This window comes from Ambystoma mexicanum, chromosome 2q (genome assembly GCF_040938575.1).
Source record: "Ambystoma mexicanum isolate Mex_15411 chromosome 2q, UKY_AmexF1_1, whole genome shotgun sequence".
In the NCBI taxonomy this organism is placed as follows: domain Eukaryota; kingdom Metazoa; phylum Chordata; class Amphibia; order Caudata; family Ambystomatidae; genus Ambystoma; species Ambystoma mexicanum.
The window spans coordinates 982,713,021-982,857,199 of record NC_090924.1 but is presented as its reverse complement, the minus strand read 5'-3'; positions in this window follow the sequence as shown (position 1 = coordinate 982,857,199).

Sequence of the window (144,179 nt, the reverse complement as noted above, 5' to 3'; positions counted from 1 at the left end):
AGATTGTTTTAGTAGAAACGCTGAGTGGTATAGCTTGAAGTCCGGGAATTTAACTCCACCCTTTTCATATGGAGCTTTAAGTTTGGTTAAAGCTATTCTTTTCCTTTTTCCTTCTCCCCATAAAAAGTTTAGTAGAATAGAGTATATAGATTTGAAAAAGGTAAGGGATAATGTAATTGATAGAAGCTGTAAGTAGTATAATATAATAGGGGACAGCATCATTTTAATAGTATCTAAACGTCCCCACCAAGAAAGATGGGGACCATTTGGAAGTTAGGTCTTTGAGAGTGTCTAATATGATCTTTGTGTTAATTTTAACAGTATCTTGGATTGTAGGGGCAAATCGAATTCCTAAGTATTTTATAGAGCTACTACACCATTTAAGCCCAAATATGTCAATGTCATGTTTGAAACAATAAGTGTTAAGGGGCATTATTTCTGACTTTTCTCTGTTTAATTTGTATCCTGACACTTGACCAAACTGATCTAGAGCATCAAGTAGATTTGGTAGATGACGTTTGGGATTCTTGATAAGAATAAGGATATCATCAGCATATGCTGCTATTTTGGTGTATGAGGTACCAGCCGAAATACCAGGTATGTTTTTATTAGATCGTATTAGTTCTAATGAAGGTTCAAGAGAAAGAATATATAGTAAAGGTGAAAAGGGGCAACCTTGCCGTGCACCTCTAAGTAAAGGGAAGAAGGAGGATGTTTGGCCATTTAGATAGAGGATTTAGGGGATGAATATTGAAGCTTGACCAGGGAAATAAATGTCTCACCACAACCGTGCCAGCGAAGGGCGTGAAGCATAAAGTTCCAATTGACATAGTCAAATGCTTTTTCCGCATCTAGTGGGATGGCTGCACATCCTTGTTTGTCTTTTTTTATATTTAGCTGCTTAATTGAGGACATTTAGTAACAGTCTAGCATTTGATGAGTTGTTACGTCCTTTCACATAACCAGTTTGGTCTGCTTTAATAAGAGCTGGGAGTGAGGATTCAATTCTGTTGGTTAATATTTTTGCGAATATTTTGCTTTCAATATTTATGAGGGATATAGGTCTATAATTACTAGGAATTGTAGTGTCTTTATCATAATATATATAATATAATGAGTAAAGCTTCTGAGAATGAGCCAGAAGCTGATTTTTGAGATATGAAATTTGAAAATAGTGTTTTAAGTTTGGGGGTTAGGACATTAGATAGATTAATATAGAATTCAGTAGACAGTCCATCAGGCCCCGGAGCGTTGCCTTTGCCCAAGCCCTTGATGGCTTTAATGATCTCTGAGGATGTAATTTTCTTATCAAGGTCGGAGAGGTCTATTTGAGGGTATGTTGCCCGACTAATGTTGTTAAAGAAGGATTTTATGTTATCATTAGGAATACGACATTCCGGGGTATAAAGATCAGTATAAAACTTCCTAAAGCAATCAAGTATATCTTCGGATCGATAGTGAGATATACCATGAGCATCCTTTACATGGGATATGTTAAACTTTTCTTTTTTTGTTTTTAGATAAGAGGCAAGCATTTTACCAGCTTTATTAGATGTCTGATATATTTTTGTTTTATATTTGAGTATTGTCCCTGCGGCTAGTGTTGTAATTTTTTTATTTATTTTGAAACGTAGCGCCATGACCTCTCGAAGATTGGTTGAGGTAGAGTTTCTATAATAGCACTGATCAGCTTGGGTAAATTGAGAATAGAAGTCATCCAGATGCTTTTTTCTAAGTTTCTTGTTTTTACCTGAGAGGGCCATGATGTGGCCTCTTAGAGCAGCCTTAAAAGCATCCCAGTTGTTTACAACTGAAGTGTCACAATCTAGGTTATTAGTGAAATATTGTAGGATAAATTATTGAATGGATTGAGTAAACTGTGGATCTTGTAAGAGGAAATGATTAAGTTTCCATCGGCTAGCAGTTTTGTTCATATCGGCTAAACAGAAGGATGTAATTACAGGAGCATGGTCTGATATAATAATATTGGAGATTTTAGAATCGACAATGGAGCCAGATAGGCTTTCGATTGCAAAAATATAATCCAAATGTGATAGTGTATTGTGTGGGGGTGAATAGAAGGTATAATCTATTTGTGTGGGATTGGATAGTCTCCAGGTATCAATAAGTCCTGTTTCGGCTATACAATTCACAAAGGACTTGTGGGTTTTGTTAGTTTTGTACATAAAACTGGATTTTAGATCTAAAAAAGGGTCTAGTACCTGATTTACATCTCCACACATAATTAAGTTGGTAAAGTTGTTCTTGAGTATCATTTGTTTTATTGAGGTCCAGAAGACAGGATCTGGTAAAGTGGGACCATTAATGTTTAAGATTGAGACTTGTGTTGAATCAATTAGTAGTTTCACCCAGGCCCATCTTCCATTGGTGTCAGCATCTTGATCAAGAATTTTAAAGGGTTGTTTTTTACTTATCAAAATAGCCACACCATTCTTTTTGGATATTGCTGGACTTGAAATAACCTCCTTTACCATATGGATGTTAGTTTCATTGTTTCTTTGTTTGATAAATGAGTTTCCTGCAGACATGCTACGATGGCTTAAATTTGTTTAGGTGAGATAAGATTTTACATCTCTTAATGGGATTCTTACATCCTTTGATGTTCCATGTGATACACTTAAAAATAATCTAATCATATGCATAGTGATAAACATGCATTCAATAGCTGTAGTACCATATCAATATTAGATTCACAGTTATGTTAGTTAAGACATATATACCCAAGCAGTGAAACAGTGGGATAACACATTGGGAATAAGGGACAGGGGAAAGAAGTTTGATCATAGATTGAGACACTATATGTAATAAGGTGAAAATAGCTTTAGGGATCAAACAGGACATAGGAAAATGAACAGGAAAGAAGAATGTAGTAGGGATAGGTAACACCTACTGGGTCGCCAAAAAGGAGAATGAGCGACCATAGTGGAAGAAGGACGATATTAGAGCGCCTACCTCACTTTGCTAGAGTGATTGGTTAAAGATTGCATTAAGTAAATAGTAATTAGTAAAGGAGAGAGAGACAAAGGAAAAGAAAAACCAGTACACAACATAAGGCCAAATTCTCAGGTAACAGATGATGTTGAGGTACTTGCAGGAGAGGATGTGTCCATGCCATTACCTTTTATTGATTGAATAAAGGTTCTAAGATCAGTTGGATCATCAAACACAGCTGTACGACCTTCATGGGTAACTTTAAAGGAGCATGGGTGGTATAACCCATAGCGGATATTAAGCTGCTTTAGAGCAGGACGAAAGGATAAGAAAACTTTTCTGCATTGGGCTGTGCTTCTGGCCACGTCTTGAGAGATGAATATCTTGTTTCCATGCCATATGAGGGATTTGCGTTCCTTGGCAGAAGTTATAATGAGCTGAAGCTGAGAGTATGCCAAGAGGTAAAATATGAGTGTTCTGGGTGATGGACGAGAAGCAGTGGAAACTGAGGTTTGACCAATTCCATGAGCGCGCTGTATATTGAGAACAGTTTCCAAGGGTAGGTGTAGGATGGCAGGCAAAAACTTTTGTAGAAATGTAATAGGGTCTGATCCTTCGGAGCCTTCCGGTAAGCCTGAGATGCATCGGTTATTGCGCCTACTGCGGTTTTCTAAATCTTCTTTATGTTTTTCAAGCTCTTTGATGGATTTCTCTAATTTCTCAACTTTAGGGGAAATGTCTTCTATGACCCCCACTCTTCTTTCCACTTCTTCCATTCTATTGTCGAATCCCAACCATCTTTCATCTAGTTGTTGCAGTTTCATATTTGTAGTCTCGATAAATGGCTTTAAAGTTCTTATTACTGCAAGGATAGTTTCAATGACGGGATCAGAGATGCTAAGTGGAGGTGGTGAGTCACTTTTAGGTCTTTTGCGATTCGTTGTGGAGGCAGTAGATTCCTTTGCTGTAGATGTGCTTTTTTGAATCGTTTTGTTGGTAGACATTTTGATGAGTGTTGTTAGAATCTTGAAAGTGAGCACCTCTGAAAGATATATATATGTCTGATAATATAGGTCAAAGCTGTTACAGATTTGCAGACAGTGGTTGTACTCCCCTTTGAGCAATAATGACGACTATTTTGGGTTCCGTAGCTTCTCATAATCTGCAATTATTACTTCCATATTATGTATACTGCAAACCTTAAAGAATAAGGGGTCAAAATGACCTAGCAGAAAATAATAAGGAGCAGATCACAAGTAATAAATAGTATAGTAATGTCACTATAGTGGAACGGAGAGGTGTAAATCTGATCTTGCCCACTGCTATAGCACATTGAGATTTGTTCCAAGACTTGTCATATATTAATAATAGGATTTTTGTCCAAATACGTCGATGCAGTAGGTAATAAGAAGTGGAACCGCTATGGCATTGAGGCTGTAGCTCAAGGATGCAGGCACTTATGTAGCCTGTGATGAGGCAGATAGGTCAGGAGCTAACATCCAAGGCTATATTCATGTTTGGATGTACTCAAGGAGTGAGCAGAAAGGCAAAAGAAGCAGATTTATATGTGTAGTTTGCGTTGTATTAGTTGATAATGTTAAGCTCCACTCACTGGACAGCCTTAGCAGAGGCACTGAAAGAGGGTTAATTTTGTACTGCTGGGATTATTAGGCTTTATGAAAATGTATCAGCCTTTGCAGTCTTATTTCACTTTCTCTCTTTCCTCCAAACTAGTCTCCCTCCTTCCTCTCACTCAGTAAGTACTAGTTCTATCACCATATGTGCTGCCCCTCTCCCTCCACACCTCTCCACACCTCTCACCTTTTTGACTCTTCTTCTCACACACCTCTTCTGTCACAGTGTCCACTTTTTGTTCTCCCTTTCCTTCTTCTCCTCCTCTCTTGCCTCTCCTTGCCTCTCCTCTCCTTTCTGCTCTTATCCTGCACCTCTTTTTCTTACTTGAAGTTCTGTTCTTTGATATGGATGAGCAGGCTTATAACTCTTAATGGCCCTCATTACGACCCTGGCGGAAAGTGACTGACCGGACCGCCACAGCGTAAATAGCGTTTCCGCCATTGCACGATGGAGCAAAGTGCGGCTCATTCCGACCCATCGGGCACGAGCACCACGCCATGGCGGAAGTGCAAAGTCCGCGATGGCGGAAATGACCCCAAAACGGCCCACACCCCCGCCGTACGGCGCCCTAGGTGCAATACCGCCACCCATCTCAGCGGACACCGCAGTGAGCGCCAACCGGAAAGTACGGTGACCGTAAATATACGGAAACGGAAGTAAAAGCATGGTCCCGGAACGGGAAACATCACGCCGTACACCTATAAAACCACTAAATCCACACAACCATTAAAAATACTACCCTGAGACACATCCCAACCCGTCATCCACCCTAGTGAAACCAAGAAAAATGGGAAAAGTAGCGAAGAAAGCGTGCGACCGCAAGCGGCAGGTCCACTTCTCCCGTGAGGAACTCACCATACTCACAGAGACCCTCCAGGAGAATGCAGCCGCCGTCTTCTCCACGCAAATGACCAGGACGGCACTTGCGAACAAGAAGGCCATATGGGCCCTGGTGGCACAGCGGGTAAGTGCGGTGGGGACCGCACCCCGCAACCCACAGCAATGCAGAAAGCGATGGGACGACCTGCGGATACGCGTCCGTAGCATACTGTCTGCCAACCGCAACATTGCCACAGCCACCGGGGGAGGATCGGAATCACCCATCAAGTTGACCCCCTGGGAAGAAATCTGTGCCTCCACCATAGGAATGGAGAGCATAGAGGGAGTCGGAGGGATGGAGAAAGGAGTGCAGACATCCGAAGAATCAGGTAGGTGGCCCAAATAAAACAATGCCAAAACCACAATGTCCAATCATGTGAAGTACCACGTGCCCACATAGTGCAACAGTAACACACGTCCAGGAGAACGTCCACATACATAGGCCTGATAGCACACTTCAAAACTCACATCAAATACATAAATAATTAAAAATCCTAAAAACACCCTCTACACGTGCAGCAGGCACACCCTAACTGCAGGCTGCCAAACAACTGCACCCTCACACCACACACAAATGAAACCACCTCCAAGGCCCCGACCCAAATCACCCTCAGGTACCACCCCAATGCATGTGATACATTGCCATTCCAATTCCCACAGACCCATCAATAACGCTCGCCCTCCTTTACTCCACCACAGGGTCCGATCCAAACGACGAGCTCCAGGACACCCCTACCAGCACACCTGCAAAGAGGGCCAAGACCAACGGCCAAAGACCCTCCACCTCAGCTGCACGCATCAAGACACGGCAGCAGCACAAATCAAGTGGCAGCACAGAGGAGGGAACTCCAACAGGCACCCCAGCAGCCAGCATGCCCACACCACCACCACCACAGGTCCCCCCAATGGATGCCACAGTAGGCACTGCTTCTGGTGGCAGCAGCACCATAGGTGACACTGCATTAATGGCAGCATGCTCCGACACAGAAAACGGGGATGTCGAAGTCAGATCCATCCATGACCTGTCCCAATCCCCCTGTCTGTTCCATCCCGTACACCATGAGGATACCACGCAGGGGCACCCACAAGACGACGACTGGCCATCCCCCACAAGCCCTGTGGCAGGGCAACATGAGGCGAACAGCCACTCTGTGACACCACCGCAAATGGCCATGGCCCAGCAGAGGCAACAGTCCATCGACCAGTTAATCGTGCAACAGCAGCAACTGGCCACGCTCCTCAAGGACCATGCCGATGAATGTGGGGGCACTAAGGCAGACATAGAAACATCAACTGAGACACTTAGGGCAGAAATGGAGAGAAGTACAGAGACACTAAGGGCACAAATGGAGAGTAGCACCGAGTGCCTGAGAGTCCAAATGGAGAGTAGCACCGAGAGCCTGAGAGTCCAAATGGAGAGAAGCACCGAGAGCCTGAGGGGGGAACTGCATGCGACGTCCAAAGACGTATGTGCCGAACTTGCCGCAGTGCGCCGTGTGCTTACTGAACTCTCACAAACCCTTAGGGACATGCATGGACGTGAGCAGGCAGAGACATCATCCGTTGCAAGTTCCGTCCAGGGCAGCCCCCAACGTAGATCTGCGAGGAACCTGCGCTCCACAGGCAGGGGTGCCCCTGATACCCGCAGAGGGGGCTTGCAATAGCGACTGCCCACTGACAATGAGCATCTCTGGACACTGGTGTTCGGGGGGGAGGTAGGAGGGTGGAGGGTGGGTGTTGGGCTCACTTGGGTGGCGGGTCGATAGGGTGTTTAACATGATATCACATATGCCATAAACAATGCACGATCAACCAATGAGATGTGTGGACATTGGTCTTTGTGTACGAGGCCATTATAGGCGTACAGTCCATATTGTGCATGTACCATACACACAGAGTGCCACGAGTCCCGTGTCCATGTATCAGCCACCAGGCGTGAGTGCTAGAAGCATGCATCTATGAGATGCTGACGAATGTCACGGCCCTCCTGTGCCTCGCAGACTCCTTGAGGTGCTGCCACATCCCCACCCTCATCATTCCCATCTTCAGGTGCTTGCAGTTCTGCGTCAGGGGGCATGGGCACATTTCTACGTACGCACATGTTGTGTAGCATGACACATGCCATCACCATCTTCGCAACCTTCACATGGCGGTACAGGAGTGCCCCGCCAGACCTGCTGAGGCACCGGAAACGAGTCTTCAGTAGGCCGAATGCCTGTTCTATGACTACACGGGTACGTGAGTGGGCATGGTTGTAGTCCTCCTCATGCTGGTCCCGTGGGTTCCGGACTGGTGTGAGGAGCCATCTCTTCAGTGGATATCCGGCATCACCTGTATGTGGACGATAAACGAATCATGTGGAATGCCATTGCTACGTACGCGCCCCCCCCCCTTCCTGCCAGGTCATTGCCGCATCACATACCCCACATCATCATGCATGAAATGAGACTCACCGAGTAGCCAGGATCTGTTCCCTGCGTGTCGCTCCATGTAGCGTGGTATTGTAGAGTTCCTCAAGATCATAGAATCATGGGTTGATCCAGGGAATCAGGCACAACAATGTGTAATGATCCTGTTGGAGTCACACACCATTTGTACATTCAGAGAATGAAATTGTTTCCGGTTACGGTACTGGGCCTCCATGGCATGTGGGACGACCAATTCCACATGGGTGCAGTCGATGGCACCAATGCAACCCGGTATGCCGGCAAGTGCATGGAATCCCACTTTTGTGTTCGTAATTTCCTGCTCCGAGCGTGGTAGAGAGATGTAGTCGTCTGCGTGCTTCAGGAGGGCATCAAGCACTTGCAATAGTGTCCGTGAGAACAGTGGCTGTGAAATGCCATGCAACTGTCCGACTGTGTGCTGGTAGGTGCCTGTGGCCAGGAAGTGGAGTACAGACACCACCTTCAGTAGGGGTGGGATGGTGGTTGGGCTATCTATCATGCTGACAAGGTCAGCCTGTGTCATGTCCACAATGGCGGTTATGGTGTCCCGGTCCAAACGGTAGAGGGTGTGGATCTGCTCATCAGTGAGGTTGAACGGATGTGCTCGGAGGCGTGGGATTGCGGGCTGCCTGCGTGGTGGTAGTGGCTGTGCTGGCGGGCCTTGCTGGCCCTGCCTTGCCCTCCTCCTCCTCCTGCGTCTCCTCCGTGTGGCCGGTTGTAGTTGGTGTTCGTCTTCTTCTTGAAGTTGGAGTACCTGCAGTGCTATCAGGTCCCCCAGGGCCAACATAGCTAGTCCTGCCGGTAGCATTTCGGAGTGGTTGTGGGAGGAGACTGGGCGTGCAATTTATGTGTTTTCAGGCTGTATGGCCTCCACCTGTGGTGATTCATTCCACCTGTGCAAGCTGCTCTCCCCTTTGGGCGAGCACGTCCCGCACACAACGCTGCAATTCGACGAATGGCATCTTGCTATTACAATCATGTATTTGTACCCGATGGCAGTGTAACATTGGTTGATATGTTCATTCGGCTATGGTCCCATTGTTTCACATACTATCTTTGCAGTCGCGAACAGACTTGTGAAGGGTCAGTGGAACGTAGCACTCGAGTAACGGTGGACCCTCATGCATCACTGCACCGAGGTTCAACGACGGGCGGGGCGTCCCATTTGTGAGTGAAGGCAGTTGCCATTTTCACACACAGCCGCACTAGATGGATTAATTTGTGATTTCAAGCGGCCACAGATGCCTTTTCGACGTGATGTTGCAAATGAGGAATTCGAAGGGCGGCGCTTTCGGTTTTCAGCTAGCGGCGAGGAGATGCCCACAGGTCTGACTGCAAATATAACATTCTATTGTTCAATGTCCTTGGGACAGGGGCCATGGCGAGGATGCAATGATTGATATGAATAGTTTGGGATGCGCAATGGCGAAGTGGACGATGAGGCCGGACGTTCCCAAATACATGTTACTTCACAACACTGGAATTACGGGCTGGGGCACAGTGGATTTTGCAGGCTGCATAACGCACAGACTCAATGGAAATTTCACATGTTATGTGAGTATGGAAACAGGCGTTCTCATTACGGGATGAGGGAATGATGAATGGATGCATGGACAGATGAATTGATACAGAGGCCATGTACAGGGCTTCTTGGAATCTGTCCGCCTCCCCTGCGCTATGTGATGCAGGGCTGCCATAGTGGGACCATCGTCTATCTGGCCTTGTTGAGCCCTCCCTGTCTCGACGCGCCTTCAGACACTTGTGTCTATGCACGTTACCAATCCCATCTGATGGATTCTGTTTTAACAGACGCATGCACAGGTACACTCGTTTGTGATGGTGTTTTCACCTCGATATAGATAGTTATGATTCGCAAGTGGTTTTTGGGTGGTGATGATCCTTTGGAGTGGGCTAGCATGCATATGGCTGTGGATTTGGTGTGATCATTGAAGTGAGTAATACTAATGAAGTTCTGATGGCCATACTGTTCTTTTTCATTTCATTTGGTTGACAGGTATCTCCTCCCCTTTTGCCACTGCCATCTGTATGCCACTCCTGCAGATGGATTTTACTCCCGACACCTGCTGCTTCGTGTTCATCAGTGGAGCAGCATTACGATCTTATGGGACGATCGCCAATGGGCCACATGCCCTTATGCAGTACTAGTGGCTAGGAGCAACATTTCGGCCTTTCAGCTGGACTAGTGCCTCCCTATTGGGACGGCCCTGCGGTTCTAGGCGCTTCCATGTTGCCTTTTCGTACGAGAATGTAGCCCCTGTGTACCATGAAGGAACAGGGCGTCACACAAGAAGTAGCTGGTCATTTATTGCGGATGCAGCCCACAATGGTGAAATGTGTTTTGGAGTTCATGGCCTAATGGCTGTATGGGCTTGGTGAATTTGTTGTGCATTAAATTTCTATTCTGATATGGACCGTGTAGCGTTCTTCTTTGCAAGTGATGTGGCATATTCCTATTTGGGGAGCGATGTATTGTGAGGAGATCTGCATTGGGTTCCAGCTTCGGAGTATAGTTGCGTGGTACTGTGCTGGGCGCGTTTGCCTACGAAGCCCAGTGAGGTCAGGGATGAGGGCTGCCAATATGACTGTTTTAATGATGTCCTGCTCATGGGCGGGGGATTTGCTTTTGTGTAACAGATGCCGGTCAGCCAGGTGGATTGGTGGAATGATGTGATTTTCGGAATATTGCTGGTCACAGGTGCCTGTGTTTGCGTGCGTTTCTTGGTGGGGGACTGAGGTCATGTCCATTGGGATGGCTTCTGTATTCGTGCCATCTGTGCCCTGCAGCTCCCATTGGCCCCTCTTGAGATTCATTTGTTCGTTGGCAGGCATGGATGACTAGTACATTTCACTGGTTGCATTGTGTGACTTCATTGCGCCTACGCGGAGTTGTGCAATGTGGCCAGGGAGCGGTGTACAGGCACTCAGTGGGGCCGTTTACGGTTGATTCGCGATGCCGTACTTCTCACCATGGCGGAATGGTACTTTCCGCCGTGCTTGATGGCGTTAGGTGCATGTCCGCTAGGTTCAGAATTCGCGCACCGTTGCGCCATGGTGGTAATTACGGTTTGGCATGGCGCGCGCGCGCGTACTTGGTGCAGTTAGCGTTGGCGTTCACTACGGTGTCGCTAATGGCATCGTACTTTGCGGTGACGTGTCATAGTCGCACCGAGCGCTATTCGATGGCGGTATTGCATTTCCGCCATCGTTTTTCGATTTCCGCCAGGGTCGTAATGAGGCCCAATGTCCTTTAATTATTAATATTCTATTATATCTATTTCTTATTTGTTGTTGTACTGCAAACATGCGGCAATAGATGGCGCCAGAGGGACTTTTTAAAAATAAATTTCAGTCACGTCATGTCGGCCCGAAGCCGGCACGTCACTTGGAATGCATCGCCCCACCTCTCCTCATGAGGGGCGGCGCGTACCCAGCGCTGCACTCGGGGCTGACTTCCAAGCTCCGGACCCGGAGATAACACGCTTCACAAGGACAGGATCAGCTCCAGAGGCCCACACCACCGTGCGGATCACCAACGGGATATACAGGTAAGTGAAAGTAAAAAAATAGAAAGTAAGGAATAGCAACTTAATGCATGTTGTTATTAAGTGAGGCTGAGCGGCTCAATTAAGCGGCCATCTTCTTCGGCGCATAGCCAGGCCCGACATCTGGCCAATTCTATAGGATAGTCAAAGCTTACATATGGTCAATTGTATAGGGTAGGGTATAGAGAGGTAGGGGGAGATATAACTTTCTCTGTCACCCCTTTTTCTCTCTCTCTTTCACTCACTACTGCTGAATAGTCTTAAAGTTATAGTCGGCTCATGAAGACACACTGCTCTCCTAGAGAGATGACAGGTGGTAACTGGTTGCCTCTGCCTTTCTCACTGTTGAGACTTTTCAGAACATGTTATCACTGAGGAGCATTATACAAGCCCCTCATACTCAGATTTCTAATCTAGTGGGTGGTTTGCCCCACTTCCCTTTTCGTGTTACAATATATTGCTTGGGCAGAACCCAGTCCCAACCATTGTTAAGCAATCAAGAATCCCCCTCTTTGTTTATTTGCTACGCTGTGGAGACCAGTTTTCCCACTCGCCAATCATTTTAGAATCTGTGGCTGTTGAGCCCCTGAAGAATGTCCCAGTACCTATTTTTGGGGACTAAAACATGTCAGGCTGTATACATAACCACACAGTGTGGTCTACTATAGATCTGTACCCAGGTCTACGTGTTGGTGTGATTATTAATGCAAATGTATTGTTGGTTGTATGAATGTGTGCAATATGTGTTTAATTTGTGTTGTAGGTCTTTTATGTGATGGTACATTTCATGTAACTCGTGTTTTAATACATGCATTTTTATAATAAAAGTATGTTTAATTATGTATTTTGTTGTGTATGGGAGCAAATAGGGGATTGGACTAGAGTCACTAACATGTGTTGTTCAAAATTAGTGTTTCTCTCTTTCTATTATATATCTATTGTATGGTTACTGTGGGAGTTGATGGCTTTGGATTTCAAGGACTTCTTAATTTGGCATGCACATTTAGTTTTACATATAGCTTTAGTGTGAGTTTTAGTGTGGGCTTTATACAGAAATTAAGAAATGCAGAAATACAAACATATGCAAGGCATATGTAGCCAATGCAACCGGCATGTGCCAGATGTGAAATGAATGAGTTCAGAAATGCAGAGCATGCTTTAAATTGCATATTATTGCAGGATGATATTTCAATTGATTGAATTGCACTTAACTAATGCTAAAATACATTAGCAAACAAACCTAATCCAATCCCAGTTAACAAAGTGAATTCCATGTCCTTAACATTCAATGCAAATTAGTCTACATGCAAATAACCTGAATCCAAATTTGAACTGTCATGAGGCTCTGTTTCAATGGAAGAATAATCGTGCAAGCTAGATTCATGCCGGGTGGTGAAAACATGCAATTCTGCTCTGCTGAAAAAGAACTATTGTAGAGTCAGGAAGCGAAAGTAAGAGATGTAACATTTGTTGTTTAGCAAGGCAGTTATTTTCAATGGGGAAAAACACTGAGCCTATCGGATGATGTGGGTGGATCTAGATGGGAAGTATTTTCTTTGAGTGACAGAAAGGAGTAATAAAAGGACTTGAGTGGGTGTAGCTCAGGCAGACATTTTCGAATTCGAATACTGGACTGAGATGAGCTGGCAGGCAGGCATCCTGTGACACTGTACTGAGAGGGACAGTGGATTGCAGGACAGAGTCCAGTGCTGGCAGGCTTCCTGGTGCCGTAGCAGTTCTTATCTGTGGCCATACCTGAAGGGGTTCCCTGTTCAGCTAAGACAGAAATATCACCAACTTCTAGGTATATATAAGTAAAGTGAGAGAGTTGGATTGCTTGTCGGTCAGTTAGACAGGAAAATATGTCTTTCCACTTGAGCTGCTATTGAGGTTAAAAGTGCATGACATTTCTAAATGAAAGGAATAGTGCGCTCAAAAGTATTATTGTCCCAACAGATGGGCAATAATGAGACTCAGCAGGTTATCGGGACCCCAAAGGGAAAAAGCAGAAACACGCAGAAGAAGAACGTTGGTAAATGACACCTCCACTCCACACATCACTAAAGCCCGAGGGGACCAATGGCAAGACCGATCTGAAACATAAGGGGACCCAGAAGGAGATGTGAACCCAATGCGAAACCTAGCCAACCTACTTAAAGATGAAACCGACCTAATAGAACACTACCTACATCCTGAGGATAATTATGAGCATTGCCAACAAGACCCCCACAAGACAAAAGCAAGAACAAAACAGAACACTATAAAGAAAAAAATGCAATGCAACCTAACCAATGCCAGATCTATATCCAAACACACAACAGAGGTCTACCATCTACCTTGTGATGGGGGAATAGACATCCTATTCATCACAGACACCTGGCTAGCTTAAAACCTCAAAATCATACTGCACAGCTGTCTACCTGATAATTTCCAATGCATGCAGGCAAACAGAAAAGGAAAAGCAGAGGAGGACTCTCAGTGGCTTACAAAGAATAAAAACTGCAGATCTGCTGAAAATCTCAAACTGTGATTCACCAGTCCTTCACTTGACCGCAGACCCGGAAACTAACCTCGCATTTATACACATCTATAGACCCTCGACCTACGATGCAACCTTCGTAGACACCTTCGAAGAAGCAGTCACAAACCTGGCCATTAAGCATGATCAGCTGATCATTCTCTGGGACTTCAACATATGGTATGAAGAAGAGAACACAAACTCACAGAAAGCCCTAACTAAGCAGGTTGAGAGAGTGAAACTATGACAAATGGTGAAAGGAGCCACACACAAAGCAGGCCACAATCTAGAAACAAGCTTCATCAATAGAAATCTGTTCACAACAGCACAACCAATGCAAATACTATAGAGCAACCACTTAATTATACCCTTTGTGATCCAAATACCATCAAAAGTATCCAACAAGCCCATAAAGAACCACCAAATCTGCAAAAGAAACTGGAGAACAGACAAAAGCAGTAACCTAGTAGAAAAACTGGAAACCTCCAATCCATTGATTGCAACTGACATAGACGATAAAATAGACCTCATCCTGAAATGGATCGCAGAAACAATAGACAAGCATCTCTCCAGAAAAAACCCTCATACGATCACAAAAGAAAGCAGTGGCAAGATGGATCACACCCCACCTCAAAGCAATGGAATCAACAAACCGGAAGTTAGAACAAGAATGGAAGAGAAACAATGACCAACCCAAAAGAATAACATATCAAAGACAGGTACTATTGTAGAAAGCGGAAATCCTCAAAGCGAAAATAGAAATACTACAACGATAGAATCACAAAAGCCAAGAACACTCAGGAAGAATTGTAAAACATCATAAACGAGATGAGAAACCCCCACCTCGGATGCAAAAACATGCTGGTGCCTTTGCAAAAACTAAATAAAATCAACAACATACATTGGATCATACAAAGTAGACCCACCAACCAGATGGTTCACATCACCCAACCAAACCCTGCCCCAAAGAACAGGCTGAACATATTTACCTAAATGTCAAGAGCAAACTTCTGCAGCCTGGTGAACAAATGCAACAAGGCAGTTTCCCCAATTGACCCCTGGCCACCACTACAAATCGATCCTTACACAGGGTACACCAACGAAATACTATCTAAACCTCTTCAATCTGTCACTTTAGTTGGGAAAAGTACCACAAGCCTTCAAATCAGTCAACATCAAACCTCTCCTCAAAGGTACTTTGGGCGATCTGGATGACCTTTCAAACTGCAGACCGATCTCAAACATTCCTTACTCGGCAAAGCTAATAGAGACCTATGACTACTAACAAATACTGGAACACACCAAAAATAACCAACTCTTGTATCAGGCACATGTAGGTTTGAGACCCATCAGAGGAACAGAGACACCACTACACTCGATATGGGACGATCTAAAGGCCAACATAGACTCCATCACATTTTCAGTACTGATACTACTCAACCTCTCTGCAGCATTCAACAGAGTCAACCATAACACCCTCATCAAGAGACTGGCGATCGACAAAACGGCGCTGCGTTGGATTACATCTTTTTTGTCCGAAAGAACAGAAACAGTTTGGCTAAAACCTTTCGAATCTGCACTGCAGGACACTACTTGTGGCATTCCACAAGGATCCTCATTATCCCCATTATTGTTCAACACCTATATTAAGTCACTAATCAACCTCATCAAAAGACACAGCCTCACATGCTACAATAATGCAGACGACACCCAAATCATCTGCAAAATCTGTGGTAATGAAGAAGAGAACCCCACGCTAACAGACTGTCTCAAAGAACTCTATCAGTGGATGAACACAAAGAACCTCAAAATTAACCTGGACAAAACGTAAATCATAATTACACCTGACAAGCAAGGAAAAAACCATTACATCCTGTGGCCCACAGAACTGGGGACGCCACCCAAACCATCCAAAGTAGTCAAAAACATTGGAATTCTAATGGACAATGACTTAACACTAGAACATCAAGCAAATGTGATAATTAAGAAATGTATCTTCCATCTTCACACTATCAAAAGATTCTACCCTTCCTCTCCTTCATGCATACAATGCTTGCCATCATCTCCCTCATAATGTCTAGGATAGACTACACCAACAACGTATACCTTGAAATGCCAGACTACTTACTGGGGAAACTGCAACAAATACTGAATGCAGCTGCCAGACTTCTCCTCAAACGGTCCCAAAGAGACCACATCACACCAGCACATGTGTTGCCAGTCAAAAAACGAATCACCTTCAAAACAATGTGAATGACACACAGAGTAATTCACGGCCAGGGAGTGGAATTCATATAAAAGAAAATCACCATCTACAAACCAACAAGAACACTTAGATCCAGCACCACCATTCACCTTGAACCAAAACACTACACGAGAATTAAACTTGGGGCATCAGCCCTCTCCTGCTAACCCATAAAACTCCCTCCCAAGAAAAATATGAACCATGAAGGACCATCTAAAGTTCAGAAAACCTCTAAAAAACTGGTTCTTCAAGTCTGAAAGGAATGAAAACGATTGATCAAAATCTACGCACCACGAAATGAACAAACATACAGAAAAGAATCCCAGCAAAGCCAAGGATGGAAAGAACAGACCCCTGATGAACAGAGAATGAGCAAAGGAACAGACCCCAACAATGCAATCCAACAAATCTAACCAACCAAAACCCACCAAGAGAAACAAGCTAGAAAAAAGGGGAATACAAACACTAAAGTACCCTAGGAAACCCCCTATTCAAATAACCTGTTACCATACTCCTACCGGCATGTAAACTACCGAGATTGAACGACCACATCAATCATACACAATATTTCTTTAAAACAGCCACTCTCGCACTTAGTATGTATCGCCAAGCTAATCGCCTCAGCTTCCAGTCTAACACTATAGCAAAGCCTCATGCCTCTTGTTGCGCCAAAAAGACAGTAGGAACGGTTACAAACCCATATATATGAATAAGAGTGGGGAGAGTGCCACACCAGAGTGGAGGGCACCAGAGAAGAGAGGCATCTAGAATGGAAGGGTGGTTGGAGACCAGAAGTGCTTCTCACCGAATGAGTGGGCCGAAGATGGCAACAGGGGAGGGAAATATGTCAAAATGAATTGAACCACTGAGGGTGTGAACTGCATCACATATAAAGGAATGTGTTTGGGTTCAGAAACCGGGCAGCTTACAGATTGACCACAAGGCACAAGGGACACAGCTCTCTTGGAGAACTCATGGGGATGTTAATTGCTACACACTAAAATTAACAACATGCAAAGGGATATGTGTCACATTTAGTCAGGATGTCGATGGTAGGAATTGTGTTGCCACTCACTAACTGTATTAAAAACTCACCCTTCTGCATACACTTTCTCAAACTCTGAACTAAGCACAACCATACCTCTACAGCACCACAAGCCACATGCACTTCACAATACCATGACAATGAAACGAACTATACACAACCTCTCCCAACACCACATGGAGACTGCCAACTGAAAAACACACGTACGCTCCGTGACCGATTTCTCCAAACTGAAGCTGCCAACAGCACGTCACAGCAGAGCGCCAGCAGACCACACATGTGGCAACAGAGGGTGGTGCAAGAACCTTTAACATAACATGACAACACAGTAAGAATCACCCTCAACGAGAGAAAAGATCAAGGTGTGAGGAAAAGGCTCTGCAGACATTTTGCAATTATAGACTTGTTCAATTACGGACATTGAAGAAGAAAGCTTATAGCAAGAGTGCAAAGACTTTGCCACAGAAGCCAATGTCAGCAGGACTGCATTGTTTTACCCAGTGGATAACTGGCCCAAGTCATTTTCCAGGTCGCCTCCAACTACCACTAAGGTAAACACAGCAATGGTGAATTAAGTGAGGGACGTTAACAGAGGGTTTGCAAATCCAATTATCTAATTCATAGTCTTACCTTGCAGAGAGTCCCAAATTGAGCCACATCGAACAGAAAGGGGAGGAGCAGACAAGCACAACCCTACACCTCCGACTCAGATTCCCCTTGTGACTGTTAGTTGCCCATTTAAGATCTGGGTTAGAGTAGTGGAGACTTTCATGGTTCCCCTGCAAGTTCCAGAACACAGGTAAACATTATAGAGACCCAGAAGTGCAGAACTGCAGAACGGTGTTAACCAGGCCAAGTGGCCCAGACAAATCCTCAGAACCATAGAGAAGAGGTGAAGGATCAGAACATGTGCAGGCAAAGTGAAGCAGGGCAAGTAGTCACAGGGAACCTGAAAAAGGGGTTCTTGGGCCAGTTAAGCGAGGGTTTGAGAGAAGCCCACTTAGTGAGTCAGTCTACATTAGGAAGCCTTCTAAGAACCTCAGCCCAAAGACTTTGAGGATGAGCCTTGAAGAAGAAGTGAAGCCAACAGGGAGATCTAGCTCATACCCTGGTGGTAGTTGCAAGGCCACCAGCCCACATAGAAATGCCTTGTAGACAGCTGAGCGCCCAAGTGGAGTTCTTGAGTGATAAGATCCTATCAAAAGTACTTGGTAGGGGGAATACCTGGCAGCATCAAATTGTAGGAACCCATAGAGCAAAAGGGATCCAAAACAGTACAGTAGCAGTTGTGGTACCACCCCCTTTTCCTGCAGTCCAGGACAACGACAAAGGAAACAGACAGAACAAAATACATGCCAGGACCAAAGTCTAAATTATAGACATATAGACACAAATTTGGCAAATACCAGGCCAAGAACAAGACTCAAGAACCAAGACTTAGGCGAGGACATTGGGAAAAAGGTGTGCTGGGATACCTTAATACCTGGAGTGGAAGGGACTTTCAGAAATCCAACCTAGGAGCTCACTCATAAACTTTTGAACTTATAATAGGGATACACACTAGATGGATTAGGGACTTGGTCATAGGCCCCGACACTGTGTTTAGTTTATGTTTCACCTCCACTGCTTTATTTCTTCCTTTTTAGTTGCATCTCATCCTATAGGCATTCTTCCCCACACTACCTTGATCTTTGGGAAGAGCTGAACTGGGAAACCTCCTTGTGAGAAGGAGACCTCCAATAGACCGGGCTACCATTCAAACCTTTATACATTTTTAGAAATACCCAAGAGCCGTACCTTTTTTTGAAGCAGGTGCAGGAATTCATTTTACTGTGAAAAGACAATGGCCTCATCAGGGATTGGGTGGAGCAGTAACATTGCGGCAGTAACACTATTACTGCTGCATTACTGCTCCGCTCAAGCCTGATTTCTGGCAGAAAGTGGGAGGTTTACCTCCAGCTTTTTGCTGGAGGTAAAAAGCTCCCCTTTCAGCCCATTTTTGGCACTATTACCGCCTAATAGTGGCAAGAAGCCCCATAGAGTCCTATGGACTCAGAATAAATGGGGATTAACACTGCCACCGCAACTCGGGATATGCTGTAAATTGCTTTGCACTGAGTTGCGTAACGCTGATAGCATTGGGCGGTATCCCGGGGCATTTACTGCATTTACTGCAGGGATATTGCCCAACTCGTGGTGAGGCCTTTCAGCTAAACTTTAGACTGAGTAGGTGTACTTTTTTGTGTTGGGCCCATTCCTTTCTTGGTTTGAACCAACCTCTGAATAAAATTGCTGAGATACTATAACTTGTTGTCCGAGTGTTCTGTTCCCCCCTTCATGACACAGACTATTTTTGCATTTTCCCTTCTTCATGACACAGACTATTTTTGCATTTTCCCTTTTAGAATTAATTGCCTATATTTTCCTATCTGACTTTCCATTTTCAGTTATCCAGCCTTCCAATGTGTTATATATTCAGCATGTGTCTTCTGTGTGTTTTCATTGCAGCAGTGGGAAATTTGTGCTTGTATTTTGTGTAGTTTTTGAAAGATTTTATCCATATAGATATGAGAGTATTTGGGCACCAGATCATAGTCTTCACTCCCGACAAGAACACATCACCTGCGGCAGACCGCACCACAGCAAAAAGCCCACCTAGGCCATCGTAAAAATGTACAGACCTAAGTTCAAAGACATGGCAACTAGACAAGCACACTCTAGCCTTGATAAGGACTCTTAGAGGTCGAAACACATGTCAGCCGACCACTTTTGAAACAATCGCCTCCATTGGTCAGCCAGAAGGATTGAAAAATGCAATGCCCTTCTCAGAAATCAAGACTTGGCACGCATTGGGTTTCAATCACAGGACATTCTATTGGCAACTGTCCACCAAGTTTAGACAAGTGGCCATCCAAAACTGCCCCTCTAGACTTGGCCGTTGATTTGATTAAATGATTGCTAGAAGGAAGAGGGAACTAAATGCAGCCCTTCAAGTCGTAGGTAAAAAGTATTCTTGTTCTCTGCCTGAAAAGAGAAAAAGGATAGCCAGCCTGAAAAGCTATAAAAACTGGGTGAGAAATCGGTCCTCGCAAAATAATGAGGGCTGGAAATATCTAAATAGGCTAATCAGGACAAATGATTCAAGAAAATTCTGCTATTGGTGGGGAAGCTACCAATTGTGGCCCAACCAACCTAGTGGCTGTAACTGAAGACAAATGGGTGGAGTATATTAAGCCTTTGATGGTCCCCATAGCAGGCCCTGGGATGTGAGCCCTATGGTAAACTCCAAGGTGAATAAATACATGAAAACTGGAGATGTAGAGGCGAATATTAATCTACTAAAAGCATCCAGTGCAGTAGGTACCAATGGCCTTTCTAATCTGGTCTTGAAGGCAGACGCCAAATTGTGAGCACATATTTTAAAACAACTATTTACACATGTTTCTTTAACTGGCAGTCTACCTGAGATGTGGAATACTGCCATTCTTATACCAGTTTTCAAAAAGGGCCAGCACAATCTCCCAGAAAACTAAAGACTCTTAGCCATGCTTGACTTTAGTAGAATAATTTTTGCCAGCATTTTGCTGGAAATATTATCTACCTGGGTGGCCGAAAAAGGGATTACTAACATATCATCAAACTGGATTTAGGAAAGGGTGTGCAACAACTCTCTCAATCTGGACATTACTTACCTTAATATCAGATACGCAGCTTAAGCCTGGCTCAGCAATATATGCCAGTTTAGTGGACTTTTCAGCCGCCTTTGATAGCGTGGACAGAGGAAGGCTGTGGGAAATGTTGGAAGATTGGCAAATTGACCCATCTCTGCTATATTTTATTAATGCTTTATATAGTGGGACAGAGGTCAGAATCCGACTTTCCCAGGATATTATCTAACCCCATTGCTACGATGAGGGGATTGAAACAGGGATGTGCTTTGGCACCTCTGCTCTTCAATCTCTATTACAGCTTTCTCTTCAGACCCTTTATGAATACGCTGTCAATCTCGGTTTGAGACCAAATATTCAAATATTAACAAGACGAAGATCATGGTTTTTGGAAAAAGGGCACGAGCCAGTAATATTTTTGACTGGTGCTAGGGGGTTAGAAAGTGGAAACGACTCTTGATTATAGTACCTAGGAATCACTATTAGGGCACATTTCCCTGGCACATGTCTCTTAGAGGAGGCAACACAAAAAGTGTGGAACAAATGGCTCATACTAAAGAAGACGATTGACTCCCAAGGAGGGAGATATATAGAAGCCAAGATGCTGGCATATAAGATCTCAATCGTTCCCACCATGCTGTATGCCCTTGAAGTCTTCCCATGGAAATGGGTAGCATCCTTGGGCAAACTGGAGGGAAAGATTTTACGATATTTGCCAAATTTGCCCCCGGTACACCAATACAGGCAATCAGACTTGAATTAGGACTCCCCTCCCTTTTTATGTCATGGTCGTTGGCATCTTGTAATTTTTGGGCCAGGATCATAGTTGAACTAGGGGGGGCTGGATTCTCTACTTTCGCTTACACTGCAACACACCAATAGATATTTAAAGAGTGAATGGTACCTTAGCTTGGAGATAATGGTCATGCGATACTTGCAGGACATAGGAGTGACCCAAATGCCAGCTCCTGGATGGGATTTAACCTGGCAAGGATCCCAGCTAAAGCAAGGGCCTATGATACTGAACAGGCACTAAGCCATCTTAACAAGTTGAGGACGTTGAGGGAGTACACCCTTCAGGCTTTTGTTATGGGTAGTCCCAAAACCTACCTAAAAAAAAGCGGTATCCAACCTTGATTAGTTTTATTCTATCAGTACGGCTCGAAGCAATTCCTGTATTGGAAACCACAGGGGCATGGGTATGGATGTGATAAATAACAGGTTATGTAAATTATGTGGGAAAGACATTGACAGGGTAATTCATAGAATTTCGCAGAAAAGTGTCGCAAGCGGCTGGCGCAGAGTGTCCGCGTGCGATTGTCTGCGCCAGGCACGTGTGCTAAAACCGATTTCCACGCACAGCGTATTCATGGATTTTAGGCCCCCAAACCAGCCGTGGCGCAGAGTATCGCAGCGACCCTGCAGCAGCGCCAGTAACGCCCCCAAGAACGTCCTCGCGCAAGGAAAAGCCATCAAAATCGCAAAATCATCGCAAAGGGCTGCGCTAACCCTGGACCAGTTTACAGGGCTGCCAAACAAGGAACGCAAAGCGGGTAACGTGCATATCAGGGGTACGCGTGAAGTTATACACGCGATTAGCCAGGGCACGTGTATCACAGGGGTACGCGGGAATTATCACACGCGATTTGGCTGGGTACGTGTATTACAGGGGTACACGGGAAGTTTTACACACGATTCGGCTGGGTACGTGTATTACAGGGGTACGCGTGAAGTTTTACACACGATTAGCCAGGGCACGTGTATCACAGGGGTACGCGGGAATTATCACATGCGATTTGGCTGGGTACGTGTATTACAGGGGTACACGGGAAGTTTTACACGCGATTCGGCTGGGTACGTGTATTACAGGGGGGCGCGGGAATTCTCACATGCGATTTGGCCAGGTACGTGTATTACAGGGGTGCGCGGGAATTATCACACGCGATTTGGCTTGGTACGTGTATTACAGGGGTACGCCGGAAGTTTAACACGCGATTGGCCAGGGTACGTGTATTACAGGGGTACGCGTGAAGTTTTACACGCGATTAGCCAGGGCACATGTATCACAGGGGTACGCGGGAATTATCACACGCGATTTGGCTTGGTACGTGTATTACAGGGGTACGCGGGAAGTTTAACACGCGATTGGCCAGGGTACGTGTATTACAGGGGTATGCGTGAAGTTTTACACGCGATTAGCCAGAGCACGTGTATCACAGGGGTACGCGGGAATTATCACACGCGATTTGGCTTGGTATGTGTATTACAGGGGTACGCGGGAAGTTTAACACGCGATTGGCCAGGGTACCTGTATTACAGGGGTACGCGTGAAGTTTTACACGCGATTAGCCAGGGCACGTGTATCACAGGGGTGCGCGGGAATTATCACACGCGATTTGGCTTGGTACGTGTATTACAGGGGTGCGTGGGAAGTTACACACGCGATTAGGCTGGGTGGGTCCTCACAGGTGTTCCCTGTACACCCTCCACGGCCCCTGCAGGCAGCCCACAAAACAGGGGACTACCCTGCATACCTGCTCATGTCCCCCTGCACCCCCACCCCTCAGCAGTGCATGGGGCACCCTCCACCAGGCCCCCACCCATGTCTCCCACCACCCCCACCCCCCAGCAGTGCAGGGGCAGCCTCCACCAGGCCCCCACTCATGTCTCCCACCACCCCCACCCCCCAGCCACCAGGGACACCCTCCACCAGGCCCCCACTCATGTCTCCCACCACCCCCACCCCCCAGCCACCAGGGGCACCCTCCACCAGGCCCCCACTCATGTCTCCCACCACCCCCCAGCAGTGCAGGGGCAGCCTCCACCAGGCCCCCACCTATGTCCCCTATCACCCCCACCCCCCAGCCACCAGGGGCAGCCTCCACCAGGCCCCCACTCATGTCTCCCACCACCCCCACCCCCCAGCATCCAGGGGCACCCTCCACCAGGCCCCCACTCATGTCTCCCACCACCCCCACCCCCCAGCATCCAGGGGCACCCTCCACCAGGCCCCCACTCATGTCTCCCACCACCCCCACCTCCCAGCCACCAGGGGCACCCTCCACCAGGCCCCCACCCATGTCTCCCACCACCCCCACCCCCCAGCAGTGCAGGGGCACCCTCCACCAGGCCCCCACTCATGTCTACCACCACCCCCACCCCCCAGCCACCAGGGGCACCCTCCACTAGGCCCCCACTCATGTCTCCCACCCCCCCCCACCCCCCAGCATCCAGGGGCACCCTCCACCAGGCCCCCACTCATGTCCAACTCATGTCTCCCTGCACCCCCACCCCCCAGCATCCAGGGGCACCCTCCACCAGGCCCCCACACATGTCTCCCACCACCCCCACCCCCCAGCAGTGCAGGGCACCCTCCACCAGGCCCCCACTCATGTCTACCACCACGCCCACCCCCCAGCCACCAGGGGCAGCCTCCACCAGGCCCCCACCCATGTCTCCCACCACCCCCCAGCAGTGCAGGGGCACCCTCCACCAGGCCCCCACCCATGTCCCCTATCACCCCCACCCCCCAGCCACCAGGGGCAGCCTCCACCAGGCCCCCACCCATGTCTCCCATCACCCCCACCCCCCAGCAGTGCAGGGGCAGCCTCCACCAGGCCCCCACCCATGTCTCCCACCACCCCCACCCCCCAGCAGTGCAGGGGCACCCTCCACCAGGCCCCCACTCATGTCTACCACCACCCCCACCCCCCAGCCACCAGGGGCACCCTCCACCAGGCCCCCACTCATGTCTCCCACCACCCCCACCCCCCAGCAGTGCAGGGGCACCCTCCACCAGGCCCCCACTCATGTCTACCACCACCCCCACCCCCCAGCCACCAGGGGCACCCTCCACCAGGCCCCCACTCATGTCTCCCACCACCCCCACCCCCCAGCAGTGCAGGGCACCCTCCACCAGGCCCCCACTTATGTCCAACTCATGTCTCCCTGCACCCCCACCCCCCAGCATCCAGGGGCACCCTCCACCAGGCCCCCACTCATGTCTCCCACCACCCCCACCCCCCAGCAGTGCAGGGCACCCTCCACCAGGCCCCCACTCATGTCCAACTCATGTCTCCCTGCACCCCCACCCCCCAGCATCCAGGGGCACCCTCCACCAGGCCCCCACTCATGTCTTCCACCACCCCCACCCCCCAGCCACCAGGGGCACCCTCCACCAGGCCCCCACTCATGTCTCCCACCACCCAGCCACCAGGGGCAGCCTCCACCAGGCCCCCACTCATGTCCCCCTGCCCACAGGCCCTGACAATCTTCAAGCATGTGCCTCATGGCCAGCCACCACAGCCCAAAGACACAACCAAGTATTACATGTGCCCATGATACTACTCCAATGGAAACAATGTAAATCTACACGTGCCTCACACACACACAATGGTTGCAAGGGAACCTGAAAACCCATATCATGACATGCATGAAAACAATGAGATGAAACCACACATTGAAGAATGAAAAAATCAAAATAATGTATTAAAAACAACAGCAATGGCTATCAAAATCAACCAAAATACAGAAGTAAAATAATCAAAAAATTAAGCAGGCTGTCTCTTTTCAAAATGAAATCAATAAATGACAATATGAAAAAATATCTTCCAAAGTTCAAGTCCATGAAAAGTAAATGAAGGTAAAAAAGAAATAGAAAACCATTGCTCCATGGCAAAAAATATTCATAGTTAAAAAAATATCCAAATCCAAAGTCCAACTATGTACAAAGTATTCAGGGTCCATCATCCCAAGAGAAGAAATGAAACCTACCAAAAAATCCATCTAAAATGGAACTATATACAAAAGGTGGAGCAGTGTCCGTCGACTCCAAAGAAAAATAAACTGCAAAGGAAACCTATCACTAAATAACTATATACAATGGCGGCGGGCCAGTCCAGCGGCTCACTTAGTGGTGTTCCGGGCCAGGGCATCATCGAACTCCTCGTCTATGTCCCGGAGGCGGTCCTGTTCCATGGCCCCGAGGGTCCGCAGGAACGCCGACATGTTCACCTCCAACTCCCTGCGGATTGCCTCGAGGCACTCGGCCCGCCTCAGGGCCCTCCGCATGGAGTTCTCCGCCCTGACCATCGTGAGCCGCGCCTCTTCTGCCTGCCGCCGCTCCGCATCTATGGCGTGGCCCAACCGCTGCCACACGGAAGACACTTCCCATCCAGGATCCTCCTGCCCTCCGGCCAATGCCTGCCCCTCCGATGTTGAAGGCCCCGAGCTATCGTGGCTCCCACCTACAGCCTCCTGCTGCTGCAGCTGCTGCTGTCCATGTGCCCTGTCCGATGGTGCCTGCACATCCTCCTCCAGCTGGGGTGCAGTCGTTGACGTGGCCACCCCTGCTGGACGTCCGACTCCTGACTGTGGCAGGGATCTGTTGTCCACCAGCCTAGCCGCACGGTGGGATGCAGCTCCACAGGGCACCCAGGTGACACATGGGTGGGAAGATGGCATGGAGGACGACTGGGGCATAGGGGGTTCTGTGGAGAAGGGGGTCGGAACAAGGTCCAGGAAACGGAGGAATCCAGCCCTGGTGAGCTGTCCCAGTGGGTCAACGCGGTCAACGAGCCATGCAAGAAGACGTGCAGACTCATCATGAAAAGACTGCAGGTCAGCTCGCATGGCCCGTTGACGCAACGCCACCCCACCCTGGACAGGCACAACCTGGTGCAGGATAGCCACATCCGCAGGGAGTGGAAGGCCAGGTGTCGTAAGCCAATCCTCTCCCTGAGAACGGGTCTGGAGGTAGGCATCCCCGCTGGTGCAAGATGATGCAGTGACAGGAGCAGGGACAGGATTGCACACAGGCACCTCCGCGGCGGCCTGTGCTGCCTCCTGTCCCTGATCCTGCACTGCACCACTAGCACCAGTGGAATCCCCACCTCCAGACCCCGCCACTGTCGCTTGCACGGCCTCCTCCTCCACCAAACCCCCCACCAACCTGGATGACTCCGTGCCATCTTCCCCCGTTGGGCCCTGTGGGGTCCCAGCTGCCCCTTCTGCTGCCGAGGAGTCCAACTCCAACCTCCGCCTCTTGGACCTCCCCTCGGCAGCTGCGGCCTGGGACGCGGCACCGGACTCCTCACTCCCCGACGAGATCACAACCTGGGAGGGGATCCATCCGGGCCTTGCGTCTCCGGCTGGTGGTCCGACCCCTGCCGCTGTGCTCCACAGCACCTTCTCCGCCCTCTTCATCAGTTGACGCTGCAGACAGGGAGAAAGAAAACACAGGCATCAGGGCACTGTAAAATGGACTCATACACACATGACAGTTATACATGAGTGGCATTGGTAAACCTCAGACATGGCATCACAATCCCCAACACACATGTCATTTCAACTTGCACACATGAGCCATACCACAGCCATAATGCAACAGCCAGCACCATCCATTCACATACAACAGCATGAGCAGCCAAAGGTCATCCACACATCACATGCAACATAGGGAGTACACTACACATGCACACACAACACCAAACTTGCATGCATGTGTACACCTCCGCCAACTGTCGCAGTGTTTTGATCGACATCCATGTCACACCTGACAATCATTCCTCCACATCCTGTGCCATGCAAGCCCACACACACAAGCACCATCCATGTGTCACACATGAGACCCCTCGCATGTGTCACCCTCACTGCCCTGTACACCCCCCTTACTTGGCCACATAAAAATACATGTTCAACCTGCACACTCCTAGCACACCGCCACACGCACAGCTTACAATCAGTATGCATGTACACTTACCGCTCGACTCCAGACGGGTCTGCTTCTCAAGGACCTGGATGTGGAGCGCTGGGGATATGCGTTCCAGGACCCTCATCTGATCTTCCGACAAGTGGCCCCGGCGCCCCTTAGCATCTGCTGCCTTCAGGAGGCGCCGGGCCTTGTTGAGGGTCCTGGACCTGAAGTCCTCCCAGCGCTTCCTGACACGTTCGTAGTCGCAGACTGCCACCTCCTCCGTGTTGATGGCAGTCACGATGTCCATCCAGATCCGAGTCCGTCCTTCCTTGTCGGCGCGCAACCTTCCAAAGAGGGCACCATACTGCCCCAGGACATGCTCCACCAGGACACCAACTTCGGTGGCAGTGAAGCTGGTGCCCCTCTGCCTCCTTGGCCGGGGGTTGCCACTGGTGCCAGATGTTGCAGTGCCCGACATGGCAACCCCAGAGGCAGGAGTGGGTGGGCAACTGGGTCCTGGGGCTGGGCTGTGGGGCGATGGAAAATCAGTCGGGAGTCTTCGGTTCCAGCAGGGGTGGTCACAGCAACAGCACCCCTGGCTGATGTGCAGGCAGCAAATGGCAGGGCACGTGGAAGGCAGGCAGTCAGGCAGCAGCAGATGGCAGGTGGGAGCGTGCTCAGGGCTCTGGGGGGCAGTAATTTGGACTTCTGGGCAGGAGCGTGGTCTTCCGTGTGTGAACGCGTGGCCAGCTTGATATGGAGTGATTTGGCACGTGAAAATCCAACACATCTGCGTGTAATTCGAGGAAAGGCCCGTAGCGCGAAAAAGCGTCGCCAGCGTATGCGCGTCTATGAAGTCACGTGCACGTTGAATTGGGCACACGTTGGAAAATGTTGCGTGTGAAAAAAATGAAAGACACGTCCGAGTGTCAAAGCGTGTAATTGGCGGGAATGGGCCTAGCGCGTACACGCGGCGTGACAAAGCGTGTAATTGGTGGAAATGGCCCTACACGCAGATGTGACAAAGCGTGTAATTGGTGGAAATGGCCCTACACGCAGAAGTGACAAAGCGTGTAATTGGTGGAAATGGCCCTACACGCAGAAGTGACAAAGCGTGTAATTGGGTGGAATGGCCCTACACGCAGAAGTGACAAAGCGTGTAATTGGTGGGAATGGGCCTAGCGCGTACACGCGGCAGTGACAAAGCGTGTAATTGGTGAAAATGGACCTACACGCAGAAGTGACAAAGCGTGTAATTGGTGGAAATGGCCCTACACGCAGAAGTGACAAAGCGTGTAATTGGTGGAAATGGCCCTAGCGCGTACACGCCGCGTAAGTGACACTGGACGTGTGGGCCTGCATAAAAGGTACGTGTAGAACACCATTTTCTTGTACGTGCTTTTCGTGGAGAGCGAGTGGGTGAATTCTGTACTTCTTGTCATTTCACACGCGATTTACTTCACGGCGTTTCAAGTTCGTACTCCCTGTTACCTCTGACTGCTTTTTCTCTTTTTTCTCTTTTACTGGTTTACCTGGGCCTGTTCCCTCAAACAGTGTTCCCTTCTACTGTTGTCCTGTCTCCTCAGACAGCGTACAAATCTTCTTTTGGCAGGGGTGTTGCCAACCAAACGCGCTCCTTTTTCACTCTCTTTTACCTGGCAGACGGTGAGTCACGCACGTATCTAACATCTGTGCTTGCCCAGTGTGTAGCCTACCCCTTCAGAGGTCATTCTAGGCTGCGTGTGACACGCATACGTTCATTCTTGTGTTACTGGGTGCCACAGCATAGTGCAGGTTTTTCTTTCTGCACACGTGATCTAGGAGGGGTTGCGTGCACGTCATCTCCCTTTTTTGGGCCTCCTGTGCGTAGCGTGACCCGTCATCTTTCCCCAGAGGTTACATTCAGCCTTGCTAGAGCACTAGGGTACAATTACCATCTGGTACCCAACCTATTTGACTCCCAATTGCCCAGGACAATAGTTTACAGCCACTCCCATACGCACATTAACATCAGTGCCATGGCTGGGAGGCGAGGATTCCGTAAGGGTGGCAAAGGTGGAAGAGCCACAAGTGGTGGCCGTGGTGGCTCCGGTAGGGGACGTGGTCGTTACTTGCAGGGTGAGCCTGTCCCCCCATGTGTGGAGGACCAGTCAAGGGCACCCATAATCCCCCCCCCCTCCCGTTGAGGCTGATGTGGCTGACACCATCCATGCTCAGCCCTTGTTGGACCAGCCCATTGTGGCACCAGACCTGGCTGACTCCATGGCTGACTTCCAGGTCAGCAGGCCTATGACACGTGCGCTGGTGCACGTTGATGTCATCATGCCACGTGGATCTGGGGCAGCAAGGTCATCTGCTGCCCCAAGTAGGCAGGGCGGAGAGGCTGCAGGGGCAGCTGCGGCTCCATCCACCCCAGCTCTCACACACCCAGCCAGGACAGTGTCGGTCCTAGTCCATCCTGCTGACATTCCCCCTGACACCATTACACTTGAGCCAATGCCTGCACCAACTCCCATGCTGAGTGTGCAATCCCACACTCCTGATACAGAGTCCACCAGGGCTCCTGCCCCTAGTGTCCAGAGCGGCGCAGGACACTCAGGATCACCACCACCTTCCAAGCGGAAGAGGAAGAGTGCTCGTCCGGCACAGGCTGATGCCCCAGACACGGCTACACAGTCCGGCCCGTCGAGGAAGCCCAGCTTCACGGATGAAGAACTGAATGCACTTGTCGAGTATGTGTTCGGACATGATAACGAGATGGTCATTGTTGCAGGATCCAAGACCACACCTGCACAACGCCAGGCACACTGGCAGACGGTTGCGGACATCGTAAGTGCCCTTGGAATCGTGAGGCGCACAGCCAATGATTGCTATAAGCGCTGGAATGACCTAAAGCGCAGGGCAAAGAAAAAGCTGGCCTCAAGTCATGCCGCAACTCTAGTGACTGGAGGTGGGTCTCCAGTAGTGGACATGGAACTCACTCCACATGAGTCAGTCGCTGGGACCTACGTCACGGAGGAACAGATCCAAGGCGTGGGAGATCTGCCTGATTACGAGGCATTGTCCGGTGAGTGCACATGCATGTGTGTGTCATCCATGTGCATGGTGTGTGTGTGAGGGCTTCTGTTTGTGTGCCAGGTGAGAGTGTGTGCGCCTGAGTCGTATGGGTCAGCCATGTGCTTCATGCAATACATCCTGCGCAGCTGCATTTGGCCATAGCAGTATCCCTTCTGCCAACAGTAGACATCTAGCCCAACAGCACGCCAGTTGCCCTTGAAGTGTCACCTTGCCACAACATTGTTGCTTATTTTTCTCTGTTCATTCAGGCAGATTGTTTGCATTCCACCACTTTTACTAGGCATTTCTCAGTCCTCTAGTCACATGTATGACATGGCTATGGTAAAGTGGAGTGACTTTGTTACCTGGATATCATTTGTTCACACATGTCCCTGTGCAATTGGACCATTTTGGACTGGCAGCTCCAGGTGAAAAATCTGACCTGTTTGAATTAGAAAAGCTATTACATGCGGGAACTGGACTGAATGAATAGGTGCTGCCCTCCTCTCCATCTTCACTCAATAGCAATGGTACATGCCATCTGTGTGATGGCATGTGTGTTTCACCTGGCAATCACAGGCCAATGTGTGATGCCACTGCCAGGCAGCATGCAGAAAATGTGTTCATCTTCCATCTTGGTGTCATCAGTGTGTGCCATTTGCCTGCCCTTCATATGCAGTGAGGGTGCATGCATGGGAGGGTTTTAGTCATGTGGGACATGTGTCAATCAAGTACTGGTTCTCTTGCTTCTCAGCCCTCATTGTGTGCCATGGTGCTAATGCCTGTTTCCATTTCTTTGTTTTAATGTCTTTGCAGGGGAAGACGCACCTGATACTGCTGGGGTTGTGGAGATGGTGCAGACCCAGGAGGGGTCCGAGGGCCGACCAACCACCAGTGAGGGACGTGGTGTGGTGGTGGGTGAGAACCCACAAGTGCTGCAGGTCGTGCTCTCAAGGGGTGTCTTTGGCTCCTCCGAGCTGTACTCAGGTGTTGATTCGGATGATTAGACCTACGTGCCGTCGCAGGTGAGTGTTCCAGGGAGGGATTCTGTTCTGTCCCACCCACCCTCACCAGGGTCAGAACCCTCAATGGGGATGTCAGTGTTGGCAGCTATGCCTTTGGTGGTTACGGATGCAGGGTCACACTCCGCGACATCTGATCCTGTTCCTGGGCCAGCAGATCAGAGGGGGAATGCAGTCCTGCAGCCTCAGGCAGTGCCGGCACAGCAAGGCGCAGTTCGCCTTGCCCCAGACAGGTGTGGTGCCCGCCAACGTGGTGGCCGTACGCCACCTGGCAATACCGCATGGGAGCAATCCATTTATGGTATGGCAACCCAACAGGCAGCATCATCCAAGATGATGGCTCAGGCCATGGATATGGTGGCCACTTCCATTGTCCCCCCTGAAAGGCTGATGGAGCGACTACAGCAGGCAACCGACTCCATCTGCCAGTCACACAGGGAGGACATGTTGGCATCCAACAGGGACAGGCGGGCGGCACTGGCGACTCTGCAGGAGGCCATCTCCATAGAGTCCCAGGGCCACAGGGAAGCCCTGAGGCAGGAGCTCCTTCACCTCAGGACGACTCTTGTTGAGCTTGAGGCTTCAACACACCAAAGGACAGAACAGCAGCTGGAGCGTCTCACCCGTACGCTCTCAGCTGAGATGCAGGCAACGAGGGCGGAGGTCCGGTCATCCCGTGAGTTGTTGCATGGGGACCTCCGCACACTCATCCTCCAGAACGAGACCTACCACACCCGCATGCTTGCAGCCATGGAGGAGCAGACTAGGGCCTTGCGTGGGCTGCCTCCCATAGTGCAACCACCTCCGGATGCAGCTGCACAGGGTGATAATAGCGACAGCAGTGATACTCCCACAATAGGGTAGCCGTGTGGGCCATGAGCCCATGGAGGTGTTTTTTTTCCCCAGGATCCACACAGGTGGCTTTTGGTGTGCACCCTGTCCTCGGACCTCCTGGGTGGCCTCCCCAACCCCCCCGGGCCCATCAATGGCCATTTTTTATTTTTTTTTATTTTTATATTTATTTTTATTTTTATTTTTATTTTTCCCAATTTTTTTGGGACAATTTGTTGCCTTCCGTGGTTCCTGTGGGCATACGCTGCATTGTGGCTGGGCACATGCAGGCTTGTCATGTATTTGGTTCAGATGCTTGGGTTTGAGTCACACACACCCCTCCTGCTTCCCGTTTCCATGGGCTTGCAAAGGGTGTGCCCAAGTGACATTGACGTACATGGTGACATTGGACTCCCACTACATGTGTGGGTAGTCTAGTCAATACTGTGTGTACATTCCTAGTGCATATTGCTGTCGTGTTGTACACTGCATGTTGCATTGATGTGTAACTCATCATCTGTGTCTACCTCCCAATTTGCAGGTCCCTTCCTCATGTCTACACAAGGCCCTCTAGTCTGGAGATGGGGTCCATGTTGGCAGCAGTGCACCTACAACTCTACATGGCGCCAACACTGTACAGTTGGAAGTGGTGGGAGTGCAGGCATTTCCAGGTGCTGAGACTACTAATTTATTACATTTGTGATGTCATGTGAATGGTAGTACCTGCTCAAGTTTGTTGTTGGTCCTGCATTACTGTGAGCATTTCAGGTGTTGCAAGTTTCAATTAGGGACACTGTACATTGTGACACTTGTGTCATGTTGTGGGGATTACTTTGTTTACCTGCAAATAGCATGACATGGCACGGTGTGTCGTGTGGCGGTGCTGGGGATGGGTTGGCTGACATGGCACTGTCCTCTTGTTGCATTTTGCAAGTGGGTATTCATTTTAGCTGCTTGAATGTGTTTCTTCACAAAACTGCCTTGGTGGTGTTTGTGTGGGTAGGGATGCACACATTGTAACACTTCCAGGTGAACAATCTCAGGCTGATATGGTTTTCACGGTTGATTCTCCAGACATTCAGGATCAGTGTCAGGTTGAGTCATCATTGATTGTCAGATGGAATGTGCCAGGGCAGTGTGCACTCCACAGGGGTGTGATTTCTATGTGAAGTAATTAGCCACTAGCTGTGTACGGGCTGCCTCCCCCCGTGCCCTTTCCCCTCCCATGCGCAGCGGCTGTGCATGTGGTTGGGGATGTGGGGCCACCACCATGTCCACGGCCAGGCCCCGGCATGTTGCAACGTTGTGCAGGACACATGCTGCCACTATGATCCTGCACACTACTGGGGGAGCGTATAACAGCTGCCCGCCAGAACGGTCAAGGGAGCGAAAGCGTGACTTTAGCACTCCGAATGTGCGCTCCACTATGCCCCGGGTTGTAATGTGGGCTGTGTTATATCTTACCTCGGGTGGCGTGGTGGGGTTCCGAATTGGCGTCATCATGTGGGGGCTGAGAGGGTAGGCACTGTCCCCTGTGGAGGTGGTGATTGGTATCATTGGTGGGGTTGTGACCTTGCTCAGTATCTGACATGCATGCATGTGCAGTGGCATTCATACTCACCAAGCAGCCATGTATCGCCATGCCGCTCAGCTTCTAGGTCCCGGCTTAGGGTGGACATTCGGTAAATGAAGCTGTCGTGGGTGGACCCGGGATAGTTGGCATATACTGAGGTGATGATTCCCTTGGCATTACATACTACCTGCACGTTGATGGAATGCCAGTGCTTGCGGTTCCTATAGATGTGCTCTGATGCCCTGGGGGGACGTAGAGCCACATGGGTGCAGTCGATGGCACCTAGCACTTTGGGGAATCGTGCCACACCGTAAAAATCCAGGGCGGCAGCATACCTTTCTGCAGGTGTTTTGGGCAGGTATATGTGCCTGCGGACTGATGGGCGTGCAGTGATGATGTTCAAGACCTGGTGTAGGCAGCGTGACTGGGTGGCCTGTGATACCCCACCCACTATGGCACTTGTCCGCTGAAATGATCCAGTGGCTAAGAAGTGCAGTACATTGAGGACCTTCTCCAGGGGGCTGAGTGCTTGGGAGCACAGGGTGGGTGATGTGAGGTCATCCTCCCACTCACTCACCAGGTCCAGTATTATGTGTGGTGGAAACCTGTACCTCCCATACACCTGGTCATCAGGCATCCCGAAAAGGCTGGTTCTGGGTGTGAATATTCTGGCCCTGACTATCCTCCTCCTCCTCCTTTGGTAGCCCACGGCCACTGCTGCTAGGAACGGTATGTTCATCCTGGGTCTGAGCTTGTTATTTTGTTAGCGCGCTAATTTATGCGTTGCGCGTGTTGTAGGCGAGCGTGTGACCCGCGCACCCCTGAAATCCAGTATCCAGTCCAATAGCGTGTGGAAATTCCCGCGCAGCCCGGGATACAGGTGCGCTGACGTACTTGCGTGTGTAAGTGCCCGCGCACCCCTGAAATACACGTAGATAGGCCAATCGCGTGTACGCACACTTTTGTCCAATTACACGCGATGACACTCTGACGTGCAGTCTTTCCACGTGTGCTCCGTCATCACGTGCTGTGTGGGAAACACCCGTGCGGGTCACATCACAGACGCGCTTACGCGCTGAGGGCCTTTGGTCCAATAGAATCGCGTATGCGTGCTGACGCGCTTACGCGCTAAGGGCCTTTCCTCGAATTTCACGCTGACGTGCAGGATTTTCACGTGCCAAATCACTCCGTATCAAGCTGGCCACGCGAAAACACACGGAAGACCACGCTCCTGCCCAGAAGGCCGAATTACTGCCCCTCAGTGCCCCGAGCAGCCTCCCACGTGCCATCTGCTGCTGCCTGCCTGCCTGCCTGCTGCCACCGTGCCCTGCCATTTGGTGCCTGCACATCACCCATCTGCAGGGGTCCAGTTGCTGTGTCCACCCCTGCTGGAACTGAAGACTCCCGACTGGGATTACATCGCTCCACAGCCCAGCCCCAGGACCCAGTTGCCCACCCACACCTGCCTCTGGGGTTGCCATGTCGGGCACTTCCATATCTGGCACCAGTGGCAACCCCAGGCCAGAGGGGCAGAGGGGCACCAGCTTCACTGCCACCGAAGTTGGTGTCCTGGTGGAGCATGTCCTGGGGCAGTATGATGCCCTCTTTGGATCGTCCCGCGCCAGCAAGGAAGGACGGGAGAGGATCTGGGCCGACTGTGTGGTTGCCATCAACGCGGAGGGGGTGGCAACCCGCGACGTCCAGAAGATCAAGAAGCGCTGGGAGGACTTGAGGTCCAGGACCCTCGTGAAGGCCCGGCGCCTCGTGGAAGGGGGCCGGGGCTGCATGAGTTCCATCCAGATGAGGGTCCTGGAACGCGTACGCCCAGTGCTCCACGCCCAGATCCTTGAGAGGGAGACCCGTCTGGAGTTGAGCGGTAAGTGTCCAAGCATTGCTGTGTGAGACAGGGCATGTTGCGGTGTGCTGGTTCTCTGATACTTGCCTGTATGTGTGACATTGGCCATGTATGCATGTATGTGTGCAGAGACATCATGGTAATGCATTTGCGACCAGTGATGTGTGAACCACATGGTTGTTGCATGTGTTTAAATGCCACATGGGGAGCCCTATGCAGATTTTAAACATGAGAGCATGCCAGTCTCTGTTCCTGGACATGGGTGGGGGTGAGGGATGGGTGCTGATGCCAGGTACATATATGGTAGCCATGTCTGTGTGCCTGACCTGCGTGTCTGTGACTTGTGCATGCCATGGATGCATGACACATGTGTGTGACAATGCACAGATTCACTGATGCAGCCTAGTTACCCTTGTATCCGCTGTGTTTGGGGTGTATGGGGCCAGATGGATGTGACTGAGGTGAAGTGTGTGCATGTGATAGGCATGACCCATGATGCATGTGAGTTCCATATCATTGTATGTTTCAAGAGTCCATTGGACATGTATGGAAATGTCCATGGCATGCACCATGCCTGTTACTGTGTGTGTTGTGCCTGGACTGACCCATGTGTTGTGGAGGGACATGATGGAAGTGTACTTTGACAGTGGTACTCATCTGCTATTGCTTCCTGTCTAGGGGACCATTGTACAGTACCCTGATGCTTGTGTTCTTTGTCTCCCTCTACGCAGCGGCTAGTGAAGAAGAGGGCGGAGACGGCGCTGTGAAGCAAGGCGGCGGGGATGCCCCCACGGCTGCAGCGGAAGGGGTGGGTGAGCCCCCACAGGGGCCTGCTACGGTGGAAGACGGTGAGGAGCCATCCAGGTTGGTGGTTTCCACAGAGGAGGAGGAGGCCGCCACAGGGGCACACATGGGGCCTGGTGGGGGCATCCCTGCTGGTGCAAGTGGTGCAGTCCAGGGCCAGGGGCAGGAGGCAGCACAGGTCACCGTGGAGGGGCCTGTGCATGTCGCTGTCCCTGACCCTGTGAGTGCACCACCATGCACCAGCAGGGATGCCCGTCCCAGGCCCGTCCACAGGTAGAGGGGATGTCCATGTGACCTGACTCCCCTCCACCTGCGGACGAGGGGACCCGTGTCCGTATGGAGAAGGTCCTGATTGGGGTTGCGATGCGCGAGGGTGCAATTAGTGATGACGTGCGTGCTTCCCGGGAGGAGCACGCACATCATCACGAAGAGCACCGTGCCGACGTGGCCCAATTGGGATCTTCCATGTTCGGGGGTTTCCTGCATGTGTCGGCCAATCTGGCGGCCCTCTCCTCCTCTGTGAAGGCTATACGCCAGTCGTTCTCCTTGCCGTCTTCTGGCCCAGATGCCACCAGGGCCCCCTGTGGACCTGCCCTGACCTATGCAGCCAGCTCGGTGGGGATCCCATCCCTGCCACAGTCGGGAGTCGGAGGTCAAGCAGGGGTGGACACCACAGCAACTGTACCCCAGCAGATGGAGGATGTGCCGGCATCATCAGGCAGGGCACGTGCACGACGGCGTCGGTGGATTCCATCAGCCTGGATGCCGTCGTGCTGGCAGAGGCAGTTGCGTCGGAGGCAGCAGCAGAGTCAACGTGGGAGGCATCATGGCTCGGGGCCATCAACATCGGAGGGGCAGGCATCGGCCGGAGGGCAGGAGGACCCAGGACAGGAAGTGTCTTCCGTGTGGCTGCGGTTGGGCCAGCAGATAGGTGCGGAGCGGCGACGGGCGGAAGAGGAGCGGCTCACGATGGTCAGGGCGGAGAACTCCATGCGGAGGGCCCTGAGGTGGGCCGAGTGCCTCGAGGCAATCCGCAGGGGGTTGGAGGAGCAGATGGCGTTGTCCCTGCGGACCCTCAGGGCCATGGAACAGGACCGCCTCCGGGACATAGAAGAGGAGTTTGATGATGCCCTGGCCCGGAACACTACGGAGTGAGCCGCTGGACTTTCCCACCGCCTTTGTATATAGTTCTTTAGTTTTAGGTTTCATTTGTTTATTCTTATGATTTGGAGTCGACGGACACAGCTCCACTTTTTGTATATAGTTGCATTTTTGTTAGGGTTTTTTGTAGGTTTCCTTTGTTCAGTTGGGCTCATGGACCCTTGGATATTTTGTACATAGCTCTTCATTGGATTGTTTTTTTTAAAACATTTTTATTTCTTCTCCATGGAGCAATGGTGTTTTGATTTTTTTTTTTTTTCTGTCGGATTGATTTCATTTTTAATGTGACTTTGAAGTACATTTTTTTTGGATTTGGTGTTTTTAATTTTTTTGGACGGACATGCACCTTTTCTTTTTTTCATTGGCATTGTAGTTTGTTTCATTTCATTTGCATTCATATTTTTTTAATACAATTTTGTTTTCATACTTCACTGTGTGGTATCATCTCATTGGTTTCATGCATGTCATGTTGGGTGTTTTCCAATTCATTTGCAACCATTGTGTGTGGCAGACATGGGTTCATTTGCTTTATGTACGTTGGGGGTGTAACATGTAATTTCCATTTCCATGTGGGTGAATGGGTTACTTGGTAGGGCCTTTTGGCTTTGGAGGCTGACATGGTAGGTGATTGTGAGGACCTGGGTGCAGGGAGACATGAGTGGGGGCCTGGTGGAGGGTGCCCCTGGATGCTGGGGGTGGCGGTGGTGGGAGACATGGGTGGGGGCCTGGTGGAGGGTGCCCCTGCACGCTGGGGGATGGGGGTGGTGGGAGACATGAGTGTGGGCGTGGTGGAGGCTGCCCCTGGATGCTGGGGGTGGTGGTGGTGGGAGACATGGGTGGGGGCCTGGTGGAGGGTGCCCCTGGTGGCTGGGGGGTGGGGGTGCAGGGAGACATGAGTTGGACATGAGTGGGGGCCTGGTGGAGGGTGCCCTGCACTGCTGGGGGGTGGGGGTGGCGAGAGACATGGGTGGGGGCCTGGTGGAGGGTGCCCTGCACTGCTGGGGGGTGGGGGTGGTGGGAGACATGAGTGGGGGCCTGGTGGAGGGTGCCCCTGGATGCTGGGGGGTGGGGGTGATAGGGGACATGGGTGGGGGCCTGGTGGAGGCTGCCCCTGCACTGCTGGGGGGTGGGGGTGGTGGGAGACATGAGTGGGGGCCTGGTGGAGGGTGCCCCTGGATGCTGGGGGGTGGGGGTGCAGGGAGACATGAGTTGGACATGAGTGGGGGCCTGGTGGAGGGTGCCCTGCACTGCTGGGGGGTGGGGGTGGTGAGAGACATGGGTGGGGGCCTGGTGGAGGCTGCCCCTGCACTGCTGGGGGGTGGGGGTGGTGGGAGACATGGGTGGGGGCCTGGTGGAGGCTGCCCCTGGTGGCTGGGGGGTGGGGTGGTGGGAGACATGGGTGGGGGCCTGGTGGAGGTTGCCCCTGGTGGCTGGGGGGTGGGGGTGATAGGGGACATGGGTGGGGGCCTGGTGGAGGGTGCCCCTGCACTGCTGGGGGGTGGGGGTGGTGGGAGACATGGGTGGGGGCCTGGTGGAGGCTGCCCCTGGTGGCTGGGGGTGGGGGTAGTGGTAGACATGAGTGGGGGCCTGGTGGAGGGTGCCCTGCACTGCTGGGGGGTGGGGTGGTGGGAGACATGAGTGGGGGCCTGGTGGAGGGTGCCCCTGGATGCTGGGGGGTGGGGGTGCAGGGAGACATGAGTTGTACATGAGTGGGGGCCTGGTGGCGGGTGCCCCTGGTGGCTGGGGGGTGGGGGTGGTGGGAGGCATGAGTGGGGGCCTGGTGGAGGGTGCCCCTGGTGGCTGGGGGGTGGGGGTGGTGGTAGACATGAGTGGGGGCCTGGTGGATGGTGCCCATGCACTGCTGGGGGGTGGGGGTGGTGGGAGACATGGGTGGGGGCCTGGTGGAGGCTGCCCCTGCACTGCTGGGGGGTGGGGGTGGTGGGAGACATGGGTGGGGGCCTGGTGGAGGCTGCCCCTGGTGGCTGGGGGGTGGGGGTGGTGGTAGACATGAGTGGGGGCCTGGTGGAGGGTGCCCTGCACTGCTGGGGGGTGGGGTGATGGGAGACATGAGTGGGGGCCTGGTGGAGGGTGCCCCTGGATGCTGGGGGGTGGGGGTGCAGGGAGACATGAGTTGTACATGAGTGGGGGCCTGGTGGCGGGTGCCCCTGGTGGCTGGGGGGTGGGGGTGGTGGGAGGCATGAGTGGGGGCCTGGTGGAGGGTGCCCCTGGTGGCTGGGGGGTGGGGGTGGTGGTAGACATGAGTGGGGGCCTGGTGGATGGTGCCCATGCACTGCTGGGGGGTGGGGGTGGTGGGAGACATGGGTGGGGGCCTGGTGGAGGCTGCCCCTGCACTGCTGGGGGGTGGGCGTGGTGGGAGACATGGGTGGGGGCCTGGTGGAGGCTGCCCCTGGTGGCTGGGGGGTGGGGGTGGTGGTAGACATGAGTGGGGGCCTGGTGGAGGGTGCCCTGCACTGCTGGGGGGTGGGGGTGGTGGGAGAGATGAGTGGGGGCCTGGTGGAGGGTGCCCCTGGATGCTGGGGGGTGGGGGTGCAGGGACACATTAGTTGGACATGAGTGGGGGCCTGGTGGAGGGTGCCCTGCACTGCTGGGGGGTGGGGGTTGTGGGAGATATGAGTGGGGGCCTGGTGGAGGGTGCCCCTGGATGCTGGGGAGTGGGGGTGCAGGGAGACATGAGTTGGACATGAGTGGGGGCCTGGTGGAGGGTGCCCCTGGATGCTGGGGGGTGGGGGGGTGGGAGACATGAGTGGGGGCCTGGTGGAGGGTGCTCCTGGTGGCTGGGGGGTGGGGGTGGTGGTAGACATGAGTGGGGGCCTGGTGGAGGGTGCCCCTGCACTGCTGGGGGGTGGGGGTGGTGGGAGACATGGGTGGGGGCCTGGTGGAGGGTGCCCCCGGTGGCTGGGGGGTGGGGGTGGTGGGAGATATGAGTGGGGGCCTGGTGGAGGCTGCCCCTGGTGGCTGGGGGTGGGGGTGGTGGCAGACATGAGTGGGGGCCTGGTGGAGGGTGCCCCTGGATGCTGGGGGGTGGGGGTGGTGGGAGACATGAGTGGGGGCCTGGTGGAGGGTGCCCCTGGATGCTGGGGGGTGGGGGTGGTGGGAGACATGAGTGGGGGCCTGGTGGAGGCTGCCCCTGGTGGCTGGGGGGTGGGCGTGATAGGGGACATGGGTGGGGGCCTGGTGGAGGCTGCCCCTACACTGCTGGGGGGTGGGGGTGGTGGGAGACATGGGTGGGGGCCTGGTGGAGGGTGCCCCTGTACTGCTGGGGGGTGGGGGTGGTGGGAGACATGAGTGGGGGCCTGGTGGAGGGTGCCCCTGGATGCTGGGGGGTGGGGGTGGTGGGAGACATGGGTGGGGGCCTGGTGGAGGGTGCCCCTGGTGGCTGGGGGGTGGGGGTGGGGGGAGACATGAGTGGGGGCCTGGTGGAGGGTGCCCCTGGATGCTGGGGGGTGGGGGTGCAGGGAGACATGAGTTGGACATGAGTGGGGGCCTGGTGGAGGGTGCTCTGCACTGCTGGGGGGTGGGGGTGGTGGGAGACATGAGTGGGGGCCTGGTGGAGGGTGCCCCTGGATGCTGGGGGGTGGGGGTGATAGGGGACATGGGTGGGGGCCTGGTGGAGGCTGCCCCTGCACTGCTGGGGGGTGGGGGTGGTGGGAGACATGAGTGGGGGCCTGGTGGAGGGTGCCCCTGGATGCTGGGGGGTGGGGGTGCAGGGAGACATGAGTTGGACATCAGTGGGGGCCTGGTGGAGGGTGCCCTGCACTGCTGGGGGGTGGGGGTGGTGGGAGACATGGGTGGGGGCCTGGTGGAGGCTGCCCCTGCACTGCTGGGGGGTGGGGGTGGTGGGAGACATGGGTGGGGGCCTGGTGGAGGCTGCCCCTGGTGGCTGGGGGGTGGGGTGGTGGGAGACATGGGTGGGGGCCTGGTGGAGGCTGCCCCTGGTGGCTGGGGGGTGGGGGTGATAGGGGACATGGGTGGGGGCCTGGTGGAGGGTGCCCCTGCACTGCTGGGGGGTGGGGGTGGTGGGAGACATGGGTGGGGGCCTGGTGGAGGCTGCCCCTGGTGGCTGGGGGGTGGGGGTGGTGGTAGACATGAGTGGGGGCCTGGTGGAGGGTGCCCTGCACTGCTGGGGGGTGGGGGTGGTGGGAGACATGAGTGGGGGCCTGGTGGAGGGTGCCCTTGGATGCTGGGGAGTGGGGGTGCAGGGAGACATGAGTTGGACATGAGTGGGGGCCTGGTGGAGGGTGCCCTGCACTGCTGGGGGGTGGGGGTGGTGGGAGACATGAGTGGGGGCCTGGTGGAGGGTGCCCCTGGATGCTGGGGGGTGGGGGTGCAGGGAGACATGAGTTGGACATGAGTGGGGGCCTGGTGGAGGGTGCCCCTGGTGGCTGGGGGTTGGGGGTGGTGGGAGACATGAGTGGGGGCCTGGTGGAGGGTGCCCCTGGTGGCTGGGGGGTGGGGGTGGTGGTAGACATGAGTGGGGGCCTGGTGGAGGGTGCCCCTGCACTGCTGGGGGGTGGGGGTGGTGGGAGACATTGGTGGGGCCTGGTGGAGGCTGCCCCTGCACTGCTGGGGGGTGGGGGTGGTGGGAGACATGGGTGGGGGCCTGGTGGAGGCTGCCCCTGGTGGCTGGGGGGTGGGGGTGATAGGGGACATGGGTGGGGGCCTGGTGGAGGATGCCCCTGCACTGCTGGGGGGTGGGGTGGTGGGAGACATGGGTGGGGGCCTGGTGGAGGCTGCCCCTGGTGGCTGGGGGGTGGGGGTGGTGGTAGACATGAATGGGGGCCTGGTGGAGGGTGCCCTGCACTGCTGGGGGGTGGGGTGGTGGGAGACATGAGTGGGGGCCTGGTGGAGGGTGCCCCGGATGCTGGGGGTGGGGGTGCAGGGAGACATGAGTTGGACATGAGTGGGGGCCTGGTGGAGGGTGCCCTGCACTGCTGGGGGTGGGGGTGGTGGGAGACATGAGTGGGGGCCTGGTGGAGGGTGCCCCTGGATGCTGGGGGGTGGGGGTGCAGGGAGACATGAGTTGGACATGAGTGGAGGCCTGGTGGAGGGTGCCCCTGGAAGCTGGGGGGTGGGGGTGGTGGGAGACATGAGTGGGGGCCTGGTGGAGGGTGCCCCTGGTGGCTGGGGGGTGGGGGTGGTGGTAGACATGAGTGGGGGCCTGGTGGAGGGTGCCCCTGCACTGCTGGGGGGTGGGGGTGGTGGGAGACATGGGTGGGGGCCTGATGGAGGGTGCCCCTGGTGGCTGGGGGGTGGGGGTGGTGGGAGACATGAGTGGGGGCCTGGTGGAGGCTGCCCCTGGTGGCTGGGGGGTGGGGGTGGTGGGAGACATGAGTGGGGGCCTGGTGGAGGGTGCCCCTGGATGCTGGGGGGTGGGGGTTGTAGGAGACATGAGTGGGGGCCTGGTGGAGGGTGCCCCTGGATGCTGGGGGGTGGGGGTGGTGGGAGACATGAGTGGGGGCCTGGTGGAGGCTGCCCCTGGTGGCTGGGGGGTTTGGGTGATAGGGCACATGGCTGGGGGCCTGGTGGAGGCTGCCCCTGCACTGCTGGGGGGTGGGGGTGGTGGGAGACATGGGTGGGGGCCTGGTGGAGGGTGCCCCTGCACTGCTGGGGGATGGGGGTGGTGGGAGACATGAGTGGGGGCCTGGTGGAGGCTGCCCCTGGTGGCTGGGGGGTGGGGGTGGTGGGAGACATGAGTGGGGGCCTGGTGGAGGGTGCCCCTGGATGCTGGGGGGTGGGGGTGCAGGGAGACATGAGTTGGACATGAGTGGGGGCCTGGTGGAGGGTGCCCCTGGATGCTGGGGGGTGGGGGTGGTGGGAGACATGAGTGGGGGCAAGGTGGAGGGTGCCCCTGGTGGCTGGGGGGTGGGGGTGGTGGTAGACATGAGTGGGGGCCTGGTGGAGGGTGCCCCTGCACTGCTGGGGGGTGGGGGTGGTGGGAAACATGGGTGGGGGCCTGGTGGAGGGTGCCCCTGGTGGCTGGGGGGTGGGGGTGGTGGGAGACATGAGTGGGGGCCTGGTGGATGCTGCCCCTGGTGGCTGGAGGGTGGGGGTGGTGGGAGACATGAGTGGGGGCCTGGTGGAGGGTGCCCCAGGATGCTGTGGGGTGGGGGTGGTGGGAGACATGAGTGGGGGCCTGGTGGAGGGTGCCCCTGGATGCTGGGGGGTGGGGGTGGTGGGAGACATGAGTGGGGGCCTGGTGGAGGCTGCCCCTGGTGGCTGGGGGGTGGGGGTGATAGGGGACATGGGTGGGGGCCTGGTGGAGGCTGCCCCTGCACTGCTGGGGGGTGGGGGTGGTGGGAGACATGGGTGGGGGCCTGGTGGAGGGTGCCCCTGCACTGCTGGGGGGTGGGGGTGGTGGGAGACATGGGTGGGGGCCTGGTGGAGGCTGCCCCTGGTGGCTGGGGGGTGGGGGTGCTGGGTGACATGAGCAGGTGTGCAGGGTAGTCCCCTGTGGTGTGTGCTGCCTGCAGGGGCCATGGAGGGTGTACAGGGAATACCTGGGAGCACACAGCCAAATCGCGTGTAGAATTTCCCGCGTACCGCTGTCATACACGTGCCCAGCCAAATCGCGTGTGGAACTTCCCGCGCACCCCTGAAATCCACGTACCCGGCCAAATCGCGTGTGGAACTTCCCGCGCACCCCTGAAATCCACGTACCCGGCCAAATTGCGTGTGGAACTTCCCGCGCACCCCTGAAATACACGTACCCGGCCAAATCGCGTGTGGAACTTCCCGCGCACCCCTGAAATCCATGTACACGGCCAAATCACGTGTGGAACTTCCCGCGCACCCCTGAAATCCACGTACCCTGACAAATCGTGTGTGGAACTTCCCGCACACCCCTGAAATCCACGTACACGGCCAAATCACGTGTGGAACTTCCCGCGCACCCCTGAAATCCACGTACCCGGCCAAATCGCGTGTGGAACTTCCCGCGCACCCCTGAAATCCAGGTACCTGGCTAAATCGCGTGTGGAACTTCCCGCGCACCTCTGAAATCCACGTACACGGCCAAATCGCGTGTGCAACTTCCCGCGCACCCCTGAAATCCACGTACCCTGACAAATCGCGTGTGGAACTTCCCGCGCACCCCTGAAATCCACGTACCCGGCCAAATCGCGTGTGGAACTTCCCGCGCACCCCTGAAATCCACGTACCCGGCCAAATTGCGTGTGGAACTTCCCGCGCACCCCTGAAATACACGTACCCGGCCAAATCGCGTGTGGAACTTCCCGCGCACCCCTGAAATCCATGTACACGGCCAAATCACGTGTGGAACTTCCCGCGCACCCCTGAAATCCACGTACTCTGACAAATCGTGTGTGGAACTTCCCGCACACCCCTGAAATCCACGTACACGGCCAAATCACGTGTGGAACTTCCCGCGCACCCCTGAAATCCACGTACCCGGCCAAATCGCGTGTGGAACTTCCCGCGCACCCCTGAAATCCAGGTACCTGGCCAAATCGCGTGTGGAACTTCCCGCGCACCTCTGAAATCCACGTACACGGCCAAATCGCGTGTGCAACTTCCCGCGCACCCCTGAAATCCACGTACCCTGACAAATCGCGTGTGGAACTTCCCGCGCACCCCTGCAATCCACGTACCCTGACAAATAGCGTGTGGTACTTCCCACGCACCCCTCAAATCCACGTACCCAGCCAAATCGCATGTGGAACTTCCCGCGCACCCCTGAAATCCACGTACCCGGCCAAATCGCGTGTGGAACTTCCCGCGCACCCCTGAAATCCACCTACCCAGCCAAATCGCGTGTGGAACTTCCCGCGCACCCCTGAAATACACGTACCCGGCCAAATCGCGTGTGGAACTTCCCGCGCACCCCTGAAATCCACGTACACGGCCAAATCACGTGTGGAACTTCCCGCGCACCCCTGAAATCCACGTACCCGGCCAAATCGCGTGTGGAACTTCCCGCGCACCCCTGAAATCCAGGTACCTGGCCAAATCGCGTGTGGAACTTCCCGCGCACCTCTGAAATCCACGTACACGGCCAAATCGCGTGTGGAACTTCCCGCGCACCCCTGAAATCCACGTACCCTGACAAATCGCGTGTGGAACTTCCCGCGCACCCCTGCAATCCACGTACCCTGACAAATAGCGTGTGGTACTTCCCACGCACCCCTCAAATCCACGTACCCGGCCAAATCGCATGTGGAACTTCCCGCGCACCCCTGAAATCCACGTACCCTGACAAATCGCGTGTGGAGCTTCCCGCGCACCCCTGAAATCCACGTACCCTGACAAATCACGTGTGGAACTTCCCGCGCACCCCTGAAATCCACGTACCCTGACAAATCGCGTGTGGAACTTCCCGCACACCCCTGAAATCCAGGTACCCTGACAAATCGCGTGTGAGACTTCCCGCGCACCCCGGTATACACGCACACGTATTTTTTTTCAGCGGGTGTCCGTGTTTGTGGGTACCCCTTTGCACGTCATTTGTCCTGGAGGGCCACAGTATAGGACATTCATCATGGCTGTATATGGGTGCTATTTGTTGGCGCATCTTTTGGCGCACATTTCTTACAGGCGCAGAGACACTACCGCCTGCTTTCTTGTGGTGGTCGTGTTTGTGCCTGTGCGCTGGTTTGAGCGTGCGCTTTTTTGCCCTATTCTATTCCATGAATACGTGTTGTAGGCGAGCGTGTGGGCGTTCCGCGCACTTGTACCCTGTACTTCCCCCGTGACGCCCACATTTTGGCAAGTTGTTCCCCATTCCGAGTGTTACGCCCCGTGTTCCGCCTACTTTTGTTGCGTGCTCCGCGCTATGTGCGATTTTCGCTGTGGCCTGTGCGATTTTCGCTGTGACCTGAATCACACAGTTAGATGGCCTGTGCGCCAACGTGCGCCGCGCACTTTTTTATCGCACATCCGATGGTTTTCTCACGCACGGCCTTCCATGAATCGATGTGCGCTGCTTTTCGTGCGATTTTAGCACTTGCACTGCGATTTTTGCTATTCCACTGCGATTCGCACGTTTTTGGCCACTTGCGCCGCACTAATTATTCCATGAATCGGCCTCTCAATCTATGCAAAACAAAGCACAAGGTATCCGGGTACAAACAAATTGTATTCAAATAGACCCTTGATTGTAAATTTCTATTTTTCCACTTACTGCACTTCTTTCTTTCTGAAGCTTCCACTGCAGACCTTCCTCCCTCGATAGTACTGACTACACATGGCCCATCCCACCTACATTTGTCTGTTTAACTTCATGACTATAAATCTTTTTAGCCATGATATGTTATATGTTTTATTATAGCACATGAAGCCTTTGTCTAATAGCTCTTCTTGCTATAAAAGGATTTTGTTACACTGGTGGCAGCAATCAAGATTAAGTAAAATACTTCTTCTACAGTTCAATCACATAATTTAAAAACACATTGAATGCAATGTTAAAGCATGTTTCTAGATGATGTTTTAGAAAGTGAATAATTGCCAGATTATTATTATTATTAATATTATTATTGTTAGGGTATTTATTTAGCACAGACCTAGCTTCAGGAAGCAACAGAGCGCTTTACAATCATAGGCGAAGAAATCAGTGAGGGAAGCAGAGAAAAAAAGGAGTGGGGAGCTAACAGGGGCGGGTGGGAAATTGGCAGCAAGGGGGGAAAACAGTGGGGAGCAGATTGCTTAGTCTGTGGTAGGCGGGGAGTTCAGGGTGTGTGGCCCTGTGTGTTAAGGAGGAGCCATTCTTTGATGAGAACATTACTGAAGAGAAAAGGTTCCCCAAATCAAACGAAGTCGCTAGCACTAGTCAAAGGCCAGCTAGCCTGTGAAATGGTATACATCACTTTGGCAACTTGCTGAATGTGTTTTAGCCGCATTTGTTTTGCTGTTATTTTACCACAATCCTGTAGATGGTAAGTTGTGGTAAGGTATATAGTGAGGTAGGGGATGGAAAGCGGGTGCGGCGTGGTCTCTCCCTGCTGTTTGCAGTGAAATAAATGGCAAAATCGGCAACAACAAAACATTAGCCGAAGTTGCCTTTCAGCAATTTCAGGAAAAAAAAAGCAGAGTCACAGAGCCTGTGAAAATCTAGGCATTTAGGGGAGACCAGGGGAGTTGCTAGGTCTGGAAAAGACCCGGGGCTAAGCTGATGTCAAAAACTGTCAGGACTGGGGGCTAGCTAGTCTTTTGGCTGTAGCTCCTGAGATTCTATCCGGGGCTACAACCAAAAGATCAGGGGCTATAGCACCCTTAGCCCCCCCTAGCAACGCCCCTGGGGGAGACCCATTGGGATAGTGAGGGACAGCATCCCACAAGAGCATTATCCTGTGTGGCGAAAGGGTGACACACCCTGTAAGAGGCATTCAGGGTACAATATGTAGCTGAGTACTGCTGGAGTATCAGAAGCAAGAGTGAGATGGCCCAAGAGAGCTCTGATTTAATTGTTGATCTGCTTTTTTAAACCCTTCTTTAACTGAATGTACTGTTGCAATATTTCTCTTATCATTTACCACTGTGTGTTTATTTTATGTTTGTTATTCGAGCCCCACTTCAGATCTTTGCTTATGAAGTCTATCTAGGAAGATTGGTGTACCACACCGAGTTCTCCTCTTTTCACTCTTCCTAGGATTTTACTGCGTGAGCAAAATTGTACTTAATCGTGTCATCTGTGAATAGGGCTGGGCACGCTTTTTTTATTTTACTTTGTTAATCAAGGCACATACTATTGATTGCGTTTTTTAGATTTGTTTACGATTTAAATTTTAAGATAAGACTTCCACCGCCGTTAGCTGGTGATCTGGGGGACACTGAATGGTACTGTCGTGCACCTGGTGGCATACACCAAATCCAGGTAACACTTTCAAAGGACAAAAATCAAATGCGCAATCTTTTGGGGAATTGCCTGCTTGCTTTAAGATGCGAGTTGTAATTGTTGATCTGCCTTTTTACACAATCGCTTTAAAAATATTTAGCACTTTGTTACTTTACTGCTCACTTAACCTTGCTTAGTTCTTGCTATTGGCACCTTTTCTCTGCTCTTCTATTACACTACCTGTCGTGAAACATTGATGTACTACGAATAGTTCGACTCCCTACTTTTGAACCACACTATGAGCTTATTGTGCCAAATTGTGCTCATTTGTGTCATCTTTGAATATTGACAGGGACGCATTCATCATTTTGCGTCGTTGAGTCAGATATATACTATAGATTAGTTTTTTAAGACTCCTCTTCACTTTTTTTAGATAGCCATCGCCATTAGCCGGTGACATGGGAGATGTATGTTGATTGTGCTGCCCCCCTGCTTGTGAACATCTAGTTTTCATGATGTGCTTCATTCCATCTTGTTGATGCCGTTTGCACACTGACCCCATGCCAGAGTGTGGCCTGTATGCACCTGTCCGCATCACATATGGCTGCTGAGGCTTTAGAAACTCTGGTGCAGAGCTTGCACGTAACTCTCAGTATTTCTGGATATTATGTCTATTCTCTCCATCCCATGTGTTGCATACATCTACAATTCTTCCAAAGGGGTGTACCTTCTCACGAACTTACAGTTATGGCTTCAACTAAAAAATAATTTGACTCAGAAGTGCCGAATTAATGGGTTTTTATTAAGTGGAGTCTCAGTGCCTAAAATTAGTTTTCCTTGGAGACCTTTTAGTGGTCAACACCTCGATTATCTCTGCGTCACAGAGACATGCCTGAAGGAGCTTAATAACATCTCTGGATGACATTATAAGTGCTTACCACCAGGCCATTATTCACAAGAAATTACCTAGAATGTGAGGAATGTCTCAACTATTACATTCAAGTAACTAAATTAGTACACCAGCACACAAGGACATAGGCGTCTTTCAAGTGTAGTTCAGCCTACAATAGTATACTAGTTTGCCAACCACCAAGATATGATTTTGATTTTCCTGATTTGTTTGCTGACCATATAGCTTCCATAACTCCTTTTTAGTGAAAATATCTTTCTTATCAGTGCTTTAAATGATTGGTTAGTTGACAGTCAGTCACTTAAAATGGCAGCCTTTTGGAATCTTTGCAATGTTTAGGGTTCCTCTCTGTCTACAGATTTTTTTGTTATTTCCGTTCTTCCTTTTGCCTGGACTGGACTCCTCAGGAATACCCTTTGGTTTCCCCGTAGATAAAATGTCCTCTGTTGAAAATCCAAGAGGTGAAATCTCTGTAAGCAAGACAGATATTGCAGGTGCAATTATGACACTACTACCCTCCACTGATTTAGCCTCTTTTAGAACATATCTCAAATTCTGGAGAAGGCAAAGCCATACTACTCCTCAGTTTTACATGTGTTAGCACCACCTTAAATAGTATAAAATAAATCACCAAAAGTTAATATCTTTGGTGTTCTAAAGAACTTGCTGAAGAAAACCTCCCTCTTTGGAGAGAGCAGACAGCAGATAGTATGAAGCCCCACACCAAATGCATCAGGTTTCAGATACTCTTCAAAATTAATCATGTGGTTGCAAAAGTAACACCCAGCTGAAAGTCCGGGAGCATAGCTCAGGGGTAACGTGCTTGTCCTGGAAGCAAGAGAGGATTAAGCAGCATGGGTTCCATCCAAGCTTAGAGCCCAAAGTATGGCACGAAACCTGATATAAAAGATCAATTTAATTTGTTTTTTAATCCGTGAAGCTAAGAGTAGTTACCTCACTGGAAGCATTTTTTTTCCTACAAATTTGGTAAAGAAACTCTTCAGTATCTTTGATGATTTGAGATCTACTAAATTGCTGGATCAAAATATCATTCAATCTGTCCGGTTGTGTTGCGATATTTCGAATTTCTTTGCTGATGAAGTAAAACAATATTTTCATTGAAAGCTGTTAAGGATTTCAATCAGGCGCCACACACCTTGGTCTCGGCCTAGAATGCAGCGCACGACTGAAATGCTTATCTCTTTATATTATATAGATTAAATATTGAGATGGTACACCACTCATATCACACCCCTTTTTCAAATACCCCGGGTCACCATGGACCATGAACCAGGCTGGTTTGCAAAATGCAATATTTATTTATTTATTTTAAAATTCAAAAGAAATCATTCACTTTATAATATGGGGCAGCAATCACCAATGGGGTGATAATTACAATGAGAATGTGAACAATGCACTGGTTTTAACCTTCCAGAGGAGCATATACACAACACAGCGGAATAGGAGCACTTTTTCATTTAGGAAAGATAGCACACAAGTTAGAATTTCCCCCTGCAATGTTCCCTCAACCCACAAATAATTCTGAGTGGATAAAAAGAAGCAGCAGGTAATCAAGAATAAGAAACAGGAAACAGAATCCAAATCTGAACTTCGTGGCCAATATCAGAGAGAAAAACTGATTTTAAACCCCTTGTGATGTTATGAAATGACACTTGGAAATGGACAAATAAATAATGAATGGGTGCTAAAAACCTTGAAGCAAATATAATTCCTCACTAAAGCAACAATGCAAAGACACTTACAATCAAAAGAATGGATTACCAAAAGCATACAGTTCGAAAATGAGTGGAAAGGTTTACACAGATTGCAGCAAAATGACACGTTGGAAACTTTGCAATATTTCAATTCCCGCCTGAAATTACCCTAACGGTTTTTACTAAAAATGGGTGAAATACACTGATTTTGGGTTGGGGTATAGAGGTATATCCTAGGGATATTCTAGAAGTGAAACTAGGTCTCTAGATATGAAACTGGGTGAGTTATGCAAGATATAAAAAGGTGCACTTTGAGTAAAATGAAGCCATGAAATAGGAAAGTAAATCAGTTGTGACAAGAACAGTTTTACTTTAAACTAGAGTATTCAGGCTAAGCCACCAAAGTGAGACACAGTAAGATCCAGGGTTGATTCACGATTTCAACCCTGTCACCCCAGCGCCCAACCTTGGCGGAAAAAAGTCAGATCACTTGAAATCTGACTAATGGCCTTGGATTACACAAGAGCAAAAAATAGGTGCAAGGAGCACAGAGAATTGGAAAACCCCTCACTACTAAGACCCAGGGGGGGTGGGTAGAGATTGGTCGATTATTGTCACATACAAATCGACACCAAAAGTCTGTCACAAAAACAATGCATTGCAAACCAACTCATTAAGAAAGGAACAACATCAAGCAAACTGGAAGCAAAAGAAAAAGAAAAAAATATGTATAAATCTTATTTTAATCATAAATATTAAAAACAATATATCTTTATACAATAATAAATCACGGAAAAAACACAAAAGACAAATGTCTATATGATAGAACATACAATAAGGGGAAAGGGGGGATTTTATCAGTCCTCCTTTCACATTTAAAGAAATTAACTATAGCAAATGGACTTAAACGCTATTCGAGAAAAAGAGTGTCGACATGTTTCGGCCAAATATCAAATTGGATGTGTTCTCAGGTATCCATTCAAAAATAGGTGAAAGGGCCATCTTCAGGACAACAAATTTCTTTAAGATGAGGCTGATGTGTGGTTGCGGAAAGACAACGTGATCTAAAAAGGTATATGCATAATTAGTTCATTAAACACCGTGCATGTTTTATTGCAGTAGTCATCTATTGGTGATGTTCACATCGTTTGCAATGTATGAAAAGATTAAGAGGGCAGTATCAGAAAACTGTCACCTATACACAATGGGACAAAAGTTGTACACTTTAAAAATCACTTTAAAAATCAGACAACATAAAAAACATACGAATAACTCATAATTGAGTGACAATTGAATCAGAACAATCTCTTACTTAATTCCACAGGGTCAAGTGTGTTGGAGTGGATGCAGACGTTCATCCGTCTCAGAATTATTTTATATATGTTTGGAGGCACATTAGTGGCACAAATTGTAGAACCTATAGCAAGGTATACCACATCCTATTCTCTTAAATGAAAAGAGAAAAGAGGGGGGAAGGGACATATAGAATTATGTTCACATATTTTAAGTGATATCAAAAGTTTGTACTCATATAATGCAGGCAATCGTCTCGCGTTTTTTAAAGAAGTTTAAAAAAGTTTTAGAAAGCTAATTTGAAGAATAGCTTAGATAATCATATTCAAAAATGTGCTGGATGGGGACTTACATGTGGTTAAGTCACCGGCGTTCCTTCCACTGTCCTTTAACGCTGCATCTTTTCATTATACAGAGGAACTGCATTTAGGAATCGGAGAAGGGTGCAAAACCAGGTAGTGAGTGTATGCCTTTCTGTGGATAAGAACATTAAAGTGGATCAAAAAATTCAAGTCAAGGGTCCAATAATTTGCTTATATGAACCACAAGAATAAACTTTAGATGGAAAACAAGTTAAGATGTAGAAAGGATGCCTATTGGATGTATCCTCAATAAATTGCATCTACTACCTCGAGCGACTCCCATAAATAGCTCCGGGAAGAAATTTTATACAAATCATATTGGGAATGGGCATACAAATGTCCCATTGACAGGTTAGTTCAAATATACGGCATCCATCGGGATCTAGCAAATATGGAGGGCAATAGGCAGCCGATGAATCTATACAGTATTAACAAAGTGCTTGCCTAATGAACTAAGTTCAAAAATGCAGACCCCTCTAAACTAGTTTTGAAAGGGTTGTTCGAAAAAAAGGGGGGAGGTTACCTAAAGCGCCAGGGAGCCCGGATCAGTCGTGCGCTTCGAATGTTAATCACCAGAGAGCCAGGGTCCGTCGTCCGCCTAGGGTATTGACTAGCCGCGAAGTGGAGTCAGTCCTAGCCGATCGGCTTTAAAAAGTCCGTAGACGAACGTACAAATGACGTGTGTCTTGTGTCATGATCGGCGCCTTGCGTGCATTTGATCTGAGTCACATGGTTATCAGTAACTAGAGGTGTAGTCTAGTTTAAAGGTGTATTACCTATATGCAGAGGCACCCATGGTGGTTGGTGTTGGGCAGCGCATGCTATGGCAAGGTGTGTTATAAAGACCGTGCCGTCAAGGGAAGACGGGTCTAGTATTGTAATTATCATAAAACGCTTGACAAAGTCAAAAGAGATTGAAAGGAATTATGAGGTAGCGTGTCAGATTTTATGCAGCCATCCGGCTGAACAACGCAGAGGTACTAGGATAGAAGATTATTCCATTCAATGGATGAATTTAAACCCTGATTGACCGTATTGAGGTTATAGATCCATCTTTGTTCTGCCAGAGTGTTATGTACAAAGGGAGGCTTTCACATAACCAGTAGTTTAAAGGTAAATAACCTTTTATTTGCAAGTTGATGACATAAGACGACCCCCAGCAGGAGGAGTACAATCTTCCCACTAAGGCCCTGCTTCTTCACTGGCTCTCCTTGGAACCCTGCTACATAAGATGCAGTTCTATGTTCTATAGTATCTAAGTGACAATAGACATAGTGAAGGAAATATTATACACTCATGGTTTAACAGGTAAACATTGGAAACACTGCACATCCTAACACCTCTCCTCCTTAAACATAACAAGTCTTCCCATCTAATTCTGGGTTCACCTGGCACTGCCAGAAAAAACACAGGAGCAGGCACATTTGCCATGTCTCAAAGTTGCAGAAAGAATAACAAGCTTGCAATTCTGGTTTAACCAATAGAGCTCCCACCCAAACAGGTAGGTGGCACATCCTAACACAGAGTTAATATCAGCTCTCTATTACCCCCTCTTGGTGAGGATGGGATTTTTTGTATAACAAACCATAGTAACTCTGTGTGTTTATGATTAGCTGTTATATAATGGGCGACTAAAGGTTTGTTTTCAGTTTTATTTTTGAGACAGGATCTGTGTTCACAGATTCTCTGTCTTATCATTCTGCTGGTTTTCCCTATGTAAAGTAAATTGCAAGGGCATTTAATGCCATAAATAACCCATTCAGAAGCGCAATTTGAAAAAAATCTGAGGGTCCAGATTTTTCCTTTTAGGTCCAAAGTCTTGCAATTGTTTGTTAGAGAACAAACAGAGCAGTGCCCACATTTATAGTGGCCTGAAACTGGTGGGAGGTTCCAGAGAGTAGTTTGAATCGGACGTATCGGTTCCTTAAGGTAAGTATGGACTAGCATGTCCCTCATATTCCTTTGACGTTTGAAGGCGAACCTCGGTTGTATCGGGCTAAAATCTTCGGTAGCCAAGAGGTGCCAATGTTTCTTTATTGTTCTTCGTAAGGCATTACTAATAGGACTAAATGTACTTACACATGTAATTCTTTCTTCTGAGATAGTGGGCTCTGGATGCAGACATCTGTCTCTAATGGTATGTTTGGCTCTTTTATATGCTCTGTTAATGAATTTTCTTGGGTAACCCCTGTTAATGAGCCGCTGTTTTAGGTCCTTACCTTCTAAAATGAAATCACTGACCTCAGAGCAGTTTCTTCTTACTCTGAGGAATTGACCTACTGGTAGATTTTCGCGAAGACTACGAGGATGAAAACTGTTAAATCTTAAAAGTGTGTTTTTGTCAGTGGGTTTACGAAATAACTTGGTTTTCAAAAGACCAGTGGCTGTTTTGTAAATTAACAGGTCAAGGAAAGGAATGGATTTTAAATCGTGTGACATAGTGAAATTTTCAGTGCGATTTTAATGCATTCCATTATAAAGGCAGTAGGTACTTTATCGAGGGAGTCTGATAAAGTACCTACTGCCTTTATAATGGAATGCATTAAAATCGCACTCACTGAAAATTTCTTCCTATACGAGGGGACATTTTACAAACAAATCCATGGCACAAGCATGGGGGCTACATTTGCCCCGGATTTGGCGAACCTTTTTATGGACAATTTTGAGTCCACCTCGGTTTATGACCCCGCCAATCCATTTAGGCATCACATCGTCAAATGGTTACGCTATATTGATGATGTTTTCCTTATTTGGAAAGGTGAGACTACTCTTCTTCAATCCTTCCTTGAGTGGCTTAATAATCACAATCCTTATATTAAGTTCACTATGTCACACGATTTAAAATCCATTCCTTTCCTTGACCTGTTAATTTACAAAACAGCCACTGGTCTTTTGAAAACCAAGTTATTTCATAAACCCACTGACAAAAACACACTTTTAAGATTTAACAGTTTTCATCCTCGTAGTCTTCGCGAAAATCTACCAGTAGGTCAATTCCTCAGAGTAAGAAGAAACTGCTCTGAGGTCAGTGATTTCATTTTAGAAGGTAAGGACCTAAAACAGCGGCTCATTAACAGGGGTTACCCAAGAAAATTCATTAACAGAGCATATAAAAGAGCCAAACATACCATTAGAGACAGATGTCTGCATCCAGAGCCCACTATCTCAGAAGAAAGAATTACATGTGTAAGTACATTTAGTCCTATTAGTAATGCCTTACGAAGAACAATAAAGAAACATTGGCACCTCTTGGCTACCGAAGATTTTAGCCCGATACAACCGAGGTTCGCCTTCAAACGTCAAAGGAATATGAGGGACATGCTAGTCCATACTTACCCTAAGGAACCGATACGTCCGATTCAAACTACTCTCTGGAACCTCCCACCAGTTTCAGGCCACTATAAATGTGGGCACTGCTCTGTTTGTTCTCTAACAAACAATTGCAAGACTTTGGACCTAAAAGGAAAAATCTGGACCCTCAGATTTTTTTCAAATTGCGCTTCTGAATGGGTTATTTATGGCATTAAATGCCCTTGCAATTTACTTTACATAGGGAAAACCAGCAGAATGATAAGACAGAGAATCTGTGAACACAGATCCTGTCTCAAAAATAAAACTGAAAACAAACCTTTAGTCGCCCATTATATAACAGCTAATCATAAACACACAGAGTTACTATGGTTTGTTATCCAAAAAATCCCATCCTCACCAAGAGTGGGTAATAGAGAGCTGATATTAACTCTGGCAGAACAAAGATGGATCTATAACCTCAATACGGTCAATCAGGGTTTAAATTCATCCATTGAATGGAATAATCTTCTATCCTAGTACCTCTGCGTTGTTCAGCCGGATGGCTGCATAAAATCTGACACGCTACCTCATAATTCCTTTCAATCTCTTTTGACTTTGTCAAGCGTTTTATGATAATTACAATACTAGACCCGTCTTCCCTTGACGGCACGGTCTTTATAACACACCTTGCCATAGCATGCGCTGCCCAACACCAACCACTATGGGTGCCTCTGCATATAGGTAATACACCTTTAAACTAGACTACACCTCTAGTTACTGATAACCATGTGACTCAGATCACATGCACGCAAGGCGCCGATCATGACACAAGACACACGTCATTTGTACGTTCGTCTACGGACTTTTTAAAGCCGATCGGCTAGGACTGACTCCACTTCGCGGCTAGTCAATACCCTAGGCGGACGACGGACCCTGGCTCTCTGGTGATTAACATTCGAAGCGCACGACTGATCCGGGCTCCCTGGCGCTTTAGGTAACCTCCCCCCTTTTTTTCGAACAACCCTTTCAAAACTAGTTTAGAGGGGTCTGCATTTTTGAACTTAGTTCATTAGGCAAGCACTTTGTTAATACTGTATAGATCCATCGGCTGCCTATTGCCCTCCATATTTGCTAGATCCCGATGGATGCCGTATATTTGAACTAACCTGTCAATGGGACATTTGTATGCCCATTCCCAATATGATTTGTATAAAATTTCTTCCCGGAGCTATTTATGGGAGTCGCTCGAGGTAGTAGATGCAATTTATTGAGGATACATCCAATAGGCATCCTTTCTACATCTTAACTTGTTTTCCATCTAAAGTTTATTCTTGTGGTTCATATAAGCAAATTATTGGACCCTTGACTTGAATTTTTTGATCCACTTTAATGTTCTTATCCACAGAAAGGCATACACTCACTACCTGGTTTTGCACCCTTCTCCGATTCCTAAATGCAGTTCCTCTGTATAATGAAAAGATGCAGCGTTAAAGGACAGTGGAAGGAACGCCGGTGACTTAACCACATGTAAGTCCCCATCCAGCACATTTTTGAATATGATTATCTAAGCTATTCTTCAAATTAGCTTTCTAAAACTTTTTTAAACTTCTTTAAAAAACGCGAGACGATTGCCTGCATTATATGAGTACAAACTTTTGATATCACTTAAAATATGTGAACATAATTCTATATGTCCCTTCCCCCCTCTTTTCTCTTTTCATTTAAGAGAATAGGATGTGGTATACCTTGCTATAGGTTCTACAATTTGTGCCACTAATGTGCCTCCAAACATATATAAAATAATTCTGAGACGGATGAACGTCTGCATCCACTCCAACACACTTGACCCTGTGGAATTAAGTAAGAGATTGTTCTGATTCAATTGTCACTCAATTATGAGTTATTCGTATGTTTTTTATGTTGTCTGATTTTTAAAGTGATTTTTAAAGTGTACAACTTTTGTCCCATTGTGTATAGGTGACAGTTTTCTGATACTGCCCTCTTAATCTTTTCATACATTGCAAACGATGTGAACATCACCAATAGATGACTACTGCAATAAAACATGCACGGTGTTTAATGAACTAATTATGCATATACCTTTTTAGATCACGTTGTCTTTCCGCAACCACACATCAGCCTCATCTTAAAGAAATTTGTTGTCCTGAAGATGGCCCTTTCACCTATTTTTGAATGGATACCTGAGAACGCATCCAATTTGATATTTGGCCGAAACATGTCGACACTCTTTTTCTCGAATAGCGTTTAAGTCCATTTGCTATAGTTAATTTCTTTAAATGTGAAAGGAGGACTGATAAAATCCCCCCCTTTCCCCTTATTGTATGTTCTATCATATAGACATTTGTCTTTTGTGTTTTTTCCGTGATTTATTATTGTATAAAGATATATTGTTTTTAATATTTATGATTAAAATAAGATTTATACATATTTTTTTCTTTTTCTTTTGCTTCCAGTTTGCTTGATGTTGTTCCTTTCTTAATGAGTTCGTTTGCAATGCATTGTTTTTGTGACAGACTTTTGGTGTCGATTTGTATCTGACAATAATCGACCAATCTCTACCCACCCCCCCTGGGTCTTAGTAGTGAGGGGTTTTCCAACTCTCTGTGCTCCTTGCACCTATTTTCTGCTCTTGATTAACGTCCCTTTTTGAGAATTGGCCCCCCGAAAACAAATATTTGTTGGGACTTTGCCTTTTTCTTGCATATCTTGGATTACACAAGACAAAATTGAAAAGAGAGATAGGCGCTAGCACTATAAATTAAGGGCAGGGTTGCAAGAATGATTCTGACAGTTTTAACAGGTTATAAGGATACAGATAGGATGTATACGAATTGTTTGTTTGACAATTGCTCGAATTACAATTGACCTTTTCACAATTGACCGAATTGTGAAGGTCAATTGTAACATATATGTGGGGGGAAACCCCCCACAACCTCCCCACCTAACGCCAAACCCCCCAAAACCCCTATATATATATATATATATATATATATATATATAAATATATATTACCAAACAGATATATATATATATATATACATATATATATATATATTTATATATATATATATATATACGGTCAATTGTGAAAAGGTCAATTGTGACCCTTTAAATTCGGTCAATTGTTCATTCGAACAATTGTAAACAAACAATTTGGGTAATACCTACAGATAGGATGGCTTAGAGAGTGGGATAAGGACAAAGGCAAGACACAGTATGCTATGGATTTCTATTGGGTGGTGATTTATACTTACAGTCCACTTTTAGTTTTGGGATTTTTGGACCGTCAATAGTTCTGGTCACGACACAGCAGCACACCTGGAAAACAGCTGGGCAGTTCTGGTCACTAGGATGGCACTTCTGGACTGGCAATTCTGGTCACTGGATACTAAAGGTCAGCTGGATGGCAGGATTGCAGTGAGTATGCAGTTAGTGGGCAGCAAACCAGGCTGGTTCAGGATGCAAAAAGGACCACAGCTCTCCCCTTTTTCATGGGAGTTTAGTGGGTTTTCAGAATTGAGGGCTTGCTGGAAATAAGATCAGCACTGCTTGGGTTAAGCAGTGGGCCCTGGAGTAGGGTCAGCAATGCTTTGGCCTTGTAGTTGGGATCTGGAATCTGGATGGATGGAACAGGAACGCAGTGCAGCAACGTCAGGAAGAGTGTGTGTCTAGAGTCTTGTCAGGGACTCTTATTTATAATGCATAGTGACATCATCAAAGTATATGGCTGGGGCTGGCTTAACTAAACACGCCTCTAAGAACGGGATTGGACAAGGGTGATAGTCTTCGCCTCACTCTCAGCTGGTTGGATTTCCAGAAAATGATGTCAGATTTATGATGTGAGTTTTACAATGTCCAAAACTTGCCACAAATTCTTTACTTAAAATCCATTTTTGCCTTAAATGGCACCTTAATACAGTGGAGACCTCTAAAAACTTACATAAGCAGGTTACATATTTTATGCAGCACATAGCAGTCCAATCCTCCAGTTTGTGAGACCTTCTTAACCCTTCTAACAATTTTTCATGCTTTTCAATGGGATTTATATAACTCAAAATTCTAAAACTTTATACATGGGTGTGGATTATCATAAGGGATGTACGTGCAAAAATGTGCATTTGCAACATGGATGCTTTTCTTGTAATCCGCAATACTTTGCCATTTCTGTCCCCAAAGTGTCAGTGAATTCTACCATGTCTTAAAAGAAAGCCCATAAAATCACTTTTAAACTGCCAAATTGTTACATTTTTACAAAGTCTTGCTGCAGAGATAAAAGTTCTTAAATTGTATTTATGAAATGGTCTCTGGAAGCAAATGGCAATCCTTTGTCTGCCATATTTGGTCATAGCTTGCAAGCAACCCCACCTATAGGGCAGGGCCATCATGGAGATCTCCTCTGAAGCCTCCTGTAGAAATCACAACGACGTGCGACTTTCTTCTCACATGACCCCGTCCTGGAAATGTCATTGTCAGTGGGCTCAGCCTAGACTAGATTCTTTCCCACCCTGTAATTATCCTGGGGGTGTTAGCAGCTGCTGAGAGTTTAGGGCATGGCTCCCTTCATAGGGGGAATCTTTAACTCTGCCAACCGGAATAACCTGTTTTTGACAGCTTGCAAATCCAGCCAAGGCAGTTTAAAACCTTTATTTTCTGATATTTGGTCCTGAATTAAAACAAGCCTGTGGAATAAAATAGCCCATGTATGTATTTTCACCACCACAAACCCCTTCACATGACTATGTAATGGCAGGCTCTCATTCAACAGTTTACTTTTTAAATGGGCATTTTTCTCCTTTAGTTTTGCAAAGCCCATTTTTGACATGTGGTGCACAGCTGGCATTTCCTTTTACATTTATTTTTGCATCTCCATCAGATTCCCACTCTGTCCTACAGTCATGGTTATTTTCCTGAGTGCAGGGGTTTTGTCTGAAGCACAGATGCATTGAAACTGACATGGTTCAGATAGCTGGAGTCTCTTTTGAACTACTGAGCTTTGATACATGTGTAAAGAAATGAACATGTTTTCCTGTGCGGGAAAAGTGAAGCTCCTTGTTGATTTTTCTCAAAGTTGGTTTGACAGGGCCTGTCATTCACAAATCATGCCTGGTTTTGCTGAAGCACAATGATATATCTTGAGCATGGCAGAGCCTTATTGATCACAGTGTTTTAATAAAGAACAGATGGCATTAGCATCAAAGCAGCATTTTTTTTAAAGGTGAAAAAGTGTCATTTTAAATGGGGATTTTGGGGCTTTCAGTGAAGCAGTGCTGCCTTTTCACTTTCTTCCTTTTGTATATGTCAGAACACACTGGCATGCTCTGTCAGTGTTTCCCCTTGTTTCATCCTGCCCAATGTATGCTTGGCAAGAAGGTGCAGCCTTCTTTTTGTTGCTGTAAAACACAGTTCTGAGGCCATGGTGCCCACAGGAGCCAGCACAGCCATTTTGCTGTTTCTGCGCACATGCAGCTTAGTGATGTGGTCAAATACTGTTGAGTGGGTCACTATATCCCACAAATCACTTTCAAATGCCCCATTCTGCACAACAATGCTTTAATTATTTGTTAGGATTCACAGCTTTTCCCACACAATCTTTACTCTTTTTTGCTTCTTTTTCAAAAGGCAACATTGACTCAGTATCATCGTCAGCCAACTGTCTGGATCACCAACTGATATACATCAAGCAAAAATAGCAAAAAATATCTTAACCTTATTGGCTGATCCTATGAAATAATTTATAAATAAATCCTTAAATGCCGGCTCATTTTTACTAGAATTGAAACATTCTATGGTGCTCTAATTTTGAAAGAAGCATTGGTAAAGATGATAATTTAGGCAGCTGTACCTTGTCTTTTACATTCAAAGGTATACATTTGTGTGGGCTCCACAAAGAATGTGCCCAGATAAAATAAATTGCAAATTGAAGGTCTGGTCATCCCATGACTATTAATTGGAGAGCTTAGACACTGCTGGCTGAATATCCAGAATATTTTAAATTGGCAGCTGATGCAGGAAGCTTGTAGCTTACACAGTCTCCTACTGAGGCCCATAAACTGCCCTTTATCTATGTACCATTTGTCATGGTATCTATCTTCAATAGAATAGCTTTACCATCGAGGGCTGGGGCAAACCTCAGTGGTAATGGTCTGCCAACCTGAACCTTTGTAGACCCGAGCAAAGCAAGTCCATCGGTAAGGGCTAAGAGCTGTTGCAACTGAGATTTTTCCCAGACCGAGGACCCGATTCAGAGGTCCTTGTAAAAATAGAAATGTGTTATTCCAAGCAGAAACAACACATATCTTAAATACACTATATTCTGAAGAAGAGAAAAATGTGCTGCACTCACATGAAAACCTACGCTTTTGCCTATGCCTCATTTACAACTTGATAACAGCACTAGCAACCATCAGGAATGCAAGGCAGCATCACTGGTTTAGCATGTCAAACAAAGGAGTTAAAATATGGCACTTTTGAGGTGCCGTTAAACTCCATTGTACACTTATTTCCTTTATAAAGATAGCATTACATAAACTGTATCACCACTTTTCTAGTTTAATGAAAGTTTAAGAACCCTTTCTTAAATTGGAAAAGTGGCGATATTTTAAGAAATACTTGCAATGCCACTGGAGCACATGTTTCCCCCACAACGAGTGATTTTAGCAGCATTTGCTGCTGGAAAGCCTGGCATCTCCCCTCCAACACTTCCACCTACTGTATTTGTATCGCGCTCTGAAACACTTGTGTATGGGCGCGATACAAATAAAATATATAATTTCACTTAAGAACGGTGTGCTGGAAACTGGACTGGAGAATGTGATATTTCCAAACGCTTTTTATCATGAGCTCAGAATCGGCCCCCTAGTTAGTCAATGCTTTTAGCACCTGAGCTGATGTCAATTTTTTATGGGAAATCAGCTTTGCGCATTAAACATGCGCCGATCACGCATTAAAAAAACTACTATCAAAGGTGGCTACTGGGAAAACAGAAAAGGAGCAGTGTTCCTTTTATTTTTCCATGGTGGTAAGGTATCGGATGGAGTGAAGCGCAGGAAGGAATACCAGAGCTAAGTAGGGCTAATGGGTGGGAGAGGACGTTGTGAGAGTATTTCAGAGGCAGGGTAACTGTGGGGCGAAGGCCTACAGAGGGTCAACAACATGCAATGGTAAAAAAAAATAGCTGGTGTAGTAGCATGGTAGCCAGGGAGGAATGGAACGTGGCTTACATCGACAGTGCAGTCCCTCATTCTTATTCTCCTGATTTGCTGGCCCCACTGCTCTATGTGCTAATATTAAACCACACCTTCAAGTCCCAATTATCCAAGTATGTTAACAATGTTCAACAGAACGGTGTGCCATACAAAAATCTGTTCATTACAGATCCAAAAGTAATATCTATACAATTCCAAAATAAAATAGAGACATATATGATATATGATTCCATGTGTATGAAGGCATGTACCGCTTTAGAACTATTGTTTGAGGCAAGATTCGAGTATTGTGTTGTACCAAGACCCAGCACCAGTCGACCAACCATGACAATGCAATGAGGGCATGAATTAACCAACAAACACCCATTCTGGGGGCTGAACCGGGTGTTAATGGCCCAAGGTCTAGGTTATGCTCTGCCGCCATTACCACCCAATTCAGCAGGCAAAATGGTTGCCGATTACTATTAGAACCTCGAGGCAAACCCATAGGGTGCTAAGAGCAATTTATTTGTGAGAAACAATGGGTCAAGGTGAGTGTGTAACCCGTTGCTTCTCACAAACGTTTCCTCACTTAACTTGTCTGCCAACTAAATGGAAGGCAGGTCTCCAGGTTGAGCCCCTACTCCATTTCCATGGTATGCATGGGCACATGTGAGGCAAGGAGAGCCACACGGCACTGGGAGGCACAGGGGAAGGTAGGAAGGTGGGGGAGAGATGAGAGAAGTGGTGGCATGGGTAGGAGGGAAGTTGGCTGGCTGGTATGTCGGGCAATCAGGTTTGCCTGAACTGGAGCTTGGATCGTGTGATTCAGCCTGGGATTTGAACAATCTATTATGAAGGAGAAGAACTGTACTGAAGCACTGTGGCAAAGTAGGATTATGACTAAGGAGAAGGGCTGTGATAAAAGAGAAGTACTGTGATGAAGGAATAGTTCTCTGATGAAGGCATAGGATAAAGGAGAAAGACTGTGACAAGGTGTCAGGGGTCTGTGGATACAAAGTCTATAAAACACAAAAATGCCTGGAAAAATCCTATGAACACAATGAATACATAATATTCATGAGTACACCAATCAATGTATGTGTACCAGTGTGTATCGTCCTAAGAACATAACGCAGTGGACAGACTTGACTTGGCCCTGTTTGGCTACAGATCTTTTTGTGTTTCTAATTAGTCTTCTCACTGTGTGATGGCATTTGGTGGAGAAGAAGGAAATAAGATTTGAGAATCAGCAGTGTACAAATGTGATGAGAAAGCAAATTAAGAGATTAAAGAAGGCAGGGGAGAATAATGTAGAGAAAAGAGTAGAGGACCAAGAACTGATCATTGAGAGACACCATAGTGAAGGTGAGAGAAGTTTAACCAGACCTATAAACTGAAAAAGAACAGCCATACAGATGGGAGGAGATCCCTTGTAAAACAGAACCAGACAAACCAATGGAATAGAGAGTAGAACGATAAGTGGCTATTAGTGTTAAAGGAAAATAATGAGGACAAAAGAAAATGTAGAATGTCGAGCAAAGAGAAGAGAATTGGATACACTAAGTAAAGCCATTTCTGTAGAGTGAAGGGGGCAGAAACCTGGTTGAGAAGGCGAGAGTAAAGAGTTAGAGTCAAGATAAGAAGAGATTTGGGAATGAACAACACATTCAAGTATCTTGGATAGGTAAGGAAGAAGAGAAATTGAAATTGGGTGATGAGCAGGTAATTAGCCAGAGCAGAGGCATCAAGCAAAGATTTTTTAAGACTAGGTATAATTATTGCCTTCTTAAAGAAGGAAGGAAAAGTAGCAGTTGGGAGGGTGGAGTTAATTAGCAATGTCAGAAAAATGAAGAAGGAGACAATAGATTTTATGGACAAGTGCAGAAGGGAGAAGTTTCAAAAGGTGAATCAGTAGAATGAACATGAGCGAGAAAGTGAGCAGTGTCAGAGTCTGAAAGAAGTGAGAAACATTATAATAAGGAAACAGGATGCATATCGGGCAGAGACGAGGAAAGGTTTTGTGAAAAGAGAGCAGCGAAGCCTTCGACTTTGTCGGTGAAGCATGTGGCGAAGTACATTGAAGAAATTGAGGAGAGCAGGGAGGGGTTATTTGAGGAGAAAGGATTTCATCAAGAAGGCAGTAGACATGATGAAGATGAGGAGAATGTGAAAGAATAAAATAGAAATAGTAATTATTTTTTGCCAGAAATAGAGAAGAGTTGTAGGAGAAGTGCAAAGAAGAGAGACCGTCTGTAGCAGGGTCCTTTTTACATTTCTGCTCTGCCCGAGGCATGGAGGAATGAAGCGAGAGGAGCTAAGGTGTGTGCCAAGGTTTCGGGGCTTTCACCAATGGCAAAATGGTCTAGCTGGGCAATGTGAGCCAATAGTAGCTTGAAGTCCAGAATTAAGGGGGTACAGTGCATCATTTGGTGAAAGAAGTGAAACGTCAGGGATTGGGGGGCAAGGAAGATAAAAGATATGAGATGAAGGTTGAAGGTTGAAGTGTTAAAAGGGGAGAAGCTAAGACTAGAGCAAAGAAAGGTAGAAAAGAGAATTAGAGTGAGAAGGAGGAGAAAAAGTAAAAGAAAAAAGCAAGTGATCAGATGCTGGAAAGAGAAGGGAGGTAACTGAGGATGGTAGTGGAACAGAGGAGAAGATTAAACCCAACAAGGAACCTGAGATATAAGAAGGAGAAAGAAGCTGGCCAAAATTATAGAAGTCAAGTAGTGGAAGAGGGTAAGAGGAAATATGAGTAGATGAGAGATGGAGATTAAAGTCCCCAAGAAAGAAGAAAGGGAAAGGGGAAGGAAGGAGAGCACATAGAAGAGAGTCAAGGTCATCACAGAAGGAAGAAAGGGGGCCAGGGAGGGAAATAAACGAGAGAGAAAAGTAAGAGAATATAGGTTGGAAAAATAAATGGAGTGATTTTCAAATGAAGAAAAAAAAGGAAATGTCAGTGAACAGGTGGCATGCATTTATGGATGGAATAATATTCCAGTTCTACCACCTCAGTCGCAGGTACCAATCTTAGTGAGAACTCTGTCCCACCCATTTAGGCTATACAGACCATGAATAGGCACACTTTCCCTTGGCTTCTTTGAGGAGAGCTACAAAAGTACCCAGGGCTGGCTACACTGAAATGAGTCTCCAATGTATTTGTGACTGACAGGTTTCAGGAAGTGCCTGCACTAATCTCAGAGAGGACTCTTGTGAATTTAGGTGGACCAATGAGCCCCACTCAGCTGAAAGAGAGACTATTGATCAATTGGTTAAACCTGAGATGGAATCCCATCCCCTGAGAGTACCCTGAGGAGTGTAGTGAATTACCTGCATCATGTGGGTAGCACTGTAGTGAATTGAGAGGGTTTAATATGTAAATGCAGCAATAGACTGACCATCTCTTACCAGAACCTTTTTCTCTGCTATGGGAGACAGTTTTGCACCTTGGATCCACCTTCAAACCACAATCCATCAGCGGGACAACATCGTGTAATGCATGGTCACCCGAGCTTCAGGCTCCACTCTGTACATTGCTTAATAGAGCTCATTTTTCCTTCTCACATTGAAGTTGGGTAAGCCATGAACTGCCCCTTTCAAGTCACTTACTAACCATCATAACACCAAACTAGCCCTTTGAATTGCCCCAACTTGAAAGCACTTCCACAGTGGTGGGCAAACAATTTTGTCCTTTCGAAGAGCCATAAAAAAATAAGGAATTCACTCAGCGGGAAGATCTAGTGAGAACTTTTCAGAGTCTTTTATCACACTCTTGTACAGAATCAATGCTTTATGGTTTCCTCTTGTAAAATTACTGATGAGTCAGCTTGACACCTTAGAACTATAGTTATAACATTGGAGAGGGCAGTAAAGACCAATTCAATGCTTTCAAGCTTAAACAAAGAAACTAAGGTAGAGAACCTGTGTGGGAGTTTGAAACAATACATAAGCACATATTTCTTTATGAATGGTTGATATCGTATTATTGGTTTGATGACTATAATGTAATCAGCCTCATTCCTAGTTTGGCAGTAAGTGGTAAATTTGGCGGTAACTGCGTTACCATCAGATTTACCACTATGCCAAATTATGGGTTCGGGCATGGAGTGGAGGATTTGCCTCCAAGAAAATCCTGAAGGTAAATCCTCCAGCTCACCACTGAAAAATTGGCAAAATTGGCAGAATTACTGCAGCGGAAAAGCCAGACCAAGTGGCAGTAACTGTATTTCAGCCCGCAATGAGGCCCATTTAGCATTAGGGGTAAGGCCACCCACCTTTGTTAGTGGAAATTATAAGCATTCATTTCTGATTACCACTTTAGAGACCACTTTTCTCAGCAAATAAATTATGTTATACTTTTTAGGACACTATAACATTGCTATCTGCATCCATCCTCTCTGCTCCTCTGCAGGCAATAGACCAACAGACAAACGTATGTCATTTGATTTTGTAAAATTGAATAGGTTAACATTTAGCAATCTTTGACCTGATAAAGATTCACTCAAACCACAGCAATAGAAGTATCTGGATCATTTATATTTAATCTGCAAGAGCGATCAAGCAAGGTGTCCAGGCTATGGTGACCAACAAATCTCCTAAATTGTTCCTCTGTCTGGCAGTATAGATTCACCATGACACACATTGTGTTATACAAAACTCCCTATCTTTTCGAACATTAAAAATAGTTTTATTACACAACATCCTCAGACTACGTAATGCTTTTAAATGTTTCTGTCTATCTCCATGTTAAAGCCAACCATCCTAATATTTCATAGAAGTCACCATATCAGCTTCTAATTGTGAAAGAAGCAAATAAGACCGTCATTTAAAAACCTAAATGATCACTCACAAAGAACACATATTAAATATATATATATATATATATATATATATATATATATATATATATATGTGTGTGTGTTATATTTGAAATAGTGTGAATGTGTTTTCACATCAGTGATATTGTGGTGCATGGAAAAACCATGCAGCACAGTGCAATTCCTCAAATTCCAGGTCATTTTTTGCCCTTGAGGTTGGGTATTGACATTTTGTACTCTGATTGAAAACAAAATATACAAAATTAGTGCTTAAAAAATGTTATGAGGTTTTTCTGTTTAAACGTTCCCTTCTGTGCCGGTTTTTCAGAGTAGATGACTTATGGATATTGGGTTCTAAATTGTATTTTTTAAATTATCCATACTAAATGATAGGTATTGGCAATTATAGCCTGTAAAGGCTAAGATGATCAAGGTAGAAAGAGGTATAACTCTTTAATTGGATCATTTTTTCTATGATTATTCATTTTTAATCATTTTTGTTTTACTTATAGAGTATCTATATATATATAAAATACTTAGGTATGTTTCTGTATTCAGCTGATGCAATTTATCAGCATTAGGTTGCCCTCTGCTGTTCAAATGGAAAAGAGCACCTCTGTGTGCCCTTCCACTTCAACAACAGCTATCATTTCAACAAACAGAATGAGCATGGTTCTACGTGGTCACCTTCACCTTCCACTATCGCAAACATTTGGAATAATTTCAAGTTACTTCTTTCCAACTCCACTTCTCTTCACACAGGACATAGCGGTACCAGTGTCAACGTACAGTTAATTACCGGCTCAACGTTTCAGTCTTTAAATAGAAAAACTCTGTAGGGCGATTGCCTCCTCACAAGCTAAAACTGAAAGTAGGTGCTGTAATTAGGCTACCACTCAATCTTATGCCATCACAGGGACTCTGAAATGGAACAAGGTTCACATTTACACGTCTACAAAGACATACCATAGAGGCCTGTGTAATCTATGGATTACATTTAGATACTGTTCTTATACCACGCATATCTCTCATTCCATCTGATACAAATTTGCCTTTCAAATTCAAAGTAGCTTCTGTAATTATGCTACTACACAATATTAAGCCATCATATTAAGCCATCACGGGGACTCTGCAATGGAACACGGTTGACAATTACGCATCTGCATAAACATGTCATAGTGACCCATGTAATCAACTGATTAAACTTAGATACTGTTCTTATACCGCAAATACCTCTCATTCCATCTGATACAAATATGATATGGCATTCCTAACGCGCCTATACACAAGCGTTTCAAGGCATGACGAGGCAACGGAGGGGAAACTAAGGGACAACAGAGACAACGATCCTACTAGGCCATGTGACATTGAGATTGCGCAAGTGTGGGGAGGGGGGAAGGGGAAAAGTGCGGGGGAATGGTGAGGATGCAGTGCTGTACATAGGGTAACAGTAAAATAAATAAGGCAATAAATAATAAATAAAGTGCGGCCAGTTGGTGGCAAGTGCAAGACAGACATCAGGTGTCAAGTGCTAGTAGGGGTTTTAGGGATGCAGAAACAGTCCCCGAGTGCAAGGGTTGGGGGGGGTCCTGGGCCCGAGATCAGAGGGTAGCCTGGTAACCATTGCAGTTTCAGATTCAGCCAGGAGATTAGCAGGGAAGAGGAGGAGTGAAAACAGAAGCAAAGAAGAAGGTCTTGAGGTGCTTCCAGAACCGGAGATGGTTCTCCTCAAATTCAAAAGAAGGCAGTTTCCTATACATTTAGCCTTTCCACTGACCATTAATAAGTCACAAAGACCTACGCTCCATTCCTGGAAGCAATCAATGGTAATTTTTCAATATTTAAGAAGGGGACAGAAATGACCCTATGGATTACTGACCGATATTGACCTTTAAGACATGCTAGAACGACATAGGTTACGCCAGGAACAGCTAGTTTAAGATGATTCTGTCTGCTTTCCCATTGAAGAAGTTCATGTAATAGCAAGAGGCAAGGAAACATGTTAAGTTTGATTTACTGCATGCACACTATTTAAAATACAGCACAATCAATAATTAAGTTGGTTCTTCATGGGTGATTCATGTGTTATTTATGTGTTTCACAAATAGAAACATATATTGTAGCTTCTATAGCATGGGATGTGTAAAGCAATGTCATTGATTTCTAGAATATATCCTAACCTTGCCATTCATTTACAGAGCCAGCACCTCTTATGTCTACCTCTTATGTAACATCCTTTAGTACACAATTCCATCCCAAAATTCTGGGACAAGAAACAGGCCATATTTGGGCTTAGTATTCATTGCAAAGGCTGTCCCCTAATTCTACGCTGGGAAAGTAACCAACAGTACTATATAATCATATACAATTACAGGCATACTATCTATAGAAAAAAATAAACTGCCTGTAAACATCTTGTTAATTTACAAAACACACAATCATTTGTATAAATCAAATTTATATGTGTACTATATACTTTGACATTGCTGCTTGTTGGCCAGTGTGTGTGAGGAATTGCCATCTGGCAAGGATGCCAAGTTCTGGCTTTTTTGATTGTTATTATTAAATAAAATGATGTGGGTAGTTCCACCTCCAAAAGGGTAATCTGCTAACCACATTCCCCTTTTTGTCAACTCCATTTGAAAAGCACAGTATGCTTGTGTCATGCTACATCAGTAACCTGCTCCATAGCGCCCACTCAACTTGTGGTTAGAGCAGGGTTAAAGGCCACGAGATGCTCACTTGAAATCCACTGTGACAGTCAAATCTCTGCAGCTAAAGAACAGCATTTACGATATACCCCACCGTACCAAAACTATGATGATCATAAGAAACCCATGATGGTGACAGGGTAAACTCTAAAATAAAGCTATGCCTGAGTTTAGGCATGGTGCATGATACTACTTATGTCCATGGCCACCACATCCCAATTGACATTGCACACATGTCAAGTGCTGTGAGTCAGCCCTGCTGTGGAATGAGATGTGTATTCTGTTCAACCAGCTGGAGATTGCCAAATGACAGGACAAGAACCTGGAGGACGGGGCCTCTTGATCTCTTTGTGAAGGCAAGTATAACCCTCAGCCAGAGACAGCCACAGAGAAGGCAGCTTTCCTGGGCCTGAGTATGAAAGGAGCACACCCATTGAAGTGGATTAGCCTCACATAAGGGCGCTGCATCTTTAAAAGCCTTTGTTCTTAATGAGAAGGGAAGGGGCCTGAAGAAGATTAGGCAGGAGTGTTCAGGTAAATGGAAATAGACTACCATTTCACTATTTCTCTTTTCTGTCCCCTCCACTTTCTCTGGAGCAATGAACTTTGGGTGTTACATCAGAAGGGAAACGCCCACTTCATTCTAGAGCAGGGATTGGAGCGCAAAGGCAGGCAAGCTTTAACCCAAACATCTTGGGGCATTTGCCTTTAAAAGAAAGGGCCTACCACCCCTTCTTCAGATCCTCTCAATATACTCTAGGTATTTGCTCTGATGCACCTGAGAAGAGCTCACTGGACTTCCATTGGGAAAGATACACCTGGCAAAGCCCTAAGAATGAGGTCAAGAAGAGAGATCTGGTCACTATTCACTGCCAGGGCACATTGGGGGTGAACCATTTCTGTGGATCAGGCCCTGCTACGCTGCACTAGAATATCCTAAAGCTGGGAGAGCAGGTTCTGAATGGAACCATCCTGTACTTGAGACCCCCTAAGTGGGCCACACAGCAGTCAGAGGACCAGACCAGCTAATGCTTTCTGTTCTGCCCCATCAAAATGGTCACACTGGGCCCACCGCACCTTGAATGAGAGGAAAGATGCTGGTTTTTGCAATTTTCCATCCATCGGAACTATTGCTTGCACTTCAAACCATCTTGATGCTGCATCATGTCTTAGCTAAGCATGTCACCTGCTAGGCTCAAATCAACTGCTTGAAGCCAGGACCTGATCCGAACCACTGGAGAAGTGTGTATCAACCCCTCCCAGTGGCTAAAATCTGACTCGGCTTGGCACAACTGTACCGCCCGAGCTGCATCGCTGAGAACCCCCCTTCAAACATTCGCACACACTTACTCAACGCCTGCTTGCTGCTTGTGCCCACACAATCAAATATGCCCAAACTGAGTTTACTCTGCTCGTATCAATGTTTGACACTGTGTTCGACATTGTCAACCTACCCAAGAACCAAAACCAGGTACTGTTGACCATCAACTGACCCCTCGGTACAATGAGACCCTAGAAACTGGGCAGGTCACCTCAGCACCTTCTTTCACCAAGATATATCCTTTCAGTAGTTGGTGTTTGCCTGTAACCCCTGTACTCACACTCAGTGGGCTACTTTTCTCAGTCTGTTGTTTCTTCTTTGTTCTTCCACAGGGGTGGATTTTCGTGCAGTGTTTCTATTTCGATCTATTGCAGATGGTGTGTTTAATTAAAGCATATATTGGTATAGAACCATGATTACACATTCCCTTTATTTTGTACTTTGTTACTGTGTTGTTTTGGTAACTATTGAACCACATTTGCACCCCTCTTAAGAGCATAGCCCTCCCTCAGCCAATGTTACCACAAAAGGCGAACAAGGTATATCTCATAACTATCCCTCTTTTTCCTTTATGACTGCGTTGGGTTTTGGTTTGTAGAAGTATGAGGGCTGAGTGGGCCATTTTAACCATACTCATTCTTGTACTCCAGTGAAAAAGAACCCAATTCATCACAATGGCCTTCATTACGAGTAGGGCGGTAAGGGATACCGGGCACCAGTAAGGAGACCGGTGCCGTTAAACCCTTACCGCCGTACTACGAGGTCCCTTAGCGGGTCCCTTCCTTAATGCCTTTGCCTGACCAGGTGTTAAGGACGGGACACGTTAAGGGACCTTGGCACAAATAACGGGCTTGGCATACGCCGGGGAATGGGAATGGGAATGGGGAATGGTTTGGTAAATGGGGACTTACCGGTCCCTCCAAAGTCGGAATGGACCGATAAATCCTCATTGAACCAAACCGGAGTCGGTACCGGTATGGGAGGCAGTCATGGCGTAAATACCTCCATGACTACCACCATACTCGGAATGAAGGCCAATGTGTGTTAAAGATTTGCATAATCAACAGGCAGCTCAATTTTCTTTACTTTTGTTGAATGATAGATTACTAATGGTGCTTTAATTTCTCCAACATCAACATCAAGTGTTGCTATTAGATAAAGGTTTCACACGAATAGTCAATTGGAGTTTCTCTTGCGGCTTTGGCAAGTATTGACATCAGAGCAAATCAGCTTTACACATATATAGCCTTGAAATGCATTTAATCATTTGTGTATTATTCTCATATATGTATATGTTTCTGTTGGCTTCTCGTGTATGCATGTATATAAAATACAAACCATGGGAAGTTGCATTAAGAATCTAAAGGTTTGGATTTTTGGAACCTCTGCTTTCTATGGTACAGCATATAAACAATTGATTAATTTACAAAACATAGAAACATTAAAAAAGGACAGAAACTTTCCCCCAATTCTATTTCATGATTTGGGTCCATTTAATTCGGGGACCTGTGCCTTCTGCACAATGTCATCAGAGAATCAAATGGCCATTTTAAATTGCATCATTTTCTAGGCAATGGAAGTGGACCAGCTAATCTCCCCCGCAACCCAACTGAATAGTGTGAGATTTCTCAATAGTTCTCTTTTTAAAAGAGCATGGCTTCCACAGACCAACAAGTATTAACCCAGTGTAAAGCAAGCAGTAGAGTACTGTACACCAGTCCTCAGCTCCAGTCTCAGAATTCACCTGTGAATACATGGGTTTTATTTTACTTAGCTTCTGTCAAAAATCAAAATGCAGTTATATGTCAAAAGAACTACCCTTTAAAATCAATTCTCCATTTGCTGTGGCTATTGTCAGAGAGCAATGCGCATTTCAGAGTTAAACATGTTGCATAATTCTATTCTATTCCATTTTACTTCAGTCCCCCAGTGACTTCCCTTTCAGTCCCATCCCCCTTCAGTGGGCCATACTGATAAAAGATTCTTTCAGACATATATCACTTAGTTCTGGGTTTTTCTTTTAAGGCACAGACCTGGCATGGCCACTCAAAGTTCCAGACAGCTTTCATCCAGTCAGCTAGGCCAACTGGTCACAGTTTATAATCCACCCTATGGAATTAGGTCCTATTGAGGCATTGTCTTCTTCAGGCCTACTCTGGATAAGACCAGGGGGAGTCCTCCCATCATCTAACGGTGTTATCTCACTTCAACATTCATCAACAAGGATAGGGATCACCTGTCTGCAGACTTTCCAGAATAACAGAGTTCTCCCTTCTCTCTGTGGGTTTGGGCTTAAATAGATCGCAAGTGTTTCCACACTGTGTCATTTGACATCATAATTGTTGATTGATTTGAGTGTTCCCATTGGTTACTTTAAGAAGTTGACACTCCTAGAGAAAACACTCCCTTATTTGATAGGCACAGCATGTTTTAGACATGAGTGGTTCTGTGCAAATTTGGACTCCATTACATTTTTCTGCCATAACTTTGGCTCAGAAGCTTCCATATCATTAAAGTAGACATGTTTAAAATTGCAGACCGAGCCCACACATTTAGACATGTTACATGCTTCTGTATCACATAAGATGACAGAGTTAAAACAATTATATTATTGCATTATTAATTGTTGAATATTAATATAGCATGTTTAGTTTCGTATTGTGAGACAGGCTCTCCTGATTCCAAAACTACTGTAATCTTTCCAGTAGTCTAAACTTTTGTGAAGTTACAGAGATAAATGTGTGTGAACATATTTAGTAAAAATATACAGTTAAATGATTTCATTTCTTGTTGATTTTTCACGTGGAGGTTTTATTTCAGCTTATTCATTCAAGACTGCATTGTTTTCCAGGCCATCCATTAACCAGTTATTTAATGGGAAATGTCAAATTCAGAAATGTTTGAAATCTAAGTTGAACCCGTTGTTTGATCTATTTCTATTGTTATGGGGCAAAGCAGACTCCAGCCATAGAAGCATCAGGGAGTCATAAAATAAGCCGGGACCATAGAAATCTAATTCCAAAGTGTATTTACCTCTATTTATACTGTATGTTTCAAGGTAAATATGCTCCTTTGTTCATGCGACCCGGGTTTAGTTGATGAAGGATAAGAAGCCTATCTTTGACAAACACCTGACTTATGACAAGCCATAGGCCTCCCAAAATATTTGTTTTCAAATACAAATCTGAACTCAGGTTACCCTGCAATGGACTTACTTAAGAACAAGTCCAGACAAGAATACATCTAAACACCAGACTATTTGTAGTGCTAATCAATAAAGTGTACACATTATTGTACACACCCTCCACTCCCCATCCCACCTGAGACTCGGAGATGTGCTCCTGTATTATAATTTAGCGTGTTTTGGAGTGCAGCACCACTGCATGAGATCACATTATTACTGTGATGTGGTACAGCAAGCCATGTGTTGCCAGGTTAACATACGGACATGTATATGAATACAGGCTATCCATTTTAAAAGCACACCATTTTTTTCCTCAACATATGGACATGTATATGAAGACAGGCTATCTATTTTAAAAGCACACCATTTTTTTCTTTCTTTTCCTCAATACCTATTTAAAAGCACACCATTTTTTTCTCACTTGAAATGCCTCACCTACAGGAGACACATTAGATACTTGATTAATTAACTTAACTAAGAAATACTAACACGATTCTAACTACTTAACATTATAATGTGTTCTCCATGTGCAAAATGAGGCAGGCTGAGATTCATTTTTAAACGGGCAATTTTTCTTTGCCGTGTTCACTGTCTTTGCAGGAAGCAAAATTTGAATGCCAGGAAATCAGTTAGATACAGTTGATTTCTGTAAAAGTGAGCTATTGTTGAGGAAGGAGGAGGCAATAATCTACGTAGACTTAGGGGAGGTAACAGAGGTTTTTTGGAGTGTCTCTGACAGAATTACAAGGAGAAGACATTTTGCGGAGTTGCAGTGAGGTCGCCTTCGTTCTGCTGCTGTGAGGAGCTGGACCACTGACCTTCAGAGACTGGGGTTTCCTAGTCACTTGGCACCGGCTTGAGAACTTCAGATTGCAGATTGAACTGCATGTTCTCGCTGGGTGCTTTAAAGAAAGAAAACAAAGAGAGCCCTGGGTCACTGCTCAAAGACGACAAGCCAGGAGATTTTGCATGCTGAATAGCTACAAATAGCTGGTAAATATACAAATGGAGTGAGATTACTGTGACTGCCGGACGAATTATCTACTATTAGACAGGCAGTGTAGCGATAGGGAATTCTCCTGTATTTAACTGGCACGTTATAATGTTGTAAGACACATGATATAATCTCTTTTGCTTGTTGAAAATGTAAAATGAAATTCGTGGTATTATTGCATTTGTTTCTCTTATGTTTATTTCAGAAAGGATTGTCTCACCAGAGTGGTAATGTATCATTTTGAAATGAAATTGCGATAACACAGTCTGCCTGAGAGTATTCTTGCTTCTGTTCTTCATTTGGTGCCTATAAAAAAAAAGAAAATACTCTGTAGGGGAGGGAATGATGTTTAATGTGCCAGGTTTCTTATACAGATGAAGCAATGTCATGAGCCATTATAAACAGTTGTGCGCGTGATTCCACTCAGGGTATGTGTGTGTGGCTTCTGAGTGGAATATAATGCAATAGTCTGCTGAGCGTATATGAATCAGCAGAGAGAGGCCTATGGAAATATAGTCTCACTAATGTAAATAAATTAGTGATAATACCACATGTTATTGTGAATACCCTATGGAAACATAGTCTCACTAATGTAAATAAATTAGTGATAATACCACATGTTACTGTGAATACTCCATGGAAACATAGTCTCACTAATGTAAATAAATTAGTGATAACAGCCATAGGTGGCACTCCATATGAAAATGTGGTGTTTCTGAATAATGTAGAAGTCTGAGGCCTCTAGAGATCACAAGAACGGTCTAAACAAAAGAAAGGGTTTTTGTATGTTGGGGCCACAAATAAAACAAAGAAATTATGCTCACCAAAATACCACCAACAAAATGTATTCCGCTATAAAGCCAAACCCAATCTGAATGCAAGGAATAGCCACTGTCAAATTACCATTGTTTTTGGCGGTAAGAAAATACTGCCAAGCCCCAAGTTTATACAAAATACCCTACATCCCCACTGTTTCCTCCCATTGTTGCTTATAGATCACTTGCAGTTAAATTTCCTACCCTGTCCTTACCCTGTTGTTAGTTCCTCAATCCCTTGTTTCTCTGATTATCGTGTCAGCACATTCATCTCATTGTTGCACAGACAAGATGATGTACGTAGAAAGTAACTTCACTCTTCATTGTTACAGTATTTAAATCTACGCTTCAAGATTAAGGGATCCAGTACCTCCACTTCATTGTCCCAGGACATTCATTATGGTGTCAAAATAATATAAGCATAGCCATATAATTGTTGTTACAGCAACATTGTGGTGTACATAGACAATTATTTTATTCTATAATGTTACAGTATTTACATCTCACACTTGAAATAAGTAAAAAGATAAAAATAGGCATCAAAATTCACACCAAGGCTCAACCAGGGATGTACCCATGCAAACAAAGAGTCCATCCATGAGTCATTGGTGTTCCCAGCCTCAATTTCCATGGCTTCTTTCAGTTCAAACAGAGCAGCGATAGTTCTGGTAAGCGTGCCATTCTCAGTGTCATTTGGAGGCAAAAATGTAAAGCAGGTACCCCATATTTTCTGGCATTCTCCGCCCTCCATTGCTGTCAAGAGGTTGAGTATGTACTAGTTTGGCAATGTTATGACCCTCAGTGCCCGCAATTCTTCCTTAATGGCACAAAATGCTGACTCAGATGCACAAAATGCTGACTCAGAAGTGTACACAAAGAGCAAGAGTTTATACCTGGTCACCTGGAGAGATTTGGTATTTGCCGCTGCTTGAATACCAGGAGCCAGGAGGGAGGAAAAAAAGGTTTCTGCTAAATAACCGATATCGATCAGGAATGTCTGCTGAGGCCTGTTAGGATGTTGCCGAGAGGTAGTTGGACCTTTTACTTCGTAATATTTGTACAGGATTTTCTCCATCAAGAATATTCTTCGATTTGTCTTTATATGGCGTTGAAGGGGACTAAAGGGGTACAGTGGACAAAGTATGCACAGATGCAATTTCTGACATTGGATGAGCCAGAATCAAATGCTCTTTAGGGATTACAAGGACAGGCACATGAAGGGTTGAATGACTGCATGCACCTCACCAGGCTGGATGCAACTGCCTGTATACATGCTATCTACAGATCCAGATGTTGTTGAGAAGGGCAACCGTACCTCCAGCCAAATCCTCAATGCATAGAGTGTTACTGCAGTTCCTATTTGTGCCAATGGGTACCATGCCATCACCCTTAAAGCATAGAGAAAAATGGGTAAGTGTCTGTATCTTAACAGTTATTTTTAGCTCTTTGAGCCATGTCAGATACTGCAAATCATTTTTCCATACTGTCGCACACTCTTTGTTTATTTGTGCCACCCTTTCTTCCGAGGATCACCTCATTCCTCTAGCTCCACCTTCAAAAATCAATTAAACTCTTTCAGTACACCTAATATATTTGTGCTCTGCCCGCTTGGCCATTGAACAGTCCTCATCACTGGGTATAACTGATGCTGTAATTGACTGCCCTTTAAACTGCCCATGAACCCTGGACAGGGCTAGGTAGACTAGGCATAGCACATCTGATACCTCCATCCCAATTGAATTAACACTGTAGGAATGCCAGAAGCATGGGTAATGAGAGAGCAGAAGTAGCAATATCGTACTGATCTCCCCCTCCCCCACCTTCCTCGTATGGCTGTACCATATGTTGTAAACTGTGTAACCATGTGCATCCAGTATAGGATTTAACTTATCATAATCATTATCGCAAAAATCATTGCAAACATTTTATTTTCTTAACATTTTCACCTCATACTTCATAAGACCATTTTAATTGGTTTCCAATTGTCATCTTCAGACATGATGACCCACACAAGGACCCAAGCAAAAACGCCAAAAACATTAATTGGTGGACAATTTACAATCATAAACATTCCTTTTCTTATACACAAATTATTTAAACTCCAGATCTCCATCTGCGAAATCCCCCCACTCACTGAAATGAATGGTGAATCCCTTGGGGCATATTTACTTTCTAGGCCTGACACTGCTCTGGTGCAGGTGGTGGGTTGCCGGTATTTCTTTGAGTGCCTTTTAGTTGGATCACACACTTATTGCCCCCCCACATTCACGCAGTCAGAGTTGCATAGACTGCTGTGTGTGGACCATGGAAACACTGCTCATTCCAGTGACGTACAAAGGTGTGGATGTAGACAACCTGTGAAGATATAATCTTAAAACATTTAAGATATAATTTGTACATTTCATACACAGAGACCATCTTCAAGCCACTGGGAGAATGGACAAGCCATACAAATTACATATTTGAAGTTAATGTACCTCATTTTCATGACCACAAAATCGATACAGAGCTCTTTGAATGGACCTCAGGGCTTAGGCTAGACCCCCAAAACTGACCTCATGGTATTTCCAAGATTGAACTCCTTGCACATTACACAATTCCCAACAAATCTACTAATGTGTTCTTGTAAGTTAGGGAGGAATCAATCATCCTGATGCTCTGCTGTGATTTGTCATCGAGAAGTACGTGATGGGTAATGTAGTTGCTATAGGGCCAAAAGAAGCAGCTCTTCAGGCATTACTACCTTCCCCATTATATACTGTCTCCAAAGCAGATATGTGGGTCTATTATTTGGAGCACCCGGACAGCAGTGTGCGGGCTCGGAACTGTACTTGTTGGGACACAGTATCCCTTTCCTGGGAATCTGTGAAGAAAAATATGCTGCTTCCTTATTAGTGAGGGTAGTGCACTTCACTAGATCTATCTATACTGGCAAGGTTAACACTTTAATCAGAAGGGATAGCAGCGCAGCATGCTTGACAGAGGACCCATCAGACCTCCTAAATCCTCTTGTCTGCCATCTTGATAACCCATAATGGACGATGGGAGTGATGTACACAGAGTCAGAATAAACAGTGACTGCCTTTCCTCTACACATTTCTAGCAACTCTTATAAGTGCCATCAGTTCCGCTGCTTGTGCAGAGTAATGAGAAAGCGAACATTTATTCTGTCCAACCGAGCACTCCCCATCCACAAGACCCACGACAGCTGTGCCCGTATGCCTCTTTCCCGTCTCTCAGTTGATGGTCGAAGACCCATCAACAAAAATCACCTCACCCCCTCCAGGGCATCCTCTTTCACATTTACTCTCTCTTCTTCATCTTCCTTAAACGTGGTGAAATTGTGAACAATATCCTTAGTTTCACTGTGACTGGCTGAGGTGTATTTTGAACTGTGGTAGCTTTCCCTTGCATTTCCTTCCTTCGTGCGGCACATCAGTTTGAAATAAAAACTCAATTGTTACCCGCCATGTCTGATTTCTGATCCCTGGGACCCAACTCAGCAAAACCATCAACACATAAAGAAATAATGCTGCATGCACGGGGACCCCCCATAATCATACTGTCGCTACAATAGGTCTGAAAAATGCACTGCTTCCCTTAGCTGATACAACCATGGAGTTGAGCATGCAATACCTTCTTCTGTGAAAGCAATCGATTTCCACAAATTCCACCACAGGATGTCCTTTCCCAATAGATTTGCTGGGGTATCCATCCAATACAAGAACGGGGCTGATAAATGTTGATTACTCACCTTGATACAAAGATGTTCAGTGCAAGGAATCGAAAGGACAGCCCCAAAGAATCTATGTGTCCATCCTTTTGCTTGAAAAGGGAAACTCACCTTCCTTAATACAAAACCTGGTAGCTCCTGTGTCCACCATGGATGAAAACATTTGGTCACCTACCTGCACACCTATCTGGGGTTGCTCTTCTGGATCAGTGGTAATGGACAGGACTGGCTACATCAGAAATCCCTGTGGGCTGTTCTACGCCTGGTACATATTAGCACCTAGGAGAGGAAAAGCATTTCCCCCGAAAACACTTGCTCCAGTGTAGTGCGCAACTGCTCCTTAGGGTAAAGGATTCTTGTCCCATGTCTGCACTGATGCTTGTGCTGGCATGGTTGGTGGTATCCTAAAGGTAGGTCTGTGCAGCCCCAGTTGCTAGGTTGTGTTCAACCTGTGCCTGCTGCAATTGCACAGGGCCTCGGACATATGGCAAGGTTGGGGCCTGCATCTGTTGAGCTCCCATGTTAAAGTACTGTGGCTGTTCACAGCAATCCTGTGACACGTGCCCCAACTCACCACATGACCAACAGTCAATCCCATAAAATCCTACATAATCATTTCCTGTTGGCCCATTAAACTGGGGCACATTCCTCTGAGCCTGCCAAATGACCCTCTTCTCAGTGGAAATCCTCCTTTGCCCCTCAGAAACCCCCTCATTGGCCTTGGACCAGGAACATACCTGTCCACCCAACTCTGCGTCATACCCAGTTCACTGTGTCCCTGTTGTCCTGTTTTCCCCTGCAGTCCCTCCATAGAATTTGTAATTACTGCCCCTGTTAAACAAATCTTTGCCGATTTCTTTTGAACGAGAGTAACCTCTGTTTTTTGTGCCTGCTTTATATTCTCCCTTTCTTTTTCCTGTCTTTTCTTGCAGAAATGCACAATCTGTGCCTGAATTTCTGCCCGGCTCTTGGCTTCCATCCCTACTATTTTATCTAAACTGTGCTGGACTTCTTTGGGACGTCCCTTCATCAGCATATGGTAACACATTGCCACATTCTTGTCCCATGCTCCTCCATTCCTGCCCTCCAAATCTTCTGACTTAACTGGATGTGTGTTGCAGGATCATCATCCAATTTCATTGTCCTAGCTAAAATTGAATTGATATCAGGTGTATCGGGGTGCATAATCCACAAGGCCTCATACCAGTGCCATAGGATTATTAAAAGCTGCCCCATCATAGGTATTTGTACTTAACTGTACTCCTGTATAGCCCAATCTTTCCAAAAGCTCATTTGACCATTCCCCCATAAGGGCAGTGACTAAGCTCTTCATGTCCCCTATGGCCAACATGGCACCGACAGTATGCTTCTCCAGTGCATAAATCCACTTTCCCACCCCTGCAGTGAGCAAAGGTTAGTGTCTTCATTAAGTTACTCTGGTTCATGTGTGACCATGTGACACAATACACCCTTCCCAGACCCTTCTGGAGCAATGGAAACTGAGTTATACCTGTTTTATTGAGGCTACCCCCATCTCTCCTCTACCACTTAATACAGCCATGCGAATACCCTGATGTGTCCTATGTTTCCATGGGGTGCTTTCTATCGCTGCTGCTGGAGTGGGAGGTAGGGTATGTACACTCTGTTCTCCTTACTTGACATCCCTTTTCTCATCTTCTTCATCATATGCTCCGGCAGCTACTTCCCCTAACCCTTCTACAAGCACAGAAGCATAATCAGCACTACCATGGGGTACCATCTCCCGTCCTCCGTGCTCAGCTTCTGTACCCCTGGAAGCATTCATGTTCTCCATGTCCACCTCAACAGTCCTGATAACCAAATTATCCAATCTAACAAGAACCTGCCATGTCTCCACCTACCTTCTTCTACATCCCTTACCTGTAATTTTACTTCCTCTCGCTCTTCATCTCTCTGCTGCCATAAAAGCATTACCTCTTCCTTTGCTAACCATAGTGCTTCCTTCATGTTTTCCTGTTCTTGCACATCTACTACTCTTTGCAATCTATCCTTTATCCTTGCAGGATGAGGCCTAACCTCCTCTTTCTCTCTTATGTACAATCCTTCCTCTGCTCTTCTAACTATCAGTCTCACTCTTTCTTGATCCTCCACCCTTAATCTATCTGTCAACCTAGCAGTTGGGGGAGTTATCCCCTTCCCGCTCTTTATTTTCAACCTCTCTGCAGCCCTAACCATTGAAGGAGTTACCTTTGCACTTTCCTCAGAATCTCAGTTCTTAGAAATCGTAGCTGAGGGAGGCGTTACCTGTGTCCGTCTTGCAACCACTGGAGTAGCTGCTGGGGAAAACGGTGGTGCAAACTCATGGTCTGTGTACCCCTCTGCGGATGATAAAGGATAGCACCCATATGGGGGTGTGCAGAAGAAATTCCTGCAGCCTCTTTTTTTTCAGTCCTCACCCCACAATTTCAACATTATGGCCCTTTACGCTTTTTTCATATCTCCTCCATAATTCCAAGATGTTTAACTTCTTTTCCAACTTCGAGCCCTTATGCTTTGTATTTAAAAAAAAAAGGGATTCTGGTTCTCCAATATGCCTGTAATATAGGATCTCTCAGAAGACCAAGAATGTATCATTTTCCTCTTACTCTCCCACAACCATTGCCTACAATATTTTAAAATGTTCACCTTATACCCGGGAAACACATGGCATAAAAGATTCAATGGAGTCTCCATACTCCAATCCAAGTTATCAAAAAATTGTTTCACAAAAAATGGGATACCAAGACGAACCTGTGCCATGAAAAATGTTCACCCAAGAGCTCCCTTTTTTCCCTTTCCCGATTCCTTGGTCGCCCTTCACACTCATTTACCGTACTCACCTATACCAAAATTACCTCACTTCACGTTTTACTCCAATTCTACTCCTCACACATACACAGAACAATGCTTTTTATCAAAAACACTCACCGGCCAATATTTCTGAGATATCCCCACCACTGAAGCATAGGAGAGGCACAATGCTTTCCACTACAGCACTGCTGTTCTCGCTCTCTCTTCTTTTACTAGTCTGGCCTTCTATACTACAAACCCATCTTTTCCTGACTACAGGAAGTTTCCCCTTCTCTATTTCAACTAACCAAGAAAATCGAAGTGATGGGCTCTGCCCACATGTCAAATACAAAAGAATGTCAAGACCTACTTCAGAAATGGTTGAAGCTTCCACTCATTTGGCGCGTGTGCTATTATCTATGCTAGGATTTGACCCATTGCTTCATTGGCGCATGAAAAATGTAATTTCCACAAAGCTGCTGGTTATGATTATTTCCAAATTTTTATTATTTCCTTGGATTCATCTATTGATGGAAAAACAGGTGGTACCGACACGTGTTTCAACCAACCAGGTCTTTTTCTAGGCTACCATTTTTGATCTGGAGTACATTGAAGAATGGATACATGTACAGTGAGTGCAGTGTCCCCAAATGGGACATTAACAAATGTCTGATCGAGTAGTCAATAAATGGCAATTGTGTTGAACCACATAATGTGGCGGTGAATCAGTTCCCAGTGATAGTGACATAGAGTTAGATTTAGGTGATTTACATATAGTTTTATATTTGTTTGTCAATTGTTACATACAATTAAGAGAACACATTGCACATATTAGATTTGTCGGGGGGGAAATTCTGCCGGGGTCGGCCGGGCCGTCCGCAGACCTCCGGGCAGGGAGGCCCCAACTCCTCCCGTATATCCCAAAAGAGATAGAGTATGAGACACACGCAAGAAGCAAGGTGACTCTGCTGTTTATTAGACAAAAACGGCAGGGATGGGTCAAGGATCGTACGCGTCCGTCCTGACACACACACAATCGTGGGGCTCGCAGGCCCTTTTTACCTTAGTATGACGCGCTACTTGCGTCACCTTGGAAAGTTAGCAAAAAACCTATCGCCACTCTTAATTGGTTGCTCGAGTGGTAGAGTTAGTATAGCATACGTATAGAGAACAATATTAGTGGACAAGGGTTAGTCAGGTGATATATCTGGGTTGTCCCTACAATTAGATACATGAGAATTGTTACATGAAGACCCCTGATGATTGGTTAATGTTAATGGCGTCAGTGATAAGAGCCCCATGTTCTGATTGGTGCGCCCGCGAGCTTCCCAGCCTGGGACCATCGCTGTTCCCAGCTCTCGGTGTACCTGTCATTTGCAACAATGTTTCACTATGAGTACGTGCAGACAATGTGAGGACTTATTCATGAGTTGGAAGGCCGACTACTCCCACTGTCGCAGATGTCCATTGAGCCTTTTAATTGTATCTGCCTGTGTCTTGTAACGAGGGATCCAGATGCCTTCTTCCTCCTGGGCTTGGCATCCTGTCAGGTTCGGCTTGGTCACGTGAGGTGGGACCGTGTTTGAGGCAGAATTCTGCACAATTAATATTGTTTTTCCACTGTGTGCCTGGTTTAATTTGCAGGTGTGACTTTAACGTTGGTGTGCGGTGTGCGAGGTTGCAACATCGTGCCCTTGATGGTCTGCTCTCGGAATGTGGGTTTGCAACATTGCGACCTTGGCTGTTTGCTTTCACCGGGCTCATTCTGCAGAATCAGCAACCTGACTGTTGTTCTTTTAACGTCCATGGAAGCTCTTGCTTGCGGCCTACTTAGGCCTGGTGTATAGATAGAACCGTTTGGTGCACAGGCGCTTTAGGTTATAGTATCATATTGTCTTATGACCAGCATCGTGTCTTCGTTATATTTCTCATTATGGCACCTGGGTTTAGGAGAAGCGTAAGCAAGCTCTTTAGATGAGTTCATGATGCGTCTTGCGTTTCTGCATTTTGAGAGCCTATGTGGAAAATAATAAAGATGCACGTCCGTGAGTATGTCTGTCGCCTACGTCATAGCACTGAGTATATTCTTCGTGTAGATTGGTGCGGAAGTGTCCAGTGTGTATATTCGCACAGGTGTGCTGACCGTTGGCTAGGTCGTCATGGCATCTCTAACGACGTGTAGGTTTTAGTCTAGTTGATCCGTGCCGCAGGTGTCGGCATGGGCAGGGCGGGCTGCTGGGCAGGTAGATGGACACATCCGTATGTTCCTGTACCAGGGTATTTGGTCATCTGGTAGATGGGCAAACTCTTCTCGTGGCGGGTGCCTGGGCCGTGATCCTTTAGGCCAGGCGTGAGAGGGGAAGGACGGGAGCCTGGTCTTCCATTCTCCCACTTCAGATTCATTACATGGTAATTCATGAACATGATGGAGAGAAAAGGAAAGATTTTAGTCAGCAAGATTAGATTGGCTCCTATGTGTTGTCCTATGTGTTGGATGCCTGAATCAGATTCAAAATGGTCTCACCTGGTAGGTGATGGTGGATGTCTAAAGTACAGCTTTTCACTATTGCGTCAGGTTGATCCTGGGTGAGTGGATTCATTGGGGGCTGTGGTCCGCCTCCGTTCCTTAAGAGGTTATTACCTAAGGGTAAGGGAGAATGCATGTTTACAAGGATGCTGGTAGGGGATAGCTGCGAGAAATTCCCATGATACATCTGAATCCCATGGTGGGGGTACATATAATGGAGGACGAATGAACCAGTGAAAAGTGCGATTACTGTGGGGTTACCCATCGTCAGACTTAGTCATGTGGCATTGGTGTCCGGTGATCCTTTCCCACATGCCTGGAGTGGCTATTGTGGGAAAGGCCTGTATTTATAGGGTGCACAGAGTGCTTTATAAATTGTGTCCCATTGAGAGAGGGTCGGTGCCCGGTTGGGTAGTGAGAGAACAGAGAGGCCTTTGTGTGTGGGCGGTTGCCCATGGTGGCTCCGGTCATAAGGGCACTGGTGCCCGGAGACCCTTCCCTCAGTTTTGCCCCAAATCAATGAAGGACATGCGCTTTATAACGGAATACAACAGGGACAGCTCACGGATCCAGAAAGTACTTACCAAACACTGCCATATCCTAGGAGTAGACCAAGACATAAAGGAATGGATATCAAATAAGCCCAAGATCACCTACTGTCAGGCACCGACACTTAAAAGCATGCTAAGTCCCTCATTTATGGAACCCCTGACAAACCTAGGGGAGAATTGGCTGGCCAAACAGACTGGCTCTGGGTTCCATAAATGTGGAATCTGTACAATGTGTCCTCACACCATCACAACCGATAGAGTGCACTTTGGCAATCTTTATGAAAAAAAGATTGATCAATTCATTAACTGTCGCTCAAAATTTGTTATATATGTTATTATTTGCATATGTGGACTGAAGTACATCGGCAGCACCATTCGGGAACTAAGGACGAGGATAAGAGAACACCTACAATCCTTGAAAACCACAGAAGCAAGGTATCCGTTGGCCACCCACTGGCAAGAGAAACATCAAATGGACAACCAAAAGGACATCAGATTTGTTGGTCTGGAGACCATCAAGCTTTACTCCAGAGGAGGAAACCGGGCCCTGAAGCTCCGGCAAAATGAAGCAAGACTCATCTGGAGAACTAGAAATACGGAACTCGGTTTAAATACCGAACATGAGCTAAATGTGTTTTTGTAAAAATTGCGATTATTACTGTATCACAACTGATTTCACTACATCACATGAGCTAGCTCATCGCCTTAGCCAAGTGGCCTTGACAACATGGCATCGCTCTCATGCCCCCCAAACCCTGACATAACTCATTGACCGATCCCACTCCTACCAGGAACCACAATAACCATCTTGACCCCCTTTTTCAACTCGGGCCACGTTTACAATCCCTTACCCTCGCCCGGATTTCAGGGTACCTACCTGGATGAACCCCTGTGTATAAGGGGAGTCACCTGACCCCCAGTACATTGACAATGGGTACGACCAGTCCCAGCAAACCACGTGACAGACCTCTCATCAAACGCCCAACTTGCGCGAACGTAGTGAACATCACTGGCCACGTCACATTCATATTGAATGCATACGCGCCACAGCCTTATTCAGCTGTATTTTCAACATGAAATGCTTGAAACGCCACAACCACATTCAGCCTTCTTCACAACCAATCAGGCTACGTAGCTCTACGACCAATAGGCGCTCGTCCATTTGGCCAATAGGGGACAGCGGCTCATGCAATATAACGCAACAGGAAAAGCTACTCAAATTGTAGCTGGATCCTGATTCGGCTAGCCACCAAACACAAGAAGTAAGCGGCAACCCTTGCACGATCTTCTGTCCGCTCAGGATGTCTCCAATCTGAACTGTTCAGACTTACTCCCTTCACTTTATTCTATTTTATTTTCTCCAAAGCGGTGACCCAATGAGGGGAGTCACGCCTCGACCGTGACCGTAATACAGCAAGCTTAGTATGGGAGGGTGGCACATATACTAGTATACCACCTCACCTCTTGATAAACCTAACAGCCGGTTCTGATCCTGTTCACAATGGTGCACTACGGATCGTCAATAAACACACTACGTATCGTCAATAATGGCACTACAACAGATATGGACCCTTCCCTCATTCCCCGCCTTTTGCCACAGTGAGGTAAAGTTGTACGGGCACCAGCGCACAGAATAACCAATAATCTAATGCACCCCCAAAACCAACCCACGCACTTCCAACCATTAGAAACCCTTCCCTCACGCTTCTGCCTCCTTCAGGGGAAAACTGAGGGAAGGGTCCCCAGGCACCAGTTCCCTTATGACCGGAGCCACCACGTGCAACCGCCCACACACAAAGGTCTCTCTGTTCTCTCAGTACCCAACCGGGCACTGACCCTCTCTCGATGGGACACAATTTATAAAGCACTCTGTGCAGCCAATAAATACGGGATTTCCCACAATAGCCACTCCAGGCATGTGGGAAAGGATCACCGTGCACCAATGCCACATGACTAAGTCTGACTATGGGTAATCGCACTTTTCACTGGTTCATTCGTCCTCCATTACATTTACCCTCCACCATGGGATTCGGATGTATCATGGGAATTTCTCGCAGCTATCCCCTACCAGCATCCTTGTAAACATACATTCTCCCTTACCCTTAGGTAATAACCTCTTAGGGAACGGAGGCAGACCACAGCCCCCAATGAATCCACTCACCCAGGATCAACCTGATGCAATAGTGACAAGCTGTACTTTAGACACCCACCCTCACCTACCAGGTGAGACCATTTTGAACTGATTCAGGCATCCACTTAATGAGACAACATATAGGAGCCAATCTAATCTAGCTGACTAAAATCTTTCCTTTTCTCTCCCTCATGTTCATGAATTACCATGTAATGAATCTAATATGTGCAATGTGTTCTCTTAATTGTATGTAACGATTGACAAACAAATATAAAACTATATGTAAATTCCATAAATCTAACTCTATGTCACTATCAGTGGGAACTGATTCGCCGCCACATTATGTGGTTCAACACAGTTGCCACATATTGACTACTCGATCACACATTTGTTAATGTCCCATTTGGGGACACTGCACTCACTGTATATGTATCCATTCTAGGATGTACTTCAAATCAAAAATGGTAGCCTAGAAAAAGACCTGTTTGGTCGAAACACGTGTCGGCTCCACCTGTTTTTCCATCAATCGATGAATCCAAGGAAATAATAAACATTTGGAAATAATCATAACCAGCAGCTTTGTGGAAATTACATTTTTCATACGCCAATGAAGCAATGGGTCAAATCCCAGCATAGATAACAGCACACGCGCCAAATGAGTGGAAGCTTCAACCAACTCTGCTTGATACACACAACAGGCACCACGAGCACAGGCCTTTTTTTCAAGCTCCCACCAACCGGCTGCTAGTGCACCAATAACAGAGATTGTGGGCGCGGCAACCCATGGTACCTGGTGCTCCCAACGTAACTCTTAACCTATTTCAGAAATGTATGTACGGTTGGACTTACCCTAAAATACCACGCCAACTTCAAGTGAGGGCTCCAGCCAACCAGACAAGCAAATTTAAGAGTATCAGGACAAGCTTCACACTGGGCGGGTGGGGTAAGATACCCCCTCACACCTCTAAAAGAACAAACTAAGTAAGAAATATATACAAAGATCTTACAACACAAAACTGTTCAATCACTATCAAAAACCATTTCCAAACGCAGCAACCTCAGCTAATCTCACACCCACACTCCAAGTCTACCTTTACCCCCAAATAAATCCCCCAAAAATCAAAACCAAACCCCTTAAATCAAGGAAACAACCCCTTTTCTAAACCTATTTCCCCTCTTGCTTTTCACCCCCAATTGTGTACTCACATGAACGAACCCGAGATGCTTTGTTGTGGTGCTTCGTCAAATCATTCTGCACAGCTAGGCCATGGCACCACGTCTCTGGGGAGTGGATGGACCTTTAACCAATTTGGTGCCCACATACCTCTTTTTCACCGTGCATCTAAGACTGGTCCCTGATGTGAGGTACCACAACTGAGAGGTGCAGACAGAAGACCCCCAACGCCTCAGAATGCCAGGTCTCCCACCTTGGCTCTCCAAATGTGGTGCTGGCCCTTTAATCACATTATCCCAAACCAAGCCCGCCACTAAAGAAGCAAGTACACTATTGTACATAAAGCAAGTTTATTGTGCAAAAGCTTTAGGGAGCGGTTAGCAGGACCAAACTAACCCAAGTCTCAACAATACAAACATCAATTGGTAGTTTATATACATTTTGCAACAATTTAAAACACTCCCAGATATATTTTATAACACACCACCCACCAAATATGATTGGAAAAAAACTCTTCAAAGAAATCCCACCTTCCACAATTCTTTCATTTTCATTCGTCATTGGCTTATCTTCATTATTATCTTCAGATCATATTTTAAGACACACCTCTTCTTTGGATTGGTTGTACTAGGTCCTGACATTGGTGCATGGTAAAAAAATGACTATTGAAAACATAATTCATTGCTAGCAATAACTGGCCTAAAACCTTTAATCTTTAAGTATGATTGCACATGGTCTTGCTGATTTATTTTAGCAAATAGTTGAATGGTTGCTTAACGATTATTTCCAGTGAACTGTAGATAGCCATCTCAATTCCACAGCTTCTGACGCCTTTAACAGACCTTCTAAGTTGTGCGACTACATACAACCTCTGATGACCTGGAAAAATATTTAACCGTACAAATGACTAATCCCCTCTAAAGATTATAATACAAAGGGCAAGATAACTTCTGTTCCCTTGCAACTTTTCCAATCTACAAGGCTCTCACTTTATCACACAATTGAAACTCCTAAATAGCTTTAGGAAGTTAGCTTATCCCGTGTGAACCCAGAGAACTGGAGGTCCTTTAAGACGAGGTAGCAATACATAGAGATCGATGGGGCTGCAGAACGTACTCATACATCAATAGTCAAACCGACTCAGGAAGTTGGCAAAACTTAGTGCTGTTTTATTTGCAATTATCTAAAACAGGGAGTACAATGGACATCAACGGAAGTCGCACAAGCAATCTCAACAAGTTTCATAAAAAAGCTTTCTTATATAGTAGAAATTTGTCATCATTGACGTCACACTATGTGGCAAACTACAAAAATCTACATGGGGATGTGATAGGCTTACAGGGAACATCTCTAACATCAGGTGGATAACTAAGCCCTCACCTAGTGCAAGTCATCTTCTTCGTCACAAAACACATGACGATTTATTGGTTGTACAAACTATAGGGCTCTCTGATACGTGGCCCTCTAGAATTGGTTAGCACACTTGTACCCTTCTGAAATATTCCGCTTGCTAGCAGCATACAAGCTGGTTATTCCTCCCCACCCAATAGTCCAAAATCTATCATCACTCCTGCAATCTGCCATTTAATTAAGACTTTGAACTTGGTCTTGCAGAAGTTCTCTGTGCCTGATAATAAAAGGGAGTGTGGCATGGTTTTATCTTCTGGTTTCGGTATAGCTCGACCCAAAGTCTATTTTATCTTACCTTGTGACTGGAGACCACGTTTCCGAGCTCTTGGTTGCATAGAATACTATTAAATGATGAACTTTTGACTCCTTTTGTGTTTTTTCATCCCACCTCAAACAGAAGTTTGTTTCTTTCTCATGTTCATGTAGCTTCTTGACAGACAACCAGGCCCACAGTGGTCTCGACTCTTGGTGCTGGGCCTGCCAGCCTTTCTTTAATTCTCCTTTGCCATTAGCTATTTTCCAACTGCGCCACACTCAAGCCCTTTTCATTCACAGGGTTCAAGTCTTGCTAAAGTGCATTGTAGAACATCCAGGTTCTATACATTCCTATGTATATATGTTGGCACATTGCTGCAATGTATTCACTACATAGCCAGCCTCAGGATTACTTTGTCTACTTGCGTTACAGCATCTGTACAAGTGTAAAATGATTTTGCATTTTCATCAGCATTACTTTGCACAAGCATCTTTATTTCGATCCCGGAATGTTGCTTAACTTCGACATCTCCTTTACAGATCTTATAGAATGTCTATGTTCTTTCGTCATTTGTCTTTTCTGGGTGCGTCAGTTCTGCTTTTCATGATGTCACCAGTCTTCTTTCTCATCCATTTTCATACTTCTTCTGGGACTCTGTCCAGAAGACCATCATTTCTTTGTGATTGCATATAGTTTTTTTCTCAATGGATATCTTGTTTCAAGAATTCTTTGTGGTACAGGCATCCTCACTGGTACTGCATGTGTCGCAATATCTGGTTCCCAATATATAGGCAACATGGGGGCGGGGCTTCTGGTAGGGGTATTTGGCTTCTCCTCTACACTCCCCTCTCTGGGCCATTCATCGCCCACTCTCTCATCAATCTTCACATCAAGACATCCTCGTCTGAAGAAGTGCTTCTTTGGAGTCCATATTTTTATGACTCCCTTCAGGCATCCTGCTGATTTCTTCATGCATCCTGCTGATTTCACATGCTCATCAACACTCCAGGTCATAAAACTGCACTGTCCATTGGGACTGCAGTAAATCCATCTTCCCACATACCTCAGATACAAGAACTTTGTTCCCTCAGTGTCACAACCCTCGCCCAAAACCCCCTCTGGCAAACCCATTGGCCAGGAGGAGTCAGGACTCGGGCCTCTAGAGCCTGGCATCCTCTTCAAAAGCCCTCATGGGGCCAGTCCTGGCGCCTATGGCACCAGGCTCATACACCATGAAAAACTATGTGCCTGGGAACTACTTTATTGTATTGTCAGCCAACATGGAGGCATCCACATAGCTTGGTTCCTAAGAACCGTCTAACTAAGTCTAGTGTTTTGGGTGTGGTAGCCTAGGGACTACTTTACCTGGACTATTTTGTTGGGGCTATTTAAACCACACCCGAGCAAGACAACACGCTTCTCGTTACTTTGCAGCTTGCAACGTGACGCTCACCGTGTCCAGCTATTCCCTCGGAGAAGCAGAACCTGCAAGGAGACAAAAGGAACATCATTAGCAGCAGCATCTCACCTGCAGTCTTCTCCTTTAAACACTCGCAGCTACCGAGAACAGCTTCTTCAAATCTGCACGTCTCCCGGACAGAATGACCTGAAAGAGGAAGATAGAGGCAACATTAAAGAAAGCAGTAGAGACACTTACAAATTACGAACTGCTCAAAAGGCTTACCTGGCTGGTCGCCTCTCGGCTGGCACCACTCCGGACATTCCACTTGCGCTGAAGAACACTGTGACCTACAAGGAAGGAAAACACAGGTTAGCAAAGGCAAGACTTTGCAGCGCTGTGCATAGCGCTTACTTACCGCATCATAGTGCTCTTAATGCACCATCATTTACCAGCGGGGCTCAATCAAGCCAGTTCGCCGCGCTGAAGCTCCGGATACCTAAGGGAGAAAAAAGAGACATTTTAAACAAAGAAAGGCATGCAGGATAGCAACAAAACTAAAGAACAGCAATAAGACCTACCTGAACAATATCAAACGGGCCGGTGTCAGTGAAGTAACTGGACCGTACTTGCCCATGAAAGACAACGCGCCCCTGCAAAGAAGGCAGGATGGAGAGAACGCCTAATTCTACCATAAGGCAGAACCTTCCTTGCAGACCACATCAGGGCAAAGCTGAGAAGCATACCAGCGAGTAACCCGGCTGGGTGGCGTCCCTGTGGATACCAGGTGAGCGTAACACTCAGGTGCATGAATACTGGCTCTTACGTAGTCTCTGATTTCTTCATCTGTCAGCTCTTTTGGTTCGAATCTTGGTTCGACATCCATCACAATCTTCATTCCTACTGCCTTCTTCTCAGTCTTCTTGCATTCTGTGATTATTATCCTAATCACACAGAATCCAAACATGATCATCACCAACAGGGCTCCAAGGAACTTGAAAATGTTCGCCATCCATTGTGGAACCCATGAGAAGATTGACACAAACCAGCTGTCATCTGCAATATCTTCCACTTCGTCTTCCATCTTGACATGAAGATTTGTTAGCATTGTTACGGCCTGCTTACAAGGGGAGGAAACCCGGGATACTACTGACTAATACAAAATTAGCAGTGTATGCTTTGTCTATATCCGGGAGGATAATAGTCAATGTATGGGGAGACAAAGTTTAAAGTCAGGTACTAGAGGTGCCTTGCATTAACACTTTAAGCAAAACAATAGGAGGGACCAGATGTAATTAAAAAATAGTATCAAATTTTAATAATAACGAAGAGATCGGCAGGTATAAAACATCAAATTAAATAAATTGGTTCATGTCAGTGCATATAAAAACTTCCAATGTACAAACAACAATAGGTAATACGTAACAGGCTTATATGGCCACTTTACAAAAATATTACCAAAGGAATACGACCACTGTGGGTACTCGTCTAGCAACAAGGTGTAGTACCCATCCACATATGGAGCAATATGTCATATAATATAATCCCTGTTTAAAGTCCAGAGATGTGTCTCGACATGTTTCTGTTCCGTAGGAAAAAGTGTGGAACATTCATCAGGAGGTAAGAATTCAACAGTATAGCCTATTTTACAAGAAATGGTTTGTTATAAATTATTAAACCCTTCATTCACCACCATTATTACAACATTCTTTTCTTTTATATCAGGAGTATCAAAACTAAAAAGATCAGATGAGTAAGCAACCCTTTTGGCCTCTTCATCTGGAGATTGGTTTCCGCATGAAATAAAGTCAGTTCTTTTAGTGTGTGCTGCGCAGTTAACTATTGCCATGGCTACCAGGAGTTGTAGTGCTTTAATAAGCCTGTCCAATAATGTAGGGTGTTGCACTGGAGTGCCGTCTGCTCGGAGGTAGCCCCTCCTTTTCCAATGTGCTAGCCCTCCGTGCATGGTTGATGTCAAGTAGGCAGAGTCACTATACACTGTTACTTCCTGCCCTGCATGATTCTCGAGTGCGACAATAAGAGCCACCAACTCTGTAGCCTGTGCCAAAAAATTAGACGGAGCCTGAAAGACTTTCTCCATCAGTTTGATTGATCTTCGAAGAACCATCAATAAAGAGAACCTCCCTAGCTGCTAGAGCATTTTCCTTTACCCTTGGGATCTCATCACAGAATTCCTCGTAGTTTGAGCAATCACACACATGCTCATCCGCTGCCAGTGGTTCGGCTACAAACGTGGCAGGATTCACCATGTTACACCTGACTATTTTGATCGCTGGATTCGATATAACCACCTCATAAGCAGAAGCTCTTTAAGACTTCAGGATACCCTTAGGTTTCTCCAAAACAGCAAATAAAGCATGGTCAACAAATAAAGTCATGGAACACCCCATCACTCTGCTTGCAGATTGCTCAATGATGAACGTGGCTGCTGCCAGCGATTGTTCGCAAGGGAAGTGACCCCTCATAACTGGGTCCAGAATTCCACTGTAATATGCTAAGGGTTTGGACCAACATGTGGTTCTCTGTGTAAGTACTGCTGCCATAACAGTTCCATTCATGTGTGAAAAAAAGGAACTCCTCAGAATAATTGGGAATTCCTAAAACTGCAGATGTACAAATTGCCTTTTTTAGTTCATCAAAGCATTCCTCCATTTCCTCAGTCCATTCAATTTTTTCCTTATTCACCTGTGCCTTTTTCAGGGCCTGCAACAAGGGTCTTGTGTATGAACTAGACTCAAATACCCATGCTCTAACATAATTGCACAATCCTAGAAACTGTTGCATTTGCTTTATCGTGTGTGGTTTTGAAGTTTGCTTGATCGCCTCAGCTCTTTCAGGTGTAACTTTCTTTCCTTCATGCCAAATTAACTGTCCTATGTATAACACCTCTTCCTGACAAAACTTCTCTTTATCCACTTTATATCATTTGTCTGTCAAAATAATCATCAGCTGAATCGAGTCTCGTCTGCACCCTTCCTCAATTGTGCTACAGACTAATATATCATCTACGTATTGCAGCACAACGCTTGACAAATCAACATTGCTTTGGTCTATCTGCAGGACCCTATTAAAGTTTGATGAAGACTCACAGTACCCCTGGGGCAAACGTGTACTTTTCAGCTTGGTCTGACAGAATGTAAATGACACAAGATCTTGAGAATCTGTATGCAGTGGGATTGAGAAGAACACATTCTTCAAGTCAGTCACTGTGAAATATTGTGCTTCTGAGGGAATGCTGCATAAAATCGTCACAGGATTCGGAACTAGAGGAAACTCTGCCTCTACAATCTGGTTTATTGGTCTCATGTGCTGAATTGAACGCCATGACCCACCCTTTGATTTTTTTATATGATGCACTGCGGTATTGCATGGTGACCATGATGTCACTAAGATACCTTGTTCCATCATAAGTGATATAGGCCCTCATTCCGAGTTTGGAGGTAAGGGAAAAAGGATGCCGGTAAAGGATTACCGGCATCGCTTACCGCTACGGGCTATTCTGACCAACCAGACCGCTATTAGCGGCATCGTAAAGTACGATGACGTTAATAGCGGACTGGGCGCACGCATGCGACCCACCATGCCGGCATTAGCGGCATGCCATAAACCCGGAGTAGATCACAAGTGAGGCGGACATGCGAATAACGGCCTCATGAAGGCGGAAAAAATGCCTACCGGCATGCCGTAAATACCGGCATCGCCGACCTGCCGTAAAGAGCCCTGAGCAGTGTTTCCAACTGCCACAGGTGCACACAATCAGCACAGGTGGAGGCAATGGAGTCAGGCCCAGTACAAAAGGAGCACACCCACACACCCCACCCCCTCCCACACCAAGATGATACCAATAGTAGTAGCATTACTGGAGCTGGAGGACCTGCTTGCAATGCCTCAACATCAACAACAACAACAGCTGCCACCACAGAGGAGACGCAGGAGGAGAAGGAGGGTGAGATAGGCCCAGCATGCCCCACCAGTGCAGCCACCGTTACCACGCCGTGGGCCCCCAATACCTCGCATCAGAGACGCTCCCTTCAACCTAACCCCTGAGCAGATCCACACCCTGTATCGTGTGGACCGGGACACCATCACCACCATAGTGGACCTGATACACGGCGACATTGTGAGCCTCATTGAAATACGCACCGCCATCTCCCCCTCTACTGAAGGTAGTGTCTGTGCTCCACTTCCTTGCCACAGGCACCTACCAGCACACAGTGGGGCACATGCATGGCATATCACAACCCTTATTTTCCCGGATCCTGACCCAAGTGTTGGATGCCCTCCTCAACCACACAAGGGATTATATACCCCTACCACAGACTCCCCAGGAGATAACTGATGCAAAAGTTGCCTTCCATGCACTGGCAGGCATGCCAAATTGTATAGGTGCCCTCGACTGCACCCATGTGGAGTTGGTGGTCCCGCATGCCATGGAGGTGGTGTACCACAACAGCAAGCCATACCACTCCATCAATGTGCTGATGGTATGCGACGCCAGCAAGATCATCACACATTGTTGTGCCCGATATCCCGGATCAACTCATGACTCTTTGGTCCTGCGGAACTCCACGCTACCACGCTTCATGGAGCGACATGATGGACGATGTGCCTTGCTGCTTGGTAAGAGGCAGGACTGGCAAATGGCATTGAAAAGAGGGGAGAGATACACAAACCACCATGCTGCCAATGTTGATGAGACTGCACGATGTACACATCACCAAACATTGTGCCCCAAACCATCACATACCGTACAAGACACACAAATCCAATATGAATGAAGTAAGGTCCACACCTATAACGTCATGACTAACAGGAAACCACCCATCAGCGACCCTCACCCTCTGTAACGCCATCTTGCACCATGCAGTGCATATGCACCATGTTGATGTCTCAAGCATATGACCACAGAGGACAAGCATCCCTGGGAGTGCATCATACTGAACCTACTAGGGAATCCAAAGTCCGGCACAGGGCCGGCACAATCACAGGAGTGCTGCATGTCACCACGGGAATGCCAATGCTGATTGCCCAATATTGCACAGACTACTGTCAAATCTCACAGGACACAACACCTCACTATTTTGACACTCACACAGCTGTATGCATACACCATGCATGTGCAACTAGACGTCAGTGCACACCATCATCTTGAAGATGAAACCCACACCATTAGAACATGGCACAGGACACATGGTGGGACAGTAAATTGTGGCAATGCATCCAGGGACATGTGCATATGGGCAACCATAAACTGCAGGCATGTGTGACTAGAACAGCTGTCCTTCATGATTACCCTGACATTTACCTTCATTTTTCTCTCATACAGGTGATAGTGGCTATCCCGTGAAGCCGTGGCTTCTCACCCCTGTCCGAAACCCACAGAACAGGCATGAGGAGGACTGCAATCGTTCCCATACCCGTACACGTGTGGTCATCGAGCAGACCTTTGGCCTGTTGAAGGCATGATTTTGCTGCCTCAGCCGGTCAGGTGGGGCACTCCTTGGCATGAGAAGGTGGCCAAGATCATCATGGCATGTGTCATGCTGCACAATATGTGCATCCGCCGGAATGTGCCCCTGCCCCCTGACATGGAACTGCTACCACCTGATGATGATGAAGGGGAGGAGGAAGATGTGGCAGGACCTCATCACAGTGCCGATGCACAGGAGGGACGTGCTGTGCAGCAGTCATTGATCACACAATATTTCTGACACACATGTCAGCAGAGGGTGACATAATGTTTGGACATAGGGCACTGGGTGTGGGTTACATGTACAGTATGCACTGTGAATGATTAAATGACATATGCACAATGATTAATGTCCACTCAGGTCTTCTTTTTCACACAACTGGTCTATTGAATGTTACAATATTAACGTGTCAAAACCCTCCACAACCCTCAACCCCCTCCCCATCCCTCCACAACTCCCCCACAGACCCTCCCTCCAACTCCCCCACATACCCTCACCCCTCTCCCCCTCCCCCATCAACTCCCCCACACACCCTCACTCCCCTCTCCCACAACTCCCCCACACAAGTCCCATTGAGTCCACGAAGCCTACATGAGGCTGCCATAACATTCACTCGGCACTCCCAGAGCCAGGGGGTGGCATGTCCCGTCGGCGCAGTGCACAGACCGACCGGCGGATCGGGCTGGTTTGGGTTGAACTGCTGGAGGATGGTGTGGCCTCCTGCTGAGGTGGTGGGGCGGGACGACCTGCCTCTAAGGCATCAGCGATGCATCCTAGCACCTGCCGGAGGCCCGAGACCTCCTAACAGAGGCGGTTGGTGTTGTCTGTAAAGAACCGGCCCAGTGCTGACAGTTCAGTACGCCACTCAACTCTGGCCTGACGGTTGTCCTCTACAAATTATCAGATGAGTGCAGTGAGCACGTCAGCCCGCTGTGGTCCTGTGGCTGCACCTGTGGGTGTGCTGGGTATGTGGCTGGCATGCCCTGCTTGCTCATCCTCCCCAACACTGGATACTGGACTGATATGTCGCTGGGTGTCATCATGGGCAAACTGCTCTGGGGTGTTGGTGTTAAGGGTATCGCTCGTAGATACCTGGGGGGATGCAATTTGGGTTGTGGTATGGGCAACATCCATTGTATCTTCCTCAATGGTGCCCCAGATGTCATCCTGGCTGTCTTCCACTGTGAGGGGTGCCGTGGCTGCCACCTCCCCAGCCAAACTGGACTCCTCCGAATGGGGTGTCTGACAGGTGTCACCAGCCAGAACAGTGGGTGGGGGCTGGGGGTGGTGTGCCCTCCACGGGCCTTGGTGGTACAGGTGCTATGTGTCCCTGCGGTGGCTTGCTTGCTGGAACACAGCGCCCCCTGGCTTGTCCCCTGGAAGTTGACGGATGGTTGATGTCCTCCTGGGACCTCTTGCTGGGTGTGGCCTGTGCAGAGGTGGTGTCCTGCTCTTCGCTGTCATACTCACTGCCTGTGGGTGTGGAAGAGAGGGACGGCATGAGTGATGTTTCGATAGGCATCATACATACATTGGAACAATTGCTCATCCACACAATTTTGGGTAAGAGGCATTTGTTTTGGGAAGGGCACGTCATTTCATACATGGGTGGTAAATGCAGCCATATGTCGAAGTCACTCATGTTAGCTAGGAACAGTGCTGACTGACATGCTCACTATTTTGGTCATGCACGCTGTGTGCCTCGTGGAATTTCCTACTTTGTGTGGTATGTGTCATGTACGATATGGCCTTGCAGCAGGCATCAGCATGTGTCTCACTTGCTTCGGCCTACTTTACAGGGAGTGTGTGTGTGTGGCCGACCATGGCGTGACTCTTTGGACAGACATTGGCATTGACTTTCATCAGATTTGGCTTAGCAGTGTTTACTTTGGACACTCACCTCCATCAGCAGATGTCGTGGCGCCACACTCCATCTCACCTACGCCTTCAATCGATTCAGACCCAATCATGCTTGCACATGTGTCCTCCCACGGGGTGAGCTTTATGGTGAACTAGGTCCCCCTCCAGTTTCCATGGCCTGGGTGCGATTTACAGATAACATGTTGCGCACCCTTAAGAGCAGATCATCCCACCGCTTATGGCAGTCCTTCACTGTGCAGAGTGTGTTAACCACTGTGCTAACCTTCTGGGCAACAAGTGCCCCAATCTCTTTTTTATGCAGCACTGCCTCTCTCCTCATGTTGCTGCTGAAGACTGTAGCTGCATGCTCATGCAAAGTGTCCACAAGCATCTGCAGTTTGTCCTGGTTGAATCTCTCCTTTCGGAGGTGGGCAGATCCCTTTGTCAGAGCTTTAGGCATTATTGGCTTTTAGGGGGTACTTTTCAGTCAATAAGCAGTGTCCCAGGGGTTCTGTGTGCTGAGGATGGCAATGGATTGTGTTTTTAAAGATGGCCGCCGTGCTCCTTCCCGTTCCTGTGCGATGACGCTATTTCCGTGTCTGTTATTTAGCGGTGACTGTAAATAGCAGTGTTTGCTCATTACGGTCACTGCTGTTTACAGTCATCGCTAATGTCGCAATGCACTATGTCGGAAGTGTAATCTGCACCTAGCATCATGCCGGTAAGGGCTTTTTGGGAGCCTTTTGCGGCATGGCGCTAGGTACCTTACCGGCATGGCGCAAAGCTCGTGCCCGCGAAGTCATAATAGTCCTTAATTAGCGGACTGGTGCCAGCACGGACATGCTATTTGCGCCATGCCCGTAAGGGACATTACTTACCTCCAAACTCGGAATGAGGGTCATAGGAGGTCATTACAACCTTGGTGCTAAGTGCACCAACTTTACCACCATGGTGTAAACTACGTTTACACCATGGTGGATGGCGGATTTACCGCCCAATTCCAAGGTGAGTGGGGCGGTAAATCCCCATTTCCCATTTTCCCTTCCCCATTCCCATTTTTGCCCCATAGGGCATAATGGGAGTGGGGAAGGCGCTAATTACGCCGCCGTAAATTACGGCGGCGTAATTAGCACCATGGTGGGTTAGCGCCATGGACTTTAACACCTGCCAAAAGCAGGCGTTAAAGTGGGAATCCGGCGTTAAGGGTTAACGCCGTCGTTAACCCTTAACGCCTGGGTTGTAATGACCTTCATAGTCTTGGAAATACCCTTCTCTGCCTCTTGAGACATGGGATACCGCCTTGCTCAAGGTACAATTGCTCCTGGTTTCAAATTAATCTTAACTTCTCTCACCCCTTTTAACAGGTCTACATCATAAGGACCCGTAGTCCATGAAGAAATTAGCACTTTTTCCATATCCTCATCAAAAAATGCAGGATGCTGCCACACTATCATCATTCATTGTGGGATCTCTCTCCTTTCTATCCTGATCCAATACGCAATGCTCATTTCGAACACCACTTCATCATCTGACGGATCGTCTTCAAACATATCTTCGTCATTGACGTCAGTCAACCTATACCCTTCCCCAATGGCAATCACTGTTCTCCATGGCCTGCCTTCATCATCAAATCCTTCAAGCATGGCCAATTCCCCTCACAGTATGGCTGTCTGTAATTCCAAGGGAAAAACCTGTCCCCCCTACTTTGTCCATGGGTATTTGTGGCCTGAACAGAAATTCATCAGGTATCCTCATAATCTTGCCCACTAAACTGGGTAACCACGTTAACAAAATGCGTGCCCCATATTGATGACTTTCTGGCTCTAATGGTGTTCCACGCAGAGCTTTTTGTCCTGTAAATGCTATGATATATTCATCCACATTTAAATAATGTATTCCTGGCGTTGAACACACTATGCCTTCATCAGTGAAGGAAATCGTCATATTTAGCATCGTCATTAAATCTCGGCCCAGTATGTTCACTGTTGTTTGACTTGAATACAACAATGGGACAAACATATAACATTCTCCTATAGAGATTGGCAATTTCTCAGTAAAAGGAACTCTACTTGTAGCTCCAGAGAATCCTTGAGCATTCATGGCATTTCCTGATAACGAAAATGTTCCCTCTGGCATACATGAGCGAGTTGCCCCAGTATCTACTAAAAAAGAAAAGGATTTGCCTCATATGGTAACATCAACCCTTGGTTGCTCTTGAGGATTTGGCGTCACTGATAGTACTGAACACATCAAGTCACCCTGTGTGCTCTCCTACCGTGGGTACATACATATTCCAGTACCTGTGAAAGGATGTCCTCCCGTGATAGTGACTCCCCCTACTCTAGGAGTCAATACCTGTCCTGTGTTTGCACTCTGCTGTATCTGCATGAGTGTGTGCTGTGACTGCCCTTGTGGTGGATTCAATGGTGCTTGCTGTGGTTTCAAATTTGTGGGCTATATGCTGGAGGATAAGCTGTCCCCCTCTTGAGAATTACCCATTCTGTACATACCCTTGGTTCCCACATGTTCACGCAATATGTCCTGTCATTCCACTTGACCAACACACAGGAGGGAGTCGTCTAATTTGCCCTCCCTGTATGCCTTGATTATCATTCTGCACATTCTGAAAACCACCTGGGTGCGTCTGAAAGTTTCCCTGATTATTCTGAAAGCCTCCCCTTCCTCAGAATCCTCCCCTGCCTCTTGGTATAATCCGTCTGCCATTGGTTATTCACTTGCGGCATACCTACTGCTTGCTGTGACCCTAGCCCCTCTCTGCCAGTCAACATTGCTCCTTCTTTAGCATATTTCAACAGTTTTTTCTGTATTAGCTTAGCTTCCTCGAGTTTCCTAGCATCTTCCCTCTTTCGATTTTTCTCCTGCAACAATTGGCAATGGTGCACAATGGTCAGCTGTATTTCTGGCCATGGCTTTGCTTCCATACCCACCAGCTTCTTTAGCTGTCTCTGTACCTGTTCTAGCAATCCCTGACATCAAATAGGATAGAATACAGGTATTATTTCCCCCAAGGCTCTCGAGTTTCCAAAGACAACTGTGTCTGAAAATTCTGAATATAAGCAAGCAGATTCTCGCCTTTCTGCATCTTGCGTGGCATAATTGCACCCATATCTGACGTATCGGGATATTGTACTCTAAGCGCTTTCCAGACTGCCACTCTGCCATTATTAAACACCGCTGCATCATGCACTGTGTTCAGTGCCGTGACACTTTAATATCCTGCTCTTGTCCAAATGTCATCAGCCCATTCCCCAAGGATAGCTGCTAGAAGACCCTTAATGCCCCCTATAGGTAACGTATTTCCTTCTGTCATTTCTTCCAATTCATAGGTCCATTTCCTCACCCCGACATTAAACTGGGAAATTTGCATCTTAAATTGTCCTTATCCATCGGGGCAATGGGATATATTGAGGTCTGTCCTCTCTTTTTTCTAACAAAGGGAATTACGAAATCCCAAAATCACAATCAGCTCCCATGGTCTGCCTATCCATAGTAGGGACAATGATTCCTAATTGCCTTCTTCCTGGTAATTACCTCAGTCTGTTCACATATGGTGGCGATTTGGCGATTCCCCCCTCTCACTATGAGATCGCCTTTTATGTCACTCTGGGTACGCCAAAGGCTCTGGCGTTGGTTCTTTAGGCTGGTCTAAGTCTGACCGCCTCACTTCTTCATCAGTCTGAAAACATCCCCCAGGACCGCATGCACTAGCACTCTTCTCCTCACATGAAGTTTCCCTGTCTTCGTCTGACATATCTTTCCGCCAACTTGTATGGCTGTCTTCCTTCTCATCTCTATTTAGAGTCAGCCTGCCCAAAGACAGGGCTCTATGCTTGAGATAAAACAGGCTTCCCTCCTTGCCTCATGACTGTTCAATTTCAGATCGATCAGCTTTCCCTTTATTTCTCGTTTCACTTTTTGTCCTCATCTCCTGATAAGCCTTCTCAATTCTATCTCAGATATTCCCTATCTCAAAATTCTCCTCTAGGTTTACCCTAGAGGGTCCTGGTATTGCATCTTCTGATGGGAGAAACACCTCTATGTCCTCCCATAATACTACTGGACTTGGTTCCATTAGCTCTTTTTCAATGCGATCAATGTCGTGTGCCCTCTGTCTTCTCTTTCATTCCATTTCCTCATCAAATACCCTTTGTTTCTTTGCTTCCTCTCTAACACTCTCTTCTGCCAGTTTTTTCACTTCTCTTCTCTCATTTGCCCTACGCACCTCTTCGTCTCTGCGTTTTTGTATTCTTGTATCTCTTAATTTCTGTTCTTCCTCTTCTTCTCTTTCCTTTTCTAGTTCTCGTTCTTCGATTGCTCTTTGCCTGTTGTCATATTTTCTCTGCTCTTCTGCTCTCTCTTCCTTTCTTAACTTTTCTTCCTGATACATCTGTTCCTGTCGCTGTCTACTCTTTCTTCTACACTCATCTTCTTTCAATTGTTTCTCTCATTCCCTGTCTTTTTAATTTTCCTCATCTTGATCTTCCCCTTGCCGTACTTCCTCGATGCTCTTCACATCAAGTTTGAACAATATCTGATCACCCATCAATTTGTTCTGTATGAGTGCTATCTCATCAGCTTTATCTTTTTTTCCCTTTCATCTCTTAATTTCTCGTTCTATATCTACCGTCAATCTTGGTCATTCACTCTTCTCTTTGTCCCGTAAGACTTTAGAGATTTGGAGTGCTTTCTAGGCTCTCGTCACTGCTATATGCAGGCGGCTCATGTATCAGATTACTGTTTGCTGTCTACTTTAAGCTCTTTTAATGGATACAATCCTTCATCTTTCGTACTATCGACATTTTCTTCTGGCACGGTAGGGCGAGCAGAAGGCTCAACACCTCCCTCTTTGCACTGGTTAAGCATCCAGTCTTCTCAATCCTCTTGGTACATCTTCCAAAGCTCTAGGCTAGATAACCTTTTCTCTACCTTCTTTTCCGTGTAAGCAGAGTGCAGGTATGTGGTCATATGTTGGAAAACCGCTTTTGACAGTGATCCCCTTGTGGCCATGGCATGGACATTTTATCTGCCATGCCCTTCAACCATTCAGCACTATATTGCTTAAGCTTGGGTGTGTGTTTTGGCAGCTGTTTGAACAGCGGAGTAACATCCTCCATTATGACAGGTCACAATCGACTGTCAATACTTACCGTTATTTTACACACAAAAATACTTTTCAGAAAAACAATATAATATGAGCGTACACCAATCGTCACCACTCCAAACCTCTATGTCTCACTGTACTTCAATCTACCTATTCAGTCAATATCATTAATGACTAAATAAATAAATAAATGTAATCTCAACCTCTTAACACACTCTATCATTTGCCACTCTTCGACATCGCATCATTTCCTTAATACATAAAATACACAAACAGACAAACTGGCCGGCCCCAACATATATCTCTTCTCAGCACTCCTCGCTGCTATTCTTGCCCCTAAAAATACCCCCATGTGGGTGTGAGTTATTCCCTCTAGCAAACCTTGTTTGCTTATCACCTATGTATCCACTTGGATTTTGAAATAACTCCTTCCAAACATTCCTTGAACGTACGTTTATGGGCTTAATCTGTGGTGCTCCTTGTCATATATGTAGCTCTATGTGACGCTCTTCGTTGTTAACTAAGTACCCACCAACCCTCCATTACTTTCTTTCCATTATCAGTTTCCCCACTAAATGCTCATTCATTGTTTCCTACCTTTCTCAATCTACTCACCATTCACTTTTTAGCTCCTGAACCTTGGGATTGTCTCCTCCTCAACCGGCCACCATCGCCTTCGGCCTACTCAGCTCCCTGTAAAAACCAGGACGGGATTTCGTGAAAGAGGGACCCATCCCACCTATCTCGTTATGTCTCACAAAAACTTTTTTGGGCCGCTATCCACTGTAAGGCTCACGGTCCTCCAGCTAAATGGCGGAGGACATCCCATATTCCGAGACCCTTAAAAGCCTACTGGGTTGACACATCTTTAATGATCCTACCTGTGCTACCACGTGAACCCCGAGCACTGGGGGTCCTTTATGAAGAGGTAGCAATACTTAGAGATGGATGGGGATGCAGAACTTACTCATACATCAATAATAAAGTCAACTCAGGAAATTGGCAAAACTTAGTGCTGTATTATTTGCAATTACCTAAAACAGGGAGTACAACGGGCATCAACGGATGTCGCACAAGCAATCTCAACAAATTTCATAAAAAAGCTTCATTATATAGTAAAAATGTGTCATCATTGCCGTCACACTACGTGGCAAACTACAGAAACCTACTTGGGGATGTGATAGGCTTGCAGGTAACATCTAGGTATATGTTCCATACTGATGGGGGTTGTGATTGGGTCTCTAACATTAGGTGGATAACTAAGCCCTCACCTAGTGCAAGTCATCTTCATCGTCATAAAATACATGATGATTCATTGGTTATACAAACTATAGGGCTCTCTGATATGTGGCCCTTTACAATTCGTTGGCACACTTGTACCCTTCTGGAATATTCCAATTGATATCAGCACGTAAACTAGTCACCTCATCACTCCTGCGGTCTTCCATTCAATTAAGGCTTTGACCTTGGACTTGCAGAAGCTGTCTGTGCCTGAGAATAAAAGGGAGTGTGGCATGGTCTTATCTTCTGGTTTAGGAGTAGCTCGACCCAAAGTCTATTTTCATCAGACCATGTGACTGGAGACCACATTTGTGAGCTCTTCGTTGCATATAATACTATTAAATGATGAATTCTTGACTCCTTCAGTGTTTTTTCATCTCACCTCAAACAGAAGTTTGTTTCTTTCTCACGTTCATGTAGCTTCTTGACAGACAACCAGGCTCAAGGTGGCCTCGACTCTTAGTGCTGGGCCAGCCAGCCTTTCTTGAATTCTCCTTTCACCATTAGCTATTTCCACCTGCGCCACACTCAAGCCCTTTTCATACTCGAGGTTCAAGTCTTGCTAAAGTGCATTGTAGAATATCCAGGTTCTATACATTCCTATGTATATACATTGGTGCATCGTCACAATCTATTCACTATGTAGCCAGCCTCAGGATGACTTTGTCTACTTGCGTTACAGCATCTGTACAAGTCTAAAATTACTTTGCATTTTCTTCATTGTTACTTTGTATGAGCATCTTCATTTTCAATACCAAAAATGTTGCTTAACTTTGACACCTCCTCTTCAGATCTTATAAAATGTATGTGTTCTTTCGTTGTCTTCCTCTTCTGGGTGCGTCAGTTCTGCTTTTCATGACATCACCAGTGTTCTGTCTCATCCATTTTCACACTTCTTCTGGGACTCTAGAAGGCCATCATTTCTTTGTGAATGCATATAGGGTTTTCGCAATGGATATCTTGTTTCAATAATTCTTTGTGGTACAGGCATCCTAACTGGCACTGCATATGTCGCAATTTCCGGTTCCCAACATATAGGCAACATGGGGGCAGAGATTCTGGTAGGGGTATTTGGCTCCTCCTCTACACATGTTTTACTACTGACCAGAATAAACAACAAAACTCTTTTGGTCATGCTCTGAAAAATCAGGAGATTATATCTACTATCTACAAGACTTATCCTCAGCAAACCCTCAAGGCTATTTCTGCAGATGCTGACCGTAAAAGGGTAGGATTACTCATGTACCCGCTTCTGTGTCTGAAAACCTGTTTATAAGTCAAAGTGCATTTAGCAAGAGAGCCCTTACGACTATGTTTTGATTAATTGTAAAAAGGGCACTTATATTGAGATTCACGAATTGCCCATGTATTCTTTTTAATAATATAACTTTATTCGGCCATAAGGCCATCAAAGTGCATCCTAATATAACACAACCAAACTGGTTTATGTTCCTCAAAAATAGTGAGACACAACGGTAAAGAACCCCATCCATAGTCATCTATAAACTGGAGAGCCCTTGGTTCCCATATCAAGGAGATTTCCCATGGGCCTCTTCTCCAGTGGTATTATATTGGCGCCAGAAAGGACAGGATTTATACAATTATTTCCAGACAGGTGGGTGGTACTACAGGAAGAATGAGAACTAATATAAATCACACTGCTTGTTTTCCAGCCATGATTCATTTTGCTATTTAGTACCCCATTGGCCACTTTCTGGTCCCTGAATACCAAGGTCTCAAAATCATTGTTAGTGTCAACCTCATAATACAGTGTAGAGAAATTCACCATTATGTCCTGTTTAACAAAACAACAACCCCTAACTGTAGAAAGCCAATGCACACATTTATATTAAAGCTCATCCCTTAGTTCTCGTTGATTGGGAACTTGAGTCGCCCATGCAGGAATACTGCGCCCCTCCTTTTGCCCCCAAATTCTTTGCTGTTAATCAGGCCGTCTCTGGTCAGAGATATTGGGGCACTATGGTAATTGGCATTCATGCCATTGTTTCCCTCTTGGTTGACAGATCCATCTTCCCTTATAGCCGGGTTCATATTGACAATGGGTGGCTTATAAACCTCCCCTTTATTTGGACTCCCGGGTAAACTGGTCATTGTGGTTCTCTGGCCTTAATATGGGCACATTGGGTTCTCTTAGAGTTGAAGCTTGAGTTATTTTGTTACTTGAATGGTGGGGGTAATTCCTTTGCCACATAGTTCAGACTCAACAGGTTCAAAATCTCAGAGGACTCACAGTTACTCCTAAGACGTTTCTCAGGAGGCATCCCACCCCCCGATATCTGGGCTGAGTGGAAGCCACACCAGTGCCTCCCAAAACTGGCCCCCGTCCTTGCTCTTTTTCATAGTTAATCAAAGCACTTTTTGGCTGGTGGATGTCCACACTAATAGTAATAAGCTGAGCAGCAGAACTTGAAAATCAAGGGAACTTCACCAACCGGAGTTGTCGGCATAGCTGCAAGACCGAGAGTTGGCCCCGAACCCCCATCTACACGGGTATCGCCACTTGGGATGATTAGGTGGCCCTTATTCACAGGTGTGTCAATCTGCTTCTTGGAAGAAAAGCTATCCATACATAAGGCACCAACCAAATCCCCCAAGCAGCTTGTGGCCACACTACCACTGCTGTGAGGAGTATCTCGTAGATTACCCGCTGGTTCCTTCTGGGCATCATGGTCAGTCCCAAGTTCTGTTGGATTTCTTTAATGAAAAGATACGCTTCTCCCATGGGCTTGGTGGGGCTGCAGGCTTTTCCTCTGGGTGCGGGACCAGTTTCAGTCTCTGCAATATGAGTGGGGGGCCCTAGGGCCAAACTGCACCACCGCTGTGCTTCAGGTGCCTCTCACCCTGCAGTCGGGGAAAACCCCCATGGAGCGCAACGCCCCTCCTCCTTGCTCCCCACGGGCTTCACCCTTGCGGGCTGCTTGCAGTCATAATGTCTATCGAAATGGTACCATCTTGGTAAAAGGGCCTCAACCCAACCTCCTAACCATCTATCATAAATGTCTATTGAAATGGTACCATCTTGGTGCAAGTGTACCAACCCAACCTCCTTATTTTTGATGGGCTCTTCCCTCGTCTTATCAACTTTCCACCTCCCTCCTCACTGGCTCTCTTTTCAACTGCAGCTACGGCCTCCCTGGCCCCCCTGCCTGCTAGGCACACCTTGGCTACCTTACCTTCGCCTGGTCACACCGCCTCTCTTACTATGGCTCCTTTGACGTCTCCTACTAACCTGGCTCTCTTGCCCACACTCTCTGTACTGACAACCTTGTCAGTCTTTTCCACGCTGGTGCCCTTGCCACCCACTGTCGACATATATGGGACTCCTTTGCCCCATGGGGCTGCTCCTTCACTGGCTCACTTGCCATCTATCACTGTCCCAGCCCCCTTATTGGCAGTCCCTTTGGCCCCTCTGCCTTCTCTTGATTCTATCTCTCAGGCACCCTCCCGCTTACTGGGGGACTGTCACCTGCACCCCCTGTACATCTTTCAAAAATGGCAATCTGCTCCATGTTGCCACACTTAACTCTGGCTCAGCTGTGAAGCAATCCTCTGACATCTGCCACCTCCTTGAACACCTGGACCTTGATGTTCTTGCTCTCACTGAGACATGGTTTAAGGACAGCTCGGTGACTGATTTGTATACGCTTCTCCCTGAAGGCTACTTGATCCTCTCTAATCCCAGGCTCAACAGGCCAGGAGGGGGAGTTTCTGTGATCTTTCCAGAGTGGATCCCTGTTTCCACCATTACCACTCAAGCATATTCCACCTTTGAATGACTGGTCTGTGGGGTCTTTCTCTCTCCTGTCTCCTCTCTTACTCTGGGCACCTTCTATCGACTGTCGGGCCCATCCACCTGTTTCCTCTTGGAATGGGCTGACCTGGCATCTTCTCTCCTTTCCTCCTTCCAACTCCTCCTGCTGGGGATCGTAACATACATCTTGACTCTCCTGACTCTTTAGGAGCTTTCCGCAACCTATCGGACTCTTTCTCTCTCTCGCTCTGTCCCATTCTACCCTCTGCTCTGATGTACACTGGTGGCAACACCTTGGATGCGCTCATCTCCATAGACACCCCTCTCTCTGTCCCTCTCACTACCTCACTCTCATGGACCAATCACTCTCTTCTCTCCTCTCACTTAAAGCTTTCTTCTCCCTTAGCACTGTCACACCTTGCACGGCCTCCCACCTCATGGTCACCTGACCCATGAAAAAAGTATGAGAGGCTGTCTTTGCTTCCAACTACTCTCCTAATACTTCTGCAGCTGACTCCCACCCTGACACAGCCCTCTCTAACTTACACCTTTCCATCTCCAATACTCTGGACTTCCTTGCCCTGTCATGGTGGTCTGACTGAAGTCTGCCGAAAGTGCAACTCTTGGTACAACTCTGACTGGGCTGACCTTAAATGCAAGTACAGGGCAGCAGAACATAAATGGGGATCTTCAGGCGCACCCTCTGACAAGCTGGCCTGCCGCCTTCTGCAAAGGCAATATAGACTCTGCATCAGGTGCAAGAAAAGAGTCCATATGCAAGCCCGCATTTCCGCGGCATCAAACAACACGGCCAAACTTTTCAAAGTCTGCAAGGAACTGGCCAACCCTATTGCAGCCTCATCCTCTATTGCACCCACCCAGGAGCTTTGCGAGCCCTGGCTGCACACTTCACCATCATAACACAGGATATCTTGTCCTCTCTCTGCTCTGCCCCCAATTGTGCACCATCATCTCTTGGGCCGCCCCCACCATGCCCCCTGTTCTCTCCTCCCTTTCCCCTGCCATACCTGAGGAGGTTTCTAGACAAGTCTGGTCTTTGAAAGCCTCCTCCAAACAGATGGCCTCTTGCCCCTCCAAAATCATTAAGGACAACATTGACTCTCTTGCTCCAGACTTGCCAGACCTCTGCAACCTCTCCTTCACCACTGGAGTTTTCTCCACTTCTCTCAAGCATTCTCTTGTACACCCTCTGCTCAAAAAACCCACTGCTGACCCCTCTATTCCGGCAAACTATCACCCGATATCCATTACTCCTTTCCTGGGCAAACTCCTGGAGAAGTTGGCTGTCTCTCAGTTTACCCTCCACACTGAATCTGTTGGTTGTCTCTATGACCATCAGTCTGGCTTTAGAGCAGCCAGAGGCATGGAAATCGCTCTTCTGAACACCCGCAAAGACCTGCTCTCAAACCTTGACTCTAACTCTCCCTCTTTCCTCATTCTTATTGACCTCTCCTCTGCTTTCGATAGGGTAAACCACAACATCCTGATCTCCAGTCTCCGTGATACCCTGGGTATCACAGATCGGGCCCTTGCGTGGCTAGCGTCCTTTCTCTCTGACCATCCTTCACAGGTAGAACTTGGATCCTTTCTCTCTGCTATCACTCTCTCTACTTGTGGCGCTCCACAGGGATCTAATCTGTCCCCCTGGTTTTTCAATGTCTACATGGTCCCCTTGGCCCACACAATCTCTGCCTTCACCTGCAGCTGTCATTGCCATGCGGATGACACACAGCTCTCTTTCAGGCTACCCTCGGTCTCCTCCTCCTCTTCACTCATTCCTGACTAGCTGGCCACAACTCAGTCCCAGTGTGCTGCTAATGGTCTCTGCCTTAATGCCAGTATGATAGAGATCATCCTCATTGGGACCCCTGCTGCCACTTTCCCACTTTCACTCTGGCCGGCTTCTCTTGGACTTGCGCTCTCACCCACCAGTGAGGCAAAAAATCTGGGGGTCATCTTCGTCTTTACTCTCTCCTTCTCTTCTCACATCTCGGACATCCCCAAGAAGTCCTACTATCAGCTGCACCTCCTCAAAGGCATTCTACCTGTTCTCACCTTCCCCCAGAGGCTCACGTCTTCAGAGTCTTGGTTTTCTCCAGACTGGGCTACTGCAACAGTCTCTTTCTCAATCTTCCTACTGCTACTCTCTGACCTCTTCAACCTATCGAGAACAGAACTGCAAGACTTATCCTTGGCCTCAAGCCCAGGGACCGCATTTCTCTCCACTGGCTCCTCATGCCTGCAAGGATCAAGTTTATGTCCCTCTACATAATCCACAATGCTTTCTGGGCCGGGGCCCGTACTACCTACAAGACTCTCTTCCTATATACTCTCCTTCTAGAGCCCTCTGCTCGGTCTCCACCAACTTGATGCGTGTGAGTCGATTTTCCAAACAGATTTGGGGGTAGATCCTTATCCTCTGCAGGTGCCTCCCTCTGGAACAGGCTCCCTTCTTCTCTCTGCCTTGAGCCGGACCTCCTTAAATTCCGGAAACTCCTTAAAACCTTCCTCTTTTCTTCTTCTTTCTCTCTCCCTCTCCCCTGCTAATCTCCGTTCTCTTCTCCCTGCCTCCTTCCTTCTTTCTCTTCCCAACCTGCTCAGTTCACTGCCTGGTCGCCTGGTGCACCTCCAGAGCCTCATAGGTCCCAGGTCCCCCCTCCTGTCCTCCACATGCCTCCAGGCCTCTGCACTCTGCTTGGCACTACTGAACTCAGAATTTTCTCCATGAGAGGGGCAATCACTCTGCACTTAACCCAGGCACTTGCTGGACTGGGTGAACTCCCCCCCCCACACACGCACTTCTTGTCTGCGCACTTGCACAACCTTGAACGTACTTGGCCTAGCAAGTCTGTCTTTCCTGTCCTATGTCACCCCTCCCTTGCTTGGTTGTACCTGAAATACTCCAGCATAGGCGTATTAGTGTCAACCAACCACCAATCAATCTGAAATGTTGCCAGGCCTAGTATGGTAGTTGATTGCTCTGTATGCCCCCCTTCTCTCCCCACTCTTTGTCATGCACTTGCACTGTCTGACAAGTCGTTGGGCATAGTACGGTAGTTTATTGATTGGATGCTCTTACCCCCTGCCCCCCCCTTCTCTCATTCCTCCTTTCATGCACTTGCACTAGTAAAATGCCTCTGGCCTAGAATGCTTTTTATTTTTGTTAAGATTATTCAGAATCTTCAAGGCCTAAGAATGATGACTGTATTCCTGTGTTCCCTTACCGCCTTGAAGCTCTTTGAAGCAGTTCACTTGTGCATAAGTTCTTTACAAATAAACAATTACAATTTAAGGGGTGTGGCCTGGGCTCGAACAAGCAACTGATGCCCTTCTGGGCCAGAACAGAGGGGGGATGCAGAGCGGGAACACCATGTGCCCTTACTCCCCACGGTCTTGGTATTTATATTAAGGTACATGTAAGTTTTTACATTTGGTAGATTTGATACTTCATCTTTCTGCATGCATGCAGGCAAATATTGGGCCTCATTAGGACCCTGGCGGAGAGGGTGTTACGCCAGCGTAGTGCATGGCGTACCTCTCCGCCATACTACGAGTTCCCGTAGCGCCATGGCGGCCTTTTCCGCCTGGTTTTACCAGGCGGAGAAAACCATGGCGCTACGGGACCTCGTTGTTAATTACGCCACCGTATTTTACGGTGGCGTAATTAACTCCTTCCCCACTCCCATTATACCCTATGGGGCAAAAATGGGAATGGGGAAGGGCAGAATGGGGATTGGGGATTTACCGCTCCGCCGAGGTCGGAATGGGGCGGTAAATCCGCCAACCCCCATGGCGCTATCGGCGGCTTTCCGCCATGCTTCGCGGTGCATTTAGCACCGCGAAGTCCGCCTGGGTCGTAATGAGGCCCATTGTATCAGTTCTGAACAAAAAGTAAACCGGTCTCAGTTTGCCGCACCCCCAGTAATCAATATGGCACTTGCAACATGAATTCTTCATAATAGAAGGGACCCTCCTTGGCTACCCCCACACCTGCAAAATAAACAAGTGCATGCATCATATAATCAAGAGACCTCTCCCACTTGACATGCTTATATGATCCACTCACATTGTATCCACTTACCCACACAAAAGGGTTGTGCTACGACGCCACGATCACAATTGACTGGCGTTGTGCTCTAGCTGTGTTCTCTCACTCTACTCTCTTACCATTGTATGCAAAGGGAACCTTGATCCTTTGCCCTCTGCCATTTACCCTGGCGACTCTTTGCCAATTTGCAGACTGGTCCGAGCCTCTAGCTCTTCTCATGGGCCCCGGATAGTTGGTTTCTATCTGGAGGCCGCCCGAGAAGTGGTGCCCTCGGCGGTTGCTTCTGCAGCAAACCTCAGCGCGCTTCATTCATTAAAACAACTTTCCTTCATTACTCTTCAGAATTATTAATAATATTACTTCATGTTATGAATGTCCTATTTTAGTGCCAGATGTAACATTCATTCAGCCGCATTGCACTGAATTTCGCACACTTTTCTGCATTTTTTCATAGCGTTACACGGGAAACGAAAGAAAAAACTAGGCAAAACATTTCGTTGCAACACATAAGGGCGTAGCTGCCACCCGGTAGTGTGTTGCTGCGCAGCCGTATTTATTCTGCAACTCTCTGCTGAGGCTGACTTGCAGAGGACGTGTCGTGCATGAACACATCCGGCTGTAATGTCGATTGCAGGGTCAACTAAAGCCACTGTGAAGATCATTGTGTATCACGTGAAATGGTGGCACTGCTCTGGCTGATTACTATCATGGTACAATTGATGAAAACATAATCCCAACATGGGCCGCACAAAATACTGTAAGCTATTTTTATTTCCACCCCATTAATTCTATAGACTGCCATAAACGGTCTATTGCCATCTTGTGTAAACAAGCCTTATCCTGCCAGAGCACAAAGCAAATGTTAGCCGATTGATTTTGCCAATCAAAGTTCATATCCTTCAGTGTTTGGCAGCAACCCTCTCAAACCATAATTAATTCAAAATTCACGTTTGCTGCCTCCCCAAAAAGATGTTTGCACCTTCTACACGTGTTTTATATTCCATGGATACCATTGCCGTCTCATTCATTCCAATATCCTCAGTGAATACACCGACCATTCCCCCCACCCACTGATCTTCTGCAGACTTCAGTTGGAGGGTGTTGTGGATAGGGGTACAGGCACATATCACAGGTCGCCGATGGTGTTGTGGATAGGGGAACAGGCACATATGGTTGCCGATGGTGTTGTGGATAGGAGTACAGGCACATATGGTTGCCGATGGTATTGTGGATAGGAGTACAGGCACATATCACAGGTCGCCGATGGTGTTGTGGATAGGGGTACAGGCACATATGGTTGCCGATGGTGTTGTGGATAGGAGTACAGGCACATATGGTTGCCGATGGTGTTGTGGATAGGAGTACAGGCACATATCACAGGTCGCCGATGGTGTTGTGGATAGGGGTACAGGCACATATGGCTGACGATGGGTTGTGGATAGGCGTACAGGCACATATCACAGGTCGCCGATGGTGTTGTGGATAGGGGTACAGGCACATATCACAGGTCGCCAATGGTGTTTGTGGATAGGGGTACAGGCACATATCACAGGTCGCCGATGGTGTTGTGGATGGGGGTACAGGCACTTATATCACAGGTCGCCGATGGTGTTGTGGATAGGGGTACAGGCACATATGGTTGCCGATGGTGTTGTGGATAGGGGTACAGGCACATATGGTTGCCGATGGTGTTGTGGATAGGGGTACAGGCACATATGGTTGCCGATGGTGTTGTGGATAGGAGTACAGACACATATCACAGGTCGCCGATGGTGTTGTGGTTAGGGGTACAGGCACATATCACAGGTCGCCGCTTTCCTTTTAGATGGGTTCCCATGTGGGTTAATTCTGTCTGGATGACTATAGCGTTATTCTACATTTCACATGTCAGGATTGTCTCTTTAGTGGAGTATCATATCATATCACATCATATCATATCATATAATATTTGTTTATGCTTCCGACAGCCCCAAGCGCTTTTTACCAAGCACTACGGTTTAGATGGTCAGCTTTCAGCGCTCCCATCCTCTCTGTCTCCCTTTCTGTCTCTCTCCCTCTTGCGCTGTTTCACTCTCATTAGTCTCTTTCCCCTATGCCCCTCTCGTTCACTTAACCTAACGCTATGGGCCAAATGTATAGAAATGTGCCAAGCATGAACTTTTGAACTTTCATCTAGTGTGACACATTCGCAGTTCACCTTATTCACAGAGGTGACCTGATTATTTAAAGAGGGGGCTGGGGGGGGGGGTGTGCAGAAGTGTGTCACTCCATTTGCATACAATCCTAATACTGACGTTTGATAAGATGCCAGCACTGAGCCTTTGATTGGCACAGCCTCTAGGGAGGATAGCTCAGGGGCAATGTGCTCGCCTTAGAAGCAAGACGACATGGATCAACCCAGGTTCGATCCCCGGGTCCGCGCTTAGAACCTCTGGTATTAAGTGTGTTATAAACAAACCAATTACAAAAAAGGGGCCAAATTTGTTAAATGTGTGAAACACAATAAATCTATTTTGTATCAATTGTTGATGGACACAAATGCAAGTGAGAGGCTGTTGTTCCACTTCAAATAACATACAAGAACAGCTGAAATGACCCTCTCCTGAATTGCGGCTTCCCTGGAGCCTGCCCCCAAGAGACGCAGGGGATTGTCCATGGATTCCGAGAATGTCAAAGGGAATTTGGGATGCACAATGAAATGCACTGTGACGCCCCTTTTTTGTGGAAACGTTTGAAGGAGTGAAAAGGGCATCTGAGCATTCAGAAACCTTTTGTGAAGAGGAATTCTAATTTGTTTGGCATAAGTGATGAGATGTGCGAAGGAGACTCATCACTTGCGCCACAAAAGCTTTGGGGAATCTGGACTCACATCTCGGCTAAATCCACCTCAGTCTTTGCTGACAGTTGCACGACCAGAGAAAAAAACACATTTCTTAAGACCACGAACGGCAGAAGGTTGAAGGGGGGTGGGGTCGCGGTTGCAAGGGGGTTTGAGGGTTCAAAAGCAGCTTTTGACAAGATTTTTTTTTTTATTTTACTCCTGTTTTAACTAAATGCTGACATAGTAAACATAGCGAACATTCTGTTTGTATCTTACATTAGCAAAACCTAGATTAACCATGTCAATTATTTGCTGATATGAGGTTATCAGGCTTGCAGTCATGAACCCAAGAACAAATGCATGAATCTCGATTTCCTGATTCCTTTCTGGCGACTTTCCATGATAGCAATAGATGTGTAGGTATGGAAAAGTAATTAAACGTGCGAAAAACGGTGGAAAAAAGAGAATCGGCGCACAGAAAGGAGAACCAAGAGGAGGCGGGCAGGAGAAGGGGCACAGGAGGCATGGCTGTGTTATCCCCAGTTAGACAAAACGAAAAAAGTCTTGAAAAAAAATAGCCCAGCGTTTCCTCATTTTTCAGGAAATCACGAAAACATGCAATTCACACTTCTGACATACAACCAGGTTATCATTCCAAGATGAGCAGCCTGGGTCACTTGTATTGAGCAGCCTGGGTCACTCGTATTGAGCAGCCTGGGTCACTCGTATTGAGCAGCCTGGGTCACTCGTATTGAGCAGCCTGGGTCACTCGTATTGTATTCTTTAACGATGCTCCTATAACAAAGGGGAAAGGAAAATATAACACCAGGGGAGGGATGCAGCCTGCTTTGCATCAAATCAAAGCACATTCTGGGAAAATATGAATGACCACAGATCTTTATGTTTGACAAATGTGTCCATGATAAAGGGGTTGCATGCTTGAGCCATTAAGTACATAATTAGCCAGATGCTCATTTCGTTTTTCACAAAACTCACCCTGCATTGAAATGTTTGCAACATTGAAACATTTATGCAAATTCAGACAGCCATTTGATTTAGAAGTGAGGACAAAGCAGCTGTTCTGGCAATCACTCCTTTGGGATCGTGTGCCGACGTTTATCTAGGCCTCAGGGTAACGATGCCTGTGTACATGGTCAGTTCACAATACTCAGACAACCTATGATGTATAGATACATGGGAGGGGAGTGTGCTTTTCTGGTGGGTTACATTCTTGTTTAATTTATTGCATGGTTTTGTAAGGCCCTATGTTGTCCTGAACATCCGCTTCTAAGCCCATGGACCAGGGGGGACATGGATAGGGTCACCGTCATTAAGTGGAGATGCAAGGATCACGGTACACAAATGAGTCAATTAGAAAGATATCAGCTGGCAAAATTAGGTGAGACCCTTTACTAAGAACAAGCAAGGGCAAATACATTATTCCTTGGGATAGTGCCCAATGAGGAAGGTCTTACACTAACGTTTTGCTCTCTGTGCATACCAGAAGACACATGTCCAGCACAGAAACACCAAGCAATTCTCCTATGAACTATGCATTGTTAGGGGTCATTAGTGAGGTGAGGGGAGGCTAGGATGAAACATCTCTCTATAGGGCCTCATCACGACCCAGGCGGTAAGTTACCGCCTGGGCCGTGACTTTACCACCATGGCGTAAACTACGTTTACGCCATGGTGGTTGGCGGACTTACCGCCCCATTCGGACCTTGGCGGGGCGGTAAGTCCCCAATCCCCATTTACCCTTCCCCATTCCCATTTTTGCCCCATAGGGCATAATGGGAGTGGGGAAGGCGTTAATTACACCACCGTAAATTACGGTGGCGTAATTAACTCCATGGTCCCTTAGCGCCATGGATTTTAACACCTGCTAAAAGCAGGTGTTAAATTCGCCATGGCGCTAAGGGACCTCGTACTCAGGCGGTAAGGGTCGGCGCTGTTTACGGCGCCGTAAACCCCTTACCGCCTGGGTCGTAATGAGGCCCATAGATGACAAATGGTCCATGTTGGATTGCTCTTACTAACATAAGGTGAAAAACCCCCTTCTGTTTCAACATTTGCAGAACATGTGAAATCCCCTATACTGAAAATGAACAAAGCCAAAAGGTGTTTTATGGGATGGTGGGCACTCATTAAGGTCTACAATCACATATTAGCTGTATGTGCCACCCCAGAAACCCAAAACGAGTGATTCTGACTCGTTGTTGCCATCAATTAAGTGAGGTGCGACTGAGTTGTGGTCTGAGTCGCCACATAGGGTAGGGCGGGTACATGTCTGGATTACCCTCACAAATCTAAATTGAAACCACAATCATTTCCACAATCGCTAATACATCGTCTGACCCCCTACAGAGAACCAACTGGATCCTATAGCGTGTTCATGGGGATAGTGCAAACTCACGTTTTAGGTTTCTGTGCCATAGCAAAGGAGAAGGCAAGTTGCTTGTCCACCTGCTCCTGAGCTCCAGGATCAAAATAGAAATATGAAGAGTACCAATAGCAAAACGCAACATCTTTTACACCGCAGCAAAGGGGACTAGAGGGAGACACCTTATAGGACGTTTTATGCAGGTCGTGAACCAGGCAGAGATATGCATGTGTTTTCGACCATTCTTAGACAGCAGGCCATATGATTACCCTCCATTGAGATAGTGTGTTCTACAGGCTGATCTCAGGAGATGGGTTGGTTGGTAAGATTTTACAATGTTTGAGAGCACCTGATGCAGAGACTTGAATGTCTTTATCTCCTTGATATGCAGTCAGTGAAGTGACTTTAAAGCAGGTGTCATATGGTCGCTCAGTACATAGCAGGCAAGGGGGATCTTAAAATGTAATGAATGCCTTTTAGGACATCCCTGTTTATATGGCATTGCGATGTGACAGGGATGAAACAGAAATCAAAAACTTTTTATTGGACAACTGCACTAATAGAAGCACAACACAAAGGTACGTGAGGTGATGTGCACATTCGTTTGAGTCTGTTTACATTTTTGTGAAAGAAACATGCCACGATAAAAAAGGAATGCTCAGTTTTATGCCTTCAATGCTGGATTTGGGGGATGGGCCGATGGTCTGGTCAGTCAAAGAGCAGAGGCTTGGGAGCCCCAGGGGTCAAAAGTGGGATCACAGTGTTTGCTCCATTGAGGCAGGGATAATTATAATACAATAAGCATTGGACATCTTTTAGGCAAGTCCCTATTTGGTGATCTATACACATACATGCAACAGGCTATCACCAGCATCCATGTGGAAGCATATGTTGTATTTCTGTATGGTGTGTGGGGCCATTTTGAGGTTAAAGATGATCAGAGAGAGGGCTAATCCCTAAGGTACACTGATAGTGGGACTGGTAGTTTGAGCAATGAGAGGACCCAGATTAGCATAATGAGTGCCTTCCTCCACGAAGGTAGTTGTATGTTTCCCTGTGTCCTGGTTAGTGTGTTTGTTGTTAATATAGAGGCGTACGGGACCTTTAGCTTTCCAACTATTGTGTGCTGCATCCTCCAGCATAGTCAATGGTATGTTATCAAGGCAGTCACGGTCCAAGACATCTTGAGAAGCGCAAGTTATGGACTTCCCATGTATTGTGTGTATCTCTCCGCAGTTCCAGCAAAACTGTCTGTATGCCTATCCTCAAGAGTGAAACCCTACACACTGTTCTTTGATTCATTTGCAATTTGAAATTTTGGCTACAAACTGGAAAACCTCGGAAAACACCTGGATGCTACAGATGGGGACGTGCAGCCATTTCCATGTGTTCTAATGCAAGTGAGGTCCTGCTCGCATCACACAGACAGTCACAGGCATCCAGCCCCTCACAAATAATGCTCCATTGGGGTCCTTAAATACACAGCATTATTGCTTCTGGAACTTTTCATTTTCAATGCTGCTGGGCACCTCCTCAAAAACGAAAGCCGCCATTTGCCCTCACCATCTCCTTCACTTATTGGTGATGGTATCTGGGCCATCAAAGACAAAGACGTCCTTGTAGTGCTGAAACACTTGATGCTCTGCCTTGATGTCCCTGTGGAACCCCTCTTGCTGCTGCAACTCTCCCTGGGAGGCTACTCTTTCAGGGACTACATGACAACAACCGCAACTGCTGCATGAGAACACTTCCTCCAGAGGACAGAAGCTTGCATTCAATTGCACAGGATCCCTCAGCGAATACAACTACTAAGCACAAAATCACAATTCATGAACTTTGGCACCTTGAAAAAAGTCAGCCCTAACTTTAAGCTTCATCTGCTGCGCTATTGAAAGATGGACTTTGACAGACTACATCAGCATCAAAAGTAAATCTGCCTAACAGTCCAACCTAGCAATAACGCCACTGGGTACAAACACAACTGAACGTTGCAGCAACCTATTCTATCAGCATGCTTACATCCTAGAAAGTGGCAATATACAACAGATATGAACAAAGTTAGCACTGTTTGCCGAAATGCAGGAGCCCTAGAGAGGCAACCAATTCTGTCCCGGGAGTTAACGCTATTAAAAGCTATACAGCATCAAATACACTGAGCATTGGTTTGGCCTCGATAATGAGCAGAGTGGAGCTCTTCACTGACATTATGTTGGGGGTTGTCTTCGCTTTTCCTTTGGTATATCTGGTCTCGTGAAATAATCCCCTTAACTATGGGTCAATTCCTGATTGTGTTCTCTAAGGGTCATTCACGGGGTCATATTTTACGTGTACAAGCTGATCTGAGCACCAGATATAAGGCCCAGGAAGCCAGAAGGATTGATCTGTGTCCTGAAGTGCAGAGATGCAAGGGTTAAAAAGATGTGGCATGAGCCAGGTGTCTCAGTCAAACCCAGGACTACCTCCAATCCATAAATGCCCAGTTCCTGTGGGTACTAACATTTAGTATTAGGGACAACAAAGGGACAACTTTTATTAGGGGTAAATTGTGTTGGCTAGATGTGTATGCCACAGAGTCTGAGTGTACTGTGTTGCACAGATGCACACAAACAACACGCTGACTGATCCTTGCCAATTTCAGGAATAATGCAAAATTGAGAGCTGACACCAGTCCTTTGCAAGGTAGAGTGTGCAATGCAGCTGCAAAAAAGGGCCTTGAGAATAAAAACTGCACTGTGTGGAACAGGAAGCGCCAGGAAGGAGATACAACATTATTGTGACAAGTTGTGTTCCGAAAACTGTCCAAAGGTCATTTGAGCCTGGGCTGGAAATATACACGAGAGGAAGGCATGAAAGGTGTAGGAAAGTGCTTGAAAGTTCTGGCATGTGTGACAGATGACAGCTGACACCACAAAAGAGGTTGGTAAATGTTTTAAAAAATGCAGGAAAACATAGGTTGAGAGGCAGCTTTCTCTGAAAGGTATTAAAGGTGAAGAAAGGCAGAAAGAGGAGTCTTCTTCTTCTTGCTTTTTCTGCTGGGCTGATGATTCCTGGGCTTCTGGTTCGAGGTTCTGAGAGGTGCTGCTGCTGACTGGCAGGAGAAAGGAGGGGTCGGAGACCATGGTAGCTGCAGAGAGGGAGAAACTGCTTCTGGACTGACGGCTGGCTGAAAGGACCGGTGTAGCTGCAGAAGGAAGGCTGCAGTTTGAAATGGGGGCAGTGTCCTGGCAGAGATGGGCCGATCGTTCCAAAAAAGTAGAGAGCTCAGTCTTAGAATAAATTGTTCAATTAATTAAGCAGTTAGGGTCCCTTCTGCAGTGTCTTTTGATTGGCAACGTGTCAGACTGGTCACAGACAGTGGAACATTTTAAATCTTTTTGGTACCAAAGGCTTAACAAAGTAGCTGAGATACAAAAAGTATTAGCTCGGGGGGGTTGCTTCTTTTGTGCAGAAGGGGCTACAATCTCATAATCTCATAATCACAATTTTGCCTCTAATCCAATGTGAGGGTAGGGGAGTAGCTGCGAGCTGAAACTGTTTCATAGTGTAATGTGTTCATAACCAAAGGGTGCCAGTTAGGATGCTGTCCAGATGAAAAATGCTTGTTGCTGTGAAATGTGTTTTCCTTTCTCATAAATCCAATGCAAATGCTTACCACAGATGTTTCAATGTTTAACACATATGAGCTGGTTTGATTGTCTATATGTTCTTTCTGATGAGTGAATATTAAAGGGTCTAACTGTGAAAGAGTGTGATGGTTACTTATTGTGTCTAGTTGGTTTTGGGTTTGCACCTAAAATTAAAAAGCCCATATACAACAAAATGCACATTACAAGGTATGTAGGCGTCTTGCTGAGATCCCATGGAAAAAGAGAAGTGTCAGGAATTATCCTATAGTCCTTCATAGCAGAGCAATCGTTTAAAGACAAGACTCATTACAGACAGAAGGTTGTTAGGCAGAATTCTCATTTCTGTGGTAATTCCCTTCAACATTAGAGACCCCCAGCTCTTTTGCTGGACTTTAGGACTTTTTAATTTTAACCCTGGAGTGAGGGAGCCCTTTTTCGCACTCTCTCATGTGTTTTAACCTTATTTGGATTATGTTTTTCCTTTGTTTTTGGAGTCTGACAAACTCCCTATGCATCTACTTTTTGTATGGTGACACAAAGCACCTTCGGTGCAGTGTCACAGCGAAATCCCTTAGATTTCCCATCAAGTTTAAATACCTTTTCTTGTGTGAACTACTTTTCCCAAGAATAGTAAAGTGAAACTGACTTTACTTACCTTTTCTCTTTGTAGATCCAGCACACACCATCTTATGTGGAGTGCTGTGGGGGTTACTTAGTAGCCCCTTATCCTACCTACTCATGTAAATAAATTCATGTTACCATCAATACTTTAAATGGCTGGTGGCAGTGGTTTTATTTTCCTACCATATTGCTTTTCTACCACAGGCGGAATCCTCAGCTGCAGTATAACACCCATGGGTGTCCATTTTGTCAAAAGGGCTCCAGTCTTCTTTTTTCACCATTTTCTGTTTGTGAGGTCTTTCGTGGGTTTTTCTCTGTAAACCAAGCCAGGTTTGAGTCCTTTGTCCATTTTGTCTTTGGTGGGCTTCAGTACTGAAACCCGCCGTGGCTCCAGTGTGTCTGGAAGGACAGGAAGTGAGGGAGGTTCCCGAAACTCCCCTGTCCTTTGTCTTTATGAATGCCTAAATACACCCAGCCCTTATTGGCTGGCTGTCCTTTCAGGATAGCCACCCTGCTGTTTGAGTGACAGCTAGGTTGTGCATCAATGGGAGAAACCTGCTTAAAAGTTGAGGGTTTTGGGACTGAAGGCAGAGTCGACCACTGGGAAGACCAACAGAATGAAGAAACCATGAATGAAGCTTGCTGCATCCTCCTGGATGTTTGAATTTCTCGGTGAAACCCTGCTGCTGTGGTGAAACTCCTTTTTCTAAACAACAAGAGAAGCTCCGGAATGGATGGCTTCTTCCCTTGGGTTAGTGGGACCAACTTAATCTGAGATGAACTCCACTGGACCATATTCCCCGACTGGCTGTACCTCTTTGCTGCTGCATGAACCGAGTGCCAGGGGTTGAGAAATCCGTAGTCGAGTGCAACATCTGGGATCTGGCCAAAAGCTCCAGGAGTCTTCCCAGGACCATCCAGAAGCAGGACGACCAGAGCTCGAGTCACCTTACCACAGTGCAGGACTCAAGGATCGAAGGAAGCCCAACCAGTGTCCAAGATCCACGGTGGTGCTATTTACCAAGCGCTGAAACCGCAAAGTGCTGCTGACCTGAAAAGAGCCCGTAACTGCCACCGACCTCTGAATTGCTGCTGCAGGAGTCCTCCAGACGTCCTCCCTCTTGTCCCCATGACTGAGGCCCAGGAACCCAGGATCTGCATCGTTGCAACCAGACAGAAGCCAGCTGAACCACTCTTCTTCTAACCAAAGGTACTATACTGACTTGGGGTACTTACCTCAGTGTCTTTAGCTTTGCTGTTCTCAGTGGAGACATGCAGTAGCTACTTTTATAGAGTTGATTTCAGCTCTACCCTTCACAAGTGTAACAGCGTGTGACCCTACAGTGATTTTTCTTCAACAAACTCTCTAACATTTTGCAAGACTTTGCTCTCTAAGAAGTGCCTCAGCTCTATAGACTGTGCTCTAATTGACTTTGGCTGTCCTGGCTCCCTGTAGACTCTTCTAGTCCTTTGTCTTTGATACATATTGTCCCTCATAGGTGATAACTTCGTTTTTAACTATTATTGCTGAGAAAAGTTTTTGTCTAGACTTCATTGGAAGATTTAAAGTGCTCACATGCTCTGATAACCTGTTTAACCTTTTCCTTCCCTTAACCTTCCCTTTCTACAAACCTCAGAATCCACAATGTGTACTAGTGATATATAAATACCATTAATGTCCTACTTAGTGAAGTTACATCATGGTGTAGGAAGTGTGTAAGAAGCATCTCTAAAGAGTATCTACGAGCTTTGTGTTGATTGTGGAAAAGTTTTTTTTAAATATATTTGATTTTTACATACATTGGCCTTTTTAAGAATGCTTATTTAAAAACTACTGTTAAATAAATAAATAAATAAATATTTATAACTAAACACTTGAGTTTAAGAGTTTCTTGGCTACTTATATTTCTGAATGTAATTGCTACAGCTCTACAGCTCACATGTACCTCTCTTGAGATAAGCCTGGCTGCTCAGTCACACTACCAACTTGTGTAATATAGGTGTATACCAAATGTTTGGTTACCTAATACCAAGAGGACATGTGTTGTGTAGTCTCCCACAGGGTTACTACATCAATTCTTGCCTAACAAAGGTAAATCCACCCGCACCTGTCAGTGACTTGGATTCTATGGGATGTGATGTTGGTCAGCCACCTAGAGCGCAAAAGGGCTCTCACCTTGCATCTGGCTGAATCCTAACAAAGCTCAAACTATAACATCCTGAATTTTCCTGTCTCCAGTCGAACAAATGAAGTGAAAAAATAAGGCTCCCTCTGGAATGGTCTCCCTGCCCCTCTCAGGCTAGAGCTGGATCCTATGGGAGAATCCTCATTCCACTATGCTAGCTTTCTCTGTCAATAATTTCTTTTTGCCTGCAGGAATAAGGACGACGATTTAGCATTATACAAGAACTCACACCAACACAAACAAACACAGCATTTATAATCTACAAATAACGAAAGAAGGGAAGAGCATCAGGAGATGCAGCTCTGTTTTCATTCACAAAGATCAACCCAAACAGACACATCAGAATTCCGAGCCCAGAGGGTGGACATTTCTCAGTTCCATTCTGAAAACAGGTCCAACCATGTGGCAAATCCAACAGGCCTGCATCTTTGCAGGAAAACCATGTCCAATACTTTCCCTTTACTCTCCCCTCGCCCCAGTGCGACCCCAATGGTTGTACTTTTAGTAAAATGTCTGTTGCTAAACTGAGGATGCTGCAACAATTACTAACATTAGTCATTGGATGCCCAACAGAGAAAAGTCCTAGGTAATCCGACATATTATGGGGCGATGACAAAAATGGATGGGAGTTGGAAGCAAATTATTGGGTAGAGAGTGTGATATTAATTCTTTAGATAAACTAGGCTTGAATATTTCTTTAAGAGCAGAAAGTGTTTTCCAAAGATTGATAAACAGGAAGTAGATCTCAATCCCCTTGGTTACTTTTACAACCATCACAGGACACAGGTACAGGTAAGGAGTCCGGCCAGCTCACCACCAGGAAAACTATACACCAAGGGGGCAGAGGTGCACCACCGAGTGCCAATGGAATTCCGCAGTGTGGATAAGGAACAGAAAGATGCAAGCTTATAGCGTATCTTGGATGAACCCTGTACCTAGGAATTGCAACTGGGAGCATGGATACCAGATCAATTTCCTGTAAGTGTCTTTGAATGTTTTATGGTGTAAGTTTTTCAATCTACCATTGGGCAGAATAAAGAGACTTGCATATTTACATTTCTTTGACAGTAAGCTTAAAAACTTCTCATGCTAGAATTGAATCCTGGACAATAATGGTAGTAACTCTAATGGCTATGGAGTGCACAATGCGTACCATAATCACGTTCTAACTGTCCTGATACATGGTATTAATATAATGATACTGTAAATTAACCTATTAATTCAATTGTAAGTAAGTAGACTGTGTGGGTGAGGATTTCCCATTGGACCAAACGACCCCTTTGAATGGAAGTGACTGTAACATCAAATTGGCAGCCAGCCCAATGGAAGGAGACATTGGGAATGAAAAAGCTAATTAAATTAATGCAATGACCACCTTAATGGCGGACCTAAGATGAAATAATGTAGATCTGAGACATTTTCCAGTATTGTAGCTTGGTAGAACCTCTTCCGAAAGACCAGGTAAACATTGTGTGTCTCCCCAAAAGGAAAAGGTTTTGAATTGATTACTTAACAATGAAAAAATAGAAATTTTGCATACTTAACAACCAGCAAGTGATCACAAGGGAGGAAAGTAATTAGCTTATCCTGATGGCCCCTTCAAATGGGAATTATACTGTGGAGCTTGCGCTATGGATTGCTGTCTATTTTGTACGGTGGAAGCTGAAGGAGTGGCCCTGTGGTGTCAACAGCAAATATTAATCGTGCATGATGAGTAAACCAATTTACTTCCACATAACGTTCATAAAATTCATATCCCGTTGTTATTGTTTCATAACGGATTCCTCCAACTTCTAAGCACTGCGAAAACCAGTGTTTGTGCTGATTTTACTGACGCTTAGTTGATCGACCTTGGAAGACATCTCGGAGTCACACCTGTCAATGCATGCTTCAAACAGATGTCCGAGGCAATCTATTAACTCGCTGAACTGTTTCACACATTCGCCAGCCTTCTACTATCATTGATTAACTGTGCTCTGGCAGGTTACCCATACACATCAAGACAGGGTGTGTTGCTCTATGTATCACATCAGGACATGTTGCCCCATGCATCAAGTCAGGACATATTGCCCGATGCATCAAGTCAGGACGTGTTGCCCCATGCATCAAGTCAGGACATGTTGCCCGATGCATCAAGTCAGGACGTGTTGCCCCATGCATCAAGTCAGGACATGTTGCCCTATGGATGAAGTCAGGACGTGTTGCCTCATGCATCAAGTCAGTACATGTTGGCCTATGCATCAAGTCAGGACGTGTTCATGTGCTTGCTCACTGCAGTTTGACAAAGTAGGAAATGCCCTGAAGTTGCTTCCAGTTGATACGATGTACTACACATTGGAGCAAATACTATCAATGTGATATGCATGAAATTAATGAAGACACTGATTTCTTCTTGAGGGATCTCAGCAGTCTGGAAGCAGGCAGCTGTGATCCTAATATTAAAGAAGGAGATAGGACTGTCCACAGGTGTTTCCTTTCATATCTTCCTTAATGACTCCACTGCTAAGATCTCTGACAGGTTCATTGACTTTTGTTTAATAAAATTGGCACTTTGTGAATGACAGCGAAAAATATGGCCTGACGACTTCAGAACTGGTCCTTAATGAACATCTTATTCTTGATAAGTATATAATAGGTTTGAGTGGAGCGCTATATCAGACCTTTGTGGAGCATAAATCAGCTTTTGACTTAGTAAAGAGGGCCATGTTGTATGAGCTGTTGGAGACAGTATGTAGTATGCATGCCTTTGTTGAGCATTTTATGATCGATTAGTGGTGCTCTTAAATCAGTTGTTTTAAAACAAACGTCATATGTTCAGGCTTATATATTGCCCCTAATTCTGAGCTATGCAGTGTGTGATAAACTGGAATGGGTAAGTAGGTTTGTTTTTCTGGATGTACGTGAGAAAATGACTTCTGCTCTGCAGGAGTACAAGGATGAGTAGTGGCTAAATCCCCTACTCAGCCCTCACAATACTACACACAAACAGTGATCACAATCATAAAGGTGAAACAGGTAGACTCAAGAGATATACCTCCTTTGTCTTTTGCCATAGCGTGGGTCGAGGGCACTCTCAAGAGGGGTGTGAATGTGATAAAAGTAGAAACCCAAACAGCAATAGTACAACAATGCAAAATAAAGACATGTCCAATCAAGGTTCTATATAAATAGACATAATTAAACACCAATATGCATTGATAACTGTCTATAAAAACAGTACAAACACCAACCCATGTGGGAAGATCACAGAATATGCAGAATATAGATGATGCAAGCATTCTAGGTAATGTAGCTGGGGTGAAAGGCACTAAATCAAAAACACTATCACCAAAAAGGATATGTCTTGTAGATAAAAAGGTGCACATAGCTGGCTTAGCAGCCACTGGGTCCCAAAAGAGGACCAAAGGTGCTGGGGTCTCTCAACAGTACTTTTCCCAGTTCTTAGGTGGTTCTATGATATCAAACTAGGCTTCAGGATGATGTCTTTGTGGGTGGAACCAGGTTTGTACATGGTGAGTCATGCTGAACCAAGCAGCAAGCTGGTATCAAGTCCATTCAAAGCAGGTGCTATGTGTCCCTTGAAGGTGGTGTTCGAGCAATGCAGTTTGATGGGCACAGCAGGGTTGGATTGAGGGTTTAGCCAGTTCAAGACTTGGGAACCACTGGGTCGATTCGATGAGTTACAAGATTCTTATAGCGAAAGGCATCAACATCTGGAGAGGTTTGATGCTGTGATTCTAGTGGCTCAATGCATTGTTCGAACAGGCGACGGACCAAAGTCATCCTCAACAGCAAGCTGGTTGTTCAAGCCAAACAGGTGATGTGCTCTATTTGGTACAATGTGGCATTGAACTGGTTCAATAAATGCAATAACAGCGGTACAAAGAAGGTTTGAAGAAATGCAGTGCCAAAGCAAAACTGAGGGTCCTGGTGGTTCGAAGGCATTTAATGCGGTCAACTCTGGCTCAATGATGGTTCGAAACAGTAGAATTCAGCAATCCATCCGCTTTACTTCTCATGCTACAAGTCCTAATCCTGGGGATAAAGGGCACAATTGCTCCTTGTTCTCTTCACTCCCATCTGATAAGGCTAGCTAGCACCTGCAGGAGCCCTTCATCTCCAGTGAGGGGCCTGGGCACTAGTGCAGCTGGTAGAGAGTGCAGGTATTTCCCCCAGAGCAGTTCACCTCTAATGTGCCCTGGGGATTGGTATGGGACAGAGCTTTGCTCTACCTTGGACCATCTGCCTTCACCTCACAACCAGAAGACAACAGGGTCAAAACAACCATTCTTCTGTTTTTCTTGTAGACGTCCAACAGAATTAAAGAAGGATTATGTGACTCCTTACCATTAAAGTGAAAGGGCCATATGGAATGAAAGCAAGCCTGTTTGAAGGGGTTCAATCTCTGTTAAAGTAACACATTACTTTTGCCTTCTTTCATCATACCTAATGTGTTTTGCTGTGCTTGAAGTGAAGCAAATACAAAAGAAAGATAAGCCCATACGAAACCTAGATGGAGGAACCCTTCCTCCATTATGCTCTGTCTGATTGTCTAGTCTCATCCCCTTCACAAGCCTGTAAAAGTTAATAGCACTTTTGGTTTGAGGCTGGCCCTCTTGTTTAGGGTGTGATTTTTTTATGCTTTGTTCCCAGGACCCTTCTGCTGGGAGATTCCGGCGCTGGAAAGAGGTGTTACACAATGCCACAAAGGATCAAAGAGAGACAACCCATGCCCCCCACCCACGCCTATTGTCCTGCTGGCTTCAGCAGTGACAGGCAGTCTAAAGAGAATACACACAGATTGTCCTAGGCTGGCCTGGGCTTACAGTGTTCACATGAATATGCTTTGAGTCAGATGTGGCTTTAATAATTAGGCAATATATCAGCCATCATATCAAAGCCAAGGTATGGCTTATTATTCAAGATTACTCTGCTACAGTGGATGCATTAGCATATTTATTATGGTTTTTCACCAGTGGAGATTATTTAAATGCAACCTCTCCAGTGACTTTGCTGTCACAGCAACTGTCAAACAGGACACCTGTGACCTCTGGACCTGCTCTGTGCCCTGCAGACCAGGAGACTGATGCAGCAGGGCACAGGTGTGCAATATGCTTTTACAATCGAGTGTAACCATCTTGTCTGAGATGCATTACCCACATCATTTGTATTATTAATGCAATCAAAAGGGCAGGGCTTCTACACCCTTGCCAGATGGCAATCCTTCACAGTATATATATAAATAATTAATGATCTTCAGTGTTGCCCACACACAATGCGACAAGACACGCTATGAAAATATCTCAGTATATTGGAGGAATTGTAAGACATTCTAGCTCTCTGGAAATAAGTCAGATGTCACCAAATCACTTACAACAGCACAATATTTTGCTAGAATTTGTAGAAATGTTCACTGCATGCTCCAAAGGCAAGAACACTTTACTATTGATTTCATGTCCACCTCAGTACACCTATGTCAATCTATTCTGTAACCAGTTGGTATGATAATACAGACCCAATGGAAACCTCAGCAAGCACCTTTTAAAATCATCTGGGCACACGGGGTACAGACTGAAAGCGAGAATGTAGGACTATCAAAATCAGTATATTCGGAAAGATATCTTAAAATGTAGAGAAATACATAGAATGGCATTGCCCAATAAAATCAAAGAAGGAACTTGATCAGCCTTTGGATATATGTACTAGTACTGGTGAAACCGACCAGGCAATGGGATAGCAAATCAAACATCCAAAGGTGAGTGCATCTATGCTGACACCCCTATCAAACCCCTTTGCATTTTTCATGTTTAGGTTAACTATGTAGTAGTATATGCTCCAATAAGTACCAATTTCGGTTGGGTGATATTGTATGTAAATATGTGCTCTGTAAAGTGCTTTGGATAAAGGTGCTATATAAATAACACAGCATTATCATTACCATTATATGTACAAGAACTTGGCTACCTGTACTGAAGTGGAGAGGTGCCGGACAATGCTTGCCAACGCTCTTACACTTACTTGTCCACATGTGGGTGGCAATCGTTCTAAATATGTTATAGACTGCAAGCCTTAAAAATGAGACAGCATTACATAGCAAACCGCAAGCTAATGGAAAACTGTGGTTGAGTGCCATGACTACTTTTAGGAAAGCACGTTTTACGGCGGTCATGTATATATATCCATGATGTGTTAATTAAATGGACATCTCTCCTGACTTTGGAGGACCTAGTCCTAATAATACGATGATAATATTTGTATGGTGTTGATAATACTTCTGATAGGATAGTTTCTTTATTAATTGATGTGTTTTGCTTTATTAGTAGAGTTCTTTGATAGAAACATAATTTTCAAAATCAAACATCAAGATGATGATTTTTTAATTACTTCACATTTTTGGAAAAAAACGTATTTTCTGAGGAAATCGTCAGCGAGATTATTACATATTATTTGCTACGTTTTCGGCTTATTAAGTACCCAAAGCAAAGGTTCAATTAAAGGTGTTTAAATGAATAAATGTGTTGTCTGGAATCTTTGGGCCCTTTCCAAAATCACAGTTTGCTGACATTTTACGTTTTGTTGAATAGGTTCTTCAACACACTATTCCAGATGTTAAAACAATTAACAACAGTTTCTAGTTGGCACTCTTCTTAGATTATTTTCTTAGAATTTGTTTATAGAGGCAATATAACAATAAACACATTTTGACCTGAACTACATAAGATAAACATTACCTGGGACACGGACACAACTTTATTATTCAGTGGTAGGCCATTTCAATACCATTCCAAAATGTCTAAGTGTTCCATATGTGACCCTATATTTTTTGACACATTTCTGACTATTAATTTTTATACACAGAAGATACTACCTTAGGGATTGTGGATATCACAAAATAACCACTCAATATATTGGAGCCGGAAAACTATCAATATGGAACTCGCCCTCTTAATTAAGTCTTAATCCGACCTCACCAAAGGTACCATATACACACCAATCATATTCTGTGAACCTAAAAGGCACGTCTTTATGCCTTCATGAAGTTACTGAGGAAATTCGTTTAGAATTCCGATTTACAGAGAGTCCACCCACACAATTTCTGCTAAAGGCTCAATCCTGCAGCTACCTCAAGTTCCCTTTCATCCTGATGAAGGCTGACAGATAGACCAACAATGAGCCAGTTAGCCGATACTCAAGTGGCTTGAGTCGACGAATCATTCTTTAATTCAGCCCATAATGTCTCTTCATTGACTATTTTCCAATTAATTTTCTTTCTTCAATGCTAGCTTACTCATTTGTGTTGGTGTAACTCGATTCACTCCTCATTGTATATATCTCAGAAACTACTTTCTATTTGTTTGAAACATTAATGATGCAATGATTAGTTGTACTTTAATGTTTCACACCACTTCAACCTATCAGAAACAAGTTTCATACACCCATTTAGGAAGCAATCATGATGTTTGTCGCAATGTTTTGAAAGTTTATTTTATGCTTTCTTCCGTGTTTTGTAATATTAATTTATTCGATTTTTTTCACGACTATGGGCCTCATTACACGGACGGCGGTAAGGGTTAACGGCCACCGTTAATGGCAACGGTGACCGTTAACCCTTACCGCCGTACTACGAGGTCCCTTAGCGGGTTGGTGCTTTAACGCCTGCTTTTTGCAGGCGTTAAAAACCAACCCGCTAAGGGACCTCGGAGCTAATTACGGCACCGTAAAATTGCGGTGCCGTAATTAGCGCCTTCCCCATTCCCATAGAGCCCTATGGGGCAGAAATGGGAATGGGGAAGGGCAATGGCGGAAAGGGGATTTACCGCCCCTCCAACCTTGGAATGGGGCGGTAAATCCCCTTTCCGCCAAGGCGGTGCCGGTATTTTACCGGCATGGACCAAGGTGCTAATAGCACCTTGGTCCACCGCCTACCGTGTAATGAGGCCCTATGTTTATGCATGCATTATTCTCTATACATGCATAATCTGAAAAGAGTGAATTCCCTTGCTGTGTATATTCTTTCTCACAATGCCTCTATCTCTCAAACATTAGAGAGAATTGCCTTCGTTTTACAATTTTGAAAATTACATTGTGAAAACCAAGCAAGAAACTGTAATGTAGGACCTGAACCCTAAAAAGCAACAACGTGGATGCAGTTGGATGACATGACCTGCAAAGGTAACATAGTGGATACAAATGTCAAACAATACTGAGAGGTGCTTAGGATTAGCATGCATCCTGTTCTATATTGACTGAGTTGCCTGTTCTTTGAGAAATAACTACTGCCAATGGATTGCCGATGATTAAACTTTCAAAGTAACTGGACATAAAACTATTAATCTCACAAAGCTGTGCAAGCGAGCAAGCCAGGGCATGGGGCCATTGGTGATCTGTATTTTCTCTTTTTCATGCAGATGCAGTTGAATATTTTAGAGCTGGCTATGGGCCTCATTACGAATCAGGCGTTAAGGGGTTAACGGCGCCGTAAACGGCGCCGACCCTTAATGCCTGATTCCGAGGTCCTTTTGCGCCATGGTGAGTTTAACGCCTGCTTTTTGCAGGCGTTAAAATCCATGGCGCTAAGGGACCATGGTGCTAATTACGTAACCGTAATTTACGGTGGCGTAATTAGCGCCTTCCCCACTCCCATTATGCCCAATGGGGCAAAAATGGGAATGGGGAAGGGTAAAATGGGAAATGGGGATTTACCGCCCCACTCACCTTGGAATGGGGCGGTAAATCCGCCATCCACCATGGTGTAAACATAGTTTACACCATGGTGGTAAGGGTACGACCCAGGAGGTAACTTACCGCCTGGGTCGTAATGAGGCCCTATGTCTCCATTCTCCCATTACTGAATAAGCCCTTCCTCTGAAACCACTCTTCTCTGAAATCTCCATTTGATCGGCTCAACCTGCCTTGTTCAAATATCTCAATCCTGCTTCCCCAGTGTGGCCTACCAACCTAAGTGCTACTTTGAGCATAGCAACATTCTTGACAAGACTCAGGGCTGATAGTAACCCCTACTGGGCACCAACTCAGTTATCACAACACTGATTTTATTTCTTTATTTTCAGGTTTTTGTTAAGGGCAACATATTGAGGTGCATTATGAGTTTGGTGGTGCAATACCATTTACCTCAATTTTTCCGACACTGCTAAACTACAAGGTTGCTAGCATTAACTCTGGCGGGATTACCAGATGGTAAAACCAGCGATTTTCAGAGGTAAAGTGGAAGAGTTACCTCCAGCTTAAACTGAAGGCAACTCCTACACTTTACCTCCAAAAATTAATTGTATTACCATTTGTCAATACCGCCGAAGGTAATACCGGCAAAACCCCCAATGGAGTCTTATGAACTTCATTAAATTGGGATTTACACTGGCAAACCATCATTGTAATCAGGTGGTATTAGCAATAGAGGTAATAACTCCAGTGGTAATACCGCCAGACCAAGTGGTGTTATTGGTAATTCCATTTGACGGTATTCCGGTGGATTTACCGCCAGAATACCAGCAAACTCATAATGACCCCATTACCTTTTATTGAGAGTAGACAGACGTAATTAGGGAGAGAGAGCTGTTTATTTGCAGCAAAAGTAGAGCAAGAGGAGCACGTGACATCCTTCTACTACATGCCAAACCAAAGGTAAGGTTCTTGTATGGGATGCTCCACAATGTGCACAAATGCAAAGGAAGCGAGCGATAATGTTTTCTCAGACCTCTATTCTATGAGCATGTGGGTCCATCAATGGACCCAAAAAAATGGGAATGATTCTCAATGACCAAAATCTTGCCTTGATTGTCTAGGATGGGACCTGGGAAGTGTCCCATCATCAGGAAGAAAGGACAGAAGAGCTGGAGGTTACAGTTGATGGGGTTGGATTTTATAGGCCGAAGGCTTAGTAGAAGGAAGGAATGTGTCATCAAGGACTATATTAATACTTTTAAAGAGGGGAGAAATCCTTTCTAGATGATATCGTCCACAGGCAAAAAGACTAAGGGCCTCATTACACAGTAGGCAGTAAGGGATTACAGGCACCGGTAAGGGCACTGGTGCTGGTAATCCCTTACCGCCCTACTTCGAGGTCCCTTAGCGGGTCCCTTCCCTAACGCCTGGTTTTACCAGGCGTTAAGGAAGGGACCCGTTGAGGGACTTCAGAGCTATTAGCGGGCCCGTTATTAGCTCCATCCCCATTCCCATTTGAGCCCTATGGGGGATCAAATGGGAATGGGGAATGGTTCCCGGAATGGGGACTTACCGGGTCGTCCAAGGTCAGAATGACCCGGTAAGTCCCTATTCCGGGAACACGGACCCGGAATGCGGTAAGGGGGTAGACATGGCGCTATTAGCGCCGACTACCGTGTAATGAGGGCCTAAGTGTTGCATTAACAATGGCCAAGATTTGCAAAGGACACCTGAAAAGAGCAGCACTCAGATCCACTAGACAGCTGCTGTGTCTCATGTGTGGGAAACACCAACCACTGTCTGCAATGTTGAACCTCTGGTGTCAAGAAAAATCTTTTTAAATGTATTACTGTTCGTAACGTTGTGGAACATATTACTCAACTAAGAAAATCCATGCCAAACGATTTGCTGCAGTTTTTACTTTCTCTTAATGGAGTTGAAGCTCGGGGCTATTTATTAGTCTATACGCAAAGGTGAATGCAAGGGAAAAGAATACATCAGAACACTACAATTCCCAGGCATGAATTGCGTGAAAGATTACAATACAGCATCCATGTTGGGAACATGGGCACGCTGGCATCTGGAGTGCAGGAGCATTGCTTGTGCTTGAGCTTCTCTGATGGGTGGTCACAGACTCATGGAGCATTGCATCACCCGGGATCTTGGGCTTGGCCACACCCTACCACAAGCCGGTCCCACACACAAACAAGCTAAGTATTGGAGGGGTTCCGGGAGGGTTTGCTCTGATTTGGCAAAGTGAGTATTCTGGGTTTGGACCACACCAATTTCAGTATCGCTGGAGGGTGATTCCGGGCAAACTTGTAGTTGTTAAGATTGGGTGCAGGCAGAGTATTTTGGGGTTGGATCCCGGCCATCCTTTCAGTATCACTGTTGGCGATTCTATTTAGACTTGTTGTTTGTTATATTTATGTGCAGACCTTTCAAAGATGCAAGAGCTTTTCCTGAAGCAAGACATTTACTTCAGTTCTCAAACACCCAGAGAGTGTGCCAGGTCCTCAGCGGCCGTAACGAACTAGAGCCAATTCATGATTTCTATTGAAGTAACAGATTACATGAACACTTAGGCGTGTACTCCCGTGTGACAAACCTAAAGACAATTGTTTACCTGCATGATGCTATTGCAGGTCCTCTAGCCTGGACTGATGCCTACTGCTGTTGTATTGTGAATAGGTTTAATGTCAATTTATGAGAGAATGCATGATACAGCAGAATAGTGCATGGACAAATATCAAAGCCTATATAATGTGAATGCAAGTAGGAATGTAAGCTGCTTAGAGCTTTCTAAAGTCAGATGTGTGTGAGCTCTGCGTGCCAAGGGACCATTGAAGATGAGAAGCTTCCTTCTCTATATCCCCACTATCTATCCTAACCCTTTACCAGATGGGCTTCAAACTCCCTACTCATCCAACAGATGACTCCCTAATCTTCTTTTGCCGCAGAGGTTGTTGTGCACCGTATACATTCTCAGCGTAGATGCCAACATCACTGAGGGCTTTTGGAGTTTGTGCTAACTCTGCACAGGCAGGCTACGGTAGCCTTCAGGATCGTGTCAGTACCCCCTGCATGTGGAGAGTAATGACCTTGACTCGTTAGCGTATTGCTGTGGGGACAGTCAGTACGTTTTATTGGGATTACTTCATGTACTTGGGAGATTTTAGGGTTGTAAAACATTCTGTATTTATTCCAATAGGGGGTGGGGGGTCATATGCAGAAAACAAAATGTCTTAAAGTGTGATCTTCCCATGATCAGGTGTTAGTGTTGGCATTTCAAGGCTGCTGTGATGTGGTCTCGCAATTTCAAGCCAAATATAAGACAGTCAGTATAATCTTGTTCTCTTTTCAGTTAATATTTATTAAAGTCCCATTTACAAGACACTGGGGCTCATTACAACTTTGCCGTTGCGGAAATAACACGCCGGTATTAACCTGCACGTTTCTGCATCAGCAAAGTACAAGTTTGCTGGTGGGGTGTCTGGAATTACCTTCAGGTAAGATCTAGAGGTAATTCCACCAACCTACTTGCAAAAAATAGCTGGTATTACTGGCACCAATATTACCGGTGCTGGTAATACCAGTGAATCCCACATGGAGTCCTATGGGACTCCATGGAATGGGAATTTACTGCCATTACCGGCACTCATAATCCAGAAGTAATTCTGCCGGACTGAGTGCCAGTAACAGTATTACCATTTAACAGTGTCCTGGCATTATTTCTGCCAGGATACCAGCATAGTTGTAATGGGGCTCATTGCTAAATTTTAGCTACGTTGTTGTTACTGTAATAAATAACTTAAGCATGTGTCAATGGTGCTGATGCGTACAGACCCTTTAAACCAGATATAAGTGAAGAAGCCCATACATACTTTACAACAGCATTGACTTGCACTGTGAGTGAGAGATCACTGTTAATTAGCACTCCAAAGCTGCCCATGTTCTAGACGGGCTTTGAGTGGGCACCCAGAGGTTGGCCAGATAAATGGCTGGGGTAATAGGTCCACTGTGTTGAAAAGCAGCATCTCTGTTTTCTGTCTGTTGAGGTAGGGGCATGAAGTCTGCATCTGTTGCTGAACTTTTATCAGGGTAGTTTCCTACTTCCTTCTCATCCCAAGATCAGTATTGCTGTTTGCTATGAATCTGCATATCATTTGCATTCATGTGATAACCAATTATTATAAAAGTAGGTCACTCCTTTTTTCGCTTCTCATATGTTTATTGTATGAGTTACAGGATAACGTGGGTACAAACAAGCCCCCAGGCACACCAGGAGGTGATTCATTTCCCAAGCAATTCTCTTCTCAGCAAGTGTCTGTGAGGTTCTCAGCCTTGCCTTTATGTGCTGTCACTGAAACTTAAAAACATTTCAGATCCATACTTGTTTGGTTGCATCACCCAGGCAATGGCAGGCCAAAAGAGGATAATGCATCAAAGCATTAACAGTAAACATGTTTGCATTGGTAACTAGGGTCTGATGTTTTGGTAGCATGACTTACAAACACTGCAGTATATAACACACCTCCCCTCCATATATATTACACAGCCCGCAGTAGCGGCTGTGTAGTTATGGTTAAGTTGCTAAACCCATAGGAAGAGCACTTTTTGGGCGGCTTATAACTTCGCTCCCCCTGGACGAATCTTCAGCAAACTTTGCAAAATAAGTATATGGTCCACTCTGAATTTGTATGCAAGTTTTAGTGAGGTTTCGTCCGGGGGGGCAAAGTTATAGGGGGGGACCCAAAATTTATTTTTTTCCCATAGACTGAATGGAGAAAAAATTATGTCGCGCCTACAGTCCAAACCGCTGGATGGGTTTTCATCAAATTTGTGGCAGGAATGGCAGCTTGGTCCCGATAGTGTGCTTTTGTGAATTTGGTGAACATCCGTCCAGTAGTTTTTTTTAAAACGACAACAAAGTAGGTCTAAACAAAATTTGTGTTATCTATGTCCACTCTGTGGACACAGTTCCCTGTTCGCTCCGCGGACAGGACACCGATTAGATAATCGACTTGTATCATGTCTCCGGACACGCAACGTGTTCTCTGATTGGCTGGAATGAGGTGTGAGGTGCGTCAAATTGTTTAGATGCACCCGCCATATTGGATGCGCGGACATGCGCTGGAAGTGAGCATAAATCCAATTTTGGGCAGTGTGTTGGTGTGTGTGAGTGCTTGGAGAGGGTGGGGGAGTAAGAGATGGGTCAGATGCTGTATTTGATTAAGGTGGGAGAAGGCTGTGATGTGTTTGCGGTGTCCACGGACATAATAAACACTGGGCGCACTACTGGATATTTTAGTTTAGTATGATGTTGGTTTTCGGTCGTTAGAACAGCATTGGGTGAAGAGGGTATGTATTGAAGAGTTTCTACGTTGGTTGTAATTATTTTTTAGAATGTTAATTGAAGTGGGTAGGTTTTGAGGTGGAAGTATTATGTTCTTGGGTTGTTGTTATTTGGTAGGTGTTTGTTTCTATGGGTGTGTTATGCTGCGGTGGTTGTGGCCAGGGCCTAGAGTCTTGGGTGCCTGGCCGAAGTGCTGTAGGCATTCAGCCATGCACCCACAACTCTCGGCCCTGGCTACAACCACCGCAGCATAACACACTCATATTACCAAAGATTTTGACTGTGGTATGTGGGCTGCTTAGGAGATATGTTTTAAAAAAGGTGTGTACTGATTGGTAGTAGTGTAATAGTGTTTATAGGACACTGAGATGATGTGTCTTAGTTTGTTTGTTGGATTGTGTTTAGAATGTTGGTGTTGAAGACTAGGCATTTTGGGTTGTATTTATTGGTGAGGTGTTCGTTTGCATGGCTGTGTTATGTTGTGGTGGTGGTGAGTTTAATTATGACATACTTAGTGTTTCTTTTGGTGAGGCTATATAAAGATTTTTGGCCAGGCCGTGCAGTCATAATTGTAGTGTTTGGCAACAAGCGCTGCAGCATAGGATTCCCATGGAAGCAAACATGGTGGATTGCAGTATGTGATTAGGTGTTTACTTGAATGGGTGTGTTATGCTGTGGTGTTTGTGAGTACAATCATTATATAGTTACTGTTTGAGTTTTTGTGGTTGTATGCAGTTTTTTCATGCAAATTACCAAGAGGGGTCCTGGGAGTCCCTCAGCTAGACATTAGTCCTGGTTACGAGAAGAAATATCCCAAACATATTAGTCTTTGTCCCTGCCTTGGGGTAGTCCAGCACTGAAATGCTAGGCAATTCTCCTCCAAAGAAGAGTACCAATAGCAATCCAAGGACACCCCTTGTTTTTTGCATATTTAAGTAACTTTGGGTTTCACCCTAAGTTTCTAGGGGAATCCATACGTGGACCCCTTGGTCACTATTGTTAGAGAGGCACAGCTATAACCTACTGATGAGGTCCACCAGACTGAAACACGTGTCTGGGGTTGCTGTTGGTATTCCTGTTGAGAGGAGAATTGCGTAGAATTTTGGTGCTGGAGTGCCCCTGGGCAGGACAAAGACAAATATGATTGGGATATTTCTCCTGTGTGAAAGGTAGTGAGATAAATAATCTGGGTAAGGCTCTTGCACCCAGGTCTAATGTCTGGCAGAGAGACTCCCAGGAACTCCCTTTCTTTTCAATATTGAAGTAAGTTTGGGTCCTACCCTAAGTTACTAGGGGTATCCAGACGTGGATCCTTTACTCATTATTCTTAGAGAGGCACAGGTCCACCCTACTGATGTGGTCCAATCAGACCAAAACACGTGTCTGGCGTTGCTGTTGGTACTCTTGTTCAGAGGAGAATTGACTAGTATTTCGGTGCTGGACTGTCCCTGGGCAGGACAAATACTGATATGATTGGGATATGTCTGTTCTGTGAAAGATAGTGAGCTAAAGATTCTGGGTAGGGCTCTCACACTTAGCCCTAATGTTTGACAGAGAGACTCCTAGGACCCCCCTTGTTTTTTGCATATTTAATTAACTTTGGGTCTCACCCTAAGTTACTAGGGGAATACAGATGTGGACCCCTTGCTTACTATTCTTAGAGAGCCACAGCTCCACGATACTAATGAGGTCCAACTAGACTGAAACACGTGTCTGGGGATACTGTTGGTAGTCTTGTTTAGAGGAGAATTGCCTAGCATTTCAGTGCTGGACTACCCCTGGGCAGGACAAAGACTGATATGATTGGGATATTTCTCCTGTGTGAAAGATAGTGAGCTACAGAATCTGGGTAAGGCTCTCGTACCCAGGACTAATGTCTGGCAGAGAAACTCCCAGGAACCCCCTTGCTTTTTGCAGTTTTTTCATGAAATGGGTAATTGGAGCAGACTTTTTTTTCAATCACTGTGATAAAAAAAACACATGTTAGTGCAGGTTGTTTATAAGGAGTATTGCATTGCATAGTAGACATTTCTGTATTTTGTAGACCCTCATAGTTAGAACTTTAGAGGTACTATAGTTCAAACAAGTGTACTGCCCAATTTGCTCAGTTCCTCTGTGTGTTGAATAAATCATTGGGTGTGTGGGAAAAAAATCCATGCTGGATTAAAAAAAAAAAACTTTCTACGTTGTGGTGCAATACATTTGTTTCATTGAGTTCAGTAGGAGGAATTGAATATGTGTATGGTTTTTGAATGGAAGTGATGGTACTATTGTTGCAATTAGATAGCAGTTGGTGTATTTTATTTGTTTATTTCTTATCCCATTTTAGTGATATTCATCTATCTGTTGGCTGGTTGCAGATTTTTGGGGCAGTTAGAAACCTGTTGGCATATTGTAACTGTTCATTTCTTGGTACATTTTAATGGTATTTATTTATTTATTTATTTATTTATTTATTTATTTTTGTTTTGCATTTTTAAAGCACTCACACAGCCCGCAGGCATCGAGGCGCTGTTACAGGAATTGTTTGTTTTTTCAGTTGCGTAATTGTTTTTATTTTTTGTCTTAGTTGCCTATTTATAACGCTTAAAGACCCAGGGGTTTCTAAGCGCGGACCCGGTGATCGAACCTGTGTTGCTTCATGTGTCTTGCTTCCTAGGCGTGCACGTTGCCGTTAAGCTATCCTCCCGGGACTGTTTGTATGCTGGAGAAATTTGGGGCAGTTAGGTACCTGTTGGCGTTTTCTAACTGGTCATAGTTTTGAAGTTCAAGTTTTTTTTAAGTTCATACACAGATTAGTTAGTAAATTTTGGTTTTAAAAATATTAAGTAAGCGTTTAGAAGATTTGCTGGTAATCCCTGTTTTACAGTAATGTTAGTATCATTACATTTGACCCAATCACAATTCTTTTTTATATATGCAGTGTAGTGACCTGCATTGGTTGTGGCTCCTGCGTGGTAGATTATACCTATTGTTGTAAGGTTTCCTTACCAAGTGATACTTTACCATGTGTGAATCCACTTAGCTTGGCGTTGTTTTTGGTACCATCTGCTTTATAACGTAAAAGCATTACTATTACGTATTTACTATGTGTCTGTATTTGTAAGGTGGCAAGACCCCCACACCGTTTACCTTCCTACTGACACAAAGTGGGATAGTACAAACGAATTATAGACCTCTAATGTACAACTGCGGTCATGGGGTCAGGGGACAACGGCCTGGCCGGAGGGGGTAGCAGTACGGCTTGGTTGGAAATCTTTGTGCAAGCACATTTTGTCAGGGCTGGAGACTTGCTCCTTGCGAAGAATGTTTACGTGATTTGCCATGTGAAGAGGAGGTGGGCTGAGCTGACAGGTGGTGTGGCTTCGCTGTGGGAGTTGCTGGGAGAGTGCAAAGTTCTCCAGAGGAACAAAGTACATGCGTAGAAGTAGCACCCGTATTGGTGAATGGTAGCAAACAATTGATGTCTTTTTACAAAATATTTCTTATGCCAGTGTGGTCTGAATGGCTATTGGTTCCCATTTTGAGTGAAGGTCAGTGTTATT